We start from the raw sequence: 144179 nt of genomic DNA on the forward strand, positions 1-144179 counted from the left end.
AGAGTGACCGGCTAACCTCTCAAGCATTTGATCAATGAATGGTAATGGCATATGGTCCTTCCTTGTTGTCGCATTGAGCTTCCTATAGTCAATACATACTCTATGACCGGTCACTGTCCTTTGAGGCACCAACTCGTTATCTTTGTTCTTCACCACCGTGATGCCTGACTTCTTTGGCACAACTTGAATAGGAGAGATCCACCTACTATCCGAGATGGGGTAGATCACGCCACAATCGTGCAACTTGGTGATTTCATCCTTTACAACTTGCATCATTGGTGGGTGAAGGCGTCTCTGACCTTCCTTGGTTGGTTTGGCACCATCTTCTAGCAATATTCGATGCACACACATGGTAGGGGTGATCCCCTTGATGTCGGCTAAGGTCCATCCTATTGCCGTCTTGTGTCTCTTCAACACTTCAATCAATCTCTCTTCTTTCTCCTCATTTAGTGCAGATGAAATGATCACGGGCAATGTATCCTCTTCTCCTAAAAACGCATACTTCAAGTGGTCCGGAAGAACCTTAAGATCAAGCTTCGGAGCTTGCACCACAGAAGGAAGATTCTTGTTAGTAGTTAAGAGAATTGGACTAAGAGAGACAAAGCTTACCTCACGTGCGACCTCAAGAGAGGTCACGTTTTCATGAATGAAGGATGGCACGGCATCCTTAGCTTCTAGCACCGAAATGTTTGAGCTATCACTTGTAAATCCGGCCCCTTGGGCAATGGTGAGTGTCAACTCATCATGTGTCAAGGTATCTAGATAGTTATCTGCAAGGGAATCAAGAATGTCAACTGAAAAACAATCACTTAACTCCGAAAGAGGATACCTCATAGCTTCAAAGATGTTGAAGCTAATCACTTCACCATCGAACTCAAAGGTGAGTGATCCACTAAACACATCTATTTTTGTTCGTGCAGTCCTCATGAAGGGGCGGCCCAACAAGATTGGGACCTCCTTGTCATCTGCCTCAGTTGGTTCCATGTCTATGACATAGAAGTCGGCACGAAAGATCAAGCTCGAAACCTGCACAAGAACATCTTCAACATAGCCCAAAGGGACTTTGTTGGAACAATCAGCCAATCGAATCACAACATTGTCACGTTTCAAATCACCTAGACCTAGGTTCTCATAGATATAGTGCGGCATTACATTAATAGATGCACCTAAGTCTAACATTATCTTCTCAAATGTCATGTTCCCGATTGTACAAGGGATAGAAAAACTCCCTGGATCCTTAAGCTTTGGTGGTAGCTTCCTTTGGAGCACGGCAGAAACCGTCTCACTCATTGTGACAACCTCCTTCTCTCGAGTCATCCTCTTGTTGGTGCACAATTCTTTCAAAAACTTAGCATACTTAGGATTTTTTTTTATGCATTCAATAAGAGGCATGTTAACTTCCACCTTCTTGAAAATGTCGAGCATGGCTTGATCAGAGTCATCCTTCTTTTGCTTTGCAAATCTACTAGGGAAGGAAACACGAGGAAGATCATTAGTTGAAACCAAACCACTAGAGTTAGGATCCTTACCTTTTTCATGCACGGCATGATCTTCTTTTGGTAGAGGCACGGCATCATTGGCTTTAGAGGAGGCAGGGTCCTTCTCTAAGTCTTTGACAATGTAACTCTCGGCCTCTAGTCCTTTAGAAGGCACGGCCTTCTTGTGTTGCTGCAATTGAGCATCCAAGGTCCTCCCACTTCGTGTCACCATGGCCTTTACGTTCGGATTAGGCTCAGTTTGGCTCGGCAACTTCCCTCCTTCATGGATCTTGCCCATGAAATCGATCACTTGTCCCATCTGCTTCTTAAGCTCGGTTATGTCCTTAGAATGAGCTTGTTGACCTGTAACTAAAGCTTGAGTAGCAGAGTTTAGATTTTGTTGCCCTTGAGCAAGAGACTTCAAAAGTTCATCATAATTAGGTGAAGATGCATTATTCGAACCATGAACATTAGAGTTAAAGGGAGCAGAACCTTGAGGTACCTGAGGCCTCACAAACAAACCTGAAGGACGAGGTCCTTGACCTTGAGCATTGGATGGTTGAGCATTGTTGCTCCAACGAAAATTTGGATGATCTCTAAGTCCAGGGTTGTATGTGTTCGAGTATGGGTCGTACCTAGGCCTTTGTTGCCCCATAAAGTTCAACTCTTCTTCAGTCATTGCACCATTTGGACAATTGTCCGTCGTGTGATCCTTGAAAGAACAAATGCCACATGCTTGAGGGTTGATGCTCGAACCATTGAATGCCTTGACTAGCACGTCAAGCTTCCTTTCTAAAGTAGCCATCTGATTCCTTGCATCAACATCATACACCCCACGGCTCTTGCTTCCTCTCTTCTCCTTGGAACTAAATTGGCGATTGTTGTCAGCCAAGTCATCAATCAAGGTGTAAGCTTCTTGACCGGTTTTGTTCATGAATGTGCAGCCACATGCCGAGTCCACCATGCTCTTATTGGTGGTGTCGAGTCCTTCATAGAAGAATTGCACCAAGTCATCCAACGAAATCCCATGGTGAGGGCACTTCCTTTGTAGTTCTTGAAATTCTTCCCAAGCCTCGTAGAGTGAATCACCATCCTTTTGAGTGAAGTTCTGAATCTCCCTCCTAAGTCTTTTCGTGAGTTGAGCAGGGAAGAATTGCTTCAAGAACCTCCTAGTCATTTCGTCCCATGTAGTGATGATTCTTGCAGGCAAAGAATACAACCAACGTTTAGCATCATCCTTAAGGGTAAATGGGAACAAAAGCAACCTCAAGCCTTCTTGAGAAAGATGATGAATCGACTGGAGCTTGCAAATGTCCAAGAACTCCCTAAGGTGAACATTAGGGTCTTCCATTGAAGAACCAGAGTACTTAGGCAGCTGCCCAAGCAATTGAACATGAATGGAAAAGTTAGCTTCATCAGGTGGAGTGAAAGCAATGCATGAGGGTGATTCCGGGGTGGTAGGAATGAATGCATTCTTGAGTGCCATTGGAGCACCAACAGGAATTATGTCACGGCCCGCAATTGTGTCTAAGTCTGAATTGAAGACGAAGGGGAAGGACAGATCTTCCTCTTCTTCTGATCTAGGTGAAGAGTTTAGGATTGAATTGCTTGGAGATGTTTCGAAATTCAAAGGTCTACTTATGAAAGAGTTGTTTAAATCTCTAAGTGCTTGAATTCGATCCTTGAGCTCTCGTGTCTTCTTAGAAAATTCGGACATGCATAGTACCTGTTGTATGAAAGGTAACGAGTTAGCATTGAAGAATACATGATGGATACATAAAATTCGTGCCTTCCCTTAGTCATACACGCACACTTTAGGGGAAGGGCACGGCAACTAGGTCAAGTTACAAAGAGTTAGTTCTTTACGTTTACAAAAGTTCATACAATTCACAAGTTCTTTTTGCTATTTCAATGATTGAACGATCGATTGATTCTAAGTTGTAAATCAAGGTGGACGTGCGGCCTAAGTATGGATGCCTAGACACGAGATCAAGTCTTTGTTTCAGAAGGCCTTTAGCTCAATCAGAGATAGTGAACATGGTAGGACTCATTTGTTGAACTACGGAGAGCGAACTCCCTATCGACTCCATCACCGAGATGTATGTCAGTCAGTAGTTCTCTGAGATCCAATTTTGGTCCCATGCACCAGAGTAATAAGAGAGCGTGCCCCTTACTCAGCTGGACTTAACCTCATGTGTTAGACAAATCTCCAAGTGTTAATAAAAGCCGCCCTCGACCTCATGCAAACTCGAGAGCTAGCATGAAGGGTTAAGGCTAATATTAACAAAAGGGACTTTACCTATTCCGTTCGATTTACAACCTACAACAATCATTCACTCAAGCACCAAAGCAACAACCTAAGATACATTACTATATGTTACACGAAATAAGAATAAGAATAAACAAATGTACAATATACACAATGAATTCGTAGTAAAAGTTAGGGATCCATCACTTATGGATCCCCGACAACGGCGCCATTTGATGAATGCTCGATTACTCGACATCAATATTTAACCCTGAACACATCATAGTAGTATAAAGCAAGAGGGTATCGTTCACAAACCGGGGATCCAGCCAGGGCTTAGGATCATAACACTTACACGAATTCATAAAGGGTTTAAGGTTTGATATAGATTTTGGATTGAGTCATAAAAACAGTAAATAAAACCTAAACTAATATATACATGTGATCAACCAACCAATACATAAACAATCACCAAAACAACTCACATAGAGGGAATCGAACAAGTTCTATGTCCATTCTTAGAATCATGCCGAGACATATATTGAGCAACCATGGATGGATCATGCATTTAGGGTTCTAAGCAGTAACCTAAACACATAGACACTTAACACATTCGATCAAAACCAAGCAGCCATAATCGAAATCTAACATGCTCATCTTAATCATGTAATCCCAAAGCCATGCACATTGAATTCATCAAGTATGTCACTTACTTAACCAACAACCATGCAAATCGAAAATCACATAACCAAGAATAAACATGTTCTTAGCATAAGTCTTTAATCCAACAACCTAAATATCATGCTACAAGCATAGTCATAACACTTAGAAATCGAAAATTGATCATAGATAGGTTCGGCAGAAACCAAAAACAGAAATTCATAAAACCAAAACAATTTTCGAATCCTCTATATAAATTGAATCAAGTAGCTATTTCATAGACAAAATTGATACAAGACTACACTACACAAATCGCAAGCTTCATCCAAGAACAAGAACAAAACCAAAACCGAATTTAAACAAGAGTGAATCATGGTTACACTTTATAAATCAAGCAATCCACAAGTGTAGCCGAGACTTCTATGGATGAAACCTTCTTCACAAGCGTGCTTGAAGGCTATTGATAGGTGGGGAATGATGGAATCGGTTTTAGGATTTCTTGGAATGGTGAAGGATGAATTCGGGAGAGCTATGGCTGTGTTTGTGTATAGGGTTGATGATGATGCTGAATGGAGAGGCCGGCCTCTATATATAGAGGCTTAGAAAGCCTTCCTGCCATGCCATAAGGAGATAGAAACCAATTGGGAAACTAAAATCTTCTTTGTTATGGATTTGATTTATGTACTCCATATCCAACTTGATGTAGGAAACCAAGTCCAATAGGGAGATCACTTTAAGGGCTGTACGGCAATCTCTTGGTCCAACTAGGAGTAGCTAGGCCGGCCTCCTCTTCTCCTTGTTCAACTCGAATATGATTTCCTTGTTCAACTAGGAATGCAACTCGGCAACTCTCCTTCCTTTCCAAATATGATTTGTCTTTCTTGAAAAGAAATCGTCGATTAAGAAATAGGAAAGAATGAAAATAGGAAAGTAGAGTCCTAGTCGAGTAAGGAATCCTAGCTCAATCAGGAGTTCTAACACTTAGCACAATTTCATCATCAAATCATCTCAATTCGAAATAGCTTTACCTAGAACATACATATGACAAATATGAACCTAAAACAACTAAATAGGAAGTAACAAAGCATAAGAATAGGGCATATAAACATTAAGAACGTCACACTTTGTGCTCCTATCATTGATCAAAATAGATGTAATGAGGTTATATAGCCAATAAACGATAGATTAAACTCTCCAAAAAAAAAACATATATGGCTCGAAACTCACATAGGTTACATGAATTCAAACAAGTAGGGAACATGCTCATTATGTACCTAAGCTTCAAAATCCTCATCTATTACATGTTCGTACAATCTCTACACATCGATTAACCATCAAATTGCAATTAAGTTCAATTTCCAATCTTGTGATCATCTTTCAACCAATCATTCAAAGATCAACTCATCCTAGACAGTTAAAGGCATACCTATGACTCAAAACAAAACAAAAAATACAAATAAATTTTTTTTTTTTATTTTATGACTCTAACACGTAAACCTTCCCCCACACTCGAATCATGCATTGTCCTCAATGAATGTCAAAATAAATAATGTAATGAAAGAAAAAAGCATAGTAGAAGGAAATAAACACACAAAAATAAACACATGAGAAAGCGTTGAGAAAATGATGAGAAAAGCTCCCCCATGGCGCGGTCCAACAGTCTGCATTCCATGCTTCATAACGTTTGAAAATAATCTCCGATCAGTAAGACAACAGTGGGAATTGAAAGCTGATATTCTAGCTTTCCAAGCATATAAAGTACGTCCGCTAACTCCAAATGAGGAGAAAGTTATGCCCCTGCAAATTTGTCAAATAAAACAGGTTCATTGAATCAGAAACTGGAATGACCTTTACCTCTTTATACCTGATTTCCATTGACTTAAAAGATCCGGAATGAAAAGGTGTCCTGAATGATAGTTGAAGATAACACAACAAGCTTTCAATCGACTACCCAGTGAGGCCGGAAGTGCTCCCTGTTTTGCCATTTCTGGACTGCAACTGCACGAGTTCTGAATTTCTGACACGACCTTGCTGCCTTCAAATTGCAACTGGGAATGATGTAGACCTCTAAATCCAGTTCTGTAAAAAGATACAGAAACTAGACTCAAATACCTTTTTTTTCCATATAAAGCACATATTTCAACTCCCCCTGAGCTGGGAGATACAGTCTGCCGAATTCGACGGACTGTTTCTGCCAGATTATGTTGAACGAAAATGTTTTGCTCCTCTTCACGTTTTCTCGAAAACTAACCTACACATGCAGAAAAGAAATCAAAAATATCAAAAACAATAACCAAATAAAAAGTAAAGAGTAAAGAATCAAAATTGGGTTGCCTCCCAACAAGCGCTTAAATTTAAAGTCTAATAGCTTAGACCGAATTTTCCTTTCAATTATTTTGTAGGTGACACATTATGGGGTTTCTCCTCCGCCATTTTGTTGTCCAACCTTGTAGTATATTCTCAAGCTCATTGCTGGTCACTTCACTATAAATCTGTAGAATCTCAATTAAAATCATTAGTGAAAGTGGGAACCTACCGAACATAACATAGAACACGAGGTCTTTAAGAGACTATGTTCCTCTAGCCATATGATATTTTGTGGAATTAAAAATGCAACATGAATGAGATGCAAAATGAATGTAATGCAGAATGAATGCAATTAGAATGAGATCATTAAGATGGAATGCAAAAGTTAGAGAATAACAATTAGGAAGTCATTGATATATACAAGTTACAAACATATCAAAAGCCATTCAAATATAACATGCACATGTTAAAGAAACGAAAACTAGCTTAACAACTAATCCAACATGATGTCAAATCTTATGTTTAAGTTCGTTTTAATTTCTCAACTAAATAAACCTAAAAAAACACACAATTACAATTATTATATGTCAAATTTTTATTTTTTTTACAAGTTACTTTTCAATCGATTTCATGCTTCAACATTCTTAAGTTGTCATTCAAATAATTAAATGATCGATTGATTCTAAGTTGTAAACCAAGGTGGACGTGTGGCCTAAGTATGGATGTCTAAACGCAAGTTTGAATCGTTGTTTCAGAAGGCCGGATAGCTAATTCAGAGATAGTGAACATGGTAGGACTCATTTGTTGAACTATGGAGGGCAAGCCCCCTATCGACTCCATCACCGAGATGTATGTCAGTCAATAGTTCTCTGAGATCCAATTTTGGTCCCATGCACCAGAGTAATGAAATAGCGTGCCCCTTACTCAGCTAGAAACAAACTTGGGTGTTAGACAAATCTCCAAGTGTTAATAAAAGCCGCCCTCAACCTCATGCAAAAACTTTGGAAGAAAACATGAGGGGTTAAGGCTAATATCAACAAAAGGGACTTTACCTATTCCGTTCGATTTACAACCTACAACAATCATAAAAAATAACAACTTAAGATAAAATTACTATATATTAGAACAAAGTAAGAAAAACATATACAAATTTACAATATGAACAGTGAATTCGAAATTAAAAGATTGGGATCCATAATGATGGATCCCCGGCAACGGCGCCATTTGATCGGTTCGATTACTCGAGATCAATATTAACCCTGTAAGCATCGTTAGTAGTATAAAGCAAGAGGGTATCGTTCACAAACCGGGGATCCATCCAGGGTAAGAATCACAAATATTTAACAACGAATTCATAAGAGTTTGAGGATTTTGGGATATATTTCGGATTAAACATAAAATAAACCTAAACTAATATATACATGTGATCAACCAACCAACACATAAGCAATTACCAAACAAATAACATAAGAACAAAGGTAACGAAATCTAATCTCAATTAAGTTCATGCCGTAAGATTCATTATACATCCTAGAATCGGTTATGCAGTTAAGTTCCTCCCAAGGTTCCTAACTTAATGACACTTTAACACATTCGAACTCAGTCCCAACCTCATTCGAAATCTAACATACTTATCCTACCATGCAACTTCAAAGCCACGCATATTGAATTCATTAAGCATGTCACCTACTTAACCAACAATCATGCAATTCCAAAAATAACATAGAAAAGATAAACATATTCAAATGCACAAGTCTAACCGAACCTAGGCAATAATCGGTGAAGGTGACAAAGAACAAACAATTAATCAACTCCCAAGTATCAAAATCGTTTATAACTTTGGATTATTACACATGCGACGTCAACTTCCGGGTATCAAACACACACGTAAGTAAGAACACACCGAAAATCATTTAAATAAATAAACAGAAATTCATGGCATAAAACCTAAAATCATTGAATTAAAAATCGAAAACCTTAATTCATGATGTCATTCAAAAGTTACAAATATCACATAGACAAGAATAAAAATAACTTTAACAAAACCTAAACATAAATCATCCAAGAACAAGAACATAAAAACCCGAAAACTTAACATGAAGATCATAGAGTTACACTTTATAATTCTCCTCCCAAGATTCCTTACAGATGTAGCAAGAGATCTTCAAGAGTATGGTATCCTAGGCTCCCAAGCTTTGGACAGAAAATATGATGAAGGGTGGTGAATTCAGATTCTATGGTTCTTGGTGAATGAAAGTGTTTGGGCAGAGCTTTGGCAAGTCTTGTGAGCAAGGTTGATGATCATTTTATGTGGAAATGAGGTGCTATATATAGAGGAAGAAACCCAAGAGAGGATGGCCACAAAGTCCACAAAGTTGAAACCAAATTGGTTGAGGTTTCCTAGATTCGGCAGATCTGACATTTGTCCCTTGTTGTGGCAATAACTTTCCCTAGAAAATAGATATTGAGATGATTCCAACTGGTAATTTCAACTAGACTTCCGTGGCTTTTCATCCATATATCATGCACTTTCTCAATCATTCTGAGCTGTCCAGGGGAACTCGTCAAAGTTGGATGATCTGCAGTGCCAGAATTCTGATTTCTATAAGGATTGCATATCTTTTGCATTAATTGCATATCTTCTTCCACCTTTAATGCTGATTTTTTTTGCACAAATTTCTTCCTTTGAATTAGGGAGGCAGAAAAATTCTTAATTGTTGCAGCCATGTTTGATTTTTCTGAGCTCTCCTCATTAAATTTGCTGCATGCCTTCTTTGACTTTCTTGCCTCTTCTCATTTAATTTGCTACATGCCTTCTTTGACATTCTTTGGTGCAGGGATTTATGGAGATTCTGATCATATTTTTCCTCTATATGCAGGACAAACAAGGTCCCAAGTTTCCCTTATAACCCTTGGATCAAAAGCAAATCAATGGCTGAGATAATTCCGCCGAGCTCACCTGACCTCCGAGTAATGATTTGATCATATCTCCGTGTAGGAATAAGATATTGATTTGATTCCAAATCTTACAGAAACTAGACTCAAAATCCTTTTTATCCATATAAGGTACGTCTTCTAACGCAATCGGAGCTATCCAGGGGAGCCCGTCGAAGTTGGACTACGAATCTTGACAGCATTTTCATTCTTGCATTGATTGGGCTTTTAAGTGCAAATCTTCTCTTTCCTTGTGGAACTAGGATTGCTTTCCTTCTCCAACATGGATTTGTATTTCCTAATAAGAATAAGTATGTTAGAAACAAAGAAATATGAAAGGATGAATCCTACTCGAACAAGGAATCATATCTCAACAAGGATTATTAACACTTAGCACGATTTCATCATCAATTCACTCATAATTGATATAAGCTCTACCTAGACACTTATTCTTACAAAAGAAACTAAAACATACTAAATAAGAGGTAACAAAGAGTAAGAATAGGGCATAATCACATTAAGAACGTCACACTTTGTGCTCCTATCAACTACTAACTAATATTATCTAATTACTTTTAAGTTAAAGTATATTTACTTTATTTTCACATTTACTTTCAAGTTTATTAACTTGTTTATTTTATGCATATATTGAGTTATTGATAAGTATTTATATCTTGGTGTAAGATTATATATATATATATATATATTATTTAGTATTTAAATATTGTCTTAATTACTAAACTTTGTAATATTCTATTGACGTTATTGAGTTGGAGGTGTGAAACCGGGTGATTAGTACTACCTCGTGCTTAAGTGAATTGTTGGTAAAATTGTTGTGTTTTGTGAGTTAGCCTTGGGCCCTATTCCCTACAGATAGTGCACTATTATACTCATAGGAGAATTGACCTTGAGTATACATACTTTGGTGTTGACCTCGGTATGCTGAGGTTATCCATGTTTTGGGTAAACGTGAACCCTGACATGTGACTTTGTGATTAATTACCAGTTTTCTTGAAAATTCACACAATTGATTGAATATATTGATGCTGATGTGTATATCTATACGCATAAGTAAGAATTTGTGTGACCAAATACACTTGGTTCTTGGTACTTTTGACTTGGTTGTTCATATTTAAATTTTTCATTAGCCAAAATATTATAAGAATGTATTATGTACTTACTGGGTCTGTGTTAGTCATGATGCTACACAATCTTATTTTCAGGTAATGAGTAGATGTTTGGGGAATGAGGTGAATTTACTAAATAAAATGATAGTTTTTCTTCACTTATTATTTCAAGACAATAAATGCGAGACTCATGTATCTTCACTAAATTTCAGTATTTTCTAAATCTGATGTATTGTAAAATAACTCTAATTTTGTTTCCTAATAAAAGTATTATCCAGACATATATTTCTATCAGTTTTATTGAGGAAATTTGATTGGTTTTAAGGTCACACCTCTAATTCGAGAATCATATTTCCATATAATAATGGTCTCGGATTTGGAGGTGTGACAATATCATCTATAACCTTTCTGAAATTACGCATAACCAACAAAAATACTCTTTTTTGCACAAGGATCGAGCTTGTTTCGTTGTTCTTAGAAATATGAACATGCACTGCATAACCAAATACTCGGGGCTCCAAATTAGGCACTGAGGGAACTAAAAGAAGTTTATACAGTTTTTGCTGAGGATTTTGAAATTCAATCACCCGAGAGGGTGTACGATTAATAAGAAAAGCAGCAGACTTCACAACTTTTCCCTAATATTCCAAGGTACATTCATGTCAAATAGTGAGACACGTACTATTTCAAGGAATTGTTGATTCTTCCGTTTTGCTAATCTATTTTGCTGAGAAGTATAAAAATTTAAAATTTAATGTCGAATTCCATTAGATTGTGTAAACTCATTCGTAGGGCCATTAATATATTCTCCACCATTATCAGATTGAAAAATACGAATAACTTGTTGATACTATGTAGACACTATCTTGTGAAACTCTTTGAACTTGGAACATACGTCGCTCTTGTTCTTCAGTAAAGACACCCACGTAATGTGTGTGCAATCATCAATAAAAGTGACAAAATACCGAGCACCACAGAGTGCAGGAACGCAGGACCGCAAACATCAGCGTGAATCTTCATAAAAGGAATATGACTTTTGTGTAGACGTGGTGAATATGATATGTGGATGCTCTTTGCTAATTCACATGTGTCACAGTGGAAATTTGAAGCGTTGACACCTGAAAACAACTAAGGTTACAGTTTCTTAAGATAATGAAAATTCAAATGTCTCAAGCGGTGATGCCATAACCATACAGTTTTCTTAGCAGTCTTGATGTCATGAACCTGGTTAGCTTGCCCCAAAGTATTTATATATTTTTTCCCAATCTCTGTCAGATCCAAGTAGTACAATTTCTCTCTCTTTACACTAGAACCAAGAATATGTTGAGTCAGAATGTCCTGAAACACACATAAAGACATATAGAATATGACATACATGCAAGGGCTTGAATGTTTTGACTCACAGACAGGAGATTATAGGCCAATAATGGAATAACTAAAACAAATTCAAGGGTTAAGGTAACAAATAAGATAACATCACCTTCTCCAGTAACTGGAGCGAGATTACCATCAACAGTAGTCACAACATGTTGAGAGGATGACTTAATTGTTGTCAAGATGCTATGGTCATTTGTCATGTGATCCGATGCACATGTGTCGATTATTCAAGTATCATTCAAAATACATTTACCTGATTGTGTTACGGTAGCGGAGGGGATGATCTTTCTCTCTTATTATTTCAAAACACTGTTGTGTGCTATGACCCAAATATCAACCGAGCGGACACTTTGTGTTTGCATATGAATTTGGCTTGCTTTGGGGATGGGTTGACATTGTACTGATATGGTTGTTGAAATTGTGTTCCATTAAGAGAAAGAGAAAATTTTGATAATGGTACGTGAAATTAGGTCAATTATGAATTTATGTACACTAGCATTATATTAGCAACCTAATATGACATTGTTAATTTCAATGTAAATATTCATGTCTTAAAGGGTAAAGTAATAATAGGAAGGACTACACTTTTTTCCCAAACTAATGCATTTATGAAAATGAAGCACATTCTTGTTCAAACACAGTAACCACAGTTAATATCTCCCTTGTCGTCCTCACCCATATCTGAGTCCTCCTCCGGCACTATCGCCACTGATTACTTTTTTGTCGGTGTCGTCCACGTGCCCCAGCATTTGGCTCGTCAGTAGCACCGCTGGTGAAATGAGATTGTAGTGTTGGCGGCAATGTTGTTGCTTAGGCAGAAGCCGTCGAGGACAGTAGTAGCGGCGATTCCCATGCCAAACCCACTAGACCGAAGTCGGAAGAGGTCGGATGACTGGCGCATCCCAATTCTTCAAGGTGAGTTAAAGGTGAACATCTAACCTAGATGTTAGGGAAATGGTGAAGAAAGAGGCTAGGGTTGCCACTATAGGAGAAGAGGAAGTTTTGGGAGGATTTGGGAATGAAGGAAGAGAGTAATTAGTAATTACACACCCATGGTAGAAGGTTGGAGTTGTGTATGATCGGGATTACAAGCTTGGAAGAGAGATGGGTGGTGGATGATTTTACTCTACCCTTTGAAGAGATCAAATAAGCCATCAAATCAGGTTAATTAGTACTGAAACTAATGGCGTCATTGACACCATATCTATCTAGATAGTGGGTCGCTTTTCATATTTGATGTATTAAAATGCTCGATTTAGAACTTGGCGTATATAAATTATTAGAGACATTTAGTTTACGATTTGTAAAAATTTTCCTAAGATAAAATATAATGAAAACAAGCTTTGCTCTTTGTGGATTTTGGTTGCACGTGATGCACTTTGATTTGATAATAAAGTGATGATGTATTGTCTGCTATGGGTGAGGTCCGTGAGGATGATGAGACTTTGCTGCTGCAGGACAAAGATGAATAGATGGCTTGGCTTGGTTTGGCTTACCTGAGCGAGCTCTTCTTTAATCAGGGGTCCGCTTTTTCTGGCTTGGTGAGACAAGGCAACAATCGTCTGCTATGCTGTGGGGTCTATGCAGTTTAGGAATTTGGAAATACGATTTCGATGCTGGTGTTACGATATACAATGTTGATTTTGTGCTTGTTCGTAGGATTTTTGGTTTAGCTTTATATTTTTGGAATTTGGGTATGATTATGGTAGGCAACGGTTTGTGGTGCAATTTGTGATTCAGTTTTTGTGATTCGGAGATTCAGAGTTTTGCAATTTAATAATGATAGTACGCAGCAGTTTATGGTGCGATATGAGATTCATGAATTCGGTACAATTCAAAAGATCGAACATGCTCTGATACTATGTAGAATTAAAAAATACGATATGAGTTTAATATTTCAATATATTCTTCTCTAATATAGAAAATATTATCCTAATATGATATCTATATATATAAGAAAAGTAAATATTTACATAATATTCTACAAAAACACATTCCACATGCTTCTAAATTAGGGATAAGTTCAAGTACTATCAACCAACAGTTGCCGATGAATCCAATAATCCTACCGAAAACCCCTATAACATGCAAAATTGGATTACTGATCTAGATAAAAGCTGAACCTGTATATCTAATTACTTTCGTTAGTTGAAACACGATATGTATTTATATACCAAAAAGTAGGTAATAGGAGCACAAAGTGTGATGTTCTTAATGTTTATATACCATATTCTTATGCTTTGTTACTTCTTATTAGTTGTTTTAGGTTCATATTTGTCATTTCTATGTTCTAAGTAGAGCTATGCCGAAATTGAATGAATTGATGATGAAATTGTGCTAAGTGTTAGAACTCCTTATTGAGCTAGGATTCCTTACTCGACTAGGATTCTACTTTCCTATTTTCATTCTTTCATATTCCTTAATTGTCGATTACTTTTCAGGAAAGACAAATCATATTTAGAAAGGAAGTAGAGATGCCGAGATGCATTCCTAGTGAGACAAAGAAATCATATTCGAGTTGAAGAAAGAGAAGAGGAGGCCGGCCTAGCTGCTCCTAGTTGGACCAAGAGAGATGCCGTGCAGCCCTTATGTGGTCTCCCTATTGGACTTGGTTTCCTACATCAAGTTGGATATGGAGTACATGAATTAAATCTATAACAAAGAAGATTTTCAGCTTCCCAATTGGATTCTACTTCCTTATATGACGGCAAGAGGGCTTCCTAAACTCCTATATATAGAGGCTCGGCCTCCCCATTCATTCATCATCAATCTTGCACACAAGCATTAGCCTAGCTCTGCCGAATTAATCCCTCACCCTTCCAAGAAATCCTAAAACCGATTCCACCATTCTCCACCTTCATCTATAGCCTTGAAGCACGATTGAGAAGAGGTTCCATTCCCCTAGAAGTCTTGGCTACACCTTGTAGAATCGATTGATTGATAAAGTGTAACCATGATTCTCTCTTTGTTTCAATTCGGTTTTGGTTTTGTTCTTGTTCTTGGATGAGCTTGCGATTTGTGTAGTGTAATCTTGTTTCAATTTTGTCTATGAAATAGCTACTTGATTCAATTTATATAAAGATTCGAATTTATGTTTTCGTTTTATGGATTTTCTGTTTTTGGTTTCTGCCGAGTCTTGTTCTTGATCAATTTCGATATCTTGATGTTATGTATGCGATTGTAGCATGATATTTAGGTTATTGGATTAAAGACTTATGCTATGAACATGTTTGTTATTTTCTATATGATTTTCGAAATTACATGATTGGGGGTTAAGTAGGTGACATACTTAATGAATTCGATATGCATGGCTTTGGGATTGTATGGTAAGATGAACATGTTAGATTTCAATGAAGCCGAGTGGCAAGACTTGAATGTGTTAAGTGTCTATGCATATATGTTACTGATTTGGAACTTAAATTGCATAATCTAACATTAGTTGTTCATGGACTAGTCTCGGCATGATTATTAAGAAGGACATAGAACTTGTTTCGATTTCTTTATGTGACTTGTTTTGGTGATTGTTTATGTGTTGGTTGGTTGATCACATATATATATTAGCTTAGGTTTTATTTACTGTTTTTACAACTCAATCTGAAACCTATATCAACTTTTTATATCTTTATGAATTCGTGTTAAGTGTTGTGATCCTAAGCCCTAGCTGGATTCCCGGTTTGTGAACGATACCCTCATGCTTTATACTACTAATGATGTGTACAGGGTTAAATATTGATGTCGAATAATCGAGCAATCATCAGTAGGGATGACAAAAATACCCAGTGGGCAGGGTACCCACGGGTATTTGATCCTAATGAGGGAGTGTTTCGAGTATAATCGGGTAATAAGTACGGGAATTCCCGCTATTCAGATAGCGGAAAATGGTAAGGGTCAGAGATAGTATTTCGATCTCCATGCTCATACCCACCTAATAATGTATTATATATTTTATATAATTAATTAATATATATTCACTCAAATTAAATAAATAGAAAAATATCAAAATATATTTTGTGATTATTTGCATGTACAATAATTTTTGATATAAGGAGATAATTTTATCATGATATTTATTTTTTTTTTATTTTTTTTATTTTGTGTATTTTATTGAAATTTTTTATATATTAAAATAAATTAGTATTAATGGTTATTGAGGCGGGTATGAAAATTTAATCCCCTAAGGATATAAGTATGAGGAATACCCAGTATTCTATTACAGAAAATCGAAACGGGTACGAAAATGTAAATTGACTTGGGTATATATATGATTTTTCATTCTCCTAGCCCTATCTTCCCAGTTGTCATCCCTACCCACAAGTGACCTAGGTAGAGGTCCATCTGATAAATCTGAAGAACATTTGAACATGCACACAACGGTCCTCCACTCCTCCATCAGCTCCATGAGAACGTATAGTAGTAACAGGGCATGCAGTTAATAGATTTCCTGTTTAAAGCTTAAATGCACATATCATGCGCATGTGTGCCGAGCAGCTTTTTCTGTTTTCGTTTCGAGTATCCGGAAGCAGAGATCTTTCTCTCTGTACGTACTACTGTATGTATCATCAATGTATATATATTCTTGCTCCCCATGCCAGTCTCCCCAGTCGATCAGCCCGATCTCCAGGATCCCTTGTACAAATATATCGATGCAGAGTTGATTTAATTTGTAGTTTTGTTTTGGTAAAATTGAATGGAGATCTTGAGAGAACTGTGCAACATATTACCATATATGCATGCCAACCTAGCAATAAATAAGAATATAAGACTTCACATGAATAACAGTTAATATGATTCACCAGATAGTTGTGATCGTATGTAAGAGCTTGCAATATATGGTTGATAAAGTAGAAACCCCCACCGATAAACAAGTAACTTTTCTTTGTTTGGACCAAAATAGCCAAGTGACCTAACTACACGGACGTACACTGAGACTTTCAATAAGCTAAATTTACATATTAAGAAAATAGTGTACGTCGTCGTCGATTTATAATATATATTCAATAAACATAACAAACACAAAAAATTCAAAACGAAACAAACAAAATTTCATGGCCATGTTGTTGACGAAACGTAATTTACTTTACTGCATGTTCAAAAATTATAAAAATTTAACTGCATCAACATATTTATTAATTATATGCATGTACATGAGTACGTCTATTATAAGTTGGCACATATATACGTACGTAGTGGTCCGGCTACACTCTCTCAGTCTCTCTCTGATGTCCTTACTACAATCATTCAATTACTCATGATGACATAACAGTAATCGGTAATATATTAATTACTATATGCATAATTGATTCGACCAACATGATTATAACACACAATTCTTGAATCATAGCATTATCACTGATATGATTATGATCGATCTTTTTCATCGACAAAAAGATAGAATTGGCGGATGAATATGCACATGATATTTTTGCAGATCGACGGCAAAAAAGGGTAAGGAATGAACTAGAAAACATGCATACAGCGGGTCCTAATTGAATATGTTCTGATGTGCATGGACCCAAAAAAAAAACAGATTGATCCTTCAGGTGTAGGCTGTGTTATCCTGTTCTTGATATATATCATTTTTGTTGGGTTACATGTTCTTGATATATCATTTGCATAAAGAAATTTAATTTCATTGAGTTTTCGTAAATCAATGAGACCATTAGTTAATTAGATGTATTTATTCAACATTAAACACCGTGATATTCTGATGTGCATTTATATATGAGATTATGGAATTACTGTATGTACGTATTTCATTTTAAGATAGCCTAACAATTTTCATCAAGACAAAGCCACTGGTCGTACTGGCTCCATTCCCTTCTAAAAATTTTCTTTAAAAAAAAAGAACAAAGAAAACAATAGCTCATGACACGACATGGTGAGGGTTTATCTGGAAGTTAATAATATATTTCCAAATTAACCTTCTATGATTCCAAATTCTTCTTTTTGATTTATACTGTACCCAAGCATGCATACATACATGAGTCAATCCTGTATATGTCCTTATGTTACTTCTTTTACAACATTGGGTGTAAAAAACTGAGCAAATTGGAGAAAAAAAAGGCAGTCAAATGATTATTTCATTTTTTTTGTCAAAAAAAAGATTAATTCATTTTCGATATATAAGGCACATATGTAAGGCATTTCTTGTTATTTTCACCAAATTCGTTTCGATAGACTTTGCTTTCTTCTTGCTTTCATAAACAAATATGGTTCTAATCACGGGGTGTGGTGCAGTGATTATTGACCGTGGCAACTCTTTTGACCATGGCTTAAACATAGTATTTGTCACGGGTTCGATCGTTGGCGATGACATTACATACCTCAACGTTTCTGATGGGCCTTGAAAGCGAATAACTCAGTTTTCGTTGAGCCGTTGAGGACATTACTGTGGTTAGGGTGCTCGGGTGTAATACCAAGCTGAAACAATTTCACTTGGGTCTCTGTAGGAATTAGTCTCATGCCAGAGATATTACATTCGGTTATGGGGATATCATGCAGCTCCGGTTGTGGACTGTCTCCGCTCGCGCACTTGAGTGCCAATAAACATTAGAGACCCCGAAAAAGACAGGTTATTGCCATGAATAAAAAAAACAAATATGGTTCTTTGGATGGTATTTGTCATGATGAATATGGTTAACTCATTAAGACATGCATTATGATTTTATGGCCAAATTCAGATGCAGCACTGGACGTAATCAATTCAATCGAGGCGCTGTACCAGCAACACGAGCAACCAAATTAATTTCCTGCTCTACATGTTCTAACCTTGACTTTTAACACGAGCAATCAAGCTACGTAATTCCATATTTGCTGGTTGGCATAGGTCTGAATCAAAGAAGTCAATATGAATATTGGTGATTACCCAATAGAAACAAAATAATAGAAAGGTGTCAAAGTCAGGTCGACACCAACATGTACATAATAAAGCCATGCTCCTAGCTAGCTTGTTGTAAAAGTAAAATCTTAGCCTTGAACTGAAAATATACAAACAAATAAAAAACACCCCCAAAATCCTACCCTTGTACGCGCGCTTGATAAGAAAACTAGTCTGATCTTGATCGTATAATCATAATCGTAATCCTATAAACGTTAAATACATACGAACTCAATCGTCATCGTCTTGTACATATGACAAGGACTGTATATACGCAACTAATTAACACCTCTACATAAATAAGGTCAAGTAGTCTCTACATGCATTTTTGTCGTACAAGACATGCATCTAGACTAGTGTACAAGACATACTGACTAGAGTACTGAGATCTAAATTGATGAGAGTTTTGACTAATAGATCGCTAGCTATCTGTAGGCCGTGAGCTATATGTAGGCGGGAGGTTTTCCCAAGACCATCTTATTAAAAAGAGTTTTTTTCACCAACAGTCCCTCAATTCTGGTGTACCTACCAATGTGATACCTCAACTCTTAATCGTACCAATGTGATACCCAGACTCTAGTATTGCTATCATTGAAGTACTTCCGTTAGTTTTTTTAAACTTTTCCGTTATCTTGGTGACGTGACAGGTACATGAGGCCCACAAAGATGGTTAAAAGACAAAATTAACCTCATCTGAGAGGAGCAATGTTTTTCCCGCCATTTATCTTGAGAAAGACACCCAACAATTCCAATTTTGGCGCCAATTTTCCCTCTCTACTCCTTAATTTGTGTCTCTTATCTAAACTAAAGAACTACCGCCAACCAGTCGACCACAATCTGATAAAACCTAGATCAATCTCATTTTCTATTTTTACCCTAGCACTTGTTAAACTAACAGAATAAATATATAAATTTATATGGAACATCTCATTTCCACAATCTCATAAGAATATAAAAACACATAACTTAACGAAATTCAAATACATGTTTAAGTACCATTAGTTGCCACCTTTTATGTTGATCTGCCATGATTTTTGCTTGTAAGAACTAATGGTACATGTAGTTGAATTTCGTTAAGTTATGTGTTTCTATATTCTTATGAGATTGTGGAAATGAGATGTTCCATATAAATTTATATATTTATTCTGTTAGTTTAACAAGTGCTAGGGTAAAAATAGAAAATGAGATTGATCTAGGTTTTATCAGATTGTGGTCGACTGGTTGGCGGTAGTTCTTTAGTTTAGATATTAGACACAAATTAAGGAGTAGGGAGTGAAAATTGGCGCCAAAATTGGAATTGTTGGGTGTCTTTCTCAAGGTAAAGGGCGGGAAAAACATTGCTCCTCTCAGATGAGGTTAATTTTGTCTTTTAACCCTCTTTGTGGGCCTCACGTACCTGCCACATCACCAAGATAACGGAAAAGTTTAAAAAAACTGACGGAAGTACTTCAATGATAGCAATACTAGAGTCTGGGTATCACATTGGTACGATTAAGAGTTGAGGTATCACATTGGTAGGTACACCAGAGTTGAGGGACTGTTGGTGAAAAAAACTCTATTAAAAACGAGACGAAGACTTTTCAATCAATTGATAATTAAACATATTTTTCGACAATATTTTTTAATTTCAATTGTTTATATTTTAAGTCTACATAAATAAATTATTTATATAAATTTTTAATTAATTTAATTATTATTATAATATTAAATTAGATTAAATTAGTTAACGAGTTAAAATTATTAAATATGAATTATTTAAGTTTATGATGAATAAATCACATTTATAAATATTTTAATAATTTTTAAATTAAATAAAAATTTACAAAAAAAATATATTCATATATATTTACAAATTAAATAGTCGAAATTTGAATATGAAATCGATAAGCAAATTAATTAAAGAGGTCCTCAATTAAAACTCAATAAGATGGTGCTCCTTGGAAAGACATTTATATACGTAGTAGTTGGTTATGGCTTGGACAGATAATGACATGATATTCCTAGGCAGCAAGTTTTGAAAAGAATTGTACTTGTTCCATTAATTATATGAGCTGGTTCAAAACTTCGAATGTTAATTAGACTGGCTTCTCGTAATCAAACCCACTCAAGTTCGATCAACCGAATTTTTCTGTGCGTGTTCTTACATGGCTACTGCTGAAAATCTGATCCTTGTCAACCTAATGAATTAATTATAGTCAAGCTAAACAAGCCCAAGTTCAACCGACTAATAATGAGCGGTGGAACATATATACATAGATATATATATTTTCTCAAATGCGGAGGTCCCCACTAATGATTTTAGTGCAGATTTCCATTTTTTTACCACTTTTTAATCGAATTTTCTCATTTTCACCGTCTAGTATCTAGATAATATTGTGTAGATCATCAGCCAATTTGGTAATCGTTAAGGCCCTCAAAATCGAATAACAAATGGACGGACCGAATTCTGTCGAACCGTTACCGTTCATATTTTTAACAGAAAAACGCAATTTTGAGGGCCTTAGCGATTACTAAATTGGCTGAAATTTTGCAGAGATGATCTACACAATATTATCTAGATACTAGACGGTGGAGATGAGAAAATTTGATCGAAAAGTGGTAAAAAGATGGAAATCCGCACCAAAATCTTGGTGCGGACCTCCGCAGCCAAGAAGGGCTGCATACATATATATATATAATTATTTTATTTAACTTTGTCAGCTCTGAAATGATAGATAAGAACCAATACATAAATATGTTGTTTTCTTTTACTAGCTCGTTCTACCTCACTCTTCCTATCTTCTTTTCATATTCAAACTAGCTAGATTATTTTACTTTCTCAGTCTCCTGTGGTTGGATGTGAGATTATACTGCGGAGAGTTATAGCTATGTCTTAATACGAGGTATGTGTTAAGATCGTTATGTTAAACAACGACAAGTGTGGCACGTGGACCAACTGTACCGATATTGTCCCAACTTAGCCACCTCACAGGTGTTGAGTTTTAATCACAAAAGGTCTCGGTACAATTGGTTATTATCCACCCACTTATAAACTTGATTTTCTTTATCACTTCTTAGATGTGAGATCTCTCCTCTCCAACACGCCCCCTCACGTGCAACCTAATTTTTAGATCTACACGTGACAGATTAACATCCTACATACTGGGATGAAATAAACCAAGGTCCAGTAACCAACGACACTTAGTGACCATCCAATCGGAAACTCTCCGATAGCATGATAATGACACCCATCTTGGGCCCATGACAAAGTGACACCCAACTCGGGCCCACAACAGATTGGATGCGTCACTGGAGAGGAACCCGCTCTAATACCATGTTAAACAGCGACAAGTGTGGCACGTGAACCAACTGTACCGATATTGTCCCAACTTAGACACCTCACAGGTGTTGGGTTTTAATCACAAAAGGTCTCGGTACAATTGGTTATTATCCACTCACTTATAAGCTTTATTTTCTTTGTCACTTCTTAGATGTGTGATCTCTCATCTCCAACATGTTCTAGGGACTTCTAGCTTGATATACTATTTCTTGTTTATAGTTGAACGCTTGGTTGATCGATCGAAATGATCCAAATCACTCATCCTCATCCTTGAACCACCGTCCACTCCGGTTTCCAGTACTATATCAGTATATAGAAGCATTAATTAGGCTCCTTTGTTGGTAGTGTGCATGTAATGGGTTCATGTTAGTCCCCATTCCTTCTGCAATAATATTTCGACAATCATCGACCCCAACTTTATTAGTTTTTTTTATATAAATTGTTGGTCATAATATATTAAGTCCGGTAAGTTGTATAAGAGACAACCTATCCGAAGGCGGAGAATAAGAGAAATTTCATAAGACTTTCAAATTTAGTCTATGCAACTAGATTCACAAACTTAAAGCACCATTTTCTAAATCAATGAAGCGCTATAACATACAATGCTAAAAAAATTAGATGTAGACATATAAAAGGAACAATCAAAATCCCTAGCATTGTATCCAGATGGATTCAAATCAATCCATTTTATTCAGTGAACCAAGGAGTTATTACACTAAAAAATACAAGTTTAATTCGAATTTAGTGTTGTAATATATTATTTCAACAAAGAAAAATACAATTTTCTATTTTAAATAATGAAATATATATATATATATCTAATAAACAATATTGTTATGTATTTATAAAATTATTTACCAAAATAATGATAAAAAATAGTTTTGAGGCATGACTCACGTGTGCTAGTGTGTCACAAATATGTGTCAAAGTCCTTTCGGACTATTTATGTCACACTTTTGTGGTACACTAGCTCATTGGTCGGAGATGACCTAATGTGCAACTTTAATTGGTCTAGGTAGGTAGTTCACGAACACAAATATGAGGTACATGCAGGTAGACATTTATTAATTGAACCTATTGATGTGTTTTTTTTTTTTAAACGATAGTGGCTGAAAATTGAAGCATGGCATGGGTAAACAGTATTATAGTGTGTGTAGGAGCTAGAAAGTTAGCTGGTCTGCATCTATATATACTAATATGTGCGTAGTCGCCTATGAGCTCATTAATTATCGACGTTTTTATGATACAGAGTAGGTTCTCAGTAATATACCTATTGGCTATTGCAGGCCACAATTCAAATGAAGAGCCTCATAGCGAGTATTGTTATGACTCCCTTTGTACAGCTTGGGGGAAGACCATGGAATTTGCATGACATAATTACAGCGACTACTCTACTGGCCTTCCATGGCGTCTGTTTGTTTGCTCCATTCTATTTCACCTGGGCTGCCTTTTGGGTAGCCGCAGCACTCTATATCCTCACCGGTTTGGGAATCACTCTGGGTTTCCATAGACACCTTGCGCATAAGAGCTTCCACCTCCCCAAATGGCTCGAGTACTTGTTTGCCTACTTCGGGGTTCTATCACTTCAGGTTTTCTATACTCGAGCTAGGCACATTTTCTATCTTTTCTTGTCTAAGTACAGAAAAAAAAGGTAAGAAAACAAAGCGATTGTCTATGTTTAATCTCAATGGCATATTAATTTGCAGGGAAGTCCGATAGATTGGGTGAGCACACACCGGTACCATCACCAGTTTACAGACAAAGCGAAAGATCCTCACAGTCCCTTGGATGGTTTTTGGTTTAGTCATATGGGTTGGATCTTTGATAGCAACTCTCGTTATCGAATCGTAAGGAGAAATTAATTCAGCGTATTAATACATTTTAATATATATATATATATATATATATATATCTATGTATGATAACTAGGTCGAATTTAATTAACCTGATGCATTTCATCAGTATGGAGGACTGAAGAACGTAGAGGATATGAAGAAGCAGTGGTTCTATAGGTTTCTTCATTATACGTACCTTGGACACGTACTTCTTTCTGGAGCTTTGCTCTATGCACTGGGCGGACTACCCTTTTTTATTTGGGGAATGGTATGTAGTCTTTTGCAATTACTATTTTCACCATGCATGCCTGTTATATATGATTCAAATCTGTACGTACGTAGTCCAATCTATATACGATTTTATTTGTATATCATTTTAGGGAGTGAGGATCGTATATGTTCTACACTTCACTTTGCTAGTGAACTCGGCCGGTCACATCTGGGGAAAACAAGTATGGAACACCGGCGACCTGTCAAAGAACAACTGGTATATATATGCATGGATTTATTCAATCATGCTCCCTACGCACACTTAGATGAGATCAATTAATGATCACTAATTTTGACATATATATAATCTTGTTTTGGCTAAAAATGAACAAATTAATAGGTTATTGGGATGGATCGCACTTGGAGAAGGGTGGCACAACAACCATCATGCATTTGAGAACTCAGCTAGACAAGGTCTGGAATGGTGGCAAGTCGACCTGACTTGGTACGTAATCAGAGCTCTTCAAGCAATTGGTTTGGCAACCAACGTCAAAACTCCTACTGAATCCCAGATGCGTCGCAAAGCAGCCCTCGCCAAGTAGTATATTGAATATTATTCGAATGGAACGAACCATTATATTATTATTCATTGCGCGGGTCAATTAGCTAGTTGCATGCATTAACTTTCATGGAACTAGCTACTACTACGTACGTTTGGTCATTCATATGACAAAAATGTTCCATCCCTTTAATTTCAATAAATGTATCATTGATGCATAATGAAATAATTGTGTATTATTGAATGATATGGGGGCCTATATATAGGCATTACAAAACCACAATCCCGTAGGATTCGGAGTTCTAATCTATTACGGAGATGCTAATCTATCTCCTAACAGGAAACCTATTAGGCTAAGACACATAGAAGGGTACAATAGTAATTCTCCCGGAACACTCCCCCTTGTGTCGCATGTCTAGGTTGCATGGTGCACACATCGTTGCCTCGGTAAAAACCTTGTCAAGCAAAACAAAAACCTCTTGGGTAAAACAAAAGCTTGATCGAAGGGAATAAGAGCACAACGCACCAACTACTTAAGGATCTTAACATGTGATGTAGACTCCCCCTGAAGTCTACCAAATTCTAGTGTTCCGATAAACGACGCATGCCAATGCTCTTCACATGTTTCACAAAAGTAGATTTAGGCAAAGACTTGGTGAACAAATCCGCAACATTGGATTCTGAACTCACTTGATTGATCTGAACATTCAAGAACTTCTGTTGTTGAACGTTGTAGAAGAACTTAGGCGAAATATGCTTGGTGTTGTCTCCCTTGATGAAACCTAACTTTGCCTGCTCTATGCAAGCAGCATTATCTTCATAAATGCACGTAGGTTGATCAGTTGTAGAGACTAATCCACAAGAATCACAAATATGGCGAACAAGTGATCGTAGCCAAACACATTCTTTAACTGCTTCATGGAGAGCGATAATCTTCGCGTGATTCGAAGTAGCAACAAGAGTTTGCTTTGTGGATCTCCAAGATATTGCCGTATTCCCAATGGTGAACACATAACCGGTTTGAGAACGAGCCTTGTGAGGGTCAGAGAGGTACCCTGCGTCGGCATAACACCATAACAAGTTGTTTGGAGTCTTTGCATCGGGGGAAAGAGCTGCACGGGACCGGTTGCTGCTCTCAGCACCGCGCACGGTCTCCACGCCATGGCGGCCGGCGGCGTCGCTGCGGCGTACGGCGGCAAGGCCGGGGTCGGCGACGGCGGTGGTGTGGGGAGATACCGTGGCGGTGTTCTCTCTGCAATAGGGGTAGAACAATCCCATGTCAAGGGAACCTTTCAAGTATCGAAACAAATGCTTGATTCCATTCCAATGACGTAGCGTAGGCGCGGAGCTAAATCTAGCTAATAAGTTCACTGCGAAAGATATGTCCGGTCTAGTGCATTGAGCAAGATACAATAGTGCCCCAATCGCACTAAGGTATGGAACTTCAAGACCAAGAACTTCTTCATCATCCTCTTTAGGACGGAAGGGATCCTTCTTGATATCTAGACTTCAGACGACCATGGGAGTAGACAATGGACTGCATAGATCCATATTGAAACGTCGAAGCATCTTCTGCGTGTAATTTGACTGATGCACTAAGATGCCGTCGGCCCTATGCACAAGCTCAAGGCCGAGACAGAATTTCGTCCTCCCTAGGTCTTTCATCTCAAATTTCGACTTCAAATAAGACACGGTCTCTTCAATCTCATCAAGAGTACCGATTATGTTCATGTCATCAACGTAGACCGCAACGATGACGAATCCAGAATTTGTCTTTCGTATGAACACGCATGGGCATAGTTCATCATTCTTGTAACCCCTTCTCACCAAGTATTGATGCAACTGATTGTACCACTTTCTTTCAGATTGCTTTAACCCGTACAATGAACGACGTAATCTGACTGCATGAGCACTCCGTGGTCTGGAGGCACTTGATGGAGGTAAAGGTAGTCCCTCTGGAGTTTTCATGTATATCTCTGCGTCAAGATCCCCATAGAGATAAGCTGTGACCACATCCATAAGCTACATGTTTAGTCTTTCGGACACTACCAGACTAATAAGGTAGCAGAAGGTAATGATGTCCATAACAGGAGAATAAGTCTCTTCATAGTCAATACCAGGTCGTTGTGAGAATCCTTGCGCCACGAGTCTTGCCTTATAGCGCACGATCTCGTTCATCTCATTACGCTTACGAACGAAGACCCATTTATGTCCAACAGGTTTGACATCTCTTGGAGTCAATTCAACCTTTCCGAAGACTTCTCGCTTCGCTAATGAGTCAAGTTCTACCTGGATTGCTTCCTTCCACTTCGGCCAATCTGCTCTGCGTTCGCATTCAGCTACAGAGCGAGGTTCAACGTCATCTTCAGATATGATCTCATGTGCGACGGAATAAGCGAAAACGTCATCAATGCATGTAGTGGCTCGGTTTCGGACCGACTGCTCACTTGTGTAGTTCACTGAGATTTCGTTGTTCTCTGGCATCAAACAAGGTTCCATAGCGTCCCACGGTAACACTTGAGTTGATTCATGGACATAGCTGTAATCAGAGACAACTTCATACGATGGTGATTCATCGTTGATGACGCGCTGTTCCTTAGTCATTCACTTCTTTCTAGGTTTTGAATCCCTAGAGTTTATCGGTCTCCCCCTTTTTCTTTGAGGAGCCGAGGCCGAAGCTGATCCATGCCGGGCCATCTCGGCATTGTCGCCACAAGGGGCGCCGACAACACCACGGCGGACGGTGGTGCCGCCGCCGGCCTCCGTCCCACTGTCAGGGGCGGTGCCAACGTTGCTAGGTCCAGGAGCTTGTCTTCCACGCCCGTATTTCGGGACATCCAACCGTGCCGGTACGTTCGCAGCGGGTATGTTTGATCTCGTCACTTTAGCAATATCTACAAAGCCGTCGGGCATCGAATCCGCGACTTTCTGGAGGTTGATAATGCGTTGCACTTCTAACTCGCTTTGAGCAGTGCGGGGATCATAATGAGACATAGTGGGGACACACCACGTCAATTCCTGACGTTCATTTGGAATGATAACATTCCCATCTCCCCCTAACGACGGGAAGCATGTCTCATCAAAGTGACAATCTGCAAATCTTGCAGTAAAGAGATCTCCGGTGGTTCGTTCTAAGTAGCGGACAATCATTGGGGAATTATAGCCAACATAGATACCTAATCGTCTCTGAGGACCCATCTTAGTACGCAGCGGAGGCGTAATAGGCACATAAACGGCGCAACCAAAGATGCGTAAGTGTGAAATATTGGGTTCGTAATCAGTTACCATCTGGTACGCACTAAACGCTTGGCTAGCCGCGGGTCGGAAACGAATAAGTGTCGCTGCATGCAACACTGCATATCCCCACGCAGAGACCGGCAGGTTAGTACCCATAACCATTGCCCGAGCAACAAGTTGAATACGCTTGATGGTAGCCTCTGCTAGACCGTTCTGTGAATGAACATGAGGAACGGGATGTTCAACTTCGATCCCAATAGACATGCAGTAATCATCAAAAGTTTTGGAGGTGAATTCTCCAGCATTATCCAAACGAATGGATTTGATAGGATAATCGGGGTGGTGAGCCCGAAGTTTGATGATCTCAGCTAATAACTTGGGAAATGTAGCATTCCTTGTGGATAGCAAAACGACGTGTGACCAACGCGTCGATGCATCAACCAATACTATAAAATATCGAAAAGGTCCGTATTCTGGTTGAATAGGTCCACAAATGTCACCTTGGATACGTTGTAAGAATGGAATGTTCTCGGTTGAAGCCTTAGCAAATGAAGGACTTCCTTGAAATTTAACAAGAGAACAAGCTTTGCAAAACGAGCGATGGGCATCAGAAATTGCCATGGAGGCATTTGAAAGCACGGGAGGCATCACAAGCTCCTGTGAAGGAGGGGATGCCGCCACCGACGGCATGAAAGCCGTGGAGCTGCCGAGTGAGGCATGCTCGGCCACACCATGCGGTGCATGGGTAGGCACGGCCTCACCGTGCGGAGCACGGGTGAGGTGATCTTCCAATCGCTTCCGGGACTTGAAAAATGGATGACCATGTGAATTCTTAAGAATTCTAATCATCATATCACGTCCAGGGTGCCCGAGACGGGCATGCCAAAGCATATAAGAGTCTGAATCACAAAAGTTGCGTTCAACCGCATATGATTCAAAGATCCGAATGGAAGTAAGATACAAACCATTCCCAAGACTCTTCATCTTCTCTAAGATGCGGCGATGACCTGCTTTCTCAGAGGTAACACAAAGATATTGCTCTCCATTCTCAACATAAGTATCAAGGTGAAAACCATTGGCACGTATGTTCTTAAAACTTAGCAAGGTGCGGGGAGACTTCGGCGCATAAAGAGCATCTACGACGTTAAGAGTCGTACCATTAGGCAACATGAAAGAAGCTGTGCCTCTTCCTTGAATGATGGATTTCGAGCCAATCATTGTAGTCATCGAAGAAGTCGAAAACACTAGATCCGTGAACAACTGCCTGTGCCGTAGGACAGTGTGGGTGGTTCCGCAATCAGCTAGACATTCGATTTCACCGCAGGACATCTACAAAATGACAATTAAGAGAGTCAGCGACATGGGAACAATTTTATACAATACGCCGTAGGATATTGTAAGAATGGGAATCGGAACAAAGGTCGATCCCATCGAATGTATCACATGGCAATAGTACTACATTCTTCAACTAAAGAGTTAGAAATCATGGTATTGAAGCAGTGAAATACCAAACAGTAAACTATGGTGGTATAAACCATCCAAAAATGGTGTGGAAAACACACACAAAGAGTACCGGTGAGTGCATATAACGGACTTGGAGAAAACCGGAAAAACAAACCGGAAAACCATGTCAAAAGAACTCAAAACCGGGTAAATTTTGGACGAGGAAAACGTGGCAGCAGGGACTGCTGCAATATGCCGGAAAAATGATGAGAAACGACGAAACAAATCGTCGAAAAACTCGTTGGAAAACCGGTGGCACCGATTTCCGGAAAACCGGCCGGCGGCGGTCGGAACTGGCCGGTATGGAGGCCGTAACTTCAGGTCCAACAGGGGACGCCGGCAGGAACCGGGTGGCGGTGCCGGAAACGCCGGGAAATGGCCGGAAGACAGCGAATACGCCGGCAAAACGTGCCGGAAATGCTGGAATAGTAACCGGGTCCGGCCAAGGCAAAACGACTTCGTTTTCGACGTTCCGAGGTTCGTTTTCCGAATTTTAAGTTTCAAATTCACAATGTAGTGCTATTGGGGTCCCATGTGACCCAAAAGTGTCCAATTTAAAAACCACGTGAGTTGCACACGTTGATCATCATGCTAAGTGTCAAGTAAATAAAATTCTCAAAGAGATCGCCTTGTAAGCAAGAAATGAGAAATTTTATTGAATGTTAATCTTTAATACATCACACATGAACTTCTAATTCCAAAATCAAAAGACTATTACAAAGTCAATGAAAATAACAACGGCAGTCGGCCATAACAATACTTGAATCATAAAGCTAAAGAAGCTAAAACGACTAATCAAAGTCGGGAGTATCCATGGTAGCAACCGGAGGCCTAGCCTTAGAAGCAAGGGGCTCGGGCTTCATGGAGATATGGTGAGTCTTGATCTCATGGTCCTCATCCACATGATTCGATTCGGGTTGTAGAAACTTCTTGTAGGCGGCGTAAGCCTTGATCATCTCTTTGCTAGCGCGACAATCGCGATTAAAGTGCTTGAAGGAGCCACATTTGAAGCATGGAGACTTGCCATTACCGGAAGTGGAGGCATTAGGAGGTGCACGGCCTCCTTGAAGTTTGGGACGGGGACGGCCTCCCCCAGAGGGTGCGGCGCTGCCACCATCACGAGTCCAAGTATTGGACCGAGGCCGAGATCGGCCTTGTTGCCTCCCACCACGAGAGTTGTTATTTTGGTGCTGATATGGAGCGTTCCTTGATTGATTCTTTTGCTTAGGAGCTTTCCCATAGTTAGACTGTGGCATAGAAATTCTTTTAGTGCCAACATGTCTATTGTTATTGTTGAGGAGAATCTCAGAATGTCTCTCCTTCTTAGCCAAGAGTGCCATTAAGTCAGAAAAAGACCGGATGTTCCCTTCCTCTACATGAGTGCGGTACGTATGAGCTTGAACCTCATAGTGGATTGGAAACGTGTCTAATGTCTTATTGAGAAGATCTAGGTCGGTCTTGATGACACTAACGGTGCCAAGATCGGATTGCAAGCATAGCATATCCTGATTGAAATCATCCACTCTCTTATAGTCCAATAGACGGATGTTATCCCATCTAACGGTCAATTCAGGAAGAATCTTATCATGAACGTTGTTGTACCGCAAGCGTAGTTTGTCCCATAATTCTTTAGGATCTTTTACGTTCAAGTATTGCCTCTTGAGAGTTGCATGGATGTGACGTCTCATGAAGATGAGAGTCTGAGTCTTAGCCATGGGTGGGAAATCAGCAGGAGGGTTGGCAAACATGCCTTCAATCCCTCGGCTCTCGAAAGCGAGTTCCATGTCGGAAACCCAGCGGTGGTATTCCTTTCCTTCTAGATCAAGAAGGCCAAATTCCGGTCGAGATGGCGATGACATCTACAAAACGAATACGGAATCGATTAGATTCAAGTATAATAGGAATTAGAAGGGGTGACGTATATGGTCACAAGAAAAAATCAATGCAAGCGGCGATACTCATGATCGCACCCAAAACAGCGGTACACTCAGGCGACCACACGAAAATCGATTAACTTCCCTTTCAAAACAATCGTGACTCCCCCAGGACCGTCACACAGAAAACATCGACCAAGAGGGGAAACCCATCCCTCTATAGTCTCATCGGCGTTATAAGAAAGGCCGGAATTAAGACAAGAAGAAGGCTAATAGCGCCCGATATAATATATCTATACGTTCAAAAGCGGGAACGTTTATGAAAAATTTACCTTTGAAGGTTTGTAGTATACGGGAGTAGCTTCTCTTGAGCGAAATCCTTGCTTGTGAATTTCACGTCTCTTGCGTGAATATGCGGGAGGAGCAATTTTGAATGCTTTGATGCGGGGACTTGCGGGGCAAAAAGATGTTTTTGCGGAGCGAATGCGGAGGAGACCCTGCGGTGTTGCGGGGCTGGCTGCAGGGGCAGCGTGCAGGGGCTGCGTGCGGGGCTGCGGGGGGGGGGGGGGTTGCAAGGGCAGTGATGCGGCGGCTGCAGGGGCGGCGAGCAGTAGGTGCGCTGGCGAGGAGATGTCGGAGCTTGGAATCGACGGCGGTCGGCGGAGGAGAAGAGAGAGAAAAAAAATTTAGGGCTCTAAAAGTTCAGGGTTTTAGGGCAAAGTGCGTGATAACGTGATGCATGATGAAATAATTGTGTATTATTGAATGATATGGGGGCCTATATATAGGCATTACAAAACCACAATCCCGTAGGATTCGGAGTCCTAATCTATTACGGAGATGCTAATCTATCTTCTAACAGAAAACCTATTAGGCTAAGACACATACAAGGGTAGAATAGTAATTCTCCCGGAACAATCATATATATATTTGAACTAAATGTACCATATATATTAATCTATTTGGCATTGCGCGCGTATATATGGCTGGTGACTTCCTTAATATAATGAAGGTTTCCATGTGAAATGTTTTTTAACAAGCCGGGTTAGAAATGAACACCAAATCTAAGAGCATTGAATCCGTCTCCTTTACAGCCGAGCTGCGAAGTAATGTATTCAGTAAATATTATCATACCCAGTCCTAGCATTCTGTGTTAAACTTTTCCACGTTTATCCCTAGAAAGCAAAATTGTCCTTCAATTCAAAATTTCACACCCAGCAAACTTCTTTCTAGAGAGAGTTGAATAGAGAGAAAGTTATTTGACTATTGAATTATAAATTGAACCACTAAATGAATGGAAATCATGATCATAAGCCATACATATAGGCATAGTTTGAGATAGATTTTGGGACTACTTTTGGGGTTGTTTAAGCTTTTGAGAAAAATAAATGGTATTTGGTATTTTTTTTCTTAAGGCTACTTTTGGTCAAAATAGATTTTCCCAATAGCTGAAATTTAAAAGCTAGGTTCATGTGCTTTTGAGAAAAACACCGAGCTACAATGCTTTTTAATTAGGATTTCATATTCTGTTAATGTTGTTCTCGTTCTATTCTGAAAATTTACATGCTACCCTAGTTCTACCTAATTTTTCTTCAAAGAAAGTCTGAAATTGAAGAGATGAGCAATTTCACCCTTTGTAGTTTTGATCACTAATATCAGTAATATGGCAAAAATCAATTTCTCCAATTAATTCAAAAAAATAATATGCAAAGCAATCCAAAGGTTCTACACAAGAAGTAGAACCGAAAGCACATAGTGGGTTATTTTAGTGACACGGCGAAGGCAAGGCAGATTGAGGAAATTAGAATTGGGTTTCGATTTTAGATAATCGAAGGTAGAATTGAACAAGAACTAATTATACTAAAGCTTACCAACAAGAGATCAAAGAGTCCTTGAAGCTTGAGACATAGTTAAAATTTATTAAAAGAAACGATCTACCTCTTCCTCAATTTGATTGGGATTCTCCTTGCATTTGATATCAAAGAAGGGAAATCAATAGAGGAAGTGAGATTGGGCTAGGTCTGGTGGTCTAGAACGGCTGCGTCGCCGGGGGTCTAGAGCGGTGGAAAAGCTCCGCCTGGCTTCTCGAAAACATGAGAGAGAATAAAAACTAATACATAGGTAATAATGGTATAGCTATGAATGATTATATTTTTAGATTTGCTGATTAAATTATATTATATTTAAGATAGATTTAAATGTTAAAAATATTTCTTTAAAAAAATAAAGTCAAACATAAATTTAGACCTTAATATATATCAATTTCATCAACATTTAAATAGTTAATGGATATTACGACATCTCTTTGTAGTTGTTGTAACCTTTTTGGATAGTTTTTGTATTTAGTACAATTGCAAAATATTTTACAAAAATAATTGAAACACCTAGCGTCTATATAATTTAGTTATTAATATTCATTATAATCATGGTAATAATCTCAAGAACCTTTTTAATCACTTTTTGTAATTTTATCAACTCAACACTTTTTACTTCCAATTTACCAAACACAAAAAATAGTTTTTTTGTTCTCACTATTGATAGAACGTTCGGTTAGAACGTCTATAAAATACCCTGTAAAACATCATCGTTAGTATAGAATAAGTAGGGATCGTTCAGTCCGGGGAATCAAAAGGGCCTCAACACTTATCATGTTATTAGGGGGTTTGATTTGGATTCTAAAACTACAACATAAAATAAATCCTAAATTACTTATATACAATTGATCAACCATTCATCACATAACCAAAACACGAATTTCACTCAAGAAACATGTCAAACACGTGTAGAACAACATATAGGCAGCAACTTATTTTCGATTCTTTCTAAGTACATTTCAATTCCAATTCTAATTAGAGTCCGAAGTGGTTCATCTAATCGTTAAGACTTCTTAATTATTTAGAATCAACGAAGCGTTCAATCCTAAACATATGCTAAAAAGAGTTCAACATAACGAAGCGTTCTAGTCAAACAACAAAGTAGCACATAAGCACATTAAGTCGAATTGGAGACATGTAAGCAAGCATGGCGTCACTCATCTTAATTAAGCATGCAAATTCCTAGAACTACCACAGCCCTATATAAGTATCCATAATTGAAACCCGAAGCGCATATTCAATCGATGAACACTTTGGTGAATTAAATCGCAACCCTAGGAGAACCATGGCCTTGGCTTCCTCTAGCATTGATTCATATGCACGAATTCAAGGAATATATTGAAATAAAACCTAAATTAATTTCGAAAACCTACTGCCCCTATCTATTATACACGGATTCAAACATCTTTCATGAGTTTAAACAATCAAAACATAGAACCAAAGAAGTCTGAATTTATGCTCTTCATGTATAAAACCGAAAATCACATCCAAGAGTTCATACAATAAAATCGAAAATTGCAGAAAATAAAAAGAAAGGTTACAAGCCATGGATGAATCACACATTAGAAACCTTGAAGGATGAAGCAAGGATGAATTCGGATTTGGAGAGGCAAGGAGATGAGCACGGCTTGGTGGAGATGGATGAAGTTTTTGGCTTGTAATTTTCTGGATGGAATTTGGCAGAATTTCGGCTTGCTTTGTGAGAGAATGGAGATGAATTTTATGAAGAGAGGTCGAGCTATATATAGAGGAATGAGGAGAAGAGGCTGCTAGGGTTTTGGGCTGATCCATGGAGGATGCACGGCTGTGATGTTGCTGCCAAGATGAGATCGAATGGCTCTCCTTTTTCCTTGGATTAATTCAGCTCTTATCCCCTTGTTTCTCTAGGGTTACACACGGCTGGACTCCTTTTTATTTGCTGAATTGATAAGGCACGTCATCTCCTAGTTATTCTCTTAAAGCTTCACACGAATTGGACTTCTTCTCCTTAATGAATATGGACGGCATGAAAGCTTCCTTGTTGCACACAACCTCCTTGTTTTCCTCAAGCCGTGAGTTTTATCTTCAGCTGATTGTATATGCACGACATGGCCTCTCCTATTATCTTGTGTAACTCGGATTTGAACTCCTTCTTTATCTCTTTGAATTATCTCTTCAATCTGAAAATAAGAAGAAAAAAATCAATAGTAAGAGATAATGTATTTCGAAAATCATGTTCTAATCTAGACATTAGTTGTCCTAAAAAGACATATGTAATAGGTCAGCTCAACTAGATTAGGAAAGTTTCTAATTTGCAAAAAGGAAACTTACTAGAATAAGTAAGTTACTAGAACAGGAAAGTTCATTTAGGAAAATTTCGTAATAAGAGTTTGAGTTCAAGTAGGACTTTCCAAAATGGTACGTTTCCTAGTCTAACAAGGATTCCTAATGCAAACATGACTCTCAACATATCGCCAATGCGACCAAAACGTAGAAAGATGAAGACTCCTAATTCAACTAGGTTTCCTAGTCCTATAAGGATTCCTACTCAAACTAGGACTCTAGACCAATTCTTCGTTTTTAACTCGTTTAAGCACAAAAACACATCCATAACCATCCAAGACTCCTATTGTGACTCAATGACTCGATATTACAACAATAAGGGTTAAGCAAAGTACAAATGGAGGTAAAAACATATTAAGAATGTAGCACAAAATGCTCCTATCAACTATTACATGAGAATTACTATTCTACCATTGTGTGCGTCTTAACTTTAGTAGGTTTCTTGTTAGAGATAAATTTGCATCTCTGTAATAGATTAGGGACTCTAAATCCTACATGATTGTGATTATGTAAATGTCTATGTATATCTCCCCATATCATTCAATAAAGATACATTTATTTCATCATACATCACTCACAACACTTCTAAAAACATTTTATTAAATACCTCAATTGATTTCTCTCACAACAAATCTAAAAGTCATTTTACTCATAGCAGACTCAAAAGTCATTTTGCTCACAGCAAACTCAAAAATCATGTTGCTCACAACCAATGGTCTAAGTAGCAGTTATCGGCATCGTATCGGTTTTGTAAAATAAGGATATATCAGATTTATCGTTTTTGCTAATTTTTAATTAAATTGAATATATTTATAAACATATAATTCAAAATATATCAAATAAACCTGAGAAATTAAAACTTATATTTCAAAATGTACCAAATAAACTTCATAAATAAAATAATATTTGATTGTTTTGATAATTAAAATACATAAATAGTATTAATTAATAAAAATAGAGGTAATCATTCATCATAAACTCTCTCGTCATCGAATGCTATCGACGAATATTTTATTTTCTTTAAATTATTTTTTTCAAAATGACGTGGTTTTAAATAATAATAAAAACACCGTTATATTGGGTCAAACTTGACCCAATATATTGTTCTTTGACTTGATTTTTGAGATTGACTGATATAATAGACCGATAAACAATTTATCATATTATTTTTTTAATATCAGAGATATATCAGAATATTTAAAACATTACTCACAACAAACTCAAAACTTAGCCGTCCCAAACTACTGCCCATAGTTTGAGGATGTCATTCATGTTCCACTTATCTTAATTCAGATAGATGATTTGATGGCAGTTATATATGGTGGAGCCAAGACGAACACGAATGCTGAGTACGCAATATGAGGATATAACTATGTATACTAGCTTCGTACCGCTTACTATGAGAATGAACAAAAGCTATTAATTTATGGTTGTTGGTTTAGAAGTACAAGCTAACACTAAACAAAAGCAGATCCATCGTCATGGTTTTATGACTTTTCTCAGTTTTTCTGGTCTTATCGTTTGAGAGGAAGGACAAAATTGATAATTTAAGGGTAAATTATATTGGTTTGGGTACATTTGCCAGTACATTTAGCTAACACTCTAACCAAAATTACATGTGATCGATCGGAGGGAGAACCAGAGTAGCTAGATCATATCCACATACTATAGCAGACTCCTTACTATAAAATCTGCCGGTACTATAAATATATTTCATGTATAGATAGTGATGTACGAAAATCGTTGATTCACCTTTAAGAAATTTTCTAAGATATACATGAAAAAAAGAAGATCATCGATCATTCACAGGGCCGGCCATGGGTAAGCTCATGAGGCACGGGTCTAGAGCCCTATTTAAAAAAAAATAGACAAAAAAAAAGATATATGATATGATATTATGATTGATATCCCTATATTGTTTGATCAGTCTATTGGACGTTTCGTCTTCAGTTCTTCTCTAACTCTCTTGCCTATGATCATCGCATGCACATCTCTCATTCATTTAGTCCAATTTCAATATAATTTTTTCTTACCAGGTAAATAATTTCTCCATTCTTTCTTGCTTTTAATACTTTTATTTCAGAAAATTGACCATTGCTTCAATTGAAATTGAATACAGTAAACCTTAATATAATGTGTTTTTTGAAACTTTGGGAATGGAAGAATGGTTATTAAGGTTTACAACTTTGACATAATTATTAATTGTTTATTCACTCTAATGATTCGTTATTTATTTGCTATTAATTTGCTATTCTATGTTTAACAATGAAGATTATTGTCTTATACTCTTATTGATTATTGAGCATAATTCAGTAATCAGTTAAAATGTTACTTTGTTAGATCAGTTGGTTTGCTTGGTTGAAAAATATTGAACAGTGTAAATTTGTTGTCGATTGAAGAAGATTTGGCTCATAAAATAACTATTCAAGTTTAATCGAAACTTTTGCGGCAACAAATGCAATTAATATTGAAAATTGTCGTTATTTTTTCTTTTTCACCAATTGTTGTTGTTGTTGAAGAACAAACAAATTTTATCTCGCGGCCCTCAAAATGTCAGGGCTGATCATTCATTTACTATTTCTGTTGATGCTACGTACTATTGATATTTGTTGGAGCCAATTTATTATCACATGCTTGTCTGACAACGTTATTAAAATCAATATGGTTCAATACTTTCAAACCAGGAGGATAAATATAATGAGATTAGAGCGAGATAGGTTTGAGTAGGTAGAAGGTGATCGATCGGCAGTAGTTGAGGTAGAATCGCTTTTCATTATTATAGCTAGTGTCGAAATCAGAACATCCATGTGAAATCAAACACGCGATTATAGATAATACCTGTCCGCGCTACATATAAATAAAAGCAGACTAGGCAAACTAATATCAATCTTCGTGGCTTATTTCATGAGAAACCATATTCTTTCTGGTCTCCAAGGCTTTGCGTTTCTTATGAGCTTCAGATGGTAGTTTCACATCAGTTGCCAACCCTAGAGCTTCAAGAAGTCTTATGACGTACCAAGTCACATCAATCTGCCACCATTCAAGGCCTTGTCGAGCCGAGTAGTCGAAAGCGTGGTGATTGTTGTGCCATCCTTCTCCAAGTCCAAGCAATCCCAACCACCTAACCAAGATACACACACACACACACATATAAAATCTCAATGACCTTGACCTTGATTATTACTTAGTTAAGGATATTTAATTAATTGAGTTGTTAAGTACGCACCAAAGGTTCTTAGATAGATCACCGGTATTCCACGCTTGATACCCCCATGTGTGACCAGCCGAATTTACTAGCAAAGTGCCGTGGAAAGCAGCTGTCATCCTCACTCCCTGTTAAAATAGTTTAATCGATTAGTTTTGCTAGTCAAACTTGCAACAAGGGACACCGTAATGGTAGAGAAAATCTTGGCCGAGAAAAAGAGACAGCCTTTCTTCCTATATCACGTACCATTCCCCAAACGATGAAGGGAAACCCACCAATGGCATAGAGAATTCCCCCAAGAATAACCGAATGTAGAAGAAATGTATGATGAAGAAACCTGTAGAATGGCTGCCTTTTCATGTCTTCAACATTTTTCAGTCCACCATACTGCATATATTGTACAATTAAACAATTTAGTTTCCAACTGAAATGTAACAAGTAATAAAAGCAAAGGAAAAACGAGTTTCGGTCGGTATATGCATTTAGTTATGAAGGCCGGTGTGCGTAGTGATTCTTAATTGAATACGTAAGTACCCTTCCAAATCGCCTATTGCTGTCGAGGATCCATCCCATGTGGCTAAACCAGAAACCTTCGCGAGGACTATGAGCATCTTTCTCTGTATCTGTATATTGGTGGTGGTAACGGTGAGTACTCACCCACTCAATTGGACTACCCTGCAATTCAAAAAAAAAAAAGAGTTATTAAGCACATACATGTGTATTAATTTACTTGCAAACTGTACGTACACATTAAAGATTAAACTCATGGTACGTAATATAGCGGGTATTTAAGAAAAAGTAGGTTTAGCCATAAGTCATTATTTGAAATTTTCAAAGTTTGATATCAGAAATAGATTGCATGACATGCAATACCGATAAAGCTCCTGAAAGCTAGTTGTAGGTACGTACCTGAGCCGAAAGAACGGCGATATAGGCGAAGAAGTACTCAAGAAACTTGGGAAGCCTGAAACTCCTGTGCGCAAGGTTTCTATGGTAAGACAGAGTTACTCCTAAGCCGGTCGAATAACCGAGAACCACAGCGAGGAGAAACAAAGGCCAGCTGAAATAAAAGGGCGCAAATAAACAAAGGACATGGATCGTCACGAACATTCCAGCCGTGACCAAGTCCAGTAAATTCCATTTCCTCCCCATAAAATATGCACAAGGCGTCATGAGAAAGGTCACCCACATTCCCAGAAGCCCCATATCTGAATATCTGAAAAAACTTCTAACTCTCACCCAATTTCTACTTCACAGCAAGTAGCTGCCTCCTGCATGAGGAACTTGTATGCGGAGACCATTATATATACTGGTGCGCCAAGTGAAGGGAGTTGAATCAGTTCAATACTTCTGAGGCCATGGTAGGTGAAACCATTAATTAAGGCCTTTGGGAAATAAATTTAAATGAAAAATGACTGCATATCAGCTCTATATTTGTGCATGAGTTAACGTCTAAATACTGGCATGACCATATGATTTGTGTAACTATTCGTCAGAAAATTAAGTACTGGCTACCGACCGAAGCGCAGTTTAGGTGTACATGAATTGAAACCCTAAACCAACCCGCTTCAAGCAGATTTATTATATGCCAGAGATAGGTAACTCACCCCCTAAGTCATATATTGCAATTTCTTCCAACTTAAATGCATGGTCTTAGCCACTCTTGGATATTTCTTCAGTCGATCCGGTATTGGATTGCAATTATACATATACGTACCTTCTCCCTCTTTTTTTTTTTCTGGAAAAACACCACCATCTTTTCAAATAAAGCCCTTATCGTCTGCAAGTACATGAAAACAAATGGAACTATGTGTCCCTGTTTTCTATTTATTTTGATCAAGTACTCATGTATATTTACATGAATAATGCTAAATGAACCACTATTTAAGGGGTGTATTGTCTATGGATTTAGTTGGAGTTTTAAAGAAATCTATGAAATTCAAAAGTCTAGGTGTATTCAATACAAATTTTTAATTATTCATACAAGTCTGAGTGTATTCAATTAAGATTTTAAAAAGTCATTATGAAATCTATGAAAGTCTGAAGATATTCAATCAAGACTTTTAAAATGAATAGAGGTATGTGGGTATTCAAAATATCATTCATACTTATGAAATTATAAACTCATGGAATCTTATGGATTTTGTAGTGTTAATTATACACACGACAATCTAAAAATTGTCTAGCATCTAGATCAAAGATTTTCATGGACTTTTCCATGGACTTTCTCATTGTATTTTATTTTCTCCACCATTTTTCTTTATTTTCTTTTTGTTGTTTTTTTATCAATTCTTTTTTCTACAATCCAACATGTTTATTCAACCTATGATCTCATGATTTTTTTATTCTTCTTTATGTTATGTTCTTACATTGTATTTTTATATTTATTAAAATCGCATTCTCATATGTGGACACATGCCCAATGCTAACAATAAAAACAATGACAATGAAAGAAGTACATAAAAAGAAAGGAGAATAATAATCATATCAATGTTTCATGAACACAGACTTCTTTAGCTTACAACTTCCAGAACAATCTATTTACTTTTATTTATTTAGTACATATTGGTCGATATATTAAATTTAAGGGGTTTAATTTATTTTCTTATAAATAATCGAGATTTTCTAATGTGTTTGTAATAGATACAAGTTATACGACCAATAAATTTGCTTAGAACAAAAAATTTGCATTAAATCCTTATCCAATAACATCCACAAGGCGTCAGAGAACCCATAAGACCAACCTATATGCTTAAGGCACAGCAGAGAGTGAAAAAATTATCACGGAACCATGAGCTTGTAGGTGAGAGACATGATATGCACATACATTATGAATATTGAGAAATCTATAGAAGTCGATCAATATGAAATATGTAGACTTCATAAATCAATAAAAATATGTAGAAATCAGTCAAAAATCTATGGTTGAAATCAATGATTTTAACAATTCTATAAAAGTCTGTGTACCTTTTAAAGAGTCTGTGTACTTTTCAAAAAATCTGTCAATTAAAATAAGTGTACACAAATCTATATACAATATACCTCCCTTAGTGTACTACTCATAACCCATTTTAGGTGGCAGTTGACATAGCATGTCCACATCAACATAATATGATTTTTGACTCTTTTAAATTTTTATTTTAAATTATTTTCTTAATTAAAAGATGGGTTAAACCCTAACTTTTATCATCCTGATTTAGCGATACATATTCAAAATATCTATATATTCTCCTCCCATGAGTTTCACCACCCAATTCTTGCCAAATAAATGCCAGAAAAAGATGGAATTCATCATCCATATACACAAGGAATTTCCGAATTGGTGTGGTAAATTATTAATATCGATCATAACATATGATTGATATGAACAGTAATAATAATTTCAGTTCTAGATCTTGTCTAACTACCACACAATAATCAGATCATCATCGAAAAAATGGAAGAGATCAGATTGAAAAGCGCAGAAGAAAGGTTTTCTTGAATATACTGGTATATAACCAACACAGGGGACGTCTTAGACCCCAAGTCCCCAACCCTATCGATCTCTTATTTAAGTTATTTTAGGGCTCAAATAGATTGCAACTGATAAGTATTATAATCCCAGATTAAAAAGAAAACTTGAGATTCTTAAGCATCATGACGTGCATCACCCCTCCATTTATCTTCATGATTCATACAATTAATAGAGAAAGACCCCTGATTTTGCATTGTAAATTGATGAGAGGTTTGGAGATGGTGAATAGAATAGAAGATCATAAAGATTAGAAAACTAGATGGAGAAATCGTGTATCAGTTTAGAAATATAAAGGATATGGCTTAAAAGTTAAATCAAGAAAGTAAAAACAATCTGAAATTAAGGAAATAAAAATGAAATATAAAAGAAGTAGCATTTATGGTGATGTGGATATGTCATGTCCTGCCACTTAAGATGGGTTATGGGCGGTTCACCGAATGCATCATTTAGCATTACTCCTTACATAAGAGGGTTTGTACTGACAATCTTTCCAGGCCGGCGCCCTCAAATTTGGTCGCTTAATCTTGTGAATCGAGTTCTTAAATTGTGCAGTACATCAACTAGCATGAATATATATGCTGAGATATTTTAACCAGTCGATCAAGTGGGTTGGTCTGGACATAACCCAGTTTTAATGAAAATTCATGTGCACCATTACATGATATTTTATAGAGTTAACATGCATTTATAGATGGTATGAGTGTATAGAGTTTATGATTGGGGGTTTTGTGGCAGGTCTCTGCTGCTTGCCTCCAGCTTTTCATCTATCTTTGTTCATTTCAAAGCTATAAACCAAAATAAGTTAAAATGTAGAATCTGCTATTTGCCTTAATGATCAAGTATTCAAGTTATTTCCAAAAAAAAAAAAATATTCAAGTTTGATTTTTGCTCTAGAAACCTAAAGAAAGAATCATATTTGATTATATCACACATTCACACCTGCAGTTGTATGGCAAAGCACATGCATGATCGATCGATGAATAGGGCAGTTGGTCGCGGCATTCAATTTTCTTCAGTAAAGTGAATAAATTTTGGTCCAGAACGATCGGAAAAAATTATCAAACTCCTTTTTGAAAAACAAAAAACAAAGAAAAAGAAAAGAATGTGTAATAAATTCATGTTTTCTTAAAGCTCCTTTAGCAAACGCTGGGTTGGGAAATTTTAACTGATTATGATATTTTGGGATTAAATTGGTTAGAGTTTAGTATTTATGCAGAGATTCTCTTCTTGTTACTTGTATCTGCATTGACGTATACGTATATACCAAGCTGGCTAGCTAGTTAACAACAACACCCCTACGACCCTGGTGAACTAGCTATAGAAAATGCTCAGTCTTCTCGAGGGTACGTTTCTGGTTTAGTCGCATCGGTTGGATTCTTGATAGCAATATATGCTCGCTTTGGAAGGGTGAGTGATTCAGATTTACCACACACAAATGCACACATAAACTGAATGTGCACCCGAACTCTGGTTTCTGATTCTTCAGTTTATGTTTGAAAATAACCTAATCAACTAATAATTTGCGAATGTTGAAGATTTGAAGAGGCAGGCATTCTATAGGTTTCTTCACGCTACTTACCATTTACACTCGATTATTATTAGAGGCATTTTATATGCTGTTGGTGGCTTCCCGTTCATTGTTTGGGCCCTACGTATGCGATGATTGAATCATCATTGTTTGGGTTTAAAATAATACTCCGGTATTTTCTATATTCTTTAGGCTCGTGGACCGGTTATTTGGGGAAAATCTATCGAATAGCAAGATTACGTTCCTTATTGGAATAGATTTCGGGACTGATGCTGTATAGAATCTGAGTTGAATAAGGAATGTGAATCCAAATCAACTAAGAGGTTCTCAAGACTTGATCCGCAAGAAACAACAATATGTGTTCTATATATAAATGGGTCGAATGTGCAAAATAAGACACACACAACGTCAAACAAACTATCGCGCAATCGCATAGTCAAGTCTCCCCACGGAGCAAAAGTCCGATTAGCTTCAGCAACCAAGTCTCCCATCGGAGTGGAGCTACCCAGATGTACGCCTCGCGCTGCATGTAGCAACAAGTCCGATTAACTTCGGCAACCAGAGTCAAGTTCATCGAGTTGCTAGCCTAGCTTCTAGCAAACACAAAAATCTGCACTAGTCAGCAATTTCCTACAGCAAGAGAGTCCCGCTATCAACGACACATTATAAGCTCTGCTTTTCCCCAAGCGGTCTAAAGTAAGATCGGCCATCTACTTGAGGTGGAGTGAAAGGTACCTAGCAACTCCGGTTGTGTATAGGTCATTCGAACTTCAGCGGTTTATCAGCAACTGCAGAACACTCGTTCGAGAATAAGACAGTACGTGAGCGCAAATCATCATCAACAAGTAAGAATTGTACCTAACTCAAAGGTACTGGCACACCAAGCAACAACAGAGAACGAAGGTTAGAACCATCTAGGGTTCAAAACCCGGACTTGCTGATTGTTTTCTGAAGAAATCTTTTTTCCTAGCTCGAACAATCACGATTCTAACTCTTTATATTAGTGACTCCAAAATTAGATAGTCTACGATGATATATATCTGCAATTCATTTACTTGTGATAACAAACATTTACAAAATAAGATGACAAATATACTGTCTTAGGGTGTGATAATGGTATATGCATGTCTTCCACGACACATTGCTCGTGAATTCGGCAGGCCACCTATGGGGATATCAAGCATGGAATACCGGTGATCTGTCTAAGACGATCTCTGGTTGAAGAAAAATGAATTGAGCATGTTCATTCTTGAATTGTATTGAATTGTATGTTTATAAGAGCAAGGCTTTACCTTATATAGAGAGAACAACTAAAGAAAAAACTTAGTCCCACCAAATCTGCAAGATACAAGACTTCCTTGATTTAGGGGATTTCTACACAGTAAAATCCAGTAAAGATCACAATGCATATGAGAGAGAGATTTGATCACCGTATTACAGCCACATCCTTGTCTGGTAAGTAAAGGAGGCAGTTACAATACAAAACACAATGCGTAATTCAACACTGGTGCGTACATATGTACCTACTGTCCATTGATTTGATCATCTGCATCAATTCAGTTAGTTTTCTCAGTACCATCTCGGCACCTTTACCTAGCTTGATCATGTATGTGTCCTGGTTCGAATTTTGTAACTTCCAATCGATTGCTTCCAAGCATCATCCATCTGGAATTCTGCCAAGTCCGGCAGGTTAAATTTGTTGCCTGAATTTTAATTTGATCTTATGCAAGAATCTAATTTTTGTAGTTCTAAATTTCTACGTACAACTAAATATTTCAACTAAGGAACTAGTGCATTGTTCCATTTTATCCCTAATAAACAGATCCGGCATTTTAAGTTGATTAAATACAATTGTAGACAGAACTGTATGTACGTGAACTGTGAGGAGCAAGGGCGTAATTACACACATGCTACGGTAGCCCACCCCAAATTCTCAAAAAATTGACTGTGTAGCTTAATTTTAGTGTAAATTATTTGGTTTTAAAAATTAGCCCACTCTAAATTTAAATACTTAGCCCATATGTTTTTGACGTTAATTCATTTATATTTTTATTAAATATAAACTATTTCTTTTATTAAGTAATTCATTAATAATTCGGCTTACTTTTTATATAGGATTAGGTCAACGTTTCATCTTCTTTTTTCTTTACTCGTTGTCTCTCTAAAGCGGCTACTCTTCTCTATCCAGCGACCAGGTACGAGTCCATATATACTCTTGGGTATTAAGCCATTAAGGTATAATCATATGATTGTGATTTAATGCTCCATGCTAATTGATTGATGCTCTATTGCCCTAAGTCAAATTGATTTAAATTTAATAAGATATCATGATTCCTTAGGAAGCACGAAAACGTGCATACACCCACGTTTCCCGCTTCCGAAGCGGAACCACTCCGGAACCACTCCGGAAACGTCCGGAAACGCTCGGAAACGCGCCGAAAACGCCCGGAAACGCCCGTAAATGTGCCGGAAACGCCCGGAAACGTGTTTCCAGAAAAATGAGTTTTGGAAACGTGAGTTTCCGAATTGGAAACGCGAGTTTCCAAAATATAAATGTTTTTTTATATTTTTTTTATTTAAGATTTTGAGTTACTTAAACTAAAAATTTATTATTATATTTATTTTTTTGTATAATTTATATATATTTATTTTTTATTTTTTATTTTGACGTTTCCAAAACGTACCCGCTTCCTAAAAATTTTGAAAAACACGCTTCCGCGTTTCCAAACGTTTCGCTTCCACGTACCCGTATCCGATTCCGTGCAGCCTAGATGATTCCCTTTGCACTATAGTTAAATTGGTATTATATATGGCCATTTGGGTTTGAACGCACGTTTGTGAATTGTTGTCTTCTTGAGGCTTAGAGCATAGTGTGTTATATTATATGATTTACTTTTATGTTATAATACATTTGATTGAAAAATTAACAATGATTAGGTACTCAAAACATGTCTGATCATTACATAATTTGCTTCTATTCAAGAGCCAAGGGTGCAATTTGACATTTTGACTAGGTATGTTTTTATGTCTTGGACGTATGTTAGTTATCAAAATTTTATTAATGTTATAGTGATGATTTTGTTTATTATTCAATTAGCTACATGATTTTATGATATATATAGTTATTTTAATACATAATATTTTTTTTTTAATATATGTAATGAACGTTCGTTGAAATTTTTTTTCTAACCCACCCCAAATCATAATCCTAGCTCCACCCATGGTGAGGCGTGAAGACCATGCATTTCAATGAGAAGCAAAAGATATATGTAATCTTTAGTCTATATGATCTTATACATATCGATACATAGAAACACATCTTCCATAAGACTAAATAATATACTAACTTTGTCTGGATGTCATTACTTCGGTTGATGTCGATGACGGAATACAAAATCTTCTAGAGTCTCCTTATACTATTTCTCAGTGGGGCTGAATATTTAGTGTATCAACTGTGAGCCTAGGGACCCTGTATACATAATGTCTTATGTCTTATAGTCCTAACCCATCAAGGATATAATAAAAACACGATTTCATGACCAAGTAACCTTAATAGTAAATTTTTAGGATTGTATTAATTATTTATTCGTTAAGTTTCCTATCAATATATTATACACATAAATAATACATTTACCGGATATATAATAATCTCAACTATTTAATCATCGACTAATTGGTTTTTCTTAATATATTAAAATACACGATATGTCCAATATAGTCTTACAATATATACGTACGTATCTCTGACATAGAAGCTCCTCGAGAGGGGTTGGTTTAAGGCTTAACAGTTCATGCACGTCACAAACTACTTTGGTAGTTAATCATAGTATCATATACCACGAACGACATATTCTGGCCTCCACATGCACATCATATGGGCACAATCATTTTTCATTTAAATGTTTTTCCTAAACCCATGTACTTATATGGTGGTCCATATATATAATATACCTACCATGGCCTGATACAGAGAACGGTATTGATGAATTGATCTAAATCTCTTTCGATCACTTAGCTCCACATTATATGTGATGGCCCAATGGCTCAAATATCTCTACAAGCTTCTCATGAAGGCATATGCAGATACAGTTGTAGCACGACGCCTTAATTAGGCATGTATACACATGACGCTAAACGATTTCACAATCACACGTACGCTTTCGCACACATTGACACAATGAATACATATTTTTATATGAATACACTAAAAATTCTCTAAGTATATTGAACAGAAACACACGGCAAGAAAACGTAAAATCATTGTATAGAAATCGAAACACTTAATTCAATACATCATTCGAAAGTCATAACAATCTCATAGACAAAATCGAAATAAACTTTAAGAAAACCAAAACATAAATCATCCAATAACAAAAACAGTAGACACCGAATCCTAAACATAAAAATCATAGAGTTACACTTTGAATTATCCTCCATGACTTAAGACAAGATAACAAGAGATCTTCAAAGAAATGGACATCCTATGCTCCGCTCCTTAGGAGTAAAAAGATGGTGAATGGCTGAATGGATTTGGTGCTAGGGTTTTTGGTGGTGAGAGGGTATTTCGGTAGGGCTTTGGCTAGTACTTGGCACGGGTTGATGATTATCTCTCAATGATGTTGTGCCTCCATATATAGGGGAACAAATTAGACCTCTTGACGTCCCATTAAGGAGATAGAATCCAATAAAGAAGTTGAAATCTTCTTTGATATAACATCTGATTCTTGAACTCGAAATCCAACTTGATGTAGGAAAACAAATCCAAATGGAAGACAAACAAGGGCTGCACGACAACTCTTATTCTTGGACTAGGAAATGCTAGGTCGGCCTCTCTTCTCCTTGTCAAACTCGGACACGATTTCCTTACTCATCGAGGAATGCATCACGGCTCCTCTACTCCTAATCCATATAGGTTTGTCTTTCCTGAAAAGAATCGACAAGTTAGAAATAGGAAAGAATGAAAGTAGGAAAGTAGAATCCTAGTTGAGAAATGATTCAAAGCTTAATAAGGATTTCTAGTACTTAGCACGATTTCATCATCAAATGACTCATATTCGATATAAGCACTAACTAAACATTTATTCTAAGAAAATGAACTAAAATATACTAAATAAGAGATAACAAATACCAAGAATAGGGCATACATACATTAAAAACGTCACACTTTGTGCTCCTATCACAACGACATACAAGCCTCCCACTTTTTGAATCAAATGCCAATACAGTTTTCAAATTAATTAGGAACGAGTACAACTAATGCCAGATACAACCATTACATATCATTTCGCCACTATCTTACAGATGGAACAAGTAGTTGTGAGAACATACTCTCACAATGGTATTACATGCCTCCCCCTTTAAAGAACTATATGTTGAAAAACCTATAGAATGCATGGCTGCTGCCTTTTCATATCTTCAACATTCTTCAATCCTTTATACTACAAATTATATATCCAACATAGTTATTTCTCAACGCACTCATTATATAAACTAATATTTGATAAAAAAAAGTATGAGGATAAAGTAATTAGTACAATATATAGATTTTAGGCGCATCCGATCCATTTATGTATGAACATTAATAACGTACTCTTCCATAACGCTGGCTGCTATCGAGAATCCATTCCATATGACTAAATTCGAAACCTTCATGATCGAGGACTATGAGCATTTTTTTTTTCTGTATCTGTATACTGGTGGTGGTAGCGATGTGTATTCACCCACTCAATTGGAATGCCCTGCAAAATCAATTAATGTATTGATTATGTAATTAGCCAACTAAAAACATGAAATAGTGATGCTAAGGATTTATCATGGCCCTAATTAACTAAAGACAACTAAAAAAAAAACACACACACACAAGAATGAAAAGGGAAAAGAATGATGGGTAGTTTCTGCTACTTAGGCGTCTTCAATGTGCTCACCAGACCCTATTTAAATGTGAAATTCACGCTCCCTTATATCAAGAAGATTTATGTAAATTTTTTACTTTAATTTCCCTGTAAGACGTGTGTTTAGACTCTTGTCCTTATATGGAATGAGAAAAACTTAAAATAACTGTTGTAGAGTAGGAAGAAGCTGATCATTGAATTTACATATGATTTAACTTCCTTGGAGCATTAGAATTTGATGATCTTGTGTGGTTCTCCATGGATGCTAGCAAACGTAAGCAAATTTCTTGTTATGACCTCTTTTCACTTAAATTATTATAATTTCTTCTCATAGTATCAAAATCAAGATCCGTAAATTTTTACACAAAGTAGACTTTCGTATATTTTCATCATTGGAAGTTTCACAATCTAATTCAATCTGGAACTCTCTTAGTAGCTTCACAAAGTTTAACCTTAACTTGGGATTAAATTTCTTTTTCAATCTTTTGTTAGCTCATTTTAGCTAATTTCTTCTTTCGTTAGCACAAATCTAGAAAAACACTAAACTAACATAACATAACCAAAACAAGAACTAAACATAAATATCGAGGATATTATGACTAAAAATAGAACGCATTCTATTTAGATCAGTTGGACGGGTAGTAGACAAAAGATTTATATCGTAGTTTCTGGTGTTGCTACTTTGTGCGATCGAGAGAAAAAAAACCCAATGCGTTGCATTACGATCATTTTTCCCTTCGTAAACTAACATAGTAATTCTTCTTATAAGAGCCCCGTGTGAACAACTGAACATGTAAAATCTCCTCTTGTGCACACGAGTTATCCGGGACGGAATATGTGCCTATTGGTCCTTCGGGAATATAGTCCGACTATAATTGCCATCTGAAGAGATAGTAAGAACTACTTTGTGTTTGGAACTTCAAACAGAGCGTTTAGGTCAGCAAGAGCTTCGTGCTCTGATACCATCAAAGAAAATGGATTGAGTGAACAAACATCATTCAACTACTATTTCTGAGCAATGTACATATCATTTATACCGAGGGTGCAAACTAGATCCTACCTCATAGCACACAACAATTGGAAACTTAGTAATACGAAATATATGTGCGATCATTTATTGTACTAGAATCCTATCTTTCACCAGGGAGGTTCACAAGCCAACTAAAAAGCTTTTTATGGCAGTTCGATTCAACAGATTCAGTAGTAGTCCAAAGACAGAACATGTAGAAATTATTAAAACTAAATGGTTGGCAGTAGGTCTTATGAACTTGATATCAAGTATAGCCTGGTTATTTAGAAAACTTTCACAGTTCACAGCATCGAACAATTTGATCTCTAGATGGAGAGACACTAAACCAAGTTACGTGCAAAAGAACATACAGTAGAAACTCTAGATAGAAGTTCCAACATATGAACATCCAAATAACCATGTATTGATTAAGCAGAGAGTTTTAAGAGCCTCAAAAGAGTGCAAGAAGAGGAACATAATATGCGTTATTTACAGAGCATCTTGAAGCAAATGACAGAACGTTGTAAATGGATTACATGAGCAAACATACATAGCAGCAGCCGGAATCAAATCCTGGAAGGGATGAGAGGAGTGTTGTTCTGCAAGTATGCAGAAGCAGCTGCTACTCCACTTCCTAGCTTAACCGGGTAGCCTACGTCCCTAAGCACCATCTCAACACCAGCAAGACAGCCCAACAATTGCAACTGGAAACACAAACCATCATGTGAGAACTGATCGGTTGCAATTTCATTTATGGTACTGTATCACATTTATCTTTCCCTAGTGATCATTATATTATATCAAACTTCCCCATTCTCTTTGGAACAGCCCAAAGTAAAGAACAATGTAAGACAAAAAAATTATATAAGTTGCAACACAAACACAGCTCCTGAGAATTAAGAAATAGAATTGGGTGCTCTCTACTCACAAGTATTTAGCTAAACATGTTCCACTTGAAAAATATGATATAGTGAAAAGTTGGTATTACCTCATTCAGGTTGCCAAGATGTCCTATTCTGAAAACCTTGCCAGCGATTTTGTTGAGGCCAAGGCCTAAACTCAGATTGTACCTTTTCCACGCCCTTCTCACAATTTCTGTACTGTCAATATATGGAGGAACAAGGACAGCAGTCACAGTGTCACTGACCCATTCTTCTTTTTGGGTGCAGTTCTTCAAGCCCCATGCCTCCACAGCAAGCCTGCACACAGATCAAAGTTGTAAGAAATGTTCAAATATAGCATTTGATAGCATATTAAGCAACACCAAATTTAAAGTGACTCATGTAATTGGTATCTGAAAGTTCTGTATAACATGACATTCAGAGTTGGGTACAACCGAGAAAACAAACTGGTGCATACCTTGTTGCTTTGCCCAAACGGGTATGCCTTGCAATCACATTATCAAGTCCTTCCTCAAACAGAAGATCAAGAGCTGCTCGCAGCCCATACAACAACTGAACAGAAGGGGTGTATGGCCAATATGTGCCCAACTTATAGAACTTTAAGTAATCATTCCAGTCAAAGAAAACTCTTACTGACTTTGCAGTCTTGGATGCCTCAAGAGCTTTGGGGCTTGCACACACAATCCCTATGCCAGTGGGAAGGGAAAGAGCTTTCTGGGAGCCAGTTAAGGCTACATCGACTCCCCATTCATCCATACGGAAATCAAGAGCACATATGGAAGACACTCCATCAACAAGAAAGAGAGCCGGATGCCGGTAGTGGTCTGAGGTTCAGAGAAAAACATGAGAAACATGTTTAATGAAGAGGACAGACATAACAATTAACAAATGCATGTTTATAATGGAAAACTACGTAAGTATTAATCCTATTGACGAGGCAGAGTGGTAGTGAATGGATTGCAAAAAAGTGGACGTTTAGTCTAACTTGTGCAATATTTACAGACGTGCTTACCAAGTATTTTTCTCACTGTAGCCAAATTATTGGTAACTCCAGTTGCTGTCTCATTGTGAACAATGCACACTGCCTTTATGGTGTGAGCAGTGTCTTCTGCGATTTTTGATTCCAGAATGTCAAGGTTGGCACCTTGGCCCCATTCACTTTCCACAACATCAACATTGAATTTAAGGCGCTGCTGCTGATCGATCCATAGCAGACTGAATTGGCCGATAAGGAAAGATACTGTACGATCTCCAGGGGACAATGTATTTGTAAGTGCACTCTCCCATGCACCAGTACCTAGAGAAATATTGTGTAAAAAAAAATACAACTTCAGCCATTGACTCGTGAACATAAAAAATACTCCTACCTTTCATTCAGTGTACTTGAATCACTGCAATCATGTTTAAATGATTTACTATCCTATTGATCATGCATAACATCTTAAGAAGAATCACTGCTTTAAAAAATTGATCATGCATCCATAATGATGTAATCTCCGGAAGATAAAACCTGGAAAAGGAAAGCAAAATCATCTTCATTTCAAGTTAACATACCAGTGGTAGGGATCATAAATGGAGTTCCAGTAGTAGTCTTGAAAATCTTCTTGACATCCTCGAGCAGAACTTTTGTCATTGCTGGAATAGCTGGAGAACGATAGTCCTCATTATTTCTGTTCATTGCCCGAAGGACAGGTTCCGGGATATTGACCGGCCCTGGAACAAAGAGATGGTTTCTTCCTGGTGCATACACATCGTCCATTGTTCCACTTCTGCAGGTTGGTCGGCCTTCGGCTGCAAACACCATGATTGAAAATCAAACGATTGACAGCTTCTATCTAACTGGATCTCATACTCATAATAAATTTAAAATAAATAAAATTAAACCACGGCTAGCCCTTTTTTTTTGGCCAAACACGGCTAGCCGTTGAAGCATACAGACTTGCTAAGTATCTATCTATATGTTCATAGTACTTGCTTTCAGGAACCACATAAGCATCCACTAAGGAAACTACCTTATGTTTCATACAAAGCTTTCACTTCACTAACTATAGGATTTTTATATAAAAGAATGCAAAGCCAAGATCAGCTTCTGGAAAAATCTATAGAATCAATCTTAAGCAACTGCTATCCCAAGGTAGAAACAAAAGAGGAAAAACACACTTGATGCTGAGGTTTCTAAGACCCAGATTAACTTTTTGTTTCGTATTAACAAACAGTTGGCCCTTTCCAAAACAATACAAACATTTGCCATGACAAATCTTCAGTTATGTATTTTGTAAAAATTGGCAAGGATGTTTCTGTGTACAATATTAGATTTTGCACAAAGAACATGCCACTGAATTCTTTGGAACCAACTCAAGCACAAATGACACAATCAAACACAACCAAGAAGGAAGTTCATGATATCAAGTAAGAGGGTCGGCCAAAAGGAACAAAACAAGAAAGTTTTTACTTAAAAAGTCCCATGAAATGAACTTATCTGCTCAGTAGTAGAGAAACGAATAAGAAAATATATTTCAGGTCACACAGAAAAGGCAATATAGGAAATTAACAATTTTCAATTTTTCATATACAGGAACCAAAGAACTGTGTCACACATCTTCCATCCGAACAAGAAAAAATCAGAATCAGATGGAATTATTAGGTATGATTCATTCTGACTAGACATGCAGACAATCGGAAAGAGAAAGAAAGCACCATACAATAAGAACATAAAACATAAGCAGTTTAAGCAGAGATGGGGATTCAAAGAAGACAGAGAGAAAATAATAACAGTGTGAGTGAGAATATACCCTGAAAATATGGAGAAGCTCAGTTGTCCACAGCTCTGAGAGACCTTGAGGAGGAATGGACAGAGGAGAAGGGCCAGAGTAGGGTATATATATTTTCTATATTAAGAGCGCGGGAGAGCCAACCAGCCTTCCACTGTGGGACCCACCTTTGAATAAGTGGCAGATAAGAGTTCACCCATTGCTTCCATCCTCCTTGGCATATTGCCAACTCAAGGTGAGCTCAACAATACAATCTAGTGCATCAAAAAAAAAAACTTCATTGAATCATTTTTTTAAAATATGGATCAGCTAAACAACTGAAAATGCTACAACGAGTTTTGTTGTGAGTCAAACTTACGTCATCTCACTTAACAAAGAAAGAGTGTCACTAAACCAAATGATATTGAGCTTATCATTTTTGGATCTATGACTTCATTTTCTTTAAATTGAAAAAAAAAAGAGTACAAATTCCACTAGTTATTATTATGAATAATTTCTACAAAAGTAACTCCTTGAAACCTTGGTTCTTGGAAGAAAAGAGGGAAAGAAACAAGAATCTGAAGCGATTTTGGATAATGTGAAGGATGGTGCCAACAGTTGAAAACGTATGGTGGCAAAATTAGTTGAGGATAGAAAAATGGGTTATGAGAAAAAACAAAAGAAATAATGGTGCAAATGAGAAATAGAAGGCTGAGGTTGAGAAAACATGTATGAAAGATAAAGTGATAAAGGCGATACACACCACACCAATTTCTTAGGAACCAAGACCACACACAGGTCTACTCATCCTGCATTTACCACGTATCGTCTTTCTTGTTTGTCTTCAGACCGCTGAACGTGACTCTGAACTGGAACCCCTTAACGATTTGGTTCCTTCTGTTTTTCCTTCTCATGTTTCCTAGCATAGTTTATGCTGTGATTAACACGGGTTTCAATAAGGCTTCAGACCAACTCAGAAGTCAACAACCCCTTATCAGTTATCGCAAAGAAACTCGCAAAGAGGAAATGGATGCAAAACCTACATGGCCTCATTCTACACTCAAATCCCATAACCATTAGAACCCCTCAATATCGAAACGAGAAAACTAATGTAGCAAAACCTGCATTCATGTCAACAGAACCATACGAGCCGGAGTGTCAATTTCTATGATGCTAAACAGATAGATACAACAACTTAACCAAAGAAGAAATATAGCCAGACTCGGCTATGGGGTCAAGAAAATACCACTACTTATTTCAAAATTGATAATGTACAATTCCTGAAGGCATAGTACAAACATGGTATTTCCTTTGTATGTATATACTGGAAGAGCGCACGGAGTCATTTCTTATTCTTTTCTATTTATGGAACTGCACATACATGATCATATGCTAACCGAACTCATTCAGGAGGAAATAAAATTAGCAGCGGTCTTCAACAAGCGCTGCAGATGAGGCAATCCTTGGCCACTTTTCCTCCGTCATCTCTAGTTTGATCATGCAAAACTGTCCTCACTTTCGCAGATGGCCATATAGCATCTCCAAATACTTATTCTCATGGTTGAAAAAAATTCCAGAGAATATGTCGTAGTTGCCCCTAGGTGACAGCCGGTTGCTTGACTTTTTGATCCACACTATTTCTATCACATTGCAATGTTCTACCTCGAGAACGGATGTAAAACCTTATCTTGGTGGTAAACCGCTCTGACGAGTCTTATACAGCTTTTCAATGAGAGCGCGTCTATTTTCAGAAGGACCAGCTCCAAGAATTCCCACTGAGTTTGGATCAACGGGCCGAGAACCATTACTCAAAGGTCTTTGAGATGGAGTATCAGTCTCCCCCCTTCTCCTTCGCTTCCATGCTTCAAATTTAGCTGTATCAAAACCCTTCAGAGGTTCAAATGTTTGATTATTAATACTTTTGTAGCTTCTTTGCCTCTCGGAAAGATTGGAGAATGTGGTTGGGTCACTGTCTCTGCCAAAAGGACCGGATGCAGAGCCATTGATGTGGGAAGGACCAGCTTCCTCATCCTGCTCCAGTTTAAGTTTCGAATATATTTGGTTAAGTCTTTCTCCAGACAGGTTTGAGAACGTAGAAACAAAGTTCCACAAGCGCGTGGTCATCCCTGTATATGGTAAATTAGTAAATAGATAATGTATTGACTTGAACATCATAAATGTTAGCCAAATTAAATGAGAAAATTGATCTTATATGGATCGTTTAATGTGCAGTCAAAGATGATGGTCAAGGAAGACAATTTACTATATTTTCAAGAGACACACCACAACTTGATATATATGCAGCCTAACATAGGGTTACAAACACTATTTTCATACCTTGTGCATGCCAGCAGAAAAAAGGGAAAAAAAAGACAGAAAATCAATATTAAGAGAGCTGTAACAAATGAATGATTAGGAAGAAGTACATACTATCTTGTCCATATGCTTCCTCCTCATTGTCCAAAACAATTTGATCTATCCTTCGTCCAAGAAGCTGTAAATAATTACGAATTTTTGAAAGCACCTGAAAATTAAATATGGCACAGTATCAGCACAAAAATTGATGATAAGGGAAAATATTTTGGCACAAAGACAAACAATGCATACTAAGACATACCCTCTCCTTTGGAAGATTGGCGCTAGTCGTCTGCAACCGATGGAGACGATTGAGGGTTTTTATTTCACTAATCATCATCTCTTCACACCATTCCATCCATTTCTCTTCCTTGAACTTCTCATAAACTTCTTCATCATCAGACATTTCACCCTCTTCTTTTACTAAGGGTTCAACTTTCTGGGGTTTCAATGGTTTATCCTTGTTCATTTGGACATGAAGTCTAGAAGAACCTGCTTTTCCTTTCTTAAACCCTGTCCGAGACACAGCAACAGGGACGGGATTTTCCCTCTCTTTGGAAGTTTTACGGCCACCTTTAATATTTGAACTCTTTCCCCCAAGAGCTGCCAGTTCCTGGTTATAGACAACTTCATTCATTAAACCATGTCGACAATGCCCAAAACGTTTACTAACATTAAGCCTCACAACTTTGGGAAGTCTAAGTATATACAGATTAAACATGCGAAGCATCCACAAACCGATGCACAGACAATACACAGATCTCACAAGGTATGTATCAGGATGCACCAGCCTAGGTCCTGGAGGACCAATGCAGAAATAGCATTAGCACACTAAGTTTCCATTCAGGAATCTTTCCTTTTCAATTGAGCAAATTCATAAATGATTTCCGTTACATGTAGACCAACATTACAAATAAATGCCATCCTCATTATCAACATAAACTAATTATTGAACAACAATTATACAAATCATTCAAAGACAAAAAATGATAAAATTTAGTAACATAAGAAACCAAAGAAAAATAGATGTTGAGAAAACCAAATTTAATTACTTATTTTCAGGGAAAAACACATGGAGAGGTTTCAAAAGTTCAAATATGTTTTAGACCTCTATGTTTCTAAGCGATCTACAATCGGATGCTCAAGAGTTTCAGCAAAGCAAACGAAAGAACCAGTTCGCATCCACTCAATAACCTAGTTGGAGCTAAGAATTTTATAGACTTGCATTTTAGAGAATCTGGAGCCTGTACTTGTACTTCAAAAGTCAAAACAATTGTAAATTACGTACCATTTCCAAAAGAGCATTAGCACGGTCTCTCAAATTTGGAGCACGGGGTAAGAAAGTTTCATGGTGCTGAAGTTCCACAGGAGCAATCTTCTTCATAAGGCCAAGCCTTTCATCTAATCGTATCTTTTCCCAATTGCCAAACCCATGATAATATATTCCGAGAAGTAACCTAGCATCATCAACTATTGAAAACAAAATATGTCACATCACCATCATTGTTTTCTAGTGGAGGACAAATGACAAATATATCTCAAGTGAGGAAGTAGCACATACTCTGATTCCAGCCACACCCTTTTGACCAGTTTGAGGGTTTGAGGTACATAAGCACACGGAACTGTCCTATAGGATCTTCATATCGAATAATGCGCTTTGCCAGAAGCTGAAGTTCTTGAACACGGTTTACCAGATCACTAGCTTTCACAGAGACACCAAAGAAATCAAGCAACGGTCCCTATAAGAAACGCAAATCTCTCAACATGTCAGCACCCATGAAGTTGTCACTCGCAGCATATAATAATTAATAATAGCAATTCAAGAGATAAAATAAATAAATATATAATCTCTGCGACAACCTTCTGGTCCATACTCCCCACTTCCACTGCTTCTCTGCATCCATCGATCAAAGCATTAAAAAGCTCAACCTGGGCTTCAGGTGGAGCTGCAGCAATTGCACCACCAACCTCCTCAACTATTAGCCCAATTTGGCTCTCATTTCCAAACTTCATGACCTTGAATCAAATAAAAAATGAAAAAAATTAACTTGATGGAGCTAGAGATGTCAATGAAATGGAAACTCATGCGAGATGCAAGTGTATCAAAGTGACATAAGGAACAGCTAGCCGTCTAAATGTGCAGGATTATCCATTTATTGGGTGTGTGTGTGTGTGTGTGTCCGTGTGAGTGACATGAGGAAAACCTAGCCATCTAGATGCACAGGTAAATCCCCTTTACTCTGTGTGTGTGTTTGTGCGTGGGTGTGTTTATGCATGGGTGTGTCTGTTCTCTCAAGAGGTTGAGAGGTGGGATAACAGTAATCAGTATTGTTCCTGATCAAACTCTGATCGTTGTTCAATGAAAAGAATTATGGGCATGCTCGGCAAGCTAAACCTACTAAAATAAATGGGAGCATACCGCACGGGAAAACCGCAATGCATCTCGTTTAGACACATTCCCAGATGACCATCCTCGTACTTGAGCAGAAGCTCCATCGATCATTGGTGCTGATGGAACCAAATTATCTGGTTTGCGCCTTTTCTGGACTCTTTCATGGGGCTCAGATTCTTTCTTTTTCCTTTTATTACTCCTATCAGGCTGAGCAGCTTCTGCATAGCTCTTGGTATTCCTTGTAGCACGAGGAGCAAGAGCTTCCTAAAATGAAAAGTAACAAGAAATAACCCTTTAATCTAATTGTGGGAAGTATGTTGTGTGAGTTCATGATGTATGGAATTACTGACAGCAATAACAAGTACAAAAAAGAAAATAATAGAATAGCTTCATACTTCGGCTTGTGATACTGCATCTGGCTTAATCCAACGACTCCAAAAACTCCCATCATCTTCAGCAGTACCGAAATTGGCAACCTAGACATGTGTCCCAAAGTACAAAGTTAATTAAACTACTTTAACCTACGTAACTTCTACTATAGAACATCATTCTGAACAACCATATAAAAACAATAGTACCACCGACGTACGGCTAAAAGAGGCATACACATGGGACTAAACTTCAAAAACAAGAGAAACCAACAAAGCCAATTGAGACATAATTTAAAAACTTGCCTTAAAAGCACTCAGCAATTCATGCCCATCCTCTGTAGTTTCCTTCTCTTCGACCTTCTCTGCCCTCTCAAGAATTTCATCAATATCCATACTTAATAGTCGTTTCTTGCTTTCTTCTTCATTTTTCTCTTCCTTAAAGAGTTCCTCGGCCCCAAATCTTAATATAGCAGAGAGCTCATTCTGCAATTTTAAAAGAAAACCAGCCAAGAATTATCTCTTTTCTTCAACCAAAAGCCCCTACAGAATCCAAGTTAAAAGGAAATTATCTCAAGCAATGTCATTACTTTATCAAACAAAGTTCCCTTTTTAGTTTCTTTCTTCTCCAATCTTCCTTCTGCATTTAACTTTTGAATCACCAAATGGTCAAGCACCTACAGAGTACAGGAGAACAATGATAACAATATCAAATGATCCGCCTGAAATAAAGATGTTATCCAGTCATGTCTATCGACATACTAATTTTGTCACAAATGAATACTGTACCATCTTTTTCTTAGCTCTTTCCAGGATATCTTCCTCAACACTCTTGCATGTTACAAATCGATAGATGTTGACAACATCCTGTTGCCCAATTCTGTGAGCTCTACTCATTGCCTGGCCGAAATTAAAGAGAGATGTTTATGTATTTAACTCTAAACTGCCCTGAAAATAAAAGTAATGAATAAAATGACCAGCATATCATCTAAAAGAACCTGCAAGTCATTTTGAGGATTCCAATCTGAATCAAAAATTATGACTGTGTCAGCCGTGGCAAGGTTGATTCCTAAGCCACCTGCTCGTGTTGAAAGAAGGAAGCAAAAATCTTCACTACCAGGTGCATTGAAATGTTCCATAGCCTGGTGACGTAAATCAGCCTTTGTACTTCCATCAAGTCGCTGAAATTGAAACCCTCTATGTGACATATACTCAGCAAGTATGTCCAACATTCTTACCATCTACAATGAAAAATGACAATGAATCAGTATTCATGACATCTCTAAATCTACTAATATAGTCCACACCTCATCTCCCCTTGCATTTAATATGTGTATCGTCATAACACTGGAGTCTCATAAACACAACCAATGGACTCATGTGCCTCACAGCTGCCAGAAAATAAACTTAATTATTTCGGCAACTGCTTCAGCGAGATCATGTGACCTATTACCCTGTAGACAAATAACACTTCCACATATGTACACATGTAAAATGAAAATGCATGAAAAAGTGAACATACTTTTCACCCATAAATTCCGAACTTTTATTTAATCCTGAGTGTACTGATAATCTATACAATTAGCGTTCCTCAAAAAAAATTATAAATGAATAGAAATCCACAAAGTTGACGTGTAAAAAAATTGAAAATGCACGCTATCATTGTGGCCAGCTCATAGACCTGGTAATTTAATATCAAGGGAGCATAAATATTTGTATCGTCAACAAACCTGGGAAAAAATAAGAACACGGTGTTTCGTCTCATGTAATCTAACAAGAAGCTTGTCAAGTATAACCAACTTCCCACTGCTTAAAATAATTCTCTCCAATTTACTGCCATCTTTAATGCTTGAGTCTCCACCATAACCATGGTCAGCACTTTCAAAAAGGAAGGGATGATTACAACATTTCTTCAACTCTACCACAATATTCAACAACGAGACCTGGAGAACAATAGAAAGAATATATTATTAATTTCAGCAATTATCCCACAAAAAGAAATACACTATGAGCTTCTCTTGCCGTAGTATAGACCATTTGTTAACAATTTTATATCAGACTGCGAACAATGTGGTACTTTATCTTATAGGATAACTGAATGAACAAAATGATTTGTGTCCAACCCAGAGCCAACATTCTGAAATGAATATCAGATCATACGATGCTAAACACTAACACCAAATCCTTCCTTCATAAATCTATTCTCAACAGTGTTCCTATGATCTACAAAGCTTGTTTGAGGCAATGCAGTTTTCTATTAACAGCACATGTTTCCAGAATTCTATAAACTACTTGCAACGAACAAGAAAAACTTGAGATATAAGCTACTTGTAGATGGGCAAAGCAAACTACAGATAAGTCTCAAAGCCAAAAGATTAACCTGATTCCCACGAACTCCTTTGTTCAAGTTATGAAAGTTGCGCTCCAAAATCCACTTGTAGTACCTTAACAAATGATCCAGCATCAAATATGCAAATAGTCAAATGTCCGAGTGTTGCATGGTAAAGCTACTTCATTACAACATTCATCACTTACTGCTTCTGGAGAGGAGACATTTCAACCCTAAGAATTCGTTCAATTTTTGGAGGTAAAGACTTCTCAACATCCTTGATAACTCTTCGGAGAATGTGGGGCCTCAGTTCCATGTGAAGATTAGCAAGCTAAAAGTAAACCAAAAACAACATTAATGTCCATGTATACAACACTGAGTTGTAGAAAGATCTTCCTTCTTTCAGTCTGATGAAGCCAGATTGTACAAAACCGTAGAATATTACCTCAATCTCATTAAAAGAACTTAGATTTTTGTAGTTCTGAACAAATTCATCTTTGTTATTGAACTTGTGAAGGTCTAAGAAGTGAAGCAGGGCCCTAACATAGAAAACAAGAAATATCAAAAGACGAAAATTTTAGAAACAGAGAACTGGAGGAAAAAAAGGAGCATGGTGTGCCAGTCAAGCATGGCTTTAAAGATCTCCCAGTCTCAATGAAGAACATAATGCATCACCATTTTACTAGTCTTCCTAAAATAACGTGTGCATGTGAAGAACCATATTACTAGTCTTTCTAATATGATTTAATGCAGGCGAATAAGGAACTGATTGTAAATAAGTTCAATGACTTCCAGGTAGGAAAATAGGCATCCACAAACACACCATCAATTCCAATTTCTCAACAACCTACCCATAAATAGGAAAAAAGATACTTTTGGTTCTAAACAGTAAACACTAAGGATACACAAGGTTTACAGAGACTGGCACCATTGATTACAAGGATATAAATTTTGCAGATATAAATTTTGCAGATATAAATTCATGGTGAGAGAAACTACAATAAGAAAATATATAATGGAATTATTAAAACCAAAAACAAATAAAAAGAATTACAAAGTAGACAACTCATCTACTGAGCAAACTCCTAGAATCAACCGCAGAAATAAAAACAAAAACGCACAAATGTAGATAACTGCTGACCTAAGGGAGTATTATTAAGAAGAGAAGTAAAATAAAATTAGAGATATTCTTAAATGAATTTATAATATGGAAGCACATGATTAAAAGATATAATATGGAAGTTATCTTGAACATTTCTCAGTTTCGTTGCTTGATTAAAAGACGTGAAGAAAAGGGAAAACAGGAATATCCTAGCACAATTTTGTCAGAATAAACATAGCATGATTTCAGAAACCAACGGCAAATTAGTATCCACTACTATAGCAGAAACATTACGAAAGCAAAATAATCACCATAGCTCTTCCACACTGTTCTGCAATGGAGTTCCAGTTATAAGCAACTTGTTTTTTGTGCTAAATTCCTGCCATACGTGGATTGATTCAAATTAGGAGACGATGACACAAAAAAGTATTCTATATCTTGAACAATTTATCAATGCAATCGCATACCAAAAGAGTTGTGTAGAGCTGAGCCTCACTGTTCTTTAGCCTATGAGCTTCATCTACCATCAGATAACTCCACTTGATTTTGGAAAGAAAAGCTTTATCCTTTAAAACCACTTCATACGTTGTCAACAGTGCATTAAACTTTATGGGCCGGCCAATTATTTTCTCATTATTAAATTCATACTGCTGACAAACCTGCAATAAAAAAGGGCAACAATGAGATATATCATTAATAAAGAAACAGGCATATGGCCACCACGTATAGTACTATGGCTTCCGAAATATTTATGAATATGGGAATACTAGGAAAAAAAATAGGGTAAATAAATGTCTGCAAAATGATTTTCCCATCACAGAAATGCATTGATCATGAAGATGCAGCATAGTCTACATTGAGCCTAACAAAACTAACTCATTTGGCAACAAAAAGATACACTAGCAAACATTAAACATAACACACAATCACTGCACACCAAATACCCCAGTTGATGGAACCACATCCACCATAGCAAACACTTCTGTCCAATCTCAACACCACTGGAAAATTATGGAAAAGTTTACCGATACATCATACATACAACCGCCTCCACTCATTTGTGGGCAAAGACAAATAGAAGGGCTTTGCTGTTGACCTCACAAGTATCACTCTCCTGTGAGAAACATCCCCAAGCAGAAACTTGTATTTTAGAAGGCAATCTAGCCTACCATACAGTATAATAAAACTCAAAGAACTGCAGTGAATATAAAAGCTGAATAGACAAAAGTAAAGTTCAACTCTAAAAGCAGAGAGCATACCAGCTAAATGCTCTTGAAGCACTTATTAATTAGGCATAAGAAACTAGATCTAATGAGATCAATTTGGACATGGCAACCTTTTTATGAAATAACAATGTAAGCAAAGGTCATATCATTTAACAATAACCATGTATGCTCTTTGTTACAAACACAAGAAAGCAAGCACAGTTTTACCTCTCGGCTTGCACGGGTACCAACATACACTATAATATTCATATCAGGGAGCCATTTCCTAAATTCTTTTGCCCAATTTGACAGAGTAGATAATGGTACAACAACAAGAAATGGCCCATGGATTTGTTGAGCATTCTGCAGCACCAAAATAAATATAGTGACAATGGCCCACTATGTTAGAATACATCCAATAAAATTTGCAAGCCCCATTCAGCAAATAGTACAAATCTTCACCTGTAAAAAACCAAGCATTGAAACTGATTGAACAGTTTTGCCAAGACCCATTTCATCAGCTAAAATGACATTGGTATCATTTCTCCAACTGCCACATGCCAAGAGCAACGAATTAGGACATTTTGACAGAACGGATATACCAGATATTGCTTAAAGTAACAAACAAACATTACCTATTAACAAGAAAATTCAAACCCTCAAGTTGATAATCACGAAGCTTTCCTCCTTTCAACCATTCAGGCTGTTCATCAAGCTTCCTTAGACTTCCTAAGTAATTTTTTTTAAATGAAGATAATTAAAACAACAACAATTAGAAGAAGAAGAAGAAGAAGAAGAAGAAGAAGAAGAACAACAACAACAACAACAACAACAACAACAACAACAACAACAACAACAACAACAACAACAACAACAACAACAACAACAATAAGAACACATGAAAAAAATGGAAGAGAGTAGTAAAAAGAGATGACAACAATAAAAATAATCATTAACCATAACCATATATTGCTCCGTTAACCATAACATTGAACAATGATAACAAAGGCCAGATTCAGTCAAAAAGACATGGAATTAGACAACTAATTTGATCTATCCAGATGCGACAGTTTATATGAGGTGGAATGAACTAATAATAGAAAAAGAAAATAACTTTTCAATTTGTTTTCATTCTTCCTAATTAAATTCTTGACCTATTGGAGTGTCATAGTCTAAACCAAGTCACAATATTTTAAATAGAAGCCAAATAACACGTAAAATTAGAATATGGATAGGTAGGTCTGTGGGTTATTCAACATATAGTGGCTATCCAAAGAGACATATCAGATTTTGGTCAGATGAACTACAAAACAGTTGACAAGAAATAACTGAAAAAAAATACACATATACACCAGCTAAACCATTCAACCAGAAACAAAAAGTACAGAACAACCGATACAATATAACTGATAAAAAAAAAAGGCCACCACCTATATACACCTGTTAAATCATCAATCAAATCAATCAGAAACAAAAAAATATGTTACTGAACCTAACACACATACTGCATTCCAATCTGACAATTACAAAAAAGAGCTTTTCCTAACACAACAAAGCCCAAAAAGTCCCAAAAGCAGACTGCCCAAGCTGGCATTCTCAAAAACTCCCTGTTCCCCTCCTATCTATACCAAATCCCCAAAAACCAACAATTGATATTTTACCATGTGGCAAGAATTGTCACCATTTCAAATACCAAACAAATTTAGTTTTGCAAAGACATAAATCTCATTGCTAAAATTAGGGGCAATAGAAATTAGGATTTGCTCATAAAATCTGAACATTTGTGAAAGAAAAACGAAGAGCCTTTCACAATAGCTGTTCATAGTAAAGCTTGTACCATACAAGTCTGAAAACCCAAACTAACCTTTGCTTTTCTTTCGTTGGAGATCCACCATTTTCCCTTGAACAGCCATTGCAGCCTCACGGGCCTATTCACAGAATACAGTCAACCAGCTTTATTAGAATTTATAATCATATATACATGTCCATCCTGATCATAAAGAATTCACCCCATCAAACTGGCAAACATATTTATATGGAACAATCAGAATGAGAGCAGATTACCTAGAAACACATTATGAGAAAGAGAAAGCCAGGAAGTGGCAAGACGGAAAGAATATCTAACAAGCACATTCAGATAAAAAAATATAATTGACATTGTTCATCAGCCATAAAAAAATATACAGAGGATTTTTTGTAGGAGACTAAAGAACACTTGTCCATTATCCTATTAATGTCACTTCATATTACACATCTGTATAGCTTTATCATATTCCTTTTTTGGGTTTTCCTTAAAAGTGGTTTTTGCAATTTGTATGTCATACAACTTTTCTCCTCTTGACAGGGGCTCACATGAATTTATCTATGAGATTTCAGCGATCAAGTGTAGCTTCAATGGGAATAAACTTGAACTCTAGATACAAGTAAACTTTGACTACTCTGAACTGTCCACGACAACCTTTTAACTACTTCTGATCCGTTTCATTTATACCTCATTAGAAGACAAATGTACAGATTTAATCATATTAGTTCCAAACTTTTCATACCATCTATTACTTAGAATCTGAGTCAAATGTCAGTTAATTACAATGATATCAGGTGATCATAACGGATATTCAATGTCAAACATGCATCCCTCAGTTCCTCACACACATCAATGTAACATATTGCTCTGTAACATAATCATAACTAGCATGACATAAAAGTAATTGTGTAGCCAGCCCGAAACATGAGGACCTTGGCCAGCACAAGTACACAAGATCACACAACCTCTGTGAAAAAATAAATTTAACAAAGAAGAGTGAAATATTTAGGTCACCTTTTTCATTTTCATTTTTTCAAGTGAAACAAAAAAGACTGAAATTTGGTAAACATGGAGTAAATCAAGATGGGGAAATACCTTGAACTCATCAATAGCATCTTGTGCAAATGCAATATCGACATCCTTCTCCCTAATATCACATACCACTAAAAAATATAAGATTTATTACTACCACTAAGATTGAACGAACAGCAGAGCACTAAAGAGACAAACAACTAACTAATCAAAGCACTAGTATGTGTGGGGGCTAATATATTACTATAATGAAAAAAATTAGATATGAAAGATATAGGCCTTTAGGAAGCATGGAAAAGAAAAGATTTCATCAGCGATAGCAGAAAAAACATTAATCTTCAATCAAACATTACATACCATGTCGCTTCAGCATAAGACAATCCCTGCCACTTGACAAGATACTCCGGTACAACATCACTTGCGCTATCTTGCTTGATGCGGTCAGCAATAATTCTCTCCACCTGAGAATCCATTACAAACAATTTCAAAGTGGATCTTACATTTATGTTTGGGGAACACAACCAAAAAGGGATGATGCATGAGAGCAAACCTGACTGTTTTGCTTGATAAGATCCAAGTCCATTTCCTTGCTCACGTCATGGACCTCGATCTAGCAGTATACCCCAGAAAAAGAAAATCAATCATTAATTACTACACATGCGAATAATAAGTCATTGTAATAGTAGTCATATAATAATAATAATAATTATCATCATCATCATCATCATTATTATTATTATTATTAGTATTATTATTATTATTATTCTTCTTATTATTATTATTACAATGTCTAACTTGGGGATAATAATAATGTTTAAATATAGGGAATATAATGAGCATATTTATGTCAAAACACATGCACTGAAAGCTCAAATATAGACAGATGCCTATTGATTCTTTTAAACAAAACTCCAAGGTGGCGTGCAATTAAGCACTTCCATGTGGATACGGAAAAATATCCTGATCCTTTACAATGCTTGATATTAAGTCTCAACAGAAGGAGCAGTATCGCAATGCCCACACTATTAAAAAACCAAAGAGCATCAGTACAAAAGCTATTGAACAAAATAATATTAATTTATTGAATACCTACAGCTTTTGACTACACCATTTATATTGATTGCCTAAAATCAATTTACAATTCTGAAATTTATGACAGCATCATCTAAGATCAATGGAGTTCATGTAACAATCTGGCTGGCTTAACTCTTTTTTTGTTTTGAGATATATGAGAAAAGCAATCCAACTAAGCAAGGGGCAGGAATCCAACACCACTGAATAACTACACAAGTATAGTTAGTGATAATCTTTTGACAAACAAACCAAAGAAAATCCCACAGACCAACTCTACTCAAAATTACATCAATGAACTAACTCTAGCACCTTCTCATTAATATCATAGTAAATAGTAAAAATATACCTCTTCACGTGAGATGGTCTTCCTGTACCTGGCATCCTCCATCACCTTTTTAGTGTAATTTAAGACCTTCTTGAAACCGCTAAGCTGCAAAGGAGAAAACACAGAGAGCATCTTGAACAACCAACCAAAGAAAAATTAAAACAACAAATAAATAATGTTGGTTTTGCACTCAGATCTTCAGATAGTGTATTCCTCAGAAGAAAAGAAAGAAAAGAATGAAAATAATTGAAAAAGACCGCTAATATTCAATCAAAATTAGAGCTAAACCATTACAGAACAATTTTAGAAGACCTACAGAGTGTAGCTCAGAAAATGCTTTCCACTGGCAGTGCAAATGAGATAAGCCTTTCCATTTGATCAAGAATTCTGTATTACTCCAATCTGGCTCAGAGTCAAACAAATGACTCAACAACAAAGGCTCAGCAGATCTATTATTCCGAATAGCATCTTCTGCCATGCCCTTTGGTTGATGCCAGAGCACCTTTTCAATATAGTCACCATCATCGTCCTCAATATCCTCCTATGAGCACATATACAAAATGAAAGAATCAATCATTAGAAAGAACAGAACAAGAATGTCTACGACAGTACATGAAAGTAATGTCAGAACTGGCTACCTTTTGCGACTTCTTCTTCTTGCCTTCATCAGCTTCATCACTTCCTTCACTTTCAACATATGACACCTTCCGAACAGACCTAGTAGAAGTTCGTACTTCACCATTTCGTCCAGAGACACTCGCTGTCCGGACATTACTTTTGCGGATATGTGCACCTCTCCTTATGCTTTTAAAACCCTCATCACTGTCACTCTCAGAGTCCTCTGCTGAGGATTCATCATCATCAAATGATGACTTTCTTCTTCTTTGTCGACTAGATCCATGGTATGATTTGCGCTCGCTTTTAAGTTTGACAGTGAGTGCACCCTTAACACGATGCCTACCCTTTGGCTTCTTCACATACAAAGAATTATCTTCATCAGAGACATCAAGTTCATCATCACTGTCGTTACCTTCATCAGAATCTGGATCATTCCAATCTTTATCCTGCTGTCGTCAAACAACAACTTCATTAGTGTGCAACAGAAAGCAGCACATTACATAACCAGTCAGCACACTTGAAACTTCTCCATATCACTGATATGCATCCCCCAAACAAAACAGAGAGAGAGAGAGAGAGAGAGCTGAGATATGTAGGTTCCTAGTTACAGAAATTAAAAGAGAAGACACATATGTAGAGAGCATGTAAAATATGAGCATATTACAAACAAAAATTAGTAAATAGATGATATGTCGTAACCTTTCTGATTATAACAAGAAAATAAAACATATTGTTTTATCAGAGTATTTCAAGTAATATTTGCAAAGATTTGATCATCATGGTCCACTGACATATGCCTGCACCATTGATGGTGCAATTATGGTTAATATAGTCATCCCATATCAGTTCCCACTAGGCAGAAGACAATAATTGAATGTTTTCTCTGACAGATTATAATGTTACATTTTCAGTGTGATAAATTCCAAGAACTTTAGGAAAGTGTATAAATAAATATCACAATAATGATAATAATAATCTTCAGGAAGTTAAAAATGATTACAACCTTTTTTGCAGAGTGACCACTCGCAACACCATAATCAGGTTCAAAATCTGCATCATCAGGATCATCTTCTGCGACCAAAGGGACCACATAAACTGGAAGTTAAGATCCCACTATGAAGCATAGCCAAGAACTTGTACAACATCAAAGTATATGTCAATTCAAATTTGTGGTGTACAGTAACACGTTTAAACTTATGTGACGCAATATTTATGAGAAAATGAAGATTAAAATTACCATCTTCATCCTCTTCTTCGTAATCAGCATCATTATTTTCATTGTCATATTTGCCATCATCATAATTTTCATTGTCATTTGAAAGTCTAGAAGACCTATGATTGGTGACAGGGGCTGGCTTCGATTGTAACCTGGAAGTGGACCCAACTGAATGATGAAACCCTCTGTAATGCATTGAGTCACTCTGGTCCTCCCCATCCTGCTCATAGTATTCATCAGATAACATTTCATCTGCAGGTATATCAGATGCCCGTTGTCCCTTTCGTACTTTAGGTTTGACATCATCTTGAGAATCTAATCTATCTTCCCTGACATCCGAATAATTATCTTCAGACCCAACAGCGTTTTCAGACCCACTTTTGGTGTCCTGCCCAGAGTCAGATCCACCCTGAGGGCCCATAGGTTGACAATCCTTCCAAAAGTTTGAACCCCATTTTCCAGTCACATTTGTCCTCCTCGCAGAAGACTGAGAATTGGACACTCCTGCACCCGCACCCTCATCAGCAGCTGCATCATTTTGCAACCCAGAAGGACCATCCTGTTCGTCTTCACTTTGATACTTTGCATCCATATTTATATTGAATTCCTTATCACAAGACATTAAGTGTGTATCTGCATTCCCCGAGGAGCTGTGATTTCTGTTGTCACGTGGTCCCTGGACCTGGTCTTCCAGGAAAGTTTGCGAAACTGTTTCATTAGAGTAGTTCCTGAAAAAAGCCATCCCTTCACATGGAAAAATTCTAATGAATCATTCAAGCGATCACTGCCCCTGTAAAGGAGTGAAAGCAGACACAGCCACTACTGTTATTCTATAAATTCTCCGGAATATGAGCTAGCTGAGAAACAGAAAACAAATTAAGGTGAATTCTACATAGGAACGACGGCCCGAAAATGAAAAATTAGTAATCTAACATCATCTGTATAGCTTGGGCGGATGCAGCAAATAATTGAATCAAAATTATCAGTTCTTTCCACCATAACATCATCTCGGCAACCAAACAAGCAGCATTCAATTCTCAAATGAGAACCGAAATTGTAGTAAACTCGTAAACAACAACTAGTGAAGCACAGCTCCAAATTCCTAACTCAATGCTCAGTGAGCAGTATAGTAAACCAGACCAGGATTATGAACCCAAAAGCAATTCAACATTCGACAAAATACGATCCAATAATTCACAACTCATCACTGGCGCAGCACCAATCATATAATCAAACAAAACAGAGGAGGTCATAGATCAAACAGCGAATTCAAAAAGGCAAAAATGAAAGCAGAATCAGCCGGCGGAAACGAGTTCAAATAAACCCTAAAACCGGAAAACGAGCCTAAATCGACGCCTACAAATAGAGGATGTGCGGAGGTGAGCAATCGGCCGCACCTTTTCCACGTGGACTCGCCGTTAAATGGCCCGCCGGCGCGAGAAAGGTTCTTTGTGTTTTTAAATTCGGGTTATACCGGCTCGGATGATTACGGGCGGTGCAATCGGCGGTCTGCGGCTGAGATGCGCCGGAGGGGATGCGTTGGAGAATCGGAGGCGGAGGGTGGAGGTTTCCGGCGACGGTGAGGGTGAGGGTGAGGGTGGGGAGGGTAAAAAATAGTAAAATTAGGAAGGGGGGTTTCAGGAGAGGGGCTTTATTTTTCGGCGAAACGTGTTTATGAGGCCTTTCTGATTTTCTCTCTCTCTTTAATTCATTTTTAACTTTGCCCAATTTGTAGGTTCAATGCGTCACCCAAGTAGCCAATGAGGTTGCCCCACGTGGCGTTTAGTTCAGCTGCAAGGGCCAAATTTTGAACGGAAGCTACAATACTGATACGAGTACACTTACAAAAATAGGGGTAGCGAAAATTCTCGCTGAGGCCATATATAGTTGATAGTCGGATGATATGAGCATAAATTGTGACGCTCTTAATGTGATTATGTTTTATTCTTACTTTTTTTTACTTCTTATTTACTATGTTTTAGAGTCATTTTGTTAGAATAAGTGTCTAGATAGAACTTAATTCGGATTTGAGTGAATTAATAATGAAATCATGCTAAGTGTTAAGAATCATTGTTGAGATATGATTCTTCGTTCGAGTATGATTCATCTTTTTTTATTTCTTTGTTTCTAACGTACTCATTCTTATTAGGAAAGAAAATCCATATTGGAGAAGGAAAACAATCCTAGATGCGCAAGGAAAGAGGAGAGACTGAAAATCAGTTTCCTAGTAGGATAAAAGAGAGGTCGTGCGTCATTGATGGTTTTTTATTGGGAGTTGGATTTCAAAACCAAGTTAGAGATGGATTTTCAAGGTGTATATGAAGATATTTTCGTGCATATAAATTAGAATTATCGAGGAGAATAAGATGTGCACTTAGAAGCCCAATCCATGCATTAGAAGCCCAATCCATGCAAGAATCAAACAGCTGTCAGCATTTGTAGTCCAACTTTAACGGGCTCCCCTAGACATCTTACAATGACTCAGACAATGTATGATATATGGATGAAAATCTACGGAAGTCTATTTTCAAATGCAATTGGAATCACCGCAATAGCTATTTTCTAGCAAAAGTTATGGTGACAACAAGGCACAAATGTCAGTTATGTCGAATTGGGAAAATCTAGGAAACCTAAACCAATTTGGTTTCAACTTTGTGGCCGGCCTCCTTTTGGTTTTTCCTCTATATATAGCACCTCATTTACACATAAAAGATTATCAACCTTACACACAAGTATAGCCAAAACTCTGCCTAAACACTTTCATTCACTAAGAACCATAGAATCTGAATTCATCACCCTTCACCATATTTTATGTCCAAAGTTTGGGAGCCTAGGATACCATACTCTTGAAGATTTCGTGCTACCTTTGTAAGGAACATTGGGAGGATAATTATAGTGTAACTCTATGATTTTCAAGTTTAGTTTTCAGGTTTTTATGTTCTTGTTCTTGGATGATTTCTGTTTAGGTTTTGTTAAAGTTATTTTTATTCTTGTCTATGAGATATTTGTAATTTTCGAATGACATGATGAATTAAGGTTTTCGATTTTTATTCAATAATTTAGGTTTTATGTCATGAGTTTCTGTTTATTTATTTAAAATTTTTACACTGGCGCGTAGAGCGTACTACCTTGTGAGCGTAGTGTTTTCTGACAACATTTTCAGACATCTAAGCTATTTTCTTTGATTTTTTGAAGAACTTTCATTATTTAAATATTATTTAATACTCAAACATGGCCTATGTGGCACAATATTGACCTTGTATTCAATTAATTTTAAATTATTTTTATTTTAAAATTATTTTTCATAATTTCATAATATATATTTTTTTACCAAAATTTAAATTAAATTTCAATTGACACCCTAAACCCGAGCCCCTTATTCAAAACCCAAAACCCTAAACACTAAATCCTAAACAATAAACTAAAATCCTACAACTAAAACGCTATGTTCTGTTCTACTAGTGTTTAACCCATTACAAGTGGCGTTCCCCAGCTCATATCGAACCAAAATATCACAACAAGTAAAATGTATTAGTTGTATAAATGATTATTCATGCAAGACAATATTCATTTTCTGTTGTATAATCATGCACTTGACATCCCTTAGAATATGTTGAAAATTTTGAAACATAAGCACACAACTCAAAAGTTGTATTAGTTGTATAAATGATTATTCATATAAGACAAAATTCATTTTATGTTGTACAATCAAATGCACTTGACCTCCTTAAAAACATGTTGAAAGTTCTGAAACATAAGCACACAACACAAAAGTCGTATTAGTTGTATAAATGATTATTCATACAAGCCAAGATTCATTTTCTGTTGTACAATCAAATGTACTTGGCATCGCTAAGAACATGTTGAAAGTTCTGAGATATAAGCACATAACACAAAAGTTGTATTATTTGTATAAATGATTATTTCTACAATACAAGATTTATATTCTGTTGTACAAACTTTTTAGCAAGTTCAATTGGCATCCTCAACACATATTGGAACATGGTCAAGCCAAATTATACGTAAAATGAATTTCATTCAAACAACAAAACATATATTTTTGTGTTGTAAAAGTACTAGTCATGCAACTAGTAATTTGAATTTGTTGTCTATACAGTTTTGCATTTTGTGAAAATTTGATGAAGATTTCTATACAACACACAAATTTGAAATATATTGTGTGATGAAATTTTAAAATGAAAAGTCATTGATAACACAACACATGGTAATAAGTTTATTATATAGAGAGAATCGAGTCATGAGACAAGCGATTACTTTCATTATGTTGTCTAATGTGTGTTGTGTGATTGAGTTATTGTAGTAGTGATGTTGCAAGCCGTTCACCATAGTCATAGTCCAACACGAAATGAATGGAGAAGATGAACTAAACATTATATGTGTTGATTATTGTTTACATTGTCTTTTCTAGCTTAGGTTTTATCAAATTCAGTTTATCTAATATTAACGAATTCAATATTTTAGAGAATAATATAAGTGGGGATGATATTGTTGATTTGACATTAATATGTTTTTTGTTTTTTGCATAGAAAGCATGGCTTCCAAGTTAGAAAATTACAAGTTTTGTAAACCAATTGATAGGGGTTCTGGTGCAAGAGTGAAACAATGATGTTGCTACTGGAGAGACTGTAAAAATCAAAATATTATCGTGTAAAGAATTTCGAAAAGTTAATCATGGTGCTGTTGTGAAATGTAAGAAGAGAGTTCTGTTGAAATAATTACTTTTTAGTATCTATTCATATTAGTTAAAAGGCACTTACATATCTAATTCTCTTTATACCTGAGAGAGAGAGAGAGAGAGAGAGAGAGAGAGAGAGAGAGAGAGAGAGAGAGAGAGAGAGAGAGAGAGATGTTTGTGGCAGAATATTTAAAGCACTCAAATATCATGAGTTGGTATGAAGAGTAGATGCATAAACATAAGGCATAGAGTGGATAGATGGTGGGAATCTAATCGACTTGCTTGCAGAAAGAGGAGGAACTTTAACATAAGGACAAGCTCGAAATATTTTCCCCGAGTGTTACTTCTTCGTATATTAGCTACTTGTTTATATTTTTTTATAATGAGTTTGCATGTTTGATGTCTTTAGGATTATTAACTACAATATTCATTTTGTTTTGTGCTTTGTTGGTTCTAAGTTGTATTTATATTCATGTGGTTATTTGGTTGCTTGAACCAGAATTTGATCAAATCTATGAATTGAGATATCATTTTCTTCATTTTTTTTTATTCTAGACTAGATAAAAAATAGATTAAGTGTTTATTTAGATATAAAATTAATCGACACAGGGTTTTAAGGAATGTAGAATTCGAGTTTACTAAAAAAACTTGATTTAATCGGCATGAAGATGATGTAACTACAATTAAATACAACTAGTATTCATATTTCAGACTTCTGTGATACTATGGTCCATGAACTAGTATTCATATTTCAGACTTCTGTGATACTATGGTCCATGTAGTTGTCTCTCTTTTGGAAGAAATATCTAAGCTGAATATGTTAATCATAAAGTTTGACTCATCTTTTCGTGGTCCTAAAGTTAATTATCATGGGTTTAATATGAGAGACTGGAAGATCCAAATCTCTGCTTTCATCTATCATCTCAAGGAGGTTACCATAGAGCATTATTATGGATCCAATGCAATTTAGTTTGCTACATATATCCTCAACCATGCTTTTAATTTGGTTAAAATGACACTTGTGCACTCAATAGAGAAGTCTATTGCTATGAGTAAGTTGAAGAAAAGCAAGATGGCTTCCAAGTGTGACTTTTAGGAAGATCAAAGAAGAGGACCTCAGAAGCGAAAAGGAAGAAAAGGTCCTTGATGATCATTTTGTAGAAATTTGTTCCTCTTGCTTTATTGTGAACGATAGACTGTTTTTTAGTTCCTACTCTCTTGCTTGTATGTGTTTGCATTTTAGTTTAATTGAAAAATCGATGTTCAGTGTGTTTGCACCTATAACATTTTGATCTCATTATAGTTTCGCTTGAAAAAAATGACATGCCACATGCCACATCATTGATTACATGGAGTTTTTTTAGTTGAATTATTATGTCTTTTTTATAATATAAATGTCAAGTTAAAAAAATCAAGAAGTTAAATTGAACTTTTTCAAAAGAATGGAATGCTTCACGATGCTTTAGTTACTTGCCATGATTGATAAAAAATCAATAATCAATCAGTCACTTTGTACCACGATAGAATGCAATATACCATTGGTTTGGCAATTCTTTCTTCATGTATGGAAATTAGTTTGATCATTTGATTAAGAATATAACAAAAATTTATTAGGGAAGGAGAAATTGGGGTTGTAGAGGAAAAAGTTTATGGGAATTCAATTTCGTAGACTTATAGAGGAAGAGGAATTTTCTGAAGGGCTGCAATGATTTGAATGAGGAGGAATATTTAGGCGTTTTTAAAAGGAAGATTTCATTAATTATTAAATATTACAATCGTATCGAATGACATCCCTTATAAATTTAGAAACAAAACCGAACCAAGTTCGGATATCAGTCTGCCATAAAGCATAAGAAACTAAAGCATGAACAATAGAGTTAGCCTCCATGTGTAGAAAACCAATTCAAAACTGAGGTCTTTGTTGCAATTATAAACTGCCTTAAAGAATATTAAAGCTTTTATTACTTAATAATCTGGAAATAATTTTTTTTGAAAGCAAAACCGAAATAATTATAATTTTTTATTATTTATAAAAATAAAATCCACCTCACTAATTTTTATTTCTTAAGCCGATGACATGGTATACGACACGTCATTTTTATTGAAATTCTGTAATATATTTTGGTGTATGTAGCACTACTCTAATTAAAAAAAACCCTTAAAGTAATGAAAATCAAACTAAAATTATGTTAAAAGTTATATTTTTAACTCTCTCTACTAGATCAAAAACGATCAAACATCAACGACGGCGGTGGCCGTCATCCGCTATCTTCATTGTGTTCTTCTTTTCTTTTTTCTTTGTCTGTTAGGTGGTAGAGGATCTATGATCAGATCTTAGGATCAATTATGTTAATTGTCTTGATGATGGGATAAGTTGTGACCATCGTAGGCGGACTCGATGGAGATGGCGGTGTTTTACTAGTGGTAGGAGACTCTTAGTTGACTTCTTTTCCTATTGAGTCTTCACACAGTTGTGGTTCTCCAAAATGGGTAACATGATTTACCAGTGTTGAAAATATCGTTGATACTGGCATTGAGGTTGCAGTGTCGTTGTCTGCGGTGTTTGATGGCTCCAAAACAACCCATTAGATCTGGGGTTTGGGTTTCTTGCCATGATCGCATCCTTGTCAATGTTGCAAACAAGGATTCTTGTCTGACCAAGAGGAGTCATTAAAGATGACAGTGATGCTCTCCAACAAGTTAGAGCTGATGTAGGCAGAAGGATCTGTATGTCCCATTGGGATATAGTCGGAGTTGGGCTGTCTAGGACTAATCAAATTTGGTATTCTGTTCATTGAGGACTTTGTTAGATTGGTTGTTTATGGCCGAATGTCAGGCATAACTAGTAGTAGAGAACGTCTCTTCTTCCACTATTAAGTTAGATTAAATGAGTCTAGTCACAATATTTAGGAGATTTAGTTGCAACATTTATTTATTTAATTTTCTAAGTTATTCTAGGTATTGAAATAAATGTGTTATAAACTGTATTCAAAATGTAGGTGTATTTTTGGCTTTGTGAGGCTAGTTGTTTCTAGGATTAGAGAGTCATAAGAGATAACTCTTATTGTCATCTTTTAAGAGCGAGTTATTTTTGTACTACTTATTGAATAAATATGTCTTGACTTCGTACACAAAAAAAGAAAGTAGTGTTTTTACACTATCCAAACATTATTCATTTATAAAAATTGTAATACATGTTTGTTTATTGCAACTAATTGAGTCTGTGCTAAATAGGAAATCATGTTTGGTGTCTCTAGGTACAAAAATTGATGCGCTTGTTTCCATTCTAGCCTCCTTAGAGTGATTATCTTTAGGTGACATCTTAGTTGTAAACTATAGAACCGGACAACTACTATTCAATCTTATTTAGCACCAAACATGACTCTATACTAGTACAACTTAAGGCAACCCACATGAATTTAGAACAACCTTAATAGATAAGGGGAAATAAGGAGGTCTGCTACTCTACTAGAGTTTTAGGTTTAGGCGTTTACTCTACTCTTATTTATAGTAGGGGAAATGACCAAATGAACAAAAATACTAAAAACCTTGACCAGTCCAATTTCATGTGCCTATTTCAATGTTTACCTTAGAAAATACATTACTACTCTTGTTGTTTTTCAACAACTTGTTTCACAGATCCCTCACCTCTCTCTCTCTCCGCCTCAACGAAGCATCAACACCGCAACCTCTATCTCTTACTGGTGGCATCACAATCTGTAGAGGAGAGCATGGAAAGGAGTAATAGTACTTCAGATCTGTGCTGACTGACTCAATCGCCGCGCCATGTCGACTTCTTCTCAACCACCGAAGAAGACAACGCCGAAGAGGTCCTAACCAAACTTGTCGTCGCAGTTGCGATCATTTAGGAGATCGAGTCTGGACGAATCTGATTTGCTCTAGAATCTCAGGCGTTGAGTTCGGTGGTGCACTAACGAATCTTGCGTTGAGATCAGAAGGAGAACGCATCTCGGTTTCGGCTAAGTATGTAGCCAAGGAAACTGTAACACTCGCAATACAACACCCCGTGCTACCCTCTGGTCTCCTTTCCAGCCTCTTCCTCCACTGCTGACCGTTTGACTACAATTTGTAAACTTTTGCTTATCAAGAAGCCTGAGAACTTAAATATGTTTGGTGGCCCTGGTCTTGAGTCACTTGTTGATCAAAATTATTTCAGGTATCACAAATGATGGATGCGATATTGTGGGATTCTTGAAAGGCTTCCACCAGCCTACTAATATCATTCTTGATGAGTCTCATGAACGAGTTTTCTCAACAAAGGAGAGTGTTCAACAACTTGTGTTGGGATTGTATTGTATATAATCAGGGGCGACAATATAAGCATAGTCGGAGAACTAGATGCATATCTTGATTCGAGCTAGGACTGGTTGAAAGTGAGAGCATATCCCCTGAAGCCTATCATTCAATAACTGATTGTAGAAGTCACAGAGATATTGTAGACTCAAGAGGTAAATTATGGCTATATGAACATATATGTTACGTATATGTATCTAATGATGGAGCTTTGGGTTTGTAATGCTTATTTGGATTTCTAATATGTTGGTGTCAATAAGTAACATAATTACTGGGGTCAGTAATGCCATTACTAGGGTCAGTAACACAATTACTAGAGGTCAATAATTTATTATTAGACGTTACTAAGGGTCAGTAATTTATTCCGATGACGTTACCGGTGTTAGTAATTTTTCCAACGACATTATTGGGGGTCAGTAATTTATTCCAACAACCGGAGTTCGGCGAGGTTCCGGCAAAGTCTTTGTTCAATAGGTGTGAGGGTAAAATGGTCCTAAAGTATATATATATATATATATATATATATATATATATTTATTTAGTAGAAGTATGTTGATTTGGGCAAATTGTAGGTAGCTTTTGATAGGAGCATAAATGCGACGTTCTTAATATGTTATCTCTCATTTAGTTTAGCTATTCTCTGAATAATGTATATCTTAACTTAGTTTATTGTTGTTAGGTATGTTGGAGCAAAATAAGTGGAATATATGTTTAAAGAACCTAAAGGAGCAATAAAACCCGGAATCAGAATTCTGCCTCTGCAAAATAGTCAACTTTGATGGATCATAGTGAGAAAACTACGTGAAGAAAAATTATGAATAATATATTGATGGAAATCCCTATGCGTCTAGTTTCTAAAACCGTTAGAATCACATAATATCAATTTTTTTAGAGGAAGTAATGCTTGATTTAATGAGAAGAGGTCGAATTGTCCGAGGAGCAGCAATCCTAGTCAAAAAAAGACAGAAGGTGTCAACCGAATTGGATTTCTACTAGAGATTTCTGAGCATTAATTATGGACAGAGAGTTATTTCAAGCCCTTGGATCACTTTAGCATCATCTCAAGGAAGGGTCAAGATTAGTTCAACTTATTAGGGTTTTTCCCCTATATAAAGGAAATTTTCTAAAGGGTTAAAGATCTCTCCCTTGCACACATACTGCCTATCCTTGTTGCACATGCCCTATGCCCATAAATATTCTTCTCCTAATCCTAAAATCTGATGTGCTTCATCCTTGAGCCGTGCTCTACCTTGGCGTTCTTCCGGAGCTACTTTGGAGAATTAAAAGTGTAAAACATGACTCATATGTTATCTTTATGTTGCATACCTTTGTATTTCATTAGTATGTTATGGATTTTAGGGTTTGGTTTATCTTTGATGTTGAGAACATGGTTGCTTAATTAATTTACAAATTTTATAAATTTATGTTCTTGAATTGTTGATGAGGAGTGTTATTTTGAATCATGTCATGCTTGATGTGTGGAAAACTTGTGGTCTAAGCTTTGTTAAATACTAATTTGCGCAGGTTAGTATAGCCATTAACTTATGCTACGCTACTAAGGAAAACATAGGTGAAATAAGTGGTAAAGATTGAGGTTCATTGATGTGGGTTTCGACTTTGATCTTAAGTTACATGTAAATTCGTTAAGCCACTATGGATAATTGATTTGTATGTCTGAATTCTTTCTTTGATCTTAATGATTCGTGTTATATGTTGAATGGATGCGCTACGTATTAACGTGACATATCACATGAAATTTCCAAGGGTTAGAGCTACTCACTTAGGATATCATAAAAAATTATATGTGGTATATAGCCGCTATGGAATATACTTTGAATTTCGTTCTCGTATTCAACTTGCATGATTCAAGGCTACATGATTTGAAGCAATTCAATTACATGACTTTGTGATATTCTATCTTGTAGGGGAGGTGATAAAGTGTATATAATTGTATATATAATAGATAGGTTTTGTATTTCTTTTTGTTCTTGATAAAACAATTTCTCAAACTCTTTAAAACAACTTGTATATAATTGTATATAAAATTATAGATAAGATATATTTGTAAATAATAGTACTTCTTAACGCTCGATCTTGCAAAGTACCCTCATCCCCGACCTATAATGATACTACTTACACTATTCTAAAGGAAATTAGTAATTATTTCTCATTTAATTTTTTGAAAATCTGATAATTATATTTCCGCATCCAATTCGTTCAAGCATATATTATTAATTAGTTTTATCAAGGTGGTAAATCTCGTTTGTTATAATCATAGACTCATCTTATATCTATTTTCAAGTTCTTAGTACCCATAGTTGATTATAACAAATACATTCAAGCTAGAGAGTGAAACCTAAAAACCGAAAAAAAATAACAATCAATCAAATTTCATCATCATCCAAAAATTACATAAAATTTACTCAATGATCAATTATGAATGACTATGGATTTATGGTTCTTGAACAACAATGAAGAAAATAAACAATCTGTTGTACGGTGAAATTTATTTGGTAAGGTGAATTTATGGTAAGGTAAGATTGTTTTGGTAAAATATATTCTTTTAAGTAAAGTCAAATTATTCTGATAAGATGGTTTTTAAGTAAATTCACATGGTTGAAAAAGCCAATTCAAATTTGAAAAAAATAGAGGTCTAAGGACTAGTTTGGTATAGCTGTGTCTTTTAAAAAAAATTATTTCTATTGTATTGTAAAAAAAACAATTTTGAATTAAAACAGATTTGTATTTGGTAAATATTACTTTTACAAGTGCTGTCGATAAATAAATTATTTGATAAATTCTAAACAAAACTGTTGTAGATATGGTCAACGACTTCAAATGACATAATTTTGTTTTAACATATTGAGAATGATTATAGATAAGGGTATATGAGAATTTACAAAAAAAAAACCATATTCTAAAAGCAGCAATGTTGCTTCAAAAAACTGTTGTGAGTGACCTATAATTTGTTTTTTAAAAAACTGATTTTTATTGAAGTTATCAAACACCATGAATTCTAAAAGTTGTCTTAGAAAATGATTTTTTTAAGAAGTGAAGTTGTACCAAATCAAGCCTAAGCCGTTTCAGGAGATATGAATATAAGCTTAATTATCTAGATGTTACTGATAAAGTAGTTATTGGTTTGAAAAATATATATTTATTTTATTTTATTACTTTTATTTTTGATAAGGGAAAATTAGAAAAAATACAATCTCACATCATAAATTAGAAAAAGGTCACAACTTATTTACCAATTTAGAAAAAATCATCTCATTTTATTTGAAATTATAAAATAGTTAACAAGGTTTAAACAAAATTAGAAAATAGTTATTTCTTTTATATTTTTAGGATAGCTTTGCCCTTACATTTCTTTTTCTTCTAATTTCGGCCATAACTTTGTCGTCCGACGATGGATTTGAGCGTGGTTGGTACTGTTAGAAAGATATCTCTCACCTGTTTCATTCGATACCATACCTAACCTAAACCGACCACCATACAAAGCGCAACAACTCTCGCAAGGGACTGCCGCCATCTATGGTGGTGCCCCAAGCAATACCGGGGAAATCGGAGGTCAATGCTCCTTCATTCTTGTTATACTCTCCATTCTGAGCATACTCATACCAATATCCTTTGAATTTTAACATAATTTTTCTTATTTAGACATTTTCTTGACATGTCACACATACTGTCACACTCGTTATCACACTACCTGTCACACCCGCTGTCACACTACCTATCACACCAACTGTCACACCTTCTGTCACAATACCTCTCAGACTAATTGTCACACCTCTATCACACTACTTGTCACACCAACTATTACAGTACATGTCACACTTGTTGTCACACTTTTTATGTGACTATGAAGAAGAAGAAGAAGAAGAAGAAGAAAATGACTATAAATAACAAACATTTGTTCATTGTTATGTGATCTTGAACTTCTCAAATCAACTAATATGATCCAAATATCGACACTCATGTTGTCGTACATAACATCACCAGTCACAGTACTAGTTACACTACCTATCACACTACATGTCACCTCACAAAGTTAGTGTGACGAGTAATGTGACAGGTAATATGACGAATAATTTGATAGTCACATTACTAGCCACACTACAAGTCACATCATCTTGGATCTGTGACGGATTATGTGACATGTAGTATGACATATCAACTACACTAGTAGTGATACTGTGACGTGTAATTTTGTAAAATAAAACAACTCTTTTCGACAAAAAAAAAACACTTTTTTGGGAATATGAGTCGAAGCAATAACAAGAATATTTCTAGTGGCCAAATAGCTTTTATTCTAATTGTAATAGAAGACAATCAATTAGTTCTAAAAAAAATCCCGTTAATGATTGTGAATAAATGAACCAAACTACAATAAATAGGTTTTTTTTATGGGAAATAGATTTTATGAGTCAAGTTATGGGCCCTATGATTCCTATTAACTATCTTTTTTCTGTCATTATTTAGCCTTGTTCTATAGATATAAATACATTATTGTAATACATAAAGAGAAAATTTGAGGTGCAGTGAAAACCAGAGAGTTTGATTTGTATTAAGTTTGAAAAATATATTCTATTTATTATATTAATAGTAAAATATTTATTATAGAATATATATATAGAATAAAATAAAATATATTTTATTTTATATTATATATAAAATAAATTAAATTATATAGTTTAATGATTTTCGTTTTTATCTGTATATTAAGGATAACATCATATAAATTAATCAGTTTTTATATATTAAATTTTGAATTTCCAATAAAATTTATTAGAAACTATAATATAAAGTCATAAGATCATAAGAGAAAAGCATATTCTAAAGATTATATAGAAAGATTCTAATTTCTAATTAATAGAAAAATTGATCAAGATTCAAAGCAATCACCGGTCTATGAGTCATCTCATAAAAAAGAATGTAATAGACCATCAATAGTCAATACTGATTGATCCCTAGTTAGACAAATACGTGGATAGAACCACAAAAGACATTAGAGTTTTCTTTGGGCACCCATGCCTGTGTTGATGTTGTGAAAAATCTCGGGTCACCATGTCCTCAAAAGTGCCGGAGCAAAGTAGCTTTGATGGCAACTGCGCCCCTCCGACGACGATGGCTTCCAGTGGTGGTCTCACCTCCGATCTCCAGCCGTTGCACTCTCAGAGGATCGTACAAAAAGAGAAGGCCAGATCCGATCTAGGTTTCATCGCGGGACTCAATTCGTGGATCTCCTTGATCCCCGCCAAGCTTTGTTTCACGGCCTCTATGGCATATTTGACGTCTTCACCAGAACGAGACGCCGGTGTGAGATATTGAATTCCACATTAGAAGAGTTTATCTGGAGGTCGATTTCGCCAACGAGCTTCTTCGAGTCGAACTCTCGTCATTGTCCTCCGCCTTGTAGTGATGGAGTGGAATCAGAAGAAGGGCTGGGCTATGGTAGGTGAGTGCGTGCTAGGGTGACGGCTTGGTGGCGGACATGATTGGCGAGAGTTGGTGGTGGCTGCGGAACCACCGATTGGAACCGCATTTCTTTTCCTGAGATAATGGACAATGGCACAAGGGTTTGTAAATCTTTACAAAACTATGGGCAATGTTTTATGACTTTTTAGTGTCTGACTTCTTTATAATTTTCAAAACTTAGGTGATTATTTTCTAATTTGATGTATGAATTATGACTTTTTTTAGAAGTCTTTTATTCTTTTACCAGATTGTCTCTTAATTATTTAATATCTGAGGATGTTATTGTATTTTCCAATATTTTTGTTGTTGACAAAACCTGTTTTAGTTATAATAGTATATATGATAAAATACTTGTCACTCCTCACCGTTTTACAAACTTAATAGTTTACTCCTTTAAGTTTCAATTTCAACTGATCACTCCTTATACTTTTCAAATTTGAGCAATCTGGTCATTCTGCCAGCTTTTCATCCAATTTCGGTGTTAAGTCCATCCAATTTATGTTTGCCCAAAAACAACTTAACACTCAAATTGGATGGAAAAATGGCGGAATGACCAGATTGCTTGAATTTGAAAAACATAAAGAGTGATTAGTAGAAAATTAAAACTTGAAAGAGTATACTGTCGAATTTGTGATAGTTTGAAGAGTGACTAATATTTTATTCTAATATATATATATTTCTTATTTTTTTTGGAAAGCTGATAGAAAAATTCAATATGTCAGCTTCAACGTTTGAGGCCAAGTTGTAGATAACGCCACTGTGCGGTGTGCCAACTCTCACAACTAGTATGTCAACCGTCCCTGCAAAGGTTTTAGCCTCTTGAGGTTTTAGGAAAACCATTTCAAAACCCAGAACCCCGAGAATCTGAGTTCCACCAACTAAATTGATGTACCTGTAATCTGTCATGTCTCTTGTGCCCAGTCGCCACCTCTACCCAACGAGCTTATTGGAGAGCTCCTTGTCTAAGTTCCACGGCACCCACTTCCACTTATTCAGGTATAACTCCCCTTTCAAGAAGCGAAATTTCCATGCAACCCACTACTTTATTAGCTCTAGCTCAATTCCTGAGCAAAACCCACATAGGAAATCAGGTTTGTTGATTACTCAATACAAACCCACCAAGAATCTGTCTAGTTGTAGTTGGATTGATAGATGGAATGAGTCTAGGAAGCAAACTGGGCCGAGGCCGCCGCGGGCGGTGTTGGACTATCAGAACAATGAGAGTGGGAACTTGAGTGGTGATGGCAATGGTGGAGGTAGTACAATGGACAAGATTGTGGAGAAGTTGAAGAAATTTGGGTACATTGCGGTGGATAAGAATGAGGGTAAAGGTGAGGTGAATGAGAGGTTGATTGAAAAAGGCTCTGTGGAGGATATATTTTATGTTGAGGAGGGAATGTTGCCGAATTCGAGAGGTGGGTTCTCGGGGGTATCGCCATTAGGGATGGAGAATGTGTTTGGAGATGATAGTGGTGGTGGTGGAGGTGAGGTGAGGTTTCCTTGGGAAAAGCCAAGGGAGAGAGAGAAGGAAGAAGACGGTTCGAACAGGAGGTGTAGGACTTCGTTGGCAGAATTGACTCTTCCTGAATCAGAGTTGAGGAGGCTAAGGAATATGACATTCCAGAAGAAGCACAAGACTAGGATCGGAGGTGCTGGTGTTACTCAAGCAGTAGTGGAGATGATTCACGAGAGATGGAAGACATCTGAGATTGTGAGATTGAAAATCGAAGGTCCACCTGCGCTGAACATGAAGAGAATGCACGAGATATTGGAGGTTTGTTTCCTATGAATGTTGTTACCAACAGTCTCTACGCAATTTTGTTTTGTTATTCTTATATTCGACAGTATGGTACATTTTTTTGAGTAATGATTACTGATCAGATCCTATTCGATATAGAGGTGAAGCACTGAAAATGTGAAAAAGATTTGTAGTTATTATCTATGACATTTAGATGTTTTAGGATATTGTTTCATTATATTTCTTTGGAAATTGCTGTCAGTTCTATGTACAAACTTGCTAAGATCTCTACCAATGGATAAGATGGTTTTAACAAATTTACAGTAGGAGCTAACTTTGAAACAATCTGCATTGACTGATTAGTGGAAATGAAGATTGGTACATACAGTATTATACACAGGCCAATTCAGGGGCTGGACTACAGACTTGCTTACTTTGCTGAGATATGCAGGGATTTTTTTTTCTTAAATTAACGGCTTTTTATTGAAACTTTCAAGTTGGCAGATTAGTAATTTCCTTAAATAATTAATCAGGGTTAGCAGCTCATCTATTAATGCTAAATGGTTGAGCAGTGTTGTACTGCTATGCCATTCAATGGTTGTGAGAAAAACCAAACCCGTCTCAGGTTTTGTATTTATATATGTACCTTCAGACTGCTTTCCAGTGGATGACAATGTTGGCGTTTTATTTTGTTTGACTTCTCCAATGTATTCTTCAAATGTTGACCGGCCAGCATTACATGGATGGTTGGTAAGCCTTTGAACAAATGCTCTATTCCACATGTGGACTTCAGTACCCGCTGCTGTCCTTGGAACATTGGTGGATGTTGATGTTTCTAGAGTCTTTTCCAATTTTTTGTTCGGCTTTATGTGGTGGATTACAAGCTTTTACCATTACATTTCCATTCATTATTTTCATCTGCAATGAACATATTTAATCAAGGAAAAGAAGAATATTAAATATGAATGTTGGTTATTTCCTGAATAATTGTTCTGCTTGTTATTCATTTATTTGTTATAATGACAGCGAAAAACTGGTGGTTTGGTGGTCTGGAGGTCTGGCACGTCGCTTTCTTTGTACAGAGGTGTGAGCTATGAAGTTCCTTCAGTGCAACTAAACAAGCAGATATTCAAGAGAAATAAAACTGCTTCGATGTCTTTACCAACTGTAGCTGATAAGTCAGTGGTGGAACCTTATGTGCGTGCTTCTTATAGTACTGTAAAGACACCCCTGGAAATGTCAGAGACTGCATCCCAGGAGAAAGAAGACACAGAACTGTTGCCTGAAGTGAAGTATGAAGATGAAGTTGACAAACTTCTAGATAGCATAGGCCCTCGATTCAAGGACTGGCCAGGATGTGATCCATTACCTGTAGATGCAGACATGCTCCCAGGAGTAGTTCCTGGTTTCCAACCACCATTCAGAATACTTCCTTATGGAGTGCGATCAAATCTTGGTGTAAAGGAGGCCACATCTTTAAGAAGGCTGGCTCGGGTTCTTCCACCACATTTTGCTTTAGGTATGTTAAAGTCTTAAATTTTGGTGACTGCACATGATATACAAGGTTCTTCTGTATCATCCTAATCTTTTCATGTAGGTCGAAATAGGCAGCTCCAAGGCTTAGCAGTGGCTATGAGTAAACTATGGGAGAGAAGTTTGATTGCAAAGATTGCACTGAAACGTGGTGTCCAGCTGACTACTAGTGAGAGAATGGCTGAAGATATCAAGGTAATGGATCATGGTCAATTTTCGACTCATCAAGTAGTAATTATCACTAAATACAAATTTGGCATTGCTCAATTTTTTAAGGTGGGCAAAAAATACATTTGATATTTGATTACTGAGTTTAGCTTTCGGCATCACCCTTTATTACTAAGAAATTGAAGAAAAGGAAAAGAATAATGCAAAAAGGGTCTGGGTCAAAGGACACTTTTTTTGACACAATATTTTACACACTTTTAAAGCTGTTAGGTATGAGAACATTCAATGGCTATGATTAATTGTCTTTACTGACATGGCATTAATTCTTTTCCCAACAAAAACAATATTAGATATTAATTATTTTCTTTTGTTAAGTAAAAAGAATAGAAAATTACTTAGTGGTACTAGACCACATTTGAATTAACTGAAAACTCATTTTTCATATTTCTTATACAAATTAGGACATAAGGCCAAGCCTAAAGAATAAGTAAAACAAAACTGATTAATTAATTAATGCAAAAATATTTAAAATACACTTATTTTCGTGAAAATTACCAAATGTCACTCCTAGATCTAACAAAATTCTCTCCCTCATTTTTTAGTTTTTTTCGGCAAATTTAAGTTTTCCGGCCAAACCACCGGCTATTTGGAGGTGAGTCAATATATAAAGTTGTTCCTTATGTCATGGGCTTTCATTTAAGTACCATATTGCATATGTTTTGAGAAATTTTGAAATTTTGAATTTTGCTCACAAAAAAAAAAACCCATAGTAGCAGTTAGTTTCTCAGTTCACAATAGCAGCTAGATTTATAGTCGACAGTAGTAGGTACCTTCTAAGTCGACAGTAGTAGGTGTCTTCCAAGTCGACAGTAGCAGTTAGTTTTTATAGTCGACAAAAACAGTTAGTTTTTATAATCGACAGTAGCAGATAATCTCTCCATTGATAGTAGCAAACACTATGGGTCAAATAGCGGTAAAAAAGTAAAATATTTTATGACATATGGCAACTTGCCATCATTTGGTCCTTATTTGTAAATTTTGGTCCTTATTTGCTTTATCAAATTAAGTAGTGAATTATTTGTAAATTAAATTATTGTCTGATACTTTTAAGTAGTTTGTTATAAAAAGAAAGAGATTTTAAAGAAAAAGAAGAAGATAAGCAATGGAAGAGAACAACAAGATCTCATCTGCAAAGTGTGAATGAAAGATTATCGAAGTTCTTGAAAGAAATCGTCTATATATAAAAAAGGAGAAGAAATATTTTAAATTTCCATTGCAGAAGTCTCCAACTGAACTTAAAGCTGATGGCCCCAATATAATTTGGAGAAGTCAAATAATTCAGTCACCAAAATTCCTATTCATATTGACAGGTTTCAAAATTGGAATTAATAGTCTATTCTTTAAGAAAAATGAAGTTCACTCTGTTCATATTTTGGAATTCAATCTATTTCTCTATTCTTGTGATCTGGGCAGATTTGTTTTTTGGTTGTTCATATTCCATGTAATATTTTAATTAACAATTCAATAAAGAAACAAATTTTGTTTAATTTTTCGTTGGGAAAAGAACTAATGCCATGTCAGTAAAGACAATTAATCATAGTTCTTGAATGTTCTAATATCTAACGGCTTTAAAAGTGTGTATAGTATTGTGTAAAAAAAGGTGTCTTGATCTGGACCCAATTGTTATTTCTATTTGCTATATATATTGTAATTATTTTTTGTGTACGCCAGGTAAAAGTATAAGTAGTTTTCTTTGTTTTCCTAAATTTCCAAAGTTTGTTATTCATCATGTTTAAAGATACTTTAAAATCGGAGTAACTTTGATCACTGGGTTTATTATTTTGTAATAAGATGAGAAATTAATCTGAGGTTCAGCTTCTGGGTGCTCCAGTCAATCTGTTTAAAAATTCACCCATACAATACTGGGCTTTGTAACATGGAATATTACCCGATAGAATATAACTTCATATTTCATCGGGGTTGTGTGTTTGGCTCTCTGCTTACAATTGTTGGATGTGTTACAAAAGTCTCTCTTTTTTTTGGGTGCAGAAATTGACAGGGGGTGTGCTGTTATCTCGAAACAAGGACTTCTTAGTCTTCTATAGGGGAAAGAATTTTTTGTCTGCAGAAGTCACTGAAGCATTAGTGGAAAGGGAGAGATTGGCAAAATCTCTTCAAGATGAAGAGGAACAGGCCAGGTTGAGAGCATCAGCGATGGTTATGCCAAGTATTGAACCAGCTCAACATTTTGGTACAGCTGGTACACTTGGGGAGACTTTGGATGCAGATGCTAAGTGGGGAAAGAGGTTGGATGTTCATCATAAGGAAAAGGTGACGCAAGAAGCAGGAATATTAAGGCATGCCAATCTGGTTCGAAAACTTGAAAAGAAACTTGCCTTTGTAAGTTTTCTGAAATCTGATATTTAAATTAATCTGGGTGGGTTTATATGAGATCTATCCTGCAGAGGGTCTAACAAAGTGTCTTCAGTTTTCTTGATACGGTATTTTGAAATCTAACTTGATTTAAGGCTATGAATTCGGCTACTTTTAACTTCTTCATTTAGAGCTCGTGCTTGAATTTTTTAATTTTGTTGACTAGGCTGAACGAAAACTCATGAGAGCTGAACAAGTCTTGTCTAAGGTAGAGGAGTCATTGAAACCATCGAAGCAGCAAGCCGACCCAGAAAGCATTACTGATGAGGAGAGGTTTATGTTTCGTAAGCTTGGTTTGAAGATGAAAGCTTTCCTACTTCTTGGTATAATAATCCTCCAACTCATGTGATATGTCTGTGCTTTTATTGTGGCTACTTATGGAAGCTTAATTTATTCAGGTAGACGTGGAGTTTTTGACGGTACAGTGGAGAACATGCATTTGCACTGGAAGTACCGTGAATTGGTCAAAATAATGGTGAATGCTAAAACTTTCGATCAAGTGAAAAAAATTGCATTAGCACTTGAAGCTGAAAGTGGAGGTGTCTTGGTTTCTGTAGACAAAGTCTCCAAAAAATATGCGATAATTGTGTACCGAGGAAATGACTATCAGCGACCTTCTATGTTAAGACCGAAGAATCTTTTGACCAAAAGGAAAGCTTTGTCTCGTTCTATTGAGCTTCAAAGGCAGGAGGTATCTCTGCAAATTTAAATGCTATTAATGTTATGCATTTGGCTTTGTAAGAATAGGGATGCATTAGTCATCTTTATACAGTTACATATCACTCTTCTGACATAACTTTTGAACAATGATTATCCTGACTAATATGCTGTTGGTCGAGCAGGCTCTTCTGAAACATATTGCAGCTGTACAGAGTCGGGTGGATAAACTAAGATCTGAAATTGTATGGCTCTTTACACATTTTAGCAATTGCTATGACAAGTCTAACTATTTCACTTGGCAAGAAAATTCTATATCTTTTTCTTTCTAAGTGGCTTGTATGTGTATTGACAGGAACAAATGGATGCAGTGAAGCATCATGGAGATGAAGCACTGTACAACAAATTAGATTGTTCTTATCCTACTGATGATGACGATACTGAGGTTTGTATATGGTTGATCTTCTGGATTTACTCTTTTTGTTAATTTTCCAGTTTTAACGTCTTACACGGTTACACCTTGGTACCTTTTTCTAGGAAGAAGATGATGCGTATCTTGAAACAGACAGCAGCGAAGATGATGGTGAAGAAGAAAGCACTTTCTCAGCACACAATACTTCCCTGGAAACCAATTTTCCTTATCAATTTCAGAATGATGACCCTCCAGCAGAATTGGATTATTCGCAGCAACATATACACACAACATGCAAAGGTATGAGTGTTGGAGCAGATCCAGATGAGTAAGGTAACTGCTTACAGTGATGGGATGAACTGAATGTAAGCACATTTCCATGTATATTTAATTTCTTATAAGCTGAAAGAAAGAAAATTGAAACCAGGATGTTTGCTGTATTAAAAAAAATTTACTACAGAAAACAGGATGAAACAACCTAAATCGCGGGAAGGAGTATAGGGGGATTTACGTTGTTTACGAACTTTACTAATGGTGTTTAGAGTTTTTTTTATGAAGTAATGGGTATTAGAGTTACACACCATATCAATAGTTAAAGAATTATAATTTCGTTTCTGAAAAGTTCAAATCCCGATAGCTCCCTCCTAAATAGAAATAGGGCTTCTTATAAAAGTCCATTTGGACAATGATAATTAGAAAATATTTAAGTAATATTTTAAAATTATAAAATAGTCACTTTTTTATTTATGTTACACTGTTGCCACTAGAGTTTGAAACAATTACGAAAAATGCCACAGAGCACGCATACGCCTTCTTCTCCTCCCCCACGTCCTCGTCGATTTCCTGTTTCCCGACATCGAGTGCGTCCTCGCCCCGCTCTTCCTCGCCGTCAACTCCACCCATTCCCTAGGTCTTTGAGCTTGCATTCGAATGCGCCTTCAAGCTCTTCTCCCTTGAAATTTTCCATGGCAAGATCCACGCCACCGCCCCCAAGTTTGTCCTCTTTCAACCAGTTTGTCTCAGGGCCGAGGAGGTAAAGCCCCATGGCGGCAGCTCCCAGCCGGCGCAATCGAGGAGATGATGTAGAAGATCCAAGGTCGGAGGTGGCTCAGCGGAAGAGGCTGAAGACGCTGGCCAATACGAACAAGCCAGTTTTGGAAATCCCAGCTAGGTCTCAAGCGCATCTCTGGCCTTCCAACGCCATCGTCAGATTCAGATAGGTGGTGGTGTTGCCTTTCTTTCTCGTCGGCGCCGTCGATGGCGAGGTCAGTGATCTCCGGCAGCCGCAGAGCTTGAGGCATGTGAGGTTTCTACACTAGATAGAGATCACGATCCTGACCTCTGCTTTCTCCTCCAATTCATCAACCAGGCCGGTGTCACAGCCGATATCGTTAACCAGGCCAGTGTTTCAATGGTGTCGAATGGGAGTTGTCGACGTTTTCTAAGCTAAGCTAGAAGACTGCAAATTTTTTTATGTCGTGGGGTTTTTGGGTGATTATTAAGAAGAAGAAGAAGAGTAGTGGAGTTGGATTTAGGGGTATGTGAGCTTAGATTATTGCGACGACTCGATCAAATTCAATCACCAGTCACACTACCAGTCAGTGGATGGAGTGTTGGGTCGAATCGATCGCCGAAGAGTACATGTTTCCCAAATCAGATCCAATCACCAGTCATAGCAGAAAGTTAGTGTGATAGGTAATGTGACAGCGAGTGTGGTAGTGTGATAGCTAGTGCGACAGGTAATGTGACATGTAATGTGATTGGTAGTGTTTTGTACGAAAACATATGTATCGTTATTTGGATCGTATTAGTTGATTTGAAAAGTTGAAGATCACATAACAATAAACAAAAGTTTGTTATTTCTAGTCATTCTCGTATTCTTTTTCTTTTTGTTGTAACAGTCACAGAAAAACAGTGTGAGAGAGAGTGTGAAAACATGTGTGATAGGTAGTGTGACATCGATTGTGACAGCAGGTGTGATAGGTAGTGTGATAGGGGTGTGACAATTAGTATGCTAGGCAGTGTGACATGTGGTGTGACAGCGGGTGTAATAGGTAGTGTGACATGGGTTGTGAGAGCATGTGTGACATGCCGAGAGAAAATGTCTAAATATGCGAAGTGATGTTAAAACTCAATAAAAATTTATATCAATATGCTCATAATGAAAAAGAATAACTATAATTAAAGAGCTTTGAACTCTGATTTCGCCGGAATAGCTTGGAGCACCACCATAGAAGGTAGCAGCCTCTTGCGAGGGTTTCTGTGCCTTGTACAATGATTGGTTCAGAGTGGGCATGGTATCAAATGAAAGAGGGGAGATAGATATTTCCAACGGTACCAATTACGCTCAAATCTATCGCCGAACGACAAAGTTATTGTCATAATTAGAAGAAGAAGGAAAAAGAAGATGATGAAGAAATGACAAAATTGTCCGAAAAATATTTTAAAAGTGACTATTTTCTAATTTTGTTTCAAACTTGTTGACTATTTTATAATATTTAGTCAATTGAGATGACCTTTTTATAATTAGAGGAAATAAGTGGTAATATTTTCTAATTTATGATGCGAAATTGTATTATTTTATAATTTATCCTTAGAAATACTGTACATATTCCTGCCTCTGGCTATTGGAATCCAACCATTAGGTGCTTAGGCAAATAGACACTAGCATTAAGAGGCTAGTCCCTAAAAAAAAAACCAAACTCCCATGATTAATTTTCATGTGGGTATGAAAATGCCAAGCCCCCATGAGTCACATTTTGTTCGTTCGTGAAGGTGAACAAAAATCGATCCCTTCATGCTTGGAACTCCGCCTAACTGTCCAAGTGTTTCAATTGCTCCATCGATCAGACTGTATTTCGACGATATTAGCCCTAACCATATTCATCTTTCCGACAAGATACTAGCACGAAGCAACAAAAATTCTCTGAATAATTGAGATGACCCAAGTCAACCAGTTAATCTTGGTGAGAGAGGGAGACCCGCCGGCAATTACATTAAAAAACAGAATAAAAAAATTATGGTTCAATTAATTTTTTTGCCTATTACCAAAGAGAGCGAAAAGTCGAAGGCAAAGTTGAGCACACCCCCAAAACACTTCTAGGATCCTAAGATGGAGTCACACGAGTTGATGACTCAGCAACTAATGAAGAGATCACGCGGAATGCCTAGAATATCAAACAAATACATACCCATAGTCTTGAATAGTGAGTGCAGATTTTGATTTACCACTTTGTAAGTCGGGTTGTTTGGATCAAATGACCTTAGGAGGTAGAAAAAAATCTGGGTTCCCAATGTCAACCCTAACAAACACCTCAACTGAATCTGAGGTTCCCAAATTGTTGTGGTCCATCAACCGGCGACAGTTGACTTTCAACTTTTTGCCTCCTCATCTCCTCTCACCTTTTCAACTTTTTGCACTTCAAGCAACAACACTTCTCGTCTCACTATGTACCACCAAAACTTTTCCGATTGGGAAAAGACGCGCAACCACCGTGAGAGCTCAAACCCTCCATCAAGCTCACTTGGCGATAACCAACCGAGGACCCCCAACACCCTGAGCCCTCCAAAACTCCCCCATAAACCTCGACACCCAAACCATGCACCACTAGCTAGCTGAGTACGTCCTAGGGAACACCATAATCGGAGAAACAGATTCCTCTGGCACCACTGCCTGCTTCTCGCCCAAGTCCTTCAAAGTTCATGGACCAAGTTGTACCTACCTCTCTCAACAACGGCTCTACATGATCTCTAGCCCCGAATCAAAGTCTCTAAAACAAACTGGACATCACTCCAACCATCATGATCACCCATGAACCACTACCCCCAATTCCATATTTACGGCAGTAGCTGCCTCTGCATTCTCAGGCATTGATCACATTTGTTTTCATTATGTAATCTGCTATCAGCGGAACCCCACCAAATGAAAAGAGTCTTGATAACCCAAGTCATCGGCGTAAGTTCATAGAAACACAAATAATATGATTCAGCTGATTACAATTCACCGCTCATTGATCATGCCTCACACATCTTCCCATTAAAACTACAATTAAATAGGAGGGCTGACAGTCAGGGCCGGCCCTCAGGGATTAGAGGCTCAGTGCAAAGAAAAAAAAAGGGCCATTACACAAAAAAAAACAAATTTTGTTTTCGGGATTTGGAACCTAGCCAAGTGCAATGCTAGGAGGCTCATTCCCACGCCTGAAGTTTTTTATTGATATGTTAAAACATAGTACAATGGGGGATGGGGGGGGACATAAAACCATTACCACAGAGAACAAGTACCAACATGCACCTCTTGTATCTACAATCAAATATGAACCACATCTCATCTGAAATGACTCATTCTTGCATTTTTAAAAGCAAAGTCATCAACAATATGTTCAACTTCAACATATTCTTCTCAATACTCAATAGTGTTAGTCCATTCAACATATCTTGAGCCATAGATGTCCGCAAATACGATTTTATCAACTTTAGTTTTGAAAAACTTTTTTCCGCTGATGCCACAGTAATAGGTACAGTCAACAAAAGCTGGTAAGCAACCAAAATATTTGGAAAGAAATCCATTTTTTTTGCGAACTCCATAATTTCAATGGAACTCCATGGTTTTCCAGTTTCATATGCTTCAGTTGGCAGCATATCTTGTAATATTTGCAATTCTGAAAGTAAAACCTTAGCATTAATATTACAATCCTCACCATGTTTCAAAGCATTTTCAAGGTTTAGACAACAATTTTTCATTCCTTCATCATCCAATACAATCAACTGTGATGCATCAAATAAGAAGCCAAACATAGATTCAAAAAGTTAAATTTGTTCAAATCTGGTTTTCAATTGAGAAATTGCCATATCAACCAAAACAAGAAAGTAGTCTGTTCTAAAATTTTCTTGAGCAGATTGTTGTTCTCTTTCTGTATTAGGATTTTCATCAAAATGTCTCTTTCTTGTAGCCTTACGCGGTACATGAAAAACTGGTTCAATTCCCATTTCATTAACAATTTCTTTCGCATCAATGATAGCAAAATTAAACCCATTCTCCCTATATTTCTCAAAAAATGAAACTAGCCCTTTCAAACTTTCAATAGCTACATCAAGAAGCATATCCTTAGACTGCAAGTTTTTGCTCACCAAGTTTATTTTGAACAAGATGTCATACCATATAACCAAACTCAGAACAAAATCAAAACTTGAAAATTCACCTGAAACTAATTTCTCAGCATCCCAACTTATCTTAGAATCATCAGAAACTTCAACTAATTTGATCAAAGCATTTTTAATTTTTGGAAATTGACTTTTAATTGCTTTCACACTTTCTATACGACTCTCCCATCGTGTCACATACAAAGATTTCAAAGTTAAGTCATCCGCATATTCAAGCAAAATGTCCCATCGCTCTGTTGAATTAGCAAACACATTATATATGGCTTGGCATGCCCCAAAAAAAGATTTTTCTTTTAAACAAGAGTTTGCCATATAAAAAAAAACCAAATTTAGAGAATGACAACCACAAACCATATAAAAAGCTCTAGGATTTATGTCAAGTAATCTTTTCTGAACACCTTGATGTTTCCCTCTCATATTAGAACCATTATCATACCCTTGTCCCCTCACATCATCAATATTTAAATCGAGAGAGTTAAGAGCAGCTTGTAATTCACCAAAAAGACCCAAGCCAAATGTGTTTTCCACATTTAAAAACTCCAGAAAATATTCTTATATTTTTATCGGGCGACTTTCAACATCAACACATCTAATTATCAAAGTCATTTGCTCTTTATGGCTAGCATCAGGAGTGCAATCAAGAATCACAGAAAAATATTTAGCTGCTTTATTTTTTTATTGCACTCCTAACACATAATGCCAACAGAGCTATCAATTTATTTTGTATTTTATGACTAAGATAATGATACTGAATTTCTTTATCTTGAATGAGTCGAAAATGATGCTTCATTATTGGATCAAACTCAGCTATTGATTCAAGAAAGCCCAAGAAATTTCCATTTGAATCTTCATAGATTTTTTCATTTGTTCCACGAAATGCCAAATTATGCATTGCAAGACATTTAACAACAACAATTATTCTGATCATAATTTGCTGCCAATGTTTAGTATCTTTTTTGATTTGCTCTTGAAATTCTTTATCAATAGTTTGATTTGTTCTCAATCTTACTCAGAGTTTAGCCCAGACTCTAAGGTTGGCATAGTGTTCAGCAGTCTCTTCATGTTGCTTAAGTTTTTCACCTAGGTGTCCCCAATCATTAACCCCAACATCTGCTAAATGACTTTTAGAACGGGCTTGTCTTACCACTTTACAACAAAAGCAAAACACTTTATCTAATTCTTTTGAGTAAACCATCCATTTTCTATCAGAGAGTTGTCAATTTCTTAATTTTCGATCATAATAGTATGTGGAGAACCCCCTATTGTGCTTATCCGTTGGAAAATTAATATTGGCTTCTCTAATAAGACATTTTTCAACAAGCAAGTCTCTCATTTTTTCATCTAGCCTATCCCACACTCTAGGATCATATATGTTCACAGATAATGAAACATTTGAACGTTCAGGCACATGTTTAGCTTCTTCATTATTTTCAGCAGTCTCATTTTCAAGCACTTGTTGTTTCTTCATTTATTTCATTTTCATTTCCAGGCACATTTGTCATTTCTTCATTTATTTCATTTCCATTTTCAGGCACATTTGTCATTTCTTCGTTTACCACATTCTCATTTTCAGCCTCGTTTGTTCTTTGATTTTCAACAACATTTATTGTTTCTTCATTTACCTGATTTTCATTTTCAGGCACATTTGTGGTTTCTTCATTTACCAGATTTTCAGTTTCAGACACATTTGTGGTTTCTTCATTTACCAGATTTTCAGTTTCAGACACATTTGTGGTTTCTTCAATTACGACATTCTCATTTTCAGCAATATCTTGTGCTCTTTGATTCACTACTTTTCTCTTTGGTTTCCAGAAGAAATGTTTCTTTTCTTATTCTAAAGTTTTTGAATAGAACTTCTTTGAGGTTTTATTATTGTTTCTTTTTCTAGTTTCTTTCGTTTTTTTAGAACCACCAGATGCTTGTTTTTTAGGAAACATTGCCGTAAAAAACTACAAATTGCAATACAGTAATAGAACAATAGAACTTGGATGGTGAATATTGCACAACTAATCAAATTACATCACCGCCTTCAATACATCAGAATTTCGCTGCAAGTAACAACGACGAACCAAATTACACTATGTAACACACACACAGAGCAAGCGAGCCATGTAATCAAGTAGAAGCACATTATAGATATATAGTTGTGTACCTCAAAAAGATTATCCATAAATAAGTGGGAAATTCCACCAGCACAACCCAAGAGGTAGCACTGGATGTGGGTCAGCGATGTCTACATCATTTAATCCAATGTAAACCCAGTTATAGATCGAAATCAAACAAAATAAAGAGACAAATTAATGGCTTCTCATGTAGAATAGACCCATGCATATTGACATGACTCGACATTTCTGATGCTAAACATGGGATGATATATGAGAGGTCTCTATCTGGCCTTCCAAACACAGTAACACTTATCGATCCCCCCCCCCCAACCTAATGAAAACGAAACCCCTTCCACATATTACAAATATATAAAGACAAGGTTCCCTCTCAAAATCTATTCCAGCAGATAGAAACTAGATAGAGACACAAGCAATAATTTCAAAGAACACGACGACAAATATCTCAGATCGGTTGCAGATTTACAACCCAGTTTGCTTGGTGATAAATTTAAACGAGAAAACACAGTGATAATCTTACTCGATCAACGAGATCCAAAGAATAAAAACAAGAAGAAACAAAGGGAAAACAAACAGGAGATGAGATTTACTTTGGAATAAAGTCGAATCCATCTGGACTTAATAAGCACCTTGGAGAGGAGATAGTAACCGAAGGAAAAGAAAAAGCTCCAGACCACACATGACACATCCAATCTTCTCTGCAGAAACATAGCAGTACAACACAATTCCATATTATCAATAAACAAACAAACAGAAAAAAATTAGAATTTTGGGCCCTGGCCCAGTGCGGTAGCACTGGCTGCCCTCCTATCAGGGCCGGCCATGCTGAAGGTCAGAAGACGAGGCGACAAGTGATGAGAAAACTAAAGGAATAGTGACAAGGCAAAGACAGTGTCACACCCCGGGACCATTTCTGGGACTAGAATGCAACAGTATTCGCCGTAGTCTTGAATTAATAAGCAACTAACACGTTAAAACCCGACGTGTCGACTACCTATCAACTTGAAATTACCAATCTATGAATAGAATAAATATAAACCGTAACAGTAACTTCGTAAGAGTGCCAAAATAGTAAAATGGTAAATTGAAAACAATAATTCTATCAGGGGCATTTCAATAATTTCACATGATAGTAAAATGGTGGAAGGGTAAATTTTCTCTTGGTAAAACCAGGTTTTTCACCCTTGTACCTCCAATCACAAACCGGCCAAAAATCCGGCATCTACACCCCTCCAATTCGACATGCAACAACACCACAACCTCAAAAATAACATAACCCAACATCCAACAAAATCTTAACATCAAGGATGACGATTTACTACCTCAATCGAAGTGAACATTGACTCCGGCGTTGCTACGATCCTCCTTGCGTCACACTCGCGTCACCACAACTGCAAATCCACTCCCCTCGCGCTCTGCTGTACTCGTGGCGACATGTAGTCTAACAATTTACTATTAAACTACTTATTCAAAATCTTGTAAAAATGTCGGTTAGCGTGTTCTATATATCGGAAAATAACGAAAAGTTTTAGGGGCTCATACTCCACCCCCCTTAAAGAAAATTTCATCCCGAAATTTATATAATTAATTACCATAAGGAATAGACAATCCTGAAAACATAAAAGTAGCTCTAAAATATACCAAAACTTCTTGGTATTTTGTACCACTTTGAACTCTCATTTGTTCTATCTACTTTCTACTCATTATTATGCATGAAGCTAGACCTCTTAATGTTCATTTTAAAACTAATCCCAAGTCTTTAGTACATAATTTGAAATCGTAGTAAATTTTCTAAGTTGACACTGCTGTTGCAAAATTTTGCTGATGAGTTGTAGTTTAGTAACTTCAAGTGTGGTGACTTAGCTTTTCTTATATGTGTTGTGTGCAATAGATAACTACTGATGCTACAAGTGGTCATTAGAGGGAGTCTATGGGAGATGGAGCGAATCTATCCGCATCCGACCAAGAACCATTTCCCATCGAAGACGCGAATCAAGAACAAGCTTAAATTGGTTTTCCTGTTTCTTTTAGTTGTAGTTTTGATAGTACTTTAAGAACTGCATGTACACTGTTGTTATTTAATTTGGTACTTTGGTCCAACTTCTTTTTAAGTTATGTACTTTTAAAAACTTAGCACCTTTTAGTCTATGTTGGTATGGTTGTTTAGAATGTTCAACAATATGTTTAGTTAATAAATATTGATGGTGGTAGATTTCATTGTGTTGGTGTATTTTTGATTATGCAAAGTTGTTTATTTGCATTTCAAGTTGGAATAGTGTCAATAATTGCAACAAGATATTCTCGTAAAATGAAAGGTGGTGATGGTAAAGTGCCATCGCCAAAATTTTCATATATTCACCAATTGCGACGGATCTATAGTTATTGCAAATTTCAAACACAAACTAGCATAACATTCAAATTATGAAAAATAGTGGAAAATTTAAAAATTGCCCATTTAAGAGTTGGCAACAGCCGTCGCCATGTATTTTTAATTTATTTAAATTAAATTTTGGTGATAATCGGAAATAAAATCTAACGATGGCACAAACGGACGCTTAATGTCATTGCCAAGTGACCGGTGGTGTTCTGCCGACGCAATGCTGACGCTAAAAGGCTTGGCAATGACTGAAAATCGTTGTATGGAGCAATGAAGTCGCCGATTTTAGCAATGGACGGTTTGCCAATGCATAGATGTCGCCGTTACCAATTTATGACGGCAAAACGGGTTTTGGCGATGAAAGCTTGCTGTGGCGAGTTGAATTAATTAATTTTAGTGATTACTCTTCACTTTGAGGCCTTGAGGTTATATGTTGTTCCTCTTGTTGATTTGATTTTGGGGATTGAGTTTGCTAATCTGCTGGAATTGGGTTTAAGTTCATGGTGTAATCCTTCTAATCTGGAATATATTTTGCATTTTGGGTTACATGTATGGCTATTGCTGATTTTTTTCTTTTTTATGTTCTTCTGTTTTGCTTATTAAATTATAGTCGGGTGAGTGGAATGAAGGTGTAATAGTAGTCATCAATCTTTAATTGTTGTCAGTTGATTTAATTTATGTTGTTTAGGATGTTGTTCTTGAGTTAAGATCTAATAATAAAAAGTAAATAGATTATGGAAATGGATTCAAAACCCCATTGTTGGTTTCATGTTTGTGTGGCTGACTCATTAAATGAGTGATTCCTCTTTGGGTATTATTTTTCCTTGCCATTGGTTCTAGATTTCTCAATTCATATTTTGAAGTACAAATTATATATATTAGTTATTTGAAACTTATTGAGTTTACGTCAGTTAGTAGTCTTTTGATGAAGTCATGTACATTATATTATTAAGCTTTGAGCAAGCTGTCTGATTAAGGGTGTGTCTACCAAATAGTTGTTGATTTGTATATGTTGCCCGATCCCATTTGTTAATTGTCCTATATAAAAAAATTATAGCCTTGGCTTATTTCAAATTGATTATTCACTTTGCAGTTGTTGTCGTGAGGAACGTTTGCTGTGCGTGTCCAAGTTTCTTTTCTTCTGTTTAATTGTTCTTTCTTTGTAAATTGATCAATGTGTTGTGTCATTATCATGAATTCATGTGCGTTTTATTTGATTGATTTTTTATCATTGTTTTGCTTCTTAACTTGGCTGTAGTTGTGGAGAATACAAGCTGTTGGCACTGCATTAATTGGCATATGGGGAAAGCAGAAGCCTCTAGAGATTGCTGAAGGTGTGTTAATTTAGTGACTTTTTAGTGATCAAACATGCTAAAATTTTCTCTTATGTAATCCTCATGCATTACCTTTCATTTTTATCAATCTTGGAATGATTTTGGGATTCACTCAGACATTGATTGTAACTGTTGAGCAGCAAGGTGTATGCGCTTATTTGTATTTGCATCATTATTGATTATTTAGCAAATAAAGTTCCACACATAATGAACATATAATAAAAAAAAAGATAAGGAGATAACATCAACAGTGGACTTAGAGACAATTTACAATCCAAATGAGTTAGTTTGTTAACCTAAAAAATCAACACCTAACTATCTAAAACCTTTACTTTTCTACCAAAAGATATCTTTTTTGTATTTCTCTACTTAGTTGGGATTGGTATTAACATGTGCTAAATACCAACCATTTTTTTCATGACATCAGCTGGCACCGCATGCCATTAAAAATTGGATACCATTATTTTCATTTGAAGATCCATGAGTGCTCTTGATAGATCGCTACTAAGAACGTCTATAATAAACCCTATAAAACACAATCGTTAGTATAGAATAAGAAGAGATCGTTCAATCCGGGGAATCAAAAGGGACTCAAAACTTATCATGTTATTGGGGGTTTTGAGATTGATTATAAAACTACTACTGAAAATAAATCCTAAATTACTTATATACAATTGATCTACCACTCATCACATTACCAAACACGAAATCTACTTATGAACATGTAAGACACACACAAAACAACTAAGAGGCAGCAAGTATATTTCAAATAATTCAAGTTCATCTTAATTTCAATTCTAATTAGAGCTCGAAGCGGTTCATCTAATCGTTAAGACTTCATAATTATTTAGAATCAACGAAGCATTCAATTCTAAACATATGCTAAAAAGAGTCTAACTTCACGAAGCGTATTAGTTAAACACAAAGAAGCACATAAACACATTAAGTCGAATTAGAGACATATAAACATGCATAGCGTCACTCATCATGTTTAAGCATGCAAATTCCTAGAACTATTACAGCCCTATATAAGTAGCAATAATTGAGACACGAAGCTCATAACTCGATCAAATACTACTTTGGTGAATAAAATCGCAACCCAAGAAGAGCCATGGCCGTGGCTTCCTCAAGCATTGATTTAGATGCACAAGTTCAAGGAATTAATCAAAATAAAACCTAAATATAAATAAAAAATCCTATTGCCCCTAATCATTATACACGACATCCATACATAAACATGAGTTTATACAATCAGAACATAAAACAAAACAAGTCTGAAATTATGTCTTCATATATAAAACCGAAAAATACATTCAATAATTTATACATAGAAATCGCAAAAATCATAAAACCAAAGAGTAAAATACAAGCCATGGATGAATCACACTTTAGAAACCTTGAAGGATTCGGTAAGGATGATAAATTCGATTATGGAGGATGGAAGGGATGAACACGGTTTGTGGTGGTGATGGATGGTGCTTGCGGCTTGAATTTTTCTGAATGTATTTTGGTGGAGGTTTGGCTTAGCTTTGTAATTGAGAGGTGGTACTAATATGTAGGAATGACATGCTATTTATAGATGAATAAGTGATAGGGGCTGCATGGTAATTGGCAGATTCTCTATTTTTTCTTTTCTTTTCTTTTTTTTCTTTCTCGATTGAATGATGATCATCTTTGTTGGTTACATGCATTCTCCATTCTTCTAGGACACATGCATTGTTCAGAATTATCTTTTAGTTATCTCCTTCATTTTTCTTCTTTTGTTTCCTTATTTTCTTATTCTTTCTTTTTAATGGCCGGATGAACTTTCCCTCCTTTGAGGCTGCATACTTCTTCTTTTTCATCTTATTCAGAAACTAAATTACTTCTTTCCTTTTTCTCCTTTTGTTTGCTTCTTCTCCTCTTTTTTTCCTTAATTTCCAAGCCATTATCTCTCATTTAATTCTGAAATAAGGAAAGAAAATAATAAATATAAATCACAAATGTTACATAAATGTCGAATAATTAAAATCCTAACCCAACTAGGTTTCCTAGTTCGACAAGGAATACTACTCTATAGTACTCTCGATAATTTCTGCATTTTATACCCGTTTTAGCACCAGAAGGCAACCAACGACACCGAAGACTCCTAACTCAACTCAATGACTCAACACTACAATAATAAGGGCTAAGCAAAGTACAAATGGAGCTAAAAACATGTTAAAAACGTCGCACAAAGTGCTCATATTATCTCTTTTGAACAAAGCTCATGTATGCCTCTATATATAATTTTCAAATTAAAGAGATTGTATCAACTCAAGCAAACTGTTATATACTAATATACATGGAACAATTACAAGTTTATTCAACCACTCAAAAATTTGAATGGAGATGGCTGGTAAACATACTTGCTATGTGAATCATTTTCCTAAATAGTGATAGACATATATGATTTCACGTCTTAAACATGCCAAGATTACCTAAATTGTTAATATTACTGACTGGATTTTTGATTTTCAATTGCTAATAATCCCTAATATCACATGTTGCTGTATTTGCAGATGTCAGAGTTGGTGACATAATAGAGAAGAACAATTTGGTGAGATGTGCGAGTCTTAGTGATTTTATGTTATCAGCAATTATCAACGCTAGATTTTTCTCTTAGATTAGTTCTGTACATTGAAGTTAGATACAAGCATATCAAATTAATATATACACTTATACTGAATTGGTAACGGGGCCACTTCTCTTTCTTATTTAGATAAAAAACCGTTCAAGTATGTGTCATGAATTGTTGATTACGATAAACACTAAATTTCATAGGGATGATTATTGTGAGGTATATGTTTTTGTCACTTGAATCATAGTAGTACGTGGATCCTAGAATTTTATATTTCCATGCTTATTATGAGCCTGAATTAGAATCACAGTTCTATTTGTGTATGATATAATACAATTGGAAAGGTAAGTAGATTCCCATTTTTCTAGAATAGTGTCTTCAAGAAGTATGCATAATAGGGAAATAGTGTGTCTATCTGTAAATTAAGATATGGGGAAGGAAAAAACTTAGCTAACCCAGGCTGGTCAGCTTTAGTTGACACTGGTCAATAAAAACATGACACATGACTTTTTAAAAATATATTAGCTTTTAGATGCTAATAGAGGAGAGAGACGGAGAGTTTAGGTTTAAGTTTACCACGTTTCCCAATTTCCAGTTCTTCTTCTTCTTCTTTTTTCAATTACAATCTCCCTTTCGATCTCTTCCAAATAGCCTTCTACAATCTAAAAATTTTCATTTGTGTTGTCGCTTTCTTTGATCATTTGTTAGTTTGAGGAATTCGTAGCACCAAATCTGTTGGTTTTTGAAGTTAGAACATGTTGAATCTTTAATTTACATCAGCTAAATAAAATCTAATACTTGTGGTATGGCTTGATAGGAGCACAAAGTGTGACGTTCTTAATGCGTTTATGCCCTATTCTTAGTCTTTGTTACCTCTTATTTAGTATGTTTTAGTTTCTTTTGTATGAATAAGTGTCTAGGTAGAGCTTATATCAATTATGAATGAATTGATGATGAAATCGTGCTAAGTGTTAATAATCCTTGTTGAGATATGATTTATTGTTCGAGTAGGATTCATCCTTTCGTATTTCTTTGTTTCTAACGTACTTATTCTTATTAGGAAATACAAATCCATGTTGGAGAAGGAAAGCAATCCTAGTTCCACAAGGAAAGAGAAGAAGATACACTTAAAAGCCCAATCAATGCAAGAATGAAAATGCTGTTAAGATTCGTAGTCCAACTTCGACGGGCTCCCCTGGATAGCTCCGATTGCGTTAGAAGACGTACCTTATATGGATAAAAAGGATTTTGCGTCTAGTTTCTGTAGGATTTGGAATCAAATCAATATCTTATTCCTACAGGGAGATTTGACCGAATCATTACTCGGAGGTCCAGTGAGCTCGACGGAATTATCTCAGCCATTGATTTGCTTTTGATCCAAGGGCTATGAGGGAAACTTGAGACTTTGTTCCTCCTGCATATAGAGCACAAATATTTATCAGAATGTCCATAAATCCCTGCACCAAATAATGTCAAAGAAGGCATGCAGCAAATTAAATGAGAAGAGGCAAGAAAGTCAAAGAAGGCATGCAACAAATTTAATGAGGAGAGGTAAAAATAATCAAACATGGCTGCAACAATTAAGACTTTTGCTGCCTCCCTAATTTAAAGGAAGAAATTTGTGCAAAAGAAATCAGCATTAAAGGAGGAAGAAGATATGCAATTAATGCAAAAGATATGCAATCCTTATAGAAATCAGAATTCTGGCACTGCAGATCATCCCACTTTGACAGGTTCCCCTGGACAGCTAAGAATGATTGAGAATGTGCATGATATATGGATGAAAAGCCACGGAAGTCTAGTTGAAATTTCCAGTTGGAATCATCTCAATATCTATTTTCTAGAGAAAGTTATGGCCACAACAAGGGACAAAGGTCAGATATGCCGAATCTAGGAAATCTCAACCAATTTGGTTTCAACTTTGTGGACTTTGTGGCCATCCTCCCTTGGGTTTCTTCCTCTATATATAACACCTCATTTCAATATAAAATGATCATCAACCTTGCTCACAAAACTTGCCAAAGCTCTGCCCAAACACTTTCATTCACCAAGTATCATAGAATTCAAATTCACCACCCTTCACCATATTTTCTATCCAAAGCTTGGGAGCCTAGGATACCATATTCTTGAAGATCTCTTGCTACATCTGTAAGGAACCTTGGGAGGAGAATTATAAAGTGTAACTCTATGATCTTCATGTTTAGTGTTCGGGGTTTTATGTTCTTTTTCTTGAATGATTTATGTTTAGGTTTTGTTAAAGTTAATTTTATTCTTGTCTATGAGATATTTGTAATTTTCGAATGACATGATGAATTAAGGTTTTCGATTTTTATTCAATGATTTTAGGTTTTACGCCATGAGTTTCAATTTATGTTCTTAATTAATTTTCGGTGTGTTCTTATATTGCATGTGTGATTAAGACAAGTAGTTGATGTTGCATATGTTAATCATTCATAGTTAAAAACAATTTTGATACAAGTAGTTGATTAATTGTTTGTCCCCTTTGTTCCTCCACCGATTATGATCTTAAATTCGACATTGGATAGGTGCTTTAAACATATTGATTTCTCTTTGTGATATGTAATTGCATGAGGAATTGGTATGTTAGATTTCGTAGCAAGACAAGTAGTTGAGCTCAATAATATCCATGTATTAGGAACCAAGTAGGAACTTGATGCATGATCGAATTTAAGATGAACTATGATACTTACGGCATGAACATGATTGAGAGTAGATTTCGTTACCTTTGTTCTTATGTTATTTGTTTGGTAATTTCTTATGTGTTGGTTGGTTGATCACATATATATATTAGTTTAGGATTTATTTTTATGTTCTTGATCCGATCCTATATCAAATCTTTAAACTCTTATGAATTCGTTGTTAAATGTTTGTGATTATTTACCCTGGTTGGATCCCGGTTTGTGAACGATACCCTCTTGCTTTACACTACTAACGATGCTTACAGGGTTAATATTGATCTCGAGTAATCGAACCAATCATGGCTATAATCGAATTAATTTGGCTGGTTCAATCGATCAATATGTTGGGTATTGAATGTTTTTCCTTTTCTTTTGTTTTAGTATTCGATGATTTTGATAAATAGATTTGTAATCCATAGGCAACTTTCATCGGGAGGAAGAGGTTTTTGAGGAAGAGAAAGAGGATAAGAGCATGAGTAAGAGGAAAAGCTCCTAGGAGAAATAATAGTCATAAGAGGAGTGGATGTTTTAAAGATGAAGTACGTTGAAGTTGTCCCAGACGAAGACGTACTTAACTTTGAAATTTTCTCTTGGGTCTGAAATGAAGCCTCATGAGCTTGTCTTGTAAACAATCATCTCGATCTGTTTCTAATTCTTACGATCTCTATTAGCAGTTGGAAGTTAATATCCAACAAAATGTCACGTGTCTTATTTCTAATGATTGGTGTCAGCTAGAGCTGACCAGCCCGGGTCTGCCAAGTTCCTCCCTATGGGGAATTAGACTGATCAGGTCATAAACAAAGATACATGGAACTCTGTGTGTGTGTTGTGCACTTATGTTTAATATAACTACAAATGAAATAATGTAATCGTTTATTTATTTAATGATATGTGTTCGATAAGCTTCTTTTGCTTATGTAGAAAACAACCAAAAGTGGGAAATTTTATTGAAGGGGCTAGAACCTAAATAAAAGAAAAGAAAATATAAAAAATTGAAGCTATTTTGGTAATTAAATTAAAAAGAGGAAGCTATTTATAAGTTCTTAAAATGCTCGATGAAACACTAGAAGTCGGGCTCCTCAACGAGCCGGGTTCGGCTTGCCCCGGCCCATGAGTGGCGGGTCCGGGTCTTAGTATATTTAAATAAGTGACGGGCCGAGTATTTCACAAATAGGAAGATCCAAACCCGCCCATCTAAAGCAAGCCGCCTTGCGGGCTTTAGCGGGCCGGGCCTTGCGGGCTTGTATTAAAAAAACTATAATACTCTTATTTAAGGGTTTAGAACAATAAAAGAATTATTAGAAAAAATTCTTTAAAAAAAAGTCACAAATAAATTCTAGTTATGAAATATTGTCTATTGACACCAGTAGATGTGATCGATATATATATTTACGGATCCTGTACAAATTTTGACCATTTTGAACATGGTTTGACCGTCCATACCTACGGTCAACAAAAAAAAGGCTTTTTGAGATAATAAAACTCCATTGACCGGGGTTTGCTAAATGGGTTTCCACGTCGCTTCCACGCTTGATCGATAACAAAAATTAGGTGATTTTAAATATGTAAACAGCTTTCGGCATTCGCATCTTGGTAATGGGTCATCCCTTAGGGCATATTAGTTGTGTTTTGGTTTACCGGAAATTCCAACGGTTAAACGATGTCCAAATTGGATGAAATGTTAAAATCGACACTAAATATATATATCGATCACATCAGATAGTGTCGATTGATTCCGATAAGTTTCATTCATATAGTTGTTTCATAATGCGATAGTTTTATTATAAACCTAATATAAAGATTATGATACATTACTGGACACTTCGGCGATCGACAACTCCAGTTCGAAATATTGTCAATTGACACCAGTAGATGTAATCGATATATATATATATATATATATATATATAGGGACCCTGTATAAATTTTGTCCATACCTACGATCAACAGAAAAAGTGGTGTTTTGACATAATAAAACCTAATTGACCGGGGCTTTGTAATCAGTTCGATTACTCGACATCAATATTAACCATGTAAAACACCGTTAGTAGTATAAAGCAAGATGGTGTCGTTCACAAACCGGAGATCCAGTCAGGGCAATAATATTTAACAACGAATTCACAAAAAGATATAGGTTCGGATCAAACAGAAAATAAACATAAGCTTTTATACACATGTGATCAACCAACTAACACATAAGCAATCACCAAACAAATCCTATAAAGAATAAAAAGAACGAAATCTATACTCAATCATGTTCATGCCGAAAGTATCTATTCTCAACCTAGAATCGTTCATGCAATTTTAGGGTCCTATGCGGTTATCCTAACACATAGACACTCAACACATTTAACTCTTGCCACACATCTTCCTTGAAATCTAACATACTTATCCTACCATGCAACTTCAAAGCCACACATATTGAATTCATTAAGCATGTCACCTACTTGACCAACAATCATATAATTTTGAAAATGACAGAAAAGATAAACATGTTCATAGCACAAGTCTTAAATCGAAACCTAACTGACACATATAAACCTTACGACATCAATGGATTACTTAGGCAAATCAACAGTGAACCACATTAAGAACAAATATTTAGTCTACTATGCATCCTAAGCATTCATATATTTGGTTGATTAACATATGCAATCTTACTATGCGCGTCAATCACATATATTTTCATATGAACACACTGAAAATTCTCTAAGTATGTTGAACAAAAACATACGGCAATAAAACCTAAAATCATTGTATAGAAATTGAAACCATTAATTCAAGACATCATTCGAAAGTCATAATAGTTTCATAGACAAAATCGAAATAAACTCTAACAAAACTAAAACATAAATCATCCAAGAACAAAAACAGTAGACACCGAATCCTAGACATGAAAATCATAGAGTTACAATTTGAATTATCCTTCACAGCTTAAGACAAGATAACAAGAGATCTTCAAGGAAATGGACGTCCTATACTATGCGCTTAGGAGTAAAAATATGGTGAAGGGATGAATGAATCCGGTGCTAGGGTTCTTGGTGGAATGAAGGTGTTTGGCCAGAGCTTTGGCTAGTATTTGTGCGCAAGGTTGATGATGATTCTGAGGTCTATTTGTGCCTCTATATATAGGAGAAACAAGGCCCAAACTTTCCCTCACAGCCCTTGGATCAAAAACAAATCAATGACTGAGATAATTCTGCCGAGCCCACTGGACCTCCAGATAAAGATTCGGTCATAACTCACTGTAGGAAATAAATATTGATGAGATTCTAAATCTTAGAGAAAATAAACTCGTAGAGCTTTCCATCCATATAAGTCACGTCTTCTAATTCGTTCTGAGTTGTCCAATGGAGTCCGTCGAAGTTGGACTACGAATCCTGCCAAATTTTTGATTCTTGCATGGATTGAGCTTTTAAGTGCATTTCTTCTTCTCCTTGATAATTCTGATTTATATGCACAAACATATCTTCATATACACCTTGGAAATCCATCTCCAACTTAGATTTGAATTTCTTTTCCAAATAGGAATCCATTACGTCGCACGGCCTCTCCTTATCCTACTAGGAATCTGATTTTCAGTCTCTCATCTTTCCTTGCGCAACTAGGATTGATTTCATTCTCCAACATAGATTTGTCTTTCTTAATAAGAATAAGTACGTTAGAAATAAAGAAATAGGAAAGGATGAATCATACTCGAACAAGGAATCTTAACACTTAGCACGATTTTATCATCAATTCACTCATATTCGATATAAGCTCTACTTAGACACTTATTCTAACAAAATTACTCTATAACACTAAAGAAGAGGTACCAAAGAGTAAGAATAGGGCATAAACACATTAATAACGTCACACTTTTAGCTCATATCAATTTGTTAAATGGGTTTCTTTGTTGCGACCACGCACGATCGGTGACAAAAATTAGGTGATTTCAAATATGTAAACAGCTTTCGGCATTCGCATCTTGGTATTGGGTCATCCCTTAGTGCATCTAGTGATGTTTTTGGTTTACCGAAAATTCTGACGGTCAAACGCAGTCCGAATTGGATGAAATTTTAAAATGGACACTAAATATATATACCGATCACATCAGATGATGTCGATCGATTCCAAGAAGTTTCCTTTATATAGTCGCTTCATAATGTGATAGTTTTATTATAAACATAATATAAAGGTTATGATACATTACTGGACACTTCGGCGATCAACAACTCCAATTCGAAAGATTGTCGATCGACACTAGTAAATGTGATCGATATATATATTTAGGGACCCTGTAAAACGTTCATCCGTTTTTGAACATGGTTTGACCATTTGTACCTACGATCAACTAAAAAGAGGTGTTTTGACATAATAAAACTTCATTGACCGGGGCTTTGCTAAATAAGTTTCCTCATTGTGACCATGCACGATCGGTGACAAAAATTAGGTGATTTTAAATATGTAAATAGCTTTTGCATTCGCATATTAGTAATGGGTCCTCCCTTATAGCATATTAATGGTGTTTTTGGATTACCGAAAATTTTGACGGTCAAACGGTCTGAATTGGATAAAATTTTAAAATGGACACTAAATATATATACTGATTAGATCAGATGGTGTCGATCGATTCCGAGAAGTTTCCTTCATATAGTCGTTTCATAATGTGATAGTTTTATTATAAATCTAATATAAAGGTTGTGATACATTAGTTGACACTTCGGCGATCGACAACTTCAGTTCGAAATATGATATTTCGACACCAGGAGATGTGATCGGTATATATATTTAGGAAACCCATAAAAATTCATTTTGGACATGATTTGACCATTCGTACCTATGGTTAACCAAAAAAGAGAGGTTTTGACATATTAAAACCCCCATTGACCGGGGCTTTGCCAAATGGGTTTCCTCGTTGCGATCATGCACGATCGGTGACAAAAATTAGGCGATTTTAAATATGTAAATAGCTTTTGGTATTCGCATCTTGGTAATGGGTAATCCCTTATGACATATTAGTGGTGTTTTTGGTTTACCAGAAATTTTGACTGTCAAACGAGGTCTGAATTGAATGAAATGTTTTCAGAGTAACTAAATATATATACCGATCACATCGGCTGGTGTCGATTGATCCCGAGAAGTTTCCTTCATATTGTTGCTTCATAATGTGATAGTTTTATTCTAAAACTAATATAAAGGTTACAATACATTAGTGGACACTTAGGCGATCGACAACTCCAGTTCAAAATATGGTCGATCGACACCAACAGATATAATCGGTATATATATTTAGGGACCCCCTAAAAATTTCGTCCGTTTTGGACATTGTTTGACCGTTCGTACCTACGATCAATCAAAAGAGATGCGTTTTGACATATTGAAATCCCATTGACCGAGACTTTGCCAAATAAGTTTACTCAGTGCGACCGCGCACGCTAAGTAAAAAAAATTAGGTGAGCTAAGCTATGCAAACGGCTTTCGGCGTTCGCATCTTTGTAATGGGTCATCTCTTAAGGCATATTATTGGTGTTTTCGGTTTACCGGAAATTCTGACGGTTAAACAAGGTCCGAATTGAATGAATTTTTTATAAGGTCACTAAATATAAGTACCGATCACATCGGCTAGTGTCGATTAATCCCGAGAAATTTCCTTCATATAGTCACTTCATAATGCGATAGTTTTATTTTAAAACTAGTATAAAGGTTATGATACATTAGTGGACATTTCGGTGATCGACAACTCCAGTTCTAAATACGGTCGATCAACACCAGTAGATTTGATCGGTATATATATTTAGGGACCCCATAAATCGTCTATTTTGGACTTTGTTTGATCGTCCGTACCTACGGTCAACAAAAAAAGAGACATTTTGACATATTAAAACCCCATTGACCGGGGCTTTGTCATATGAGTTTCCTCTGTGCGACTGAGCACTATCAGTAACAAAATTTTGATGATTTCATATATGTAAATGAATTTCGACGTTCACATCCTGGTAATGGGTCATCTCTTAGGGCATATTAGTGGTGTTTTCGGTTTACCGGAAATTCTGACGGTCCCACGAGGTCCGAATTAGATGAAATTTAACATGGTCCCTAAATATTAGTATCGATAACATTAGTTGGTGTCTATTAATCCCGAGAAGTTTACTTCATATAGTTGTTTCATAATGCTACAATTTTATTTTAAATCTAGTATAAAGTTATAATATAAAGAAATATAGAATTTTAAATTTAATATTATTAACATATATAATATTTTATGTATAATTATTATAAAAAAAGATTTATATTTGATATACGTATAATATGTTATATGCATGTATAATATTTTATTTCTTGGTGAGTTTGTACGGGTTACGCCTTGTGGGCTTTTGGCGGGCCGGGCCTTACGGGTTTTTGGCGGGTCGGACCGGGTTTTACACCTCTAAACTAAGCCTCGCTCTCTACCACTGAAGCGGATTTTTGCGGGTTTTTTCGCGGACCGGGCCGGATAAAAACTCATCGGACTTACGGGCCTCAGAGAGTTCTCAGATCTGCAGATGCAAAGTTTTAGATGTTATTCTAATAAATATGTAATGGACCACTCCACTGGGTCCAATTTCATTCTGATGTAAAGTTACATTTACACCCCTGCAGTTGATCTTAGTGAAAATAGAAAAAGACAAAATGGTGGTGGAGATTTGTGCGGACAGTGTGGTGAGTTCTGTCCTTTACAAACACCGGAGAGAGTGAAAGAGCGAAAAGGACGGGCGGACGAGGATTCCAGTCTCCTCCACTGTCTTCAATGGAATGCTCTCCTTCTTCTGCTTCTTCTACTTGTTATTCTTCTCTAAGCAGCTTTTGCTTACTGCGGAAGCCCTGCCCATTTTCACCATCATTCACCACCACCTTTTACAAGAAGCAGCAGCAGCAGCAGCAGAGATCCCTTACCCAACTCTCCGCAGTTTCTTACGACAAATTCATTCACTTCGCTCTCGACGAATCCAAACGCCGCACCCACTTGTCCCCTTCTCCTCTCCAGGTCCGTCACCCCTTCTCTCCTTGCTCTCTGCTTTCACTTGTGTTTTTATATGCTATGTATCAGTGGTACAACCCTCGTAAAGTATTAGCTAATCTTGTTTCAAACTAGCCTTGTGTTTCATATCTCTGATGAGTTTTACATTGTCCTGCATTTAACTAGTCTCTGGTTTGAAAAACTCGACTTCCTACATTTCTTTGCTTAGCTTGTGGGGCTTGTTGTGTCAAAATACAGTACGCAATTCTATTATTGGCGAAATTCGTAATAATGTAAAGTGAAAGTATCTTTCAAAGAAATACAATTTTATGAAGGATTCATTTGTTCTGGAGTCGGTCTGTGTCTCCGTCGTAGTGGGTTTTCTGATGCTACTGTGTTCTTCTTTAAATAGTGTATCGTCTTCTTATCAGGAAAAGTTTTGGTTACCTAATAACTTCACCAATAATTGATAACTATCATCATAATTGTTATTTCTATTATTCATGACTAATAGTAATTTCATTGTTATCAGGAAAGATATAATTCCATGGTTTCAATGGATGGTAATGCAGAACTCCAAATGTTATCATTCCAAGCGGCTAAGATTAGGCTTTTACGTAGCCTATATATTGAGACCCCAACAATGCAGGTGTGAACTATGGCTTATGTCATCATGTCGATTTACATCATGAGCTATAGATCAATGAGTCTGTTTAATTTTTTTTCTTAGTCTGTTTAATTGGATTTTCTTGTTTACTTACTCTTATTCATGCTTTCATACACAGCCCGTTACCAAGTACTCCATGTCTGTGTAGAAACATTATTTCACTCACATATTAAGTATATGGGTCGTTCATTGTGAGGTTGCCTGTCAAACTCTAGCGATCACATTTTCATTAGTAACTCTCTAATCTGGCATCACAGTAGTATAATTGTATAACAGATTGTAGGTTTGGGGTTAGTAGAAGTAGTCAGGCCCCAATATTGAGCCCAGTTCACCCAGTTAACAAAGGAGGTTTTGGAATTTCTGCAGATATCAGAAAAAAGAAAGAATGGACAACACCTTGGAACAAGTTATGGAAGGGGAATCAAGAAACTTTTTTAAGGATTTACGCCTGTAATTTCTGTGTTGTCCAATATTTTGGTGGACGGTGAAATTCATCCAATACTGCACGCTTCTTATATTAAGGCATTATATGTGGATATAAAATCAAACAAGGAGTGTTCCTGGATTTAGACATTCATATCTTGCTCAATTGTATAAGCTTAACTTGTTAGAAGATGACATGAGGACTAGTAAAATATCAGTTATGGCCAGAATGTATATAACTGTATGCATAGTGAAAATAAAACCTATTAACACAGTTTTTTCTTTGAAAGATGTGTGTGTATTTGTGTATTTTTTTTATTACTTACTTCAACAACTCAAATCACACTTACCTTTGAAGTGACTCTTGAATTGTAAATGATTGCAGGTTTTGGATTTTGCTGTCTTCCCAGAACCAGAATATGATTTGCCAATATTTTGTGCCAACTTCTTCACCAATGCGAATGTAAACATAGTTGTGCTGTAAGCTCTCATTTTTATAATTTTCTAGACATAATTATAGGATCATTGCTCTACTGTTATTATTAGTGTTGTCAGGCCTTTCAAGTTAGAGCACCCACAATGGGCTCCCTCTTCGAGTTCTATCAACAAATTTAGGGATAACTGGATAAAAAAAAGCCCCAACCACGCTCCTAAAATAAGGAATTCGCTAGCTCTTTTTTTTTTTTTTCCGAATATTTCGCTAGCTCCTAAATTTGGGGAGAAAGGTGACTAAATATTCTTTTAAAACCTATGAATATTCATGGTGTGTTCAGCATGATTGTTGCAACATTTAAAAGGTTCCCTAAAATATCTTTAAATTTATAGTTTAGATTCTTCTTTTTCAATCAATTTTGATGAAAAATATGGAGTAACACTGCAGATGCTCTTACTGTTTTTGAAAATACTTGACATAACTCTAGAGAAAATATGCCTTATGTTTATAGATACTATATGCTAACATGATGCCCTATCTTTACTCAGCTGTGCTTTCACATATTTGGCTAATTAACACAGATTCACTACAGAAAACTATGTTGTCTATGTATGCAGTCTATCACACTTATTATCAAGTATTATATATGGTTTCCGGAGAAATGTAATTGCTTTTATATAAAATTTTAATCTGTTATTTTGTCTTGTGAGAACAAAAATTATAATTGATAATGTTGGGTTTCAATAGTCTTACATGAAAGGACTGTGCACCAATTTGTATTAAATTGAGTCTAGCAAGTGGCATTGCTCAAGCCTCTATTACTGGAGTTCAATTGGGTTCTAAGCAAAAAAAAAAAATGGTTATAAGCAATGGTGAGAGCATTGTTATGAGATTCGTAGGAAGAATACAAACTAATCCTTAATCTGTTAACTATTTAGTTGGCATAATGAATTATAGTCTGTAGTTATGACTTATATCTCTTCCTTAGAACTTTTTGTTATGCTATTTCTAATGCTTACATTTGGACCTTTTGAAGACAAGAAATAGCTACAGATTCATGATCTCCCTATTTCATTTGATTTGAGTAACATTCTTTTGTAGGAAAACAGATTTTGTGTTTTGGAAGAGTGGCAAAAACAGATTAGACCTATAGAGTGACTGTTAAATTTGGATAATAATAATGTTCCAACTCTACTTTGTTTCTGGCTTGGTGTATTTGTACATTGTTCTTTTCAAAGTTCATGTTGAATAAGGTGCATCTAATGACCCCAACTTTTTTACTTCTCTGTTGGATGCCAAACACCTATGCCTCTGAAATTACAAAATTATTTACAGCACAATTATTATTGAACACTATTCCTCTGAGGTCATTTTGGTATCTATATGTCACAGAATACATTAATAGTTGAGTAATGAGAATTTTGAAGCTTACCGGTATTTTACATTGATAGGGATCTTAACCCTTTGCACAACGTCATTATTGAAAGAGAATACAGAGATAAATACTACAAAAGCCTAATACCTCTTGGTGTTAAATATGCTGAGGTAAGTACAATCATTAGAACAGTCACGTATACTGCTTATGATGATTTCATTGTTATTTCCAATTCCTTTCTGGTAGTATGGCATGGTGACTGAACACAGCTTTCATGCAGCTTTTACCATGGGGTGGAAAGCTTACTAGCGAGTCTTTGAAGTTTTTTTCACCCATTGTGATATGGACAAGATTTACGTCAAGTTCAAACAATTATGAGGTTTTGTATTCTGCTTTCATTGAATATTACAAGGTACTGGGCTGATGGTTCTTTTAGCCAAAAAATATGTTGTTTTGATGATTTTAATGATGCCATCGATTTGAATTTTAAAATCAACTTTAGTTTTTATTATGCAGAATATTATAATGTGTTACAATTCTCTTTCTTCCACAGGCATGGCTTGAGCTGATGGACCAAGCAGCAGTGGAGATAAGTGCACCTCAAATTAAACGTAACCGTGAAGCGCATCATCGATATCTAACTTGGAGAGCAGAGAAGGTGATTACTTTCTTGCCTGGTTTTTTCTTCCATGCATCCCACCATCTGTATGAAGGTTTTATCTTTTTTTTTTTTATAGGACCTTAGAGTAGTGGTTATGGAATTCCTAAAGAGATGGATGGTCGTTCTTTAGGATTTTTCTGTTAATCCCCTTTTATCTTTTCATTAATTTTGGAAACTGCCACAACCATTTTTTCAAAATCATACATAAGCTCTCTAGTCAGACAGACCTGCTCATACATATGCTTTTTGATGTTCAAACCCTTGCAAGTTGGTCTAACCTTATCTATTAGAAAATAGCCATTCCAAAACAATCTGGATTTATGATTTCATGAAGCACTAAGCTTGCATTCTAGATGCCAAGCTTGAGAAAATTTGAGAGATGAAAGGAATTAAGTGCAGTATTATCAATTGTTTACTCGGTTCTTGTTTCATTGGATGTTTGCATGACTTATTTGACGAGGCAATATGTTAACAGGATCCTGGACATGGAGTTCTGAAAAGGTTGATTGGGGAAACACGAGCAAAGGTAATAAACATTGGTTTTGTTTGATTTTCTTACATCACTCAATTTTTAATTTCAAATCCTAATCGATAGGATTTGCTGGTGAACTTCCTGTTCAATGGAATCAATAACCTTGGAAGCAAGAGTTTCCTGGATTACTTTCCAGAGTACTGCTGTGATGATGGAACTATAAATCATAATCGTAGTATGATTGGGAAGTCTTACGAAAATCGACCGTGGGATAGAAAGGGAGAGTTTGTTAGTAACAGTTATGAAAGTTAGCTAAATGGTAACATAATTTTGTCCTCCCATCTTTTTCATTTGTTTTACTTAGTGGATTCTTTCCTGCTTTTTTTTTTTTTTAAATCCGAATCTCGTACTGTAAACAGTTGTAGCTAAACAAAACTTGATCAGAGTCAGAGTCTCAGATGATTGGAGTTCAATTATTGAGGAGTATGTTCTCACAAATATATGATATATCAATTGTTCAATGCCTAGCGGGCTCGTTGCGCCTGGTCAATACAGCAATTTTTTTGTAGAAAAAACTAATCTGAAATGCAACCCTTTCGAGCTGAAATGATAAGTCTTTTGGATTTTCAATGAGTTTGCAACACTCCACCTTGATAGGGATTTTTGTCGCAGCTGGTTGCCCCTGTAAAAGTTGCCGCCTTCTATGGCTAGTTGCAGCTGAACCATCGACTTTTATACCAAAGTTAGGGGAATGTGTGGTAATGGTTCTCACAGATTTGTTTTAACATGCCAATATTATTGTCTCCATATTGTCACAATGAACATACCCATTCGAAGGAAGAGCAAGAGCTTCATGTTATAAGGCATCGGCCATCGAGGCCCCCCTACCCCAGTAGCAGTATGTACTTGGATTATAGAATCGCAATGAAAGTAAATTCTTGGACTGAGTTATATATAGGTGAGTAAGTTCATTCAAGAGTTCATTTCCAATTTTCATCCTATTGATAATAGCTGATTGATGTAGTAGTCTAACGTGAGGGTTAGGAGTTTCTAGCAGTTTTTCTTTGAAATTAGCTAGTGAATTGATGTTTTAACTTGTGCCTATTTGTTATTCAACTCTATATTGGAAGGCCAAGCATACACCTAATGTGGGATTGCACCAGCTCTTTACCAAATTTAGTACTCAGGTTTTTCGTGAAATGAATGACGTAGCACGTATTTGGAAGGACAAAATAGTCGACATACTCAACAATGTAATATGAATTTCTTGCGAAATGTGAAATATAGTTACAGACATCACAATTTTTTTTTTGACAAATATTTTTCGAGTAATTTATTTACAGCGTAGACAGTTCACCCAATATACATAACTAGGTACCTAATCCCATTCGAATCTCTTCCTGTGATAGAGGTGCCCTCATTTTTTCTGGATCCCAATAGTAATTCTTGTTATAAAACAGTAACACTGGCAGACATGGATGCACCAAATGGAGCATAATAATCCAGTCATTGAGCTTGGGCAGCTTTGAATAGTTCACGCCACTTTTGCTGATCACTTCCAGGACCTTCTCCCTGAGCAGTACTAGATTTTCAGTGATGGAAAGAAATTTCTCAAAGCAGCAGGGTAGGAGTTAGCTCATAAATTTCACAACATCAAATATGTTCCAGACAACAGCAAAAGCAACATGCTCCTTGAGAACAAGCCGAAAATGAACTAAATCAAGGAAAGAGGCAAGCAACATTCGCAACTCATTAAAATTTTCGGAGAGTTTCAGATTTCGACTCCAACTCGAACTATTGTTTATTCCAAAGACATTCATTTTGTAACAGTATCTTGCTCATATACTTAATATACAGCAGCTACTTATTGTCATATTCAACCCTCCACTATTGTTTCAGCAGCTATACAGACTTTGAATGAACTTCCAGGATCTAAGTCCTGGCCAAGCTAGTATAGTATTCACAGGTCTGTTATATTTTTCAGAGTATGGTTTGCTGCTATTTTTCAGAGTATGTTATACACCTGTATTTTCACTTATATGTTCATATGGTTTGCTGCTACGCTAATAATATGCATGAAGCTAAAACGCTAAAAGGCTTTAGGGTTTTACATATCTGTGAGATACTAATGAAAAGCCAGATGCTAGGTCATGCTCCAAATGCTAGGTATGCCCTTTTTTTATTAATTCAAATATTTGGTTGAAGAAACTGTTCTAAAAAAAGCATAGAAAGCAAACCAGAAATCTCTATATCATCGAATTCCCTAATATCTGCAATCATCTTTTACCTCAACTGAGTTGACTTCAAATATTTGTCCTTCAGTACATTCTATGTCTAGCGCCTGTATGCAAGCTTCAGCAACAACAAGTCTGCTAACTTCTCCAACTAGTGTATCTCCTGGATCACATAAATAGTAAACCCACCAAGAGGCATACCATACAAAGGAACTACAAACACTGTAAAGAAGATCATAGGATAATTTTCACATAAATAGTAAACCCAACAACAAATCTGCTAGATAATATTCTTTTCTAAACCAAAATAATTTCATGCGTACCAAGAAACCCAATATTGGTAATTTGGTATCTAGTGCAAAGTTTCTACAGTAATTCTTCATGCATTCATCACATTCAACCAAACTACATTAGGGCATTAGGCCTTCCCAAAAATTGAAGGTAGCTCAATGTGTGGCCAACTTCTAGGTTTTGAGAAATGTTCACAGTACCAGACTGGATCCACCTAATAGAGAGCATAAAATAATACTAAATAATGAAGTAAGACAAGTTCAACAGTAACATCACTACCATGTAATGGGTATCCAAATTATCATGGTATCTCAGTTTGTCTTCCTTATTTTGTCCTTGAGTACATCCATAACTGGAAGATAATGTTTAAATGACTCGGATGCATTACAAACCCTGAAGGAGGATTTATGCTCCAACATGACATAAGCAATCCTATAATAGGACTCAATTTTAAAACTCAGGAACGAAACTTGAATTTAGTACATGATGCTCGATAAGTCCCTTCGGTAAACATATCATCGTACCTTGACCTATTAGGACTGCACGTCGTTCGCCAGCTGTAGCTTGGAGCAGTGTATTAAGATCATAGGATGTGTAAGGTCCATCTGTCAATCTACCAGCCCTGAAAGACATACATATATTCAGATCAAGAACGTACATTTTAAAGAATATACAGCTTATTACTAAGCTGAAAACTGTCCTAGTTTAGTTTCGTAGAGCACATCAAAACCTGATTATTGTAAATGGTAGACCAGAATTACAAAGAATATCCTCCCCCATCTTCTTATACTTTAGAACACCGAAAAGGTTCATAATGCTACAAAACAGAAGAAGATAAAGTATCTTAAATTATTAATCCATGAAAAAAATATATTAAATAACACACTGCATATGAGCTGATGGGATGCATAACATGAGTCCAATTGAAATAGAGCTTCTTAAACATGGTCATATCAGGTTCTTACCTTGATCCTAATTTCTATGAGAAATACTTACATTTTCTAGATGAAGAGGTTATTAATCTGATAAATTTATTGTTGTTCAGAATATGGAGATCAGAAATTATGATGAATCTATCCATAAAAAATAAATGAAACAAATCTTATACAAGGGTATTACCCACAAGCAATGTCATCACGCTAAATTTTTATGCAGTTTTGTGTTTTTCTTCGTAACTGTTAGTTTACAAAGCATTGCTAGTGAAAACTTAGTATGCTTCATACTCCACAAACATATGAATATACATAGGAAAACTATTGTGGAGCTAATTCTAGCTTATGAATGTGTTTGAAGTGTTTAACTTGAAATGACTTTCAGTCAACATAACGAATGAGAGACCCTAATGACTCCTATAGGGAAGAAGAAAAATTTAAAGTATGAAACATGATGGAAAATGTTCCCAATTTGTTTGTAAATGATACCATTGGGCATGAGGAGCTTCCACCCATCGGTTTTCTAATCTTCTATTTCTGCTTATTGAGTAAATTTTTTGTTTTTGGGGAGGGAAGGTGGTCCTAATCAGTTGTTCCCACTTGTTCGAAAATGAATTTTGTCTCATTAAAGATTGCAGATGAGAGATGTCACTAGGCCTATAGTAGGTACTCGATAACCTCAGAAGATTTTGGAAAGTAGGTCTTGAAAAGATTATTTGAAGAAAAAAAGTTAATGCACTTGTTCTAGGAATATAGATTCCATGTTTCAACTACTGAAACAGCTCTTTGGAGTGTGGTCTTACATGTTTGTGAAACACCAAAAGCAGTACAAATCTACATTCTTTTTTTGAGAACCATCCCCGTTTATACTAGACATACAGTATTTAAATGATCCTAAGGTGATTACCTTGCAAAATATAATCTCCTAACCAACTAAAAGTTGTTGCTGGTATCACTCCTCATTGATAAAGTGACTTACCTCCATGGCAGTTCATTAAACTTGGTTACACCTACTGATGATACAAGAACAATTCTCCTCAGTGTCCGAGGCAGTGCTGATACCAAATTTCTCACACCCTCCCAATCTTCAATCAAAGCAAACAGTAGTCAAAAGTGATGAAACCATATATGCAGATGAGTGCGGAATTGTTTTCTTTTTCTTTTTCCCCTGAATTTCCATAAATAACTTCATTTATTGATACTTGATTATGAAAATAATGAGATTTGAATCATTTGATTCATATGAAAGGTTGTTTGTAGAAAAGTTATTAGTTAATTTACGTACTCTAACAAAAAATAACTGGTGCAAATTGCTTATTACTCAGGGTACTTGGTTGTTCATAAAGCTAAAATTTCAAAAAACATATATACTAACCAACTTTTTCTGGTGTATTATCCCCAGTCCAGCGCTTTGAAGGAAAAGCTGTAGTTCCAGTGCAACAAATCACATGTGTGACTCCCTAGAACATCAGACGTCAGACCGGAAATTATTGATCAAAGTCCTCATAATCAATCCCGAAAATAACCAGGAAAAAAGAAAGAGGTGTAAGCAACTCAACCAGAAGCACAAACCTCAAAGATAGATGGATCTAGATCATCTGGATTGCGAGTGTCCCCATTGAATACCTATCAAATTTGGAAGCTTTATGGGCATAGTCAACACTACTCAGGAAACGGAACAATGTTTAAAAAAAAATGCATCTACTGTCTGTGTGTATAATTTAAGGTTTATCGTTTACTTATAAGGTTTGAGTCTAGTTACATACATGCACATGGGAAATTTAAAACATAATATACGAGTAGTAATAACAATTTGGGTTTGAAGGTCAAAATTAATAGAACAGATATGAATCATATTCGACTGAAGTGAATCTCTTGATCATTAACTTATATAGAGGAAGTGCTACCTGCAATTTCTCATTGTCTTGTTCACCAAATAACGCAGTAGCTTTCTCAGTGTCACGCAATAGTAAGCGAGCCTTGATATTCCGGTCGAGCAATGAAGCCACCACCAGTTGACCTGAAGCATGTTTAAACTCCTAAACTTAAGAAAGCAATCAAGAAAGATTCAAAACATGTAACTGTCTTAATGAGATTAATTGTTCAGGACAGAATATGGAATACCAACACCGCCGGTGCCACCGATGACGAGAACGAGCTTGGAGGAGGAAGAAGGGACAGAGGCGGAGTCTGAAGCAGGGGACTGGGACACCTGCTGCTCCTGTTGAACAGCATGAACTGCTCCCGCTTTTGAGCTCGAAATGGAAGTGGAGCAACATTTTAACTGAAAACCCACAAGAGGGAGAGGTAGTTGTCGAGGGTGTTTCGGGGTTGAGACATGAAAATGGGGAGTGGAAGTGAGTGAGAGTCTGAAAGTAGCCATGAATGAGGGAAACAGATCAGACCAAAACTAGCAGAGGAGGGAAACCAAAGACCAAGAGGAGGTATCAAAACAGCAGTTATATGTGGTCGTTATAATTCCCACGTAATTTACCAAATTGCACCCATTCTTTTCTATATTTTTTGCAAATTTCCTATTTAGGTCTAAATGGACTCGGTGTAACTTGTAAGTACTTTTTTTAATACTAAACGACTAAATAACAAGGAACGGTTTCTTAGAAAACATGTCCTAAAGATGATAAAATTAACATTGAAGACGATATTACCGCGTAGTAATCAATATTCCGCTCCACAGTAACATCATAATAGTGACCAAAGTTCCCACAAATTTAGCAACAAAGTTTGCTTCTCGAAAGATGTGTAAAAGAGATGCGCTCAAAAACTTGTAAATACTTGTGGAGATGCATTTTTGATGGAACTGTGCAACATCTTCCAAAGGCCTGTTGTAGGATTTGAGATCAGAACTCCAAAATGCTGTTAGTGCTGGCCTAGTAGCTGGTGATAGCAACTTTTTGCCCTTGGAGAGTTTTTATCAAGCTCTCAAGTTTGGCAACATGGCCTTAGGGCCTTTAACAACCAAATGTTAACCATGAAGAGCTTGATTGTGCCAAGCTTGGTTAACCATTGCAATGAGAACCAGTTCCAACAATATACAAAGATAAGTTATCTACCCTGTCGGGCTCAGGAAGAAGTCCGTCAGTAATGAGAATACACAAAAAATGATACTAAAACAAGGCAAAGAAGAATTTATGTCACCCATTAAGCAGTCTGCAGTGAAACCGAACTCCAATAGCACAACCTGCATGACGTTCTTCGAGTAATTTATAATGTCACCATCTCTTCTATGAAGAATCTACCATGCATGTTAACATCTCTCATACATGTCATAATGTCATATTCTATGAAGAATTTACCACTTCGACAACTCATGTTATAACTGATATATTTGTTCAGTAATTCTTCAGCCATCACAGCATAAACGATGAAGAGATACTAACAAAGCTTAGCATCATCGATTTCCTCTAGTTTCCATACGAGCCAGGACTGAAAAGCACCTCATTTTATCAGGTCACCATCATGAACAACAGAAGCGAGATGAAGAATACAAATCAAATGACATACTATTGTTTTCATTTTAAAGACAATACAGCAAAAACAGTCCACAAACATAAGTCACACACTCCACAAATAGTGTCTTCTTTCTGATAGCCAAATCTGACCACTGAAATATTATGTCTCTGCAGAGCACATCCTTTGCAATTAACAGATAGATCCAAGACCGGAGATAGAAGAAATTCAAATTTCAAGAAAATATAAAATCTCTGATCATTTATGCCAATAAAGGAAAAGTACAGACAAATAAAGGCTGCAATAAGCTGCCTTGAAATAAATCTGAGTCCAAATGGATAAATAACTCATACTTCAACTCTATCGTGCACATGAGTTTAAAACATTAAGATTTGGAATCACTTCGAATCATTAAACCACAAAACAAACAAATCCTGACTAAAAGATATTTGGCAAAATGTTGAACCACTTTCTAATGTTGAACCACTTGCAAACACCCATCTGTCTCAAAAGGGAAATTGAAAATGTAAATTTTCCAAGTCTGGTTTGGTAGAAGAGAACACCTGGAGCTTTCTTGTGATTTCCTTAGACAGTAAAATGTGAATGAGAGTTTCCCAAGGTTCTTCTATAGGTTCACCTCATAGAAGATACCTTCAAGATTTCATATGAGATGCCAAGGTTCTTCTATAGGTTCACCTCATAGATGACTCCTTCAAGATTTCCAACAACAGATCGAGTCCCAACTAATTCATTAATCTGCATCTTACGTTGTGTCGCTTCACTAATGACCAATGTATCCATGCTGCATATAGAATCAACGCATCAGAAATGGAAAACACATAAATTGAGAAAGAAAATCCTACCATACTGAATGTGCTAAAAGTAAACACTCAAACTAGTCTACATGATATGTTTACAAACCAGAAAAGTTTAATTATGAGTGAATATGTTTTGAGGAGGAACATCTGGCAAAAGACAGAAAAAACGGTAAATTACTAAAGACTACCAGGTTTTAATTTTCAAACCTAGTTGAGTATCAACCAAATAGAGTTGGCATTGAATGTACAAAATGAAGCCCACCGGACGTAAACTATGAGATATTTCTATGATAGTCAGGCATCGAGTAATTCTCCACCTCAAAATAAATATCGGTTCAGTCACCTAAAGGCTAAAGCTGACTTGTGGCAAGAAACCTTAAGACTGTTCAATCGGTCCTAACAGATTTCGGTTATAATAAAAAGATAACTACCCGAGCGACATTTAGACAGAGGTAGAGTTCATCCTCTATGATTAGCTATGGCTGTAATTGGCTGAACACGGTTCAAGTTCAGCTTATCTTCCATTGTGTTCATCTAGCGAATTCGCTCATGTTGAGCTGGGCTAAGGTTCAGATTGGGAAAAATAATTTACAAGACACGTATGAGCTGAGCTGATCGTTTACACTTTTAGATAAGTAAATAAATTCAAGATAAACAGAAAAGAAATCGGAAACTTTCCCTGGTAAATGCTACATACCGTTGGACTTCACTATTTAAGGTTAATGAACACTTCGCAAACACAAGATATACAATGACAAATCGGCATTCAAAGGGCCACAAACACCATGCAAATCATCGAGAAAATCTACAACTAACGTAAGCAACACAGAACTGAGCGGGCTTATCACTTCCGAAAGACATTGAAATTTAGACCAAAAAAATTATTAGGAAAATATTTTAAAAAAATGAAATGGACTGAAATTAAATGAAATAAATATCCTGTTATTTTTCTCGACCAAATGAAAATTGATATTCCTGTTAATTACTTCTTTGAAAAAGAACAAAAAACAGAAGTGGTGAAATACTTTGTACCAATATTAAGAATGCAAGAATGGCATCTGCACTGTGCAACATTAATTTCAAGTAAAAGTTCAGTGGAAGCTACAAAACAGTAAATGAAGCAATTCTAGACCTAGTTATTTTGACAATGCTAAACATACACCTAAATAAAGAAGTGCAAAATAAGTTGCTCCTTACGTCTTAGCACGCGACACATAGGCTAGTATGAATTTGCACATTCCTTCTTTTCTAACTCGAAGAAGTTTTTCCACCGTGTCAAAAAGCGGAGTAATGCTTGACTGCTGAAAGCGTATGCAATGTCAAGGAATGTGTTCTTTTAGACTCACATATCCAGAACTAATACCTAGATAGCATGCAAATTAGATATACAAGAACCAAATTGAGCTACACAAGTAACACCCTCCCAAAACAAACTAAAAGAGGCTTACGACTTTTGATGTTACCCCTCCCAACTTTCTCTATTATAAAGGCAAAAGAATAAAAATTCAGGATATATATATCAGCTCCAAGAATCAAGTCAAACCCTCCTGAATACTTTTGTAAAATCTGGGAGATCTGCTCAGAATTTCCCCATTCTAGTTTCTCAGCTGCTAATCCTGCACATATAAGAAAAATTTCAACCACATTCTTACATTATATAGACCTTTACTTTGCTGTTTTTTTTCTGATCCACACTCACCAGCACAGTATTCAGGATTATCAGATGATGCATGTAGCTCTATATTTTTGTTCAAGATCTGAAAAAGAAAAACTAAACTAGTTAATTAAAGAACAATATAGATGGCTAATCAAATTCATAGCAATTTATATTTTAATATCACAGCCTTGCCTTGAGCACTTCGTCATTGTGGTCTGTTAAAACAACTTCTCTGCAAAATCTGCTGCATAGTATCCCAGTAATACCTGTAGGTAGTAAACATGATATGAAACCAAGTGTGAATCAGATAACAATACATAAATTATGTAAATATGTTTTTGCAGTCATCCAAAGGAACATCTATTTTGTGTGAAAAAGCTATTAAGAAAACTAAAATAAATGACATATCAGTGCAAATAATAAACAAAGAGTATATCATAGTCATCTCAAGAATTCCTCCCCGCCGCCAGTCATTGCCAAACTCACTAAAGTTTGCATATTTCACAAAAGATATTTGGATATATCTTGTTTGTTATCATTCACTACTTGAAGTGACCTGACGAGAGGATTCACTGATATCTTGTAAAGAGAAGGAAGGAAAAACTTAGACTAGTGCTCACCTACCCCAGACCCTAACTCGATAACGCTGCAGCCTTGCAGAATATCTGCATTCTTAGAGAGGTAATCATTCATCAGCATCGCCCCTGGCCACACCAATTGCCCTGTAAGATCAAAATCAGCTGTTCCAAGAGGTTAGAATTACAACTTGAGATCAAAAGATTTCAGTTTCGTCCCAATATGTAACATGGGATCAAATGCCCAAAACCTCTTTCACAATCAGTAACCAAACAGAGAATATAGATAACTGACAAAAGAGAACTGAGTGGATGCTTCAGGTTTGGGGTTTAGGGTAAGAAATCCAATCGCAAATGAAGTGAAATCAGATCGGAGAAGGGGACAGATACATACTGGAAGCAGATTGGAGGCAAAGGAGTTGAAGAACTTGAGACCCAAATGTGAAAGTGGTGAGCTGGTAACTGTATCACCAAACCCGTTTGAATTAGCTTCAACATTTGCAATCAAGCTCGACCTGAAATTAAACAAGAGACAAAAATACTCACTTGTCGTCGATGAAAAACGATGCGTCTAAGCAAACTATGTCGTCGTCGTCTTCTTCTCCCTGTCTTTCCATGGGATGCAGCCCAGGAAGTATGTGTGAACGAGTCGGATTGAAGCTTGACTAGTTACTTTGAAGCAGTGGCGACCAGAAATACGCGGCCGTAGTAACCCAAAAATTTAGCCATAAAATTAGAATTTTTATGGTAATTACTCTATAGTTGGCTTTACTTGAGGACTTAAACTTGCCAAGTTATCTTTCTATTTGAAGTGCATATCATTGCAGGTTGGCATCCCATTGTTTGTAACTGGGGGAATTGGAGGTGTGCATCAACATGGCGAGAATAGTAAGTCCTTTTTTGTACATATCAATGTTATATATTACTAGGATATCATGATGGAAGCCTTCTTTTATGATATGCGACTGCCAGCCTCGGTTATTCTCCTAACCATCTCTTGTGGTTGTAATGATACTCACAATCCTAAGCTCCATATTTCTCATATCTACATTCATTTTTTTCCAGGCAGTCATTTGTGTTTAACATAATTTGAATGTAAGCTCCCAAATAGAGGCACCTTTGTTAAAAAATAGCTAACCGGTTGAATATAACCTTAAGTCACCTTGTGTTCTGGGATAATAAAAAATGAAAACAAAATAAGTAGCAGAGTTTCTCATCTTCATTACCAAGTAGGCAAGTATACATTAGGGAAATGCTGAACTTATACTGGTTTTGGTAAAGGGAAGGTAGATCTTAAATGCCGTATGAATTACATACTGAGTTTGCGGAGGAAAGCTTATGACCATGTAGAAGAATTTGTTTTGAATATCATGTGAAGGCATATGACCATTTAAATAGGGATTTCTTGAATTATACTTTTAAATAAAAGGGTTGCAGGATTAATTGAATATGGGGATATATGGTATAGGTAACCATTTCAATTTCACCAAATAGAATAACAAAGGGAAGTTTAGAGCATGTAGCAACATTTTGTGTTATGTACTGGGGTGGTTGACAGTTTTAACACATTTATTAAGAGCTAAATAGCAACATTTTATAAGGGGACTAATTTTTGGGAAGATGAAGGGAAGATCGCTCACTTATTGTTTTCCAGACGACATAATTTGTTTCCTATTAAAGGGAGATCGGTACCAGAGAGTCTTGTTTTTCATACTGGATATTTCAGAGCTGTGGCAGGATAGAAAATCAAGATTTTTGAATATAAAATACCAGGGATTCATACTGAAGAAAAGAATATAAGAAGTGAGTTATGGTCATAGTGTACAATAAAAGTACATTGGCCTGTGGAATTTTATTGCCTGCCTCTTCAAGCCATTGACTTTATGGGATCTGATGTTGGACAAGGCAGAGAAACAATTAGACAATTGGAGCAAAGTATCTCAATCTAGAGGGGAAGTTTAACCACTAATAAACCAGTTCTTTGCAGCATACTTATTTATTTACTTTTTTTTATAATCTCATTATAGTGGAAGCACAATTCTTTTACGAGGAATATTCTGGATAGCATGTTGAAATCCAAGTGATCTGTAACAATCCCAATTCATGTGTTGCCTTAATAAAAGAAAGGTATAACTGTATAAGCTCTTTGGGGGGGACAGCAGAGGGGACTGGTGCTTAGGAGAGGTCCTGTGTTGCCAATGATATAGTGATGTGGGCTTGACAGGATTAGGATGATCATTTAGGGATTAAGTGGTACAGAGCTGGATAACTTGTGGAATAAAAATATTTTATTCTTTTTGCTCTGCTTTTGGCACTCTCGAGTTGAGATAATATGCTCTTTTACCAATCTTTCGTCTGTTTTTAGTTGTTTGTTTTAGGTACTTTCCTGCTGTATAGTTCTCATATATTTGATATGTTGTACCCTGTATCATCTTGTTTTCTTGTTCCTTGTAATGAAAGTGTGCCTCCTATCCAAAGAAAGAAAAAAGTGTTTACTGAGACGTGTGCAAATTCTCATTATTCATACATAAGTAGGTCAGTGTCCATACCTAAATTGTGTACACTGTTTGGCCATTTTTCTGACTAAATTAATACTGTATGAACCTATTGGTTTTACTTGGCTTTTATGTGTCTGTGCTGTAAGTGCTCCAGAAGTCTAGATAATGCGTACCAGTTTATCTTACTTCGTGTAATTCATATATAGAAATTAACGTCACTTATTTCTTGGTCTTGGGCCAAACAATATGTGTAGAAAGTTCAAAAGGTTTAGAACCGTACTTTTGGGTAAAAAAAATGTTGAAAGATTGTTTTTGTCCTTTGCAGCTATGGACTTATCCTCCGATCTGACTGAGTTTGGAAGGACGCCTGTAGCAGTCATCTCTGCTGGCGTAAAATCAATTTTGGATATCCCAAGGACCCTTGAGTGTTTGGTCTGCAATAAACTATCTCCATGTACAAAGATCACATTATATTATCTGACCAATTGTCCATTTAAAGTTGCTCCTTTTGTTAAACAGGAAACACAGGGAGTTTGTGTAGCTGCTTACAAGACCAATGAATTTCCAGCATTTTTCACAGAAGCAAGTGGATGCAAGGTACCGATGGTCAATAGTATTTCTAATATTGGAAGTTCTGAAGACACTGCTAAATGATGTATTGACCCATGTTATGCTTTATAATGGTGCCTTAACCATGAGTCCTAGCAGTCCTTACCAATAGATTGTTTTGAGAGAAGCTGAATTTGACTGATTGCTGTATTCCATTGGGACTAGAAAATCTAGGTGCCTTGCCGTGTTGATACCCCAGATGATTGTGCTCAGCTTATAGGTAAGTGATGGATAAATTGGAAGTTTAAAGTAATGCCCTAATGCAAACGAAAAGAAATGTGATTTCTTTCAAGTTCCATCCAGGCAACTTCTTCCAAGTAATGGAAGGAAGAAGTTTAAGAGTGATGCCCTTTCTCAAATCTTTCATTTAACAGATGCAAACCTAAAACTTCAGCTTGGAACTGGAATGTTGATTGCTGTTCCATTTCCTAAAGAACACTCGGCTTCAGGAAGTTTAATTGAGTCTGCAATACAGACAGCTCTTAGATAAGCTAGGTGAACTGTTTCTGTCGTTGCTTAATCTGATTTGGGTAAAAGCTTCTCATTCATCTTAATATCAGGCTATCAGCATAGGGTTTGGCAGCCAGAACTTTCTTTCTTATGTGAACCCTCAAAAGTTAAAGAAGTGAGTTTATATCTATAGAATTATTACAAACAAGGAAGAGAACGGCAAATATGAAAATGAGTAAATTATTATCAATCATTGACCTCAATTCCTGTGTATCTGCTCAAAATTGGTTTCATTATTTTATCTTACTTATTTTAGTTGCATGAAAGATGGAACATCTAGGTTCTTATTACATCTTACCAATACTTGTATATTAAGAGACGATTTTTTGTAAGCCTTTTACATAATTGAACCCCAAGACGCTCTGTCTTTTAGGCTCGCACATCTACTTTTCTCTTGATGTATCAAGTTACGTCTGTCCGGTGGGTGATAGCGTCAATGCGGGCCACAGGTGGTGATCCTCAGGGTTCCCGGTGACAAACACAACAAGTTTCCGGAATAGTGTTAGAGATGGCAGCATTTGCATCATAGTTGCTGCAGGGTTTGCCTATTTACTGTGTTGTTTACTCTTGGCTTTGAATATAATTTAAGAGTGGATAAAGTTAAATTGAGGAATATCATCTTCCGGAGGTGCCATCCTTTCTAGACTCCACATGCACATTTGGAAGGTTGCTTGGTCTCCTTCTCTCTTTGTCTTGATATACAGCAGGTATGGTCGTGGCCATTTTGCATTTTGAAAGACAACCAAATTGGAAGCACCTTGTGAGCTCTCTTTCAAACTCACACTCAACCCTACTAGGAAACAAAACGTAAGAGCCTTGTTTTGGGAAGCACCACTGATACCTTCATCCGCCATAGGTGAAGACAAAGAGGAGCAAATGAAGGCAAAGTTTCAGATAGAGCGAACAGGTTCTAGACAGAGCGAGTAAAACTAAGTGAGGGAGAACCTGCAATTCAATCTTGTCAAGGACAACAAAACAAAATAATGATAAGACATCCCCACGCATTGTTGACAACGTTGCTATCAAGTCTTCTTCCGTCCTCCACAGCTCCAAGCTTCACTTAAAACCCCAACTGAACTGCTGCTTGCTCCTGGTATAAACAAAGCTTTTGGATACAAAGTGGTGGGTTGTACGTGAAGGTTTTGAACTTTTGATCAATTTGATCTCAATTTTGTTTTCATTCTCTTGGTTATTTATGAAACTATAATGATTTGTTTGCCCTTTTGTTAATGTTCTCTGTTCGTTTCCTTTAGAGTTGATCAGAAGTTTTCACCCTTGTAAATTTTAGACAGACGTGATTATATACCGTTGTAGTTGGGTTAATTTCTGATATCTTCTTTGAGTCTCTGATATGGGATTAAGATTAGCTGCTGATAAAATCTACTCACAATAGTATATTTGCATGTTTGACATGATCCTGTAAATTCGTAGCCTTTTAGGTGTTTCTCTTCAACTACTCTGCTTCTGAATTACTTTCCATTTCTTGTGAATGCTTTGTTTGAGTTTTTTTGTTTTGTTCACCAAATTGGGAAATCTTTCATATTTGGACTGACATTTTTCAATAGAATTCTGCAACTCATATATCTTCACTTGAGAGTTGAGACTAAATATATTTTTTGAAGTTATTTTGAGCTCACCTCTTTCCATTGTAATCAAGTCATTCTTGTTTCTTTTAGGGCACGCATGTTCCCTGACGAAGTGTCACCATCTGCAACCTCATCTCCCCTCCAATTCTTTACAATGAAGCCACCTAGTTTAGGATCACCATACCCTTGGCAAAAAGAGCTCAAATCCGAGGAGAGGGGCCTGTGTTTGATCCACCTGTTGCTCGCTTGTGCAAATTATGTTGCTGCGAGGAACCTCGAAAATGCAAATGTTACCCTTGAGCAAATCTCCCTGCTTGCCTGTCCCGATGGCGATACGGTGCAGCGGATTGCTGCCTACTTCACTGAGGCTCTTGCTGATCGAATTGTCAAAGCTTGGCCTGGTCTTTATAAGGCCTTGCATTCCACTAGAATATCTTCAGTTTCTGAAGAAATTCTCGTTCGGAAAGTGTTTTTTGAGATGCTTCCATTCTTAAAGGTAGCTTATGTGCTCACTAATCAAGCTATCATTGAAGCCATGGAAGGAGAAAAGATGGTCCATATAGTCGACCTTAATTCATCTGAACCTGCACGGTGGATACCTCTTCTTCATGAATTATGTGCAAGGCCAGAGGGTCCTCCTCACTTGAGAATAACCGGCGTCCACGAACATAAAGAGGTACTAGATCAAATGGCTCTTAGCTTGACTGAGGAAGCAGAAAAATTGGATATTCCATTTCAATTCAGTCCCATAATCAGTAACTTGGAAACACTTAATTTCGAAAGGCTACGTGTTAAAACCGGTGAGGCTCTAGCTATCAGCTCAGTTCTCCAATTTCACTCCCTCTTGTCACCAGAAGATGATTTCCATAGAAAGAACTCTCCCGTAGTGTTGCAGATGGTCAAAGGCACATTGGGTGAATTGCTAGAGATAGAAATGGCCAAGGGTTATAGCCCCAGTCCTGACTCAACCTCATCATCGCCACTATCGCCAGTTGGTCCAACGAAGATGGATAACTTTCTTCATGCACTTTGGGGTTTGTCACCAAAGCTCATGGTACTTACCGAACAAGATTCCAATCATAATGGCTCCACTCTAATGGAGAGGCTATTTGAAGCTCTATACTCGTATGCTGCATTGTTTGATTGCTTGGAGTCTACGGTTTCAAGAACTTCATTGGAAAGAATGAAGATAGAGAAAATGCTGTTTGGGGAGGAAATTAAGAACATTATAGCTTGTGAGGGATGTGAGAGGAAAGAAAGACATGAAAAACTTGAGAAGTGGATTCAAAGGCTGGACTTAGCTGGCTTTGGAAGTGTACCTTTGAGCTATTGTGGTATGCTTCAGGCAAAAATGTTGTTGCAGGGTTATGGTTGTGATGGATATAAGATCAGCCGAGAAGAGAATGGCTGTGTGTTGATGTCATGGCAAGATCGACCCCTATTTTCTGTCTCAGCTTGGAGATGCAGGAAGTAGACATGGAGTATATATACTCATCTCCATCATGATGTTTGATTACATTAAATAGATCAACCTTTTGTTTGGCTGTTTACATTTCATTTGTGTTTACTTTTCACTTTTATATCCAATTGGTACTGATACTGAGCCCTGGTCAAGGCATCTATTTTTAAGATATTATTAATGTTCTTGTTTCGATGTTTCCTCTTTGTATCTCACTACTAATAATTGAATCAAAAAGTTTTGAAATCCATCCATTCAGTCAGCATGCATGTACTCCCATGACCAGTCAAATTTTAACTCTAAGAGGGATCAGTTTCGTCTAAAGGAAGATGACGGAGAAGTGTTGGGATGAAATTTCCAATCTAAGATAGAGGCATTCTTGCACATAGAAGTGTAGAACTACAGGCAGGAGTACTCGACTTCTCATTCCCTCTCATATGCAACGACAATGGATGGCATAAGGACATTATTTCAATACTTAAAGCTATGCTCGAGGAAAAATGCAACTAATGTTATGCAAATCAGTCAACTTCGACGAAGCTCTGTGAGAAGCTGTAGATTTTCTTATAAGGTTGGAACATATATATGCATGCAGAAATGCACTGATCGATCTATTAATTAGTTTTCAACCAGGGCAATTTAGTTTTCTAGTGAGGGAGGAAGAGTGCTGGAGAGTGGTACAAATGTAATAACCCTAATTTTCAAAATAATTTTTGGTTTGATTTGAATTCTTTAAAGTTGTGAAATTCAATTAAAATGAAATTGATTGTTTGCAAACTTTACGAAACGGAAACGGAAACGTTCCGAGAACGTTTAATAAGAAAAACGTTACGTTTCCGAACGAATTTATCGACTTTTATTCCGTCGCTCGGTTGTGAAAACTTTCTTCACGAAAGTTGTAGAGTTCGTCGATACGAGTTCGAGAGTATGTGACGCGTTCTAATCGGACGATGTACGTAAAAGTTATTAACAATAGAAGTTAGTTTCCGATTTAGAAAGGGGTATATAAGGAAATTATTCAGAAGTAGGGTTTCTATTTTCAGAAACCCTATTCTCTCTCTGAAACCAGCGCCTCCCTCCTTCTTTCTCTCCTTCCCGAGCCTCCTTCCCTTCGAAAAACTCCATCGCTGGCGATCTCAACATCCAGGCGGTCGTGTTCTACACCGCTACTCCCTACGGCTTCGCGAGGTCCATCTTGCCAAACCCCAAGCTCGCCGCACCGCGCATCGCCGTCTAAAGCTTCGTGGAGTTAACCCGAAGCTCGGAGGTTACCCCGCTGCATCACGCATCTTCACCGGCGAAGCTAGGGCACGGGAACTAGCTCATTGTCACCGCTTCTCCTCCTTGGCACCTCCTGCAACCGATCGAGGCGCATATCGAGTCAACATCCCACCCTCGGCTCAACCTCCACCTTCGCATGGTTCTACCTCCTCCGGCGACGTCACGGTGACTTTGAGGAGCGATTGAGGTAATGGATCGATTAATTGAGTGTTTGTGATTGAAAATTGTTGGTTGTTTGTGATTTTTGTGGAGATCAGAGATTGTTGAAGGAGGGTGGATTACCGCCGTGTTAAGCGGCGCGTGAGAGCGTGTGAGGTAGCCTAGGGGCGGTTTGAAACCGTAGGAAGGTAGAGGAGGAGGAGATGAAGGGATCGGGCACGGCGGTGGCGTCATACGCGCCTTCGTTGGTGTCGGCGCATGTGCCCCACGCGCGGCCTGCCGGAGGTGGCGCGTTCACCCCACGCGCCGCCACGTGCGGCGGCGTGAACAGTGATTCTGAGAAGGGTAATTTTGTAATTTATTTTTTACGTACGGTAAATGTTAAAAGGTTAATTACATTCGGTAAATATAAATTTTATTTACATTCGGTAAATGTAAATTTAAATTACACTCGGTAAATGTAAATTTAAATTACTTTCAGTAAAGATAAAAAGTAATTTTGGAAGGATAATACGGTAATTATTATTTACTGAAACAGTACGTACATTTGAATAGTAATTATACGTACAGAAATACATAAACAGTATGTACTCGTACAACGATATGTATTGGTTATGTATTTGTACATTAATACGTGAATAGTACTGTGAATAGTTATTGAAATAGTACTGTGAATAGTAACCGTGAACAGTAAATTCTTAAAACCGAAAATTGCTGAACAGTAACCGGTTATTACTGTTTCGGCATTTAAAGGTTTACGAAACGTTTCTAAATTCTTTCTTATCTTTTCAAGGTGATCTATAAAGCAAGGAAATGAATTATCTTCAGAAATTGTGGGATTACGCTCGACTCGATAAGGTGAGTAAAATCTCACATATTTACGAATCTACCCTTGCGGTGATTCTAAGATTTTTGCAAGAGTTTTAATATTGAAATACGACATGTATACAATATAATGGATTATATATATATATTCTGTAAATGGTAATAAGTACATATATATATAATTTGCTATATTATATACTGTTATGAATTGATCTGAATTAGGTCAATTCGATGACAAGCTTGTGAGTTTAATATGGAGATTGTTAAACGTTTTTTCTTCGGACGTGTTTATAAATTATGACATGTATAAGATATAATGGATTATATATATATATCGTATAAATGTTAAATAAATACATATATATATATATATATATAGTTTGTTATATAATATACTGTTATGATTTTATTGTGATGATGTCATTTTGATGACAAGATATATCGAGCATGTGATTTTGATTTGTACAATATGATGTGAGATTATTGTACGTGATTTTTAACATTGAGATTGTTAAAATGTGATTTTTCTTTGGACCTGATGTTTGGTATAATATGATGTGAGATTATTGTACGTGTTTGGCAAGTCGAAACCTAGCCTTTGGCCGGGCGAAAGTTATGATACAGTTAGAGCTCTAGTATGTCTGCCTTAGTACTGCATGTGAGGTAACGGGTGGTTATCTGCTCATGGGTACTCAGATTGTTTTGGATGTTGGGTAGCGGGTGGCTATCCAACATCGGCGGTGTATTACGAGATGGGTAACAAATGTGTACCAGCGTTCTTAGTACCCGTAATATAAATGCATTTGGGTAACCAGAAGGGTTACTTAATTTCTCATGAGCGTTTTATTTCATATTTCTTTGGGACGACCAGATGGGCCGTCCATTGACGCATGAGTGCATTTATATTTGATGATTTGTGATTTTTTTCGTATATATTGATATGCGATTATATTTTCATTTTACTCATACAAGCTATAAGCTTATCGGATTTGTGTTTACAATCCCGGTGCACCAAACCGATGGTGTAGGGGATAATTCCGCAGGTGTTGATTAGTGGAGATTGAGTGACGACTCCGGAGGCTCGAAGTCGTTCGAATTCTACTTGCGGTGAGGTTTTTAGCGTGGATTTGTGTGTGAGAATTGGTGTGGTTTTATTTGTGAGATTTGTGAGTGATTGTGAGGATTATTACATTTCCATTTTATGTATGGATTATAAATTTGGTTTGTAATAATTGGTTTGTCTAAGTTGTATTGAGAACTCAGAATTGATCCGCTGTGACATTTTAAATGATTTCGATTTCATTGAGATTATTTTGTGTTTAACGACTTTAAAATTTTGAGTTTTTAAGCTCGAAATTTTGGGGCCGTTATAACAAACCAGTCACATACCACAATTTGTAAAATTTCAAATTATCTTTTTTATCCTTTTACTTCCAGAAATATTAAAGAAAACAAAAGAGAAAGAAAAATAAACACGACAAATACTCTAAATTGACGAACTCTTTAATCCACTTGAAAGCTGGTGAAGAACTAATTTTCCAAGAACTAAAGGATTCATTCATTCTAGCAAATAATTATATTGGATTGCTCTTCAGACTACGTAAGTTCAAACTTTACTTCAAAATTAATTTTAGTTATGCTAAGTTCTATTGCATGTTATTGCGATGCCGTAAGTAATCGTTATAAATCGATTTCTTCCTTAATTAGTAATTGACCCTTATGGACTCACACATATATAATTAAGGTATTCATCCCTCGCATGTATCTGTGAGTCTCTGATCTAGAGTTTGAACGTGATCAGCTCTCTACAATATAATTGGGTTCCAACTTCAATAGTTCAGTCTCTTATTTTGTCAGCTTGCCATAAAAAAGTGCCACTAATTTATTGGGAGTTTTTATTTATACCTCTCAAAATGACATATATATCTCTTTAGTCAATGGATATCTAATTTGCTTTTACAAAATAACAAAATGCTATTTACACCTCCATATTTTTCTCAAAATGCTCATTGTTCAATTAAATCAATAAAATGATATACATACCTCCACAACTGTTTTTATGCCTCTTTTGATCAAACCTCAATCACGTTGATTTTTTTTTTCATTCAATAAGTTCTTAATTTTGTCTAGATTCATTGCTAACTTGTTTGTTCAAAGTTACAGTACATTACCAAATATATTTATCTACAACTTCTTTAACATCATCATTGATTATAATAATTACAGTTGAATAGAAAAATGAAGTCACTATAAAAAAAAGTTAAAAACTAAAAAATTAATATTAACACGGTGTGCACATCATCTTTCGAAAAATAACTTAGAGTCAATACCTACATATTACATAACCTTTGACACTGACATAAAATTTTACGTAATCATCGATTATGAATGATTGTAGATATATTATTTTTCGATATTAAAATTTTACTTAATCATCAATTGTATATTTTTCTTAGTTTGAGACTTATGTCGTATTTACGTGGAAGAAGAGTTGAGATTGATTTTATTTTATATTTGTACTCTTAATTTTTTTTTTGTCAAAGTTGGTATGAAAAAAAGTGGTGTACGTGTCATTTTATGAGGTATAAATAAAAACTCTCTTTTATTTATAACACAAACTTTAATAATATTACACCTTCATTATATATAAAAGCTGGACGAAGAAATAACACGAAGTTGTGCATGCTACTACGACCCGATTATTAAGCATTAGCTTAGCTAGCTTGGTTTCAGGTTCAGCACGCACGTACATATCCCACTTCCTGCATGCACAATATTTTGCTTCTATTTTTCATTGGCAAGTATCGTCTCTACTTGTTTGGAACCCAAACAAGGTTGCCTCTGGGCAAGAAGTGACAAATAGGAACTGTTCCTGGCTTTATTTTGAGGGCCTGGAATGCAAAATGCTTGATGTTCCATGTTCTTGTATCAGTGTGGCAAACAGCTACTGCTTCAGCTTTAGTTCCATCAGCACCCACCAGTGGAACCACATAAGCTCTAGTGGAGTGAATTTCATGGCAGTAAAAAACCGCATACAAGTACTTCTGCTTGTGGCAAACCACTGACCTGTCTCCAATTTTCTGCACAGCTCCCTTTCCAATCTTATATTCCTGTTTGTTTTCGTTTACGACCTCTGTGGAATATACCTGCACGTATTTACCGAGCTTTGAAGCGGTGAAATCGACCAAGGACTCCAACGACGTGGCGCAGTACTTGTCTTCCCCTTTGATGCCTGGCGCCTCGCAGTCTTCGATCGTCTGTTTGATCACTTCTGCTTCTGCGGAGTAGGGTTTCACCGCAAACTGGTTGAGAATCTGCGGCAGCCTGGTGGTCGAAAAGGGTATGGACTTGGCGACTTTACGATGCAGGATCTTGGCCGCATCAGTGGTTTTGGGGAAGTGCAGGGTCATCTTCTTCCCCAATCGTAGATCCTTCTCTAAGAAGAAAGTAGTCACGTCTGGCTCCACGTGAATTTTCCCAGAGGCGGCCTCGGCATAATTATCTTTACCAATAATTGGAAATGCAGATCCAGAAACTAGCATGGTGTTGATGTTCAGGTTGTCCTTGCTGATCCCAGTGTATCTGCTAGCTTTGCCTTCGTTCCAGGGCCGGCCTAAGGGCAAGGCATACATGGCACAAGACTTAATTAGGCCACAATTAATTGGAAGGGCTTTTCTCTCTACATCTCATATATATACATTTAAAAAAAATTAGGACACAAAAAAAGAATTATAAATAAAACGAGAACAAGAAGTCATCTTTTATGCATAATCTTTTAATTTCTCAATCTAGGATTAGAAAAAAAAAAACCCTAATAGTTTCCTCAATCTTTCACTAATTTAGAAATGAAACTTTGCTCGAAGCACTCAATTCAAACGGCAACATCTCGGTTCCAAATTTATACTCGTACAAGCTATTGAGGACTCGAGTTTCAAATTTTATAGTTATTGTATTGTTCTCAATAAATTATTTTAACATGCCTTTGATATAAGTTTTTTATATGTTATTAATGTTATTAGGTAGTGTAGTTTATTCATCCTCTATATAACATTTAATACACATTTCTTGCACAACAAAAAAACATTTTTTTATTTTTATTTTCTTAATAGCCTATCATAATTTTTTCCTTTAGTCTCATTTGGTCATGGGACAGCCCTGCTCGCTTTGTTCGAGTTGTCTGTGCGTCTCAACAACAAAGAAAGCATTAATATTCAACCGGTTCATTTACGGTGCATTAATTTATCGTGATATATATATATATATATATATATATAAAGATGTTTTTGGTAATCACCATAAGCTAGAAGTTCTTGTAGGGTTTTGGGTATGGTAGTTTTTGGAAAAGCTGACTGCCAGTAAGAATCCGATGATACATCATTAGACGCATAGCTTCTTCCCAACAGTGCTAATGCAACCTGCAGCCACAGAATTACAGTATAGATAGAGAGAGAGAGAGAGAGAGAGAGAGAGAGAGAGAGAGAGAGAGAGAGAGAGCGAAGTTAGGTTGTGTTTGGACGATCAGATATAGTTTCAAGAACTAGTCTTGGTCAGTGACAACTTACATATAAAAGAGAGCAGAGGGAAACAAGGCGAGAGTACTCCATGCTAGTAAGTAAGCAGGCTGCTCTGAAGTTTGGAACTTCGGATGGTAAGAAATGAAGTGGAGTGAGCTCTACTTATTATGGAGTTCCAACAACAAAGACAAAGAGAGCAAGTACGTACCACTCCAACTTGATCGATCACTATCTATGTATCTATTATAAGTAGGACCTACTACCTGCATCTTTTCTTTTTCTTCGTGTCTGGTGGTGTATTCGAGCATTTGCATGTATACTGCAAGTGCATGCATACGGAGTTTGATAGAGCGAAAGTCTTGGTCAATTTAAGAAGACAATAGCAACAACGTCCTGTTCCTGACAAAACATTAATCAAATGAAATCGACCAGATTATTTGGCATGATTAGGAGGAATTGCGTATGTTAATGCATGTAAAGAACCTTTTGCTATGCTCAATGTAATTGTGTATAAACATATCTAAAGTAGTGGCATGATGGACCGAGATGTGTTTCAAAGTTAAGTAAGAATAACTGAATAAGTGATGTTGTTCTCATTATTGAACCAGTGACGTGACTATTTGCTCTTGTTTTAAAATGTTCAGTCATTTGTGGAGATCAAAACCTACATAGCACGGAAGCTTGGTTGGACGATCGATTCCCGCTTCGGAAGCGGAAGCGGGAGCGGAAGCGCGGGGAAGCGCGACGGAAGCGCGATTCCGAAAAAGGTGGGTTTGGAAGCACGGCGGAAGCGTTGGCTTCCAAATTGGAAGCGCGACGGAAGCGTTGGCTTCTAAATTGGAAGCGCGACGGAAGCGTTGGCTTCCAAATTGGAAGCGTGATTCTTTTTCTACCTCTATTTCATCAATTAATGTCTTGAGACTCTTCTTGTCGTCTCATCTTCTTATTTATTTCGTTAAGCGGTTAAAGATGATCAGCATCAATCAATCTAATATGTGTCAGAAATAAGGGGGAGAGATATCAGGAATATCTAGATGAGAGAGATATAGAGAGAAGACAGATAGTTATGAAGAGATATGAAAAAAAATCCATATGAGAAAGAGAGACAAAGAGAAGACGAACCTTTTTTTTTAATTAATTTCATCTAGGTGATGTCTCTTTGACTTGCACATGCTCAACACCTTCACACTATGTTGTACATTCTTTTGTTTGAATTTTGAAATGAAGTTGTAATAATGCTATAATTAAAGATAATCATGGGTTAGAAAATAAGTAATTAATAGTTATCCAGTTATTTTAATACTAGATAAAAGAATTAAAAAATAAAATATAAAATATTATAATATATATATTATTCTGACGCTTCCAAAACGCACCCGCTTCCTTAATTTTTAGAAAAAAAACGCTTCCGCGTTTCCAAACGCTTCGCTTCCACGTACCCGCACCCGATTCCATACAGGCTAGATCAAAACACATCAATAAACCCATATGAAAATAATGAAATGTCACATGCATGAGATTGTAACCATTCACATCGGCTTACCTTGTCAAACGACAATAATTGATAAATTAATCTCAACTTTAATAATGCAAAGAAGATGTGACAGGATCAAAAGAGATAAAAAGAATATGAGAGTGGAAAAATGTAAAAGATAAGGGAGAGTAGGGG

The 144179-nt window shown here is 36.4% G+C and overlaps 11 protein-coding genes and 1 non-coding gene across 17 annotated transcripts; 6 read left to right on the plus strand and 6 right to left on the minus strand.

Annotated features, from left to right (window-relative positions):
* The first annotated feature begins 2500 nt into the window (after positions 1-2500).
* On the plus strand, positions 2501-2607 carry LOC126789633 (small nucleolar RNA R71). The gene has a single exon (XR_007671549.1). It is a non-coding gene; the product is annotated as a small nucleolar RNA R71 (small nucleolar RNA).
* Positions 2608-23625: 21018 nt separating this feature from the next.
* On the plus strand, positions 23626-24974 carry LOC126786354 (palmitoyl-monogalactosyldiacylglycerol delta-7 desaturase, chloroplastic-like). Its single transcript, XM_050512156.1, has 5 exons — positions 23626-23916; positions 24034-24174; positions 24290-24430; positions 24543-24649; positions 24773-24974. Exons 1-5 carry the CDS (start codon positions 23626-23628, stop codon positions 24972-24974), a joined length of 882 nt encoding a protein of 293 aa, XP_050368113.1.
* Positions 24975-38624: 13650 nt separating this feature from the next.
* LOC126786637 (palmitoyl-monogalactosyldiacylglycerol delta-7 desaturase, chloroplastic-like) lies at positions 38625-40152 on the minus strand. Its single transcript, XM_050512516.1, has 5 exons — positions 39856-40152; positions 39481-39621; positions 39193-39333; positions 38968-39074; positions 38625-38862 (listed from the first exon to the last, which is right to left on the minus strand). Exons 1-5 carry the CDS (start codon positions 40150-40152, stop codon positions 38625-38627), a joined length of 924 nt encoding a protein of 307 aa, XP_050368473.1.
* An 11144-nt stretch (positions 40153-51296) lies between these two features.
* LOC126787670 (serine--glyoxylate aminotransferase) lies at positions 51297-54633 on the minus strand. Its single transcript, XM_050513559.1, has 6 exons — positions 54583-54633; positions 53345-53581; positions 52803-53087; positions 52248-52614; positions 51877-52087; positions 51297-51592 (listed from the first exon to the last, which is right to left on the minus strand). The coding sequence occupies exons 2-6, from the start codon at positions 53547-53549 to the stop codon at positions 51455-51457; spliced, it is 1206 nt and encodes a 401-aa protein (XP_050369516.1). The 5' UTR covers positions 53550-53581; positions 54583-54633; the 3' UTR covers positions 51297-51454.
* A 1138-nt stretch (positions 54634-55771) lies between these two features.
* LOC126789594 (protein CHROMATIN REMODELING 5) lies at positions 55772-72037 on the minus strand. Of its 4 annotated transcripts, none has more exons than XM_050515794.1 (31): positions 71758-72037; positions 70382-71150; positions 70148-70212; positions 69165-69590; positions 68843-69067; positions 68548-68631; positions 67678-67737; positions 67485-67588; positions 67191-67242; positions 66156-66219; positions 64927-65020; positions 64754-64841; positions 64520-64654; positions 63554-63745; positions 63398-63465; positions 62430-62523; positions 62191-62315; positions 62036-62099; positions 61386-61598; positions 60654-60896; positions 60445-60555; positions 60246-60332; positions 59962-60141; positions 59683-59763; positions 59315-59551; positions 58756-58911; positions 58457-58634; positions 58184-58365; positions 57158-57508; positions 56971-57064; positions 55772-56666 (listed from the first exon to the last, which is right to left on the minus strand). In XM_050515794.1, the coding sequence occupies exons 2-31, from the start codon at positions 71100-71102 to the stop codon at positions 56224-56226; spliced, it is 5217 nt and encodes a 1738-aa protein (XP_050371751.1). In that variant the 5' UTR covers positions 71103-71150; positions 71758-72037; the 3' UTR covers positions 55772-56223. The 4 variants fall into 4 exon arrangements, with proteins under 4 accessions (XP_050371751.1, XP_050371750.1, XP_050371749.1 ...); XM_050515793.1 differs by having other exon boundaries at positions 69165-69593; XM_050515792.1 differs by having other exon boundaries at positions 70148-70215.
* A 13606-nt stretch (positions 72038-85643) lies between these two features.
* On the plus strand, positions 85644-92348 carry LOC126785957 (CRM-domain containing factor CFM3A, chloroplastic/mitochondrial). Its single transcript, XM_050511642.1, has 9 exons — positions 85644-86622; positions 87613-88105; positions 88184-88314; positions 90337-90687; positions 90887-91043; positions 91119-91411; positions 91563-91622; positions 91733-91822; positions 91915-92348. The coding sequence occupies exons 1-9, from the start codon at positions 85753-85755 to the stop codon at positions 92119-92121; spliced, it is 2652 nt and encodes an 883-aa protein (XP_050367599.1). The 5' UTR covers positions 85644-85752; the 3' UTR covers positions 92122-92348.
* A 22462-nt stretch (positions 92349-114810) lies between these two features.
* On the plus strand, positions 114811-119594 carry LOC126786715 (phytochromobilin:ferredoxin oxidoreductase, chloroplastic). 3 transcript variants are annotated; one of them, XM_050512628.1, is made up of 8 exons: positions 114811-115090; positions 115596-115712; positions 116539-116633; positions 118038-118131; positions 118242-118373; positions 118515-118619; positions 119098-119148; positions 119218-119594. In XM_050512628.1, the coding sequence occupies exons 1-8, from the start codon at positions 114854-114856 to the stop codon at positions 119404-119406; spliced, it is 1020 nt and encodes a 339-aa protein (XP_050368585.1). In that variant the 5' UTR covers positions 114811-114853; the 3' UTR covers positions 119407-119594. The 3 variants fall into 3 exon arrangements, with proteins under 3 accessions (XP_050368585.1, XP_050368586.1, XP_050368587.1); XM_050512629.1 differs by having other exon boundaries at positions 118242-118340; XM_050512630.1 differs by lacking the exon at positions 118038-118131 and having other exon boundaries at positions 116539-116616.
* Positions 119595-120339: 745 nt separating this feature from the next.
* LOC126788403 (sanguinarine reductase) lies at positions 120340-124954 on the minus strand. The gene is made up of 9 exons (XM_050514391.1): positions 124676-124954; positions 124459-124571; positions 124124-124177; positions 123927-124011; positions 123531-123636; positions 122350-122436; positions 122144-122241; positions 121382-121491; positions 120340-120666 (listed from the first exon to the last, which is right to left on the minus strand). The coding sequence occupies exons 1-9, from the start codon at positions 124932-124934 to the stop codon at positions 120601-120603; spliced, it is 978 nt and encodes a 325-aa protein (XP_050370348.1). The 5' UTR covers positions 124935-124954; the 3' UTR covers positions 120340-120600.
* Positions 124955-126252: 1298 nt separating this feature from the next.
* LOC126787702 (uncharacterized) lies at positions 126253-129759 on the minus strand. Its single transcript, XM_050513602.1, has 8 exons — positions 129616-129759; positions 129464-129531; positions 129115-129234; positions 128687-128760; positions 128537-128594; positions 128352-128453; positions 128035-128146; positions 126253-126821 (listed from the first exon to the last, which is right to left on the minus strand). The coding sequence occupies exons 1-8, from the start codon at positions 129684-129686 to the stop codon at positions 126704-126706; spliced, it is 723 nt and encodes a 240-aa protein (XP_050369559.1). The 5' UTR covers positions 129687-129759; the 3' UTR covers positions 126253-126703.
* LOC126787238 (pseudouridine-5'-phosphate glycosidase) lies at positions 129685-132675 on the plus strand. The gene is given in 6 exon segments (XM_050513153.1): positions 129685-129717; positions 129897-129957; positions 131893-131999; positions 132087-132164; positions 132351-132396; positions 132551-132675. Coding segments are annotated over 6 exon segments (450 nt in total).
* Positions 132676-134368: 1693 nt separating this feature from the next.
* Positions 134369-135746, plus strand: LOC126788694 (scarecrow-like protein 3). Its single transcript, XM_050514710.1, has one exon. It carries the CDS (start codon positions 134370-134372, stop codon positions 135744-135746), a length of 1377 nt encoding a protein of 458 aa, XP_050370667.1. The 5' UTR covers position 134369.
* A 4833-nt stretch (positions 135747-140579) lies between these two features.
* On the minus strand, positions 140580-142726 carry LOC126786458 (BURP domain-containing protein 3-like). Its single transcript, XM_050512291.1, has 3 exons — positions 142559-142726; positions 142291-142411; positions 140580-141609 (listed from the first exon to the last, which is right to left on the minus strand). Exons 1-3 carry the CDS (start codon positions 142598-142600, stop codon positions 140807-140809), a joined length of 966 nt encoding a protein of 321 aa, XP_050368248.1. The 5' UTR covers positions 142601-142726; the 3' UTR covers positions 140580-140806.
* Between the last annotated feature and the right edge of the window lie 1453 nt (positions 142727-144179).

Source organism: Argentina anserina, chromosome 3 (assembly GCF_933775445.1).
Source record: "Argentina anserina chromosome 3, drPotAnse1.1, whole genome shotgun sequence".
Lineage (NCBI taxonomy): Eukaryota > Viridiplantae > Streptophyta > Magnoliopsida > Rosales > Rosaceae > Argentina > Argentina anserina.

Excerpts from the sequence above, each read along its gene's own strand:
- LOC126789594 (XM_050515791.1), bottom strand. The coding sequence starts at position 71,102 with ATGGCTTTTTTCAGGAACTACTCTAATGAAACAGTTTCGCAAACTTTC. Across the intron at positions 67,738-68,547 it reads AGACCATCTCACGTGAAGAG|ATCGAGGTCCATGACGTGAG; the intron begins GTATATTTTTAC and ends GTATACTGCTAG. Across the intron at positions 59,552-59,682 it reads ATGCAGTATCACAAGCCGAA|GAAGCTCTTGCTCCTCGTGC; the intron begins GTATGAAGCTAT and ends TTTTCATTTTAG.
- LOC126787670 (XM_050513559.1), bottom strand. The coding sequence starts at position 53,549 with ATGGACGATGTGTATGCACCAGGAAGAAACCATCTCTTTGTTCCAGGG. Across the intron at positions 53,088-53,344 it reads ATTTATGATCCCTACCACTG|GTACTGGTGCATGGGAGAGT; the intron begins GTATGTTAACTT and ends ATATTTCTCTAG. Across the intron at positions 52,615-52,802 it reads TACAGTGAGAAAAATACTTG|ACCACTACCGGCATCCGGCT; the intron begins GTAAGCACGTCT and ends TCTGAACCTCAG.
- LOC126788403 (XM_050514391.1), bottom strand. The coding sequence starts at position 124,934 with ATGGCTACTTTCAGACTCTCACTCACTTCCACTCCCCATTTTCATGTC. Across the intron at positions 124,572-124,675 it reads CGGTGGCACCGGCGGTGTTG|GTCAACTGGTGGTGGCTTCA; the intron begins GTATTCCATATT and ends AACATGCTTCAG. Across the intron at positions 120,667-121,381 it reads TTGAAGTCAACTCAGTTGAG|GGAGAAGGTCCTGGAAGTGA; the intron begins GTAAAAGATGAT and ends AGTACTGCTCAG.
- LOC126788694 (XM_050514710.1), top strand. The coding sequence starts at position 134,370 with ATGTTCCCTGACGAAGTGTCACCATCTGCAACCTCATCTCCCCTCCAA.
- LOC126786715 (XM_050512628.1), top strand. The coding sequence starts at position 114,854 with ATGGAATGCTCTCCTTCTTCTGCTTCTTCTACTTGTTATTCTTCTCTA. Across the intron at positions 118,132-118,241 it reads TTGGTGTTAAATATGCTGAG|CTTTTACCATGGGGTGGAAA; the intron begins GTAAGTACAATC and ends GCTTTCATGCAG. Across the intron at positions 118,374-118,514 it reads CTTTCATTGAATATTACAAG|GCATGGCTTGAGCTGATGGA; the intron begins GTACTGGGCTGA and ends TTTCTTCCACAG.
- LOC126786637 (XM_050512516.1), bottom strand. The coding sequence starts at position 40,152 with ATGGGGCTTCTGGGAATGTGGGTGACCTTTCTCATGACGCCTTGTGCA. Across the intron at positions 39,622-39,855 it reads TCGCCGTTCTTTCGGCTCAG|GGTAGTCCAATTGAGTGGGT; the intron begins GTACGTACCTAC and ends TTTGAATTGCAG. Across the intron at positions 38,863-38,967 it reads GATCTATCTAAGAACCTTTG|GTGGTTGGGATTGCTTGGAC; the intron begins GTGCGTACTTAA and ends TATCTTGGTTAG.
- LOC126786354 (XM_050512156.1), top strand. The coding sequence starts at position 23,626 with ATGAAGAGCCTCATAGCGAGTATTGTTATGACTCCCTTTGTACAGCTT. Across the intron at positions 24,431-24,542 it reads CCTTTTTTATTTGGGGAATG|GGAGTGAGGATCGTATATGT; the intron begins GTATGTAGTCTT and ends ATATCATTTTAG. Across the intron at positions 24,650-24,772 it reads GACCTGTCAAAGAACAACTG|GTTATTGGGATGGATCGCAC; the intron begins GTATATATATGC and ends ACAAATTAATAG.
- LOC126787702 (XM_050513602.1), bottom strand. The coding sequence starts at position 129,686 with ATGGAAAGACAGGGAGAAGAAGACGACGACGACATAGTTTGCTTAGAC. Across the intron at positions 129,235-129,463 it reads TTGCCTCCAATCTGCTTCCA|CTGATTTTGATCTTACAGGG; the intron begins GTATGTATCTGT and ends CTCTTGGAACAG. Across the intron at positions 126,822-128,034 it reads TATGTGTCGCGTGCTAAGAC|CATGGATACATTGGTCATTA; the intron begins GTAAGGAGCAAC and ends TTCTATATGCAG.
- LOC126785957 (XM_050511642.1), top strand. The coding sequence starts at position 85,753 with ATGTCTCTTGTGCCCAGTCGCCACCTCTACCCAACGAGCTTATTGGAG. Across the intron at positions 88,106-88,183 it reads TCCACCACATTTTGCTTTAG|GTCGAAATAGGCAGCTCCAA; the intron begins GTATGTTAAAGT and ends CTTTTCATGTAG. Across the intron at positions 91,623-91,732 it reads ATAAACTAAGATCTGAAATT|GAACAAATGGATGCAGTGAA; the intron begins GTATGGCTCTTT and ends GTGTATTGACAG.
- LOC126786458 (XM_050512291.1), bottom strand. The coding sequence starts at position 142,600 with ATGGAGTACTCTCGCCTTGTTTCCCTCTGCTCTCTTTTATAT. Across the intron at positions 142,412-142,558 it reads CCCTCTGCTCTCTTTTATAT|GTTGCATTAGCACTGTTGGG; the intron begins GTAAGTTGTCAC and ends CTGTGGCTGCAG. Across the intron at positions 141,610-142,290 it reads ACAAGAACTTCTAGCTTATG|GCCGGCCCTGGAACGAAGGC; the intron begins GTGATTACCAAA and ends CCTTGCCCTTAG.